General features: G+C 41.0%; 5 protein-coding genes across 11 annotated transcripts in view; 2 read left to right on the plus strand and 3 right to left on the minus strand.

Moving 5' to 3' along the window:
* Window positions 1-2779: 2779 nt before the first annotated feature.
* On the minus strand, window positions 2780-13538 carry RIBC2 (RIB43A domain with coiled-coils 2; the record flags this gene model as incomplete). The annotated part of the gene is made up of 7 exons (XM_084205812.1): window positions 2780-2861; window positions 3998-4164; window positions 5529-5756; window positions 7444-7562; window positions 8127-8471; window positions 9871-9952; window positions 13422-13538. 7 exons carry the CDS (start codon window positions 13536-13538, stop codon window positions 2780-2782), a joined length of 1140 nt encoding a protein of 379 aa, XP_084061938.1.
* Window positions 13539-13917: 379 nt separating this feature from the next.
* Window positions 13918-42240, plus strand: SMC1B (structural maintenance of chromosomes 1B; the record flags this gene model as incomplete). Its single annotated transcript, XM_084205473.1, has 25 exons — window positions 13918-14026; window positions 16505-16693; window positions 17186-17298; window positions 18024-18227; window positions 18618-18856; window positions 19337-19595; window positions 20513-20653; window positions 22439-22521; window positions 23002-23209; window positions 23381-23566; window positions 25117-25296; window positions 26283-26429; window positions 27015-27152; window positions 27638-27754; window positions 30636-30742; window positions 31508-31649; window positions 32420-32565; window positions 33656-33809; window positions 35199-35297; window positions 36181-36337; window positions 37076-37230; window positions 38601-38752; window positions 39150-39219; window positions 41779-41889; window positions 42130-42240. 25 exons carry the CDS (start codon window positions 13918-13920, stop codon window positions 42238-42240), a joined length of 3717 nt encoding a protein of 1238 aa, XP_084061599.1.
* On the minus strand, window positions 37625-56809 carry FAM118A (family with sequence similarity 118 member A). Of its 4 annotated transcripts, XM_084206281.1 has the most exons (9): window positions 56268-56809; window positions 53386-53441; window positions 51903-52155; window positions 50293-50514; window positions 49549-49677; window positions 48512-48797; window positions 46320-46352; window positions 44780-44922; window positions 37625-37912 (listed from the first exon to the last, which is right to left on the minus strand). In XM_084206281.1, exons 1-8 carry the CDS (start codon window positions 56325-56327, stop codon window positions 44825-44827), a joined length of 1137 nt encoding a protein of 378 aa, XP_084062407.1. In that variant the 5' UTR covers window positions 56328-56809; the 3' UTR covers window positions 37625-37912; window positions 44780-44824. The 4 variants fall into 4 exon arrangements, with proteins under 4 accessions (XP_084062407.1, XP_084062406.1, XP_084062409.1 ...); XM_084206280.1 differs by lacking the exon at window positions 37625-37912 and having other exon boundaries at window positions 44735-44922; XM_084206283.1 differs by lacking the exons at window positions 37625-37912; window positions 56268-56809 and adding an exon at window positions 54886-55806 and having other exon boundaries at window positions 44735-44922.
* Window positions 56810-83040: 26231 nt separating this feature from the next.
* Window positions 83041-133051, plus strand: KIAA0930 (the record flags this gene model as incomplete). 2 transcript variants are annotated; one of them, XM_084205873.1, is made up of 10 exons in its annotated part: window positions 83041-83164; window positions 105434-105582; window positions 116219-116326; window positions 117625-117702; window positions 122489-122590; window positions 123014-123154; window positions 125197-125391; window positions 127973-128135; window positions 130784-130939; window positions 132583-133051. In XM_084205873.1, 10 exons carry the CDS (start codon window positions 83041-83043, stop codon window positions 132621-132623), a joined length of 1257 nt encoding a protein of 418 aa, XP_084061999.1. In that variant the 3' UTR covers window positions 132624-133051. The 2 variants fall into 2 exon arrangements, with proteins under 2 accessions (XP_084061999.1, XP_084062000.1); XM_084205874.1 differs by having other exon boundaries at window positions 83049-83164; window positions 116222-116326.
* Window positions 133052-140289: 7238 nt separating this feature from the next.
* Window positions 140290-143752, minus strand: part of NUP50 (nucleoporin 50) — a 16100-nt gene continuing 12637 nt past the window's right edge. For all 3 annotated transcript variants that reach the window (XM_084206849.1, XM_084206850.1, XM_084206851.1), the window contains one exon: window positions 140290-143752. This exon is cut by the window's right edge and continues 303 nt beyond it. The gene's annotated coding sequence lies outside the window, so the exon portion shown is untranslated.

The raw sequence follows: 143752 nt of genomic DNA on the forward strand, positions 1-143752 counted from the left end.
TTTCCAAACCAGAACACTGTATTACATGGAACTTAGTGGTAGAGTTTCAAGCTGTTGTGTTGATTACAGACAGTCCAGGAGAGTGTAACAAAATAGACAGTAACAGGTTGCACAGAATAAAAATTCCCTTTGAAACTTCCCTTTGGAGGGAAATTGCTAAGTCCCACGAGCCCTGGGTAAAATGTTATTCAATATCCTAAAGAAGGAAGGAAATGTGATCATACACTTTCCTGATCCTATTAACCTACCTGTGCAGCAAAAGGGTGATGGGGACATAAAATATTAGATGAAGCTTGATACAGGAAAACCCAAAAGTGACACATACCAAGAACTACTATCCCCTTCCCCCCAATTTTAAGCATATATTTTGGGGGACGTCAACTAGTTGATACAACTGAAGAAAAAAATATACCTGAGATATTTTGAGATACTATAGAATTCTGTGAAAATGCCTCTCAGTGGTAAACAATGGCCAAAAACCCCAATGTTAGAATTCTATAGAAATACACAAATATTTGCATTATGGAAAATAGAAATTAACCAGAAAATATCATTATTACACAATCTTCTGACTCTCTCATCTCAAAAAGATTATATAGTCATTTTTTTAAAGTACAGAAGTCAGTAAAAAGGACTGAGAAACCTGTGTGATAACTTCTACTGAGGAAAAACTGGACAAACTTAGGATTCTTCAGCCTATAAAAAGGGAAAATTAAATGGTGATGTCACAGCAGTCTAAAACAACTTTAAAAATATGAGGAACAGCTATTCACCTTTTAAAAACATTTTCATAAAAAGATAACTAAGAAGCAAGTGAAGCTCAAAGATGCCAGGTGAGTCTGCAGAAACACATCTTGGCTGGTGCATTTATTTACCTGGGTTCAAAAAGCAAAGGGTTTTTATCACCATTAATGATTGCAATAACAACCACCTGCTATAGCTCTGAAGTCTTTGAGACAGTTTGCCCCCATCCTGGAGAAGATGATGGCTTAGCTGGATATTTATTCTGATAAATTTCTTAGTCCCTCTTTAGGGAAAGGAATGGAAGAAGGGGAACCATACCCAGAATTTCAAACTCATTTGCTCACACCAATTACAATAATTTCCAAGACTTAACTATGCATTGCTATCACTATCAATGAGAGACAGAAAAAAATTACATCTCATTTACATATATAATTAGCTAGTTCACATGTCAATGAACAAAAAAAGATCCCAATCCAATTTCTATAATCATATCAAAAAAATGCTACTCCTCTTTAATCAGTGTTTTGAATCAGGCAGCAAGATTTTATCAGTGTGATCCCACAGGGCACTACTTCAGCTGAGCAAACAGACCTGTTTAAAAGTCTCCTTTCAAGAAATGCTTCCTTCAAGCATCTTTTAAATCCTCCTACTAATATCTCAAGAGCCATGCATTCTTCATTATCTTCACACAGATAAGAATAACTTAAGTTTACCTCAGCCTTTGGGTTTTTTTAAGCATCTTTCCTCCTTTGCTTGGTGGAGGCATCTTCAACCTGTTTCACCACAAAATTCATTACCAAACATTACCACTATTGCTGAGACAAAGAACAATCAGAGGACTCCAAGCCAACTTCATCAGGTTCATGTCCTATATGTTGGCAAATTACAGTTTGAGATCTGTTTTCATAAATGGGCTCTATTTTTATTTAAGGTTCACAATATTAGATGTCTTGGACTCTTAGCTGAATCTCTCATCTGACTAATTTTTTCTCCTCTTTCAGATCTTTTTGCAGTCCTTTCCATTTCAGCTCTTTCTCTTCTGGATTTAATTTCCTTGTTAGCTCCACCATCCATTTCCCTTATGCAGTTATTTTCCTACATTGCTTCTCCATATTTTCTTCCCCTATGTTGTGCTTGCCCATTTTCAAATGCCAATGACTGGCTCTTTAATTGCCAAGTCAATACTGTCACCATGAAGACAGAAGTACACAGGTTCCATGAACTGCCCTGCACAAGCTGAGATTTTTCTCCTTGACTTTGTTTGGTGCACACCTGCTTTTTTACCCCTCTTCTGTCACAATTGTGAATTGTCCCCACTCTCTTTCAGCAGCACATTACCTGAGACCTCCTCCATTACTTCCAAAGCATCAGGGTGTGTGTAGGAATACTTTCCCCCCTTCTTTTCCACACTAACTCCAACACACATTCTGTTTCAGTGCCATGCCTCAGTGCACTAATCACCTCCATGACTATTGAACTCTTTTCTCCTTATTCCCAACGCTCACAACGTTTCTGACCAACTTGACCACTTCCTTTTTTCTTGCCTTTCTGTCTGGCTGGGTTTTCTGCTTTAAGAAAATCCAAAAAAAAAAAAAAAAACAAAAACCAAACCACAAACAAACCAACACAAAATTTTCTGTCTAGGTCATCTTCCTTCCCTCCCAGAGAAGTGCATCTCTTGTGGTCTATGGGAGGCAGCATTCCCCTCTGGCCAAGTTGCATAAAGCAGCACTGTAGTTAAAATTCAGATTTCTTTCCAGAAGTTGATTCCTATAGGCATGAATAATGTAAACATTACAGCTAAGCCTGAGACACAAGAGTCAAACAACCTACTACTGAATCTACTAGTCCTTTCAGAACAACAATCATGTTTAAAAATTATTACAATGTTTTCCTTTTATTAGAACAAATCTGTACTTTAGTTTGAATACATGTTTGAATAGATAAAACCAATAAAACATAGGATTGCTCAACTGAAAATTTTAATATGTCTACATACTTCTGTATAATTCTGGTTGATTCATCCAGATCATCACCGGGTGCTTGTATTAAACTGTGCATAAAACTCCTCTGTTGGGATATTTGAATACTCTTCCTCTTTAAGATAAATGTTCCTAGAAATAAATAATTTTTTTTAAAGCCATTAGTAATTTTTTTGTTATTATTCAGAAGTAGCCTGAGAAATTTAAAAAAGATATAATGCACTAACACCTATAAATGTTCATAAATTATTAGAAATGGAATTTAATGTAACTAGAATTTGTTCTGCAAAATATATGCCACATCTCAATATAGCAAACTTGGGTTTTTTCTTTCTTAAATATCCCTCCAGAAATCTCAAGAGTAAAAAAGCCTGAATTAACACAATTCCAAACTTTTGTTTTCATAATAAGAAGGCATCATGTATTGGAAATTCATTTGCTAAAGGTATATATGAACCTGAGACTGGCTCAGTTGATCAGAGCATGGTGCTAATAATGCAAAGGTCAAGGGTTCATTCCCCATATGGGCCATTCATTTAAGAGCTGGACTTGATGATCCTTCTAGGTCCCTTCCAACTCTGACTATTCTGTGCTTCTGCATTCATGCCCAAAAGAAAAAAAAAACCAAAAAACTGGAAAATAGAACACCAAATCATTATGTTTATTTTTCTTTTCCTGCATGTATTTTCCTTCTCCTTTCCCATAAAAGCAGACACAAGAACTGCCCTTCAAGACACATCCAGTAGTTAGTTAAAGAATCATCTCATTCTGTCATACATAAGGGAAATGCTGTTTGTGCTGCTAGCTTAACCCTAAGGTATCAGAAACTGGCAGCTCTACTGGCAGTTCATCCTTTTTTGTTTCAGAAAACTAAGATAAATTAAAGAAACATGCAATGGTTTTTCACCTCATAATATAGTTTTATGCATAGCTAATTATATTTATTCACTATTTTGCCATCTATATAAACAGTCTGTTGTCAGTGGAATGCTTTTAAGAATTCCAGGTCCTAATTCATTCATGTCAGTCAGTAACACTCAAAACCTACTCTTGGAAGATTGATTAAATAATACTGGAATAATTAAATTATTTAATAATTAAGTAATTCAGGCAAATTGTTCATTTTTTTTCAAAGCATGAACTTGTAACAAGTGTATTAAAAAAGTTACGAACAGAACAAGTCAAAAGAGCTCTTTGAAAGCCAAGCTATTGGCTTAATAATGATGAAGAGCTTTTTTTTTTTTGAACAATGCTGGCTTGGTACTTACTTTGCTTTTTGCTCCTGAGAGAGCCCTGCATTCACGGCATCCAAATCTCGGCGCTGTACCTGATCCTGCCGCTGCTGCTGCCGCTCCCAAAGCAGCTGGGCTCTCGCAGCCTGCAGACGTTGCCTGTCCCATTCTGCCTCTCTTCGGCGCTCCTGCTCCCTTGCTCTCTACAGGAGTGAGAAAAAGGCTTCATTCTCTCTTTCAAAGATGGAACTGTGTATATAAAGTCTCATGGGTAAGTTCATCCAAACAAACTTGCTTGCCTTTATTGAACACTAGGGGTAGCATTTGAATGGGGAGAAGGGAGCAAGGATTTCTAAACCAGGCAGAAGCAAGATACAGCCAATGAAAGAGCTATTCTTTTCTCTCTGTAAAAACCCACCGCAGCAACAGGTTTGGGTTTTTTTTAATTATTGTTAGCAAGAGTTGAAATTTCTTGAAACAAGAGGTGCACAGACATCAGTATGGCTTATAATATGGCTAACTTGGTATAGCAGGGAAGCCATGAACACCACATGAGTAGAAACTTTTTTCCTCTGCCTCACTTCTTGTCTGACACTCCACTGAACAGAAACAAAAAATCAGGCCTGCAAAAAGCTTGCTTTTCTTGGTTGTACTCATTTTCAGCCAGCCTAATAACTTGAATGGGTTCATTTCAGAGTAATAGGAGAGGCAGGAAAATGACAATTCTACCTTCAGCTTTAATAACAGTACTAGGTAAAATATAGTAAAGCCTATGGTATTGTAAGGACTAGAAGATAAAATCAAACACTATTCCTTAGCTTTCATAAATGCAGCCTCTGCACAAGGGAGGCAAGTCCCTTCCTACTTCACAATATCTACGCCTGGACACTCTTGATTTTATAGGAGCCTAGATGTCTTCATTTTTACTGCCTGCTTCTATACACCTCTAGAGCAGCAAACATTACCATTGAAATTCTATTTTACAGCATGGCTCATCGTTGTTTGGAATGGTAGAAATTAAACTTTATCACATTCTTACATTCATGAACTTTTAGGTCTCTGAAATATGCATGAGCAAGGTCACTGGACCTGCTCTATTTGCCTTGCTTGGGCACCCTAAGCATGAGAACACTGCTTTGGCCTGCCCTGCTTTTACCTTCAGCTCCTGGATCTTCTTCCCCTACAGAGTAGCCCACACCTTGCAGGCAGCTTGTGCACTCTCAGGTCCTGAACTGCCTCATGAAGCCTGGGTCTCGGGCTGGGCAGGACTTTGCTGCTCAGCTGGACCATCATGGGCCATGCCCTAAGATCCCCTTGGCCCTGGGCTCCTCAGCAACCTTTCTCCCAGTCCTACTCCAGGGCTCCAGCCTACTCCATGACATGTCCCAGGTGCTTCAGAGGTACTATGTTCAGTTAGACTGATTAAAGTTTGGGTAAAATGCAGATCAATGGAAAAAACAGTCTCATATTGGCATGTCAGGGCAAGCAATGGTATTTTTATTCTACAAAGATTGTCTGTAGTATTATTACAACCAAGAAAACAAACAATGCATGTGAGTCTAAATACCTGTTTCTCCAGAGCTTGTTCCTTTTGAAATTCACGAATTGCCATCAGCTGCTCCTGAGTCATTCCCTTCCATCGATTCACCAGCACATTATGTTTACCCCCTGGACCGATTGCTTGGTCAGGGTTTTCAGAAAGGAAGTCTCCTCGAAGGAGGCAGGTAATTTCATCCATGTCATCTTTTATTTTTTGAGCCTTTTCCAATTCATTTTTATAATCTACTTCAGCAGCCTAAATTCAATGGAAAGACAGGAGTGATGTTTTTTCCAAGAAAAATATGAACTAAGGGATGAAAAAATGTTAATACATCATAACAGATGTCTTTCCAACCTGCATACAGTTGTCAAAACCATCACCTACAAGAAGTGATCATTGTCTTATTGATCAAGATTAAAACCCTAATATCAAACAGTTCTTTAATGTTGTCATATCACATATAGGGGAAAAATAACTTTGTTTTATAATTAGAATGAAATAAAAAATAATTCCACATTCATCCTCAAGTAAATAACCAGTATATATTTGGCAGACAGACACAATATGGAAGAAATTTACAATTAAATTTACCATCTCAAATCACTAGACTTGATTTATATATTACACACTGAATCTAGGTGAAAAGCATGGGTAAGCCCTCAAAAGAGGAGTCAGGAGATGTCCAATCAAAGTCTGAAGATGCAGCCTTGATTCTCTTTGCTGATACAAAATGCAAACCTAAATCATATTACATGATTGTATCTGAAATACTGGAGATCACAGGATGCATTTTCTATGGAAATCACTGTTCCAAATGTTCATGACAAGACAGTCTCCTACTCAAAGGAAATTTTCCCTTTACAATACTCCAGAATAAAATACAATGATCTTACTGAACATAATTACATTTCAAAGAAGAATTACACAAAGTAAACTAATTTGAATAAGAATGATAATGCTATGCACTTTTCATTTCTAATACTATCTCATTCTTCTGTAACACATAAACTAAACTATCAGGAACAAAGCCTGGTTCCAGCATCCAGTGGACAGAGAGAAACCTGCTTGCTAGGGCATGCAGAGCACAGGGGACGGCCTGCTCCTGTACTTTTAGATTTTGATTTTCAATTAACTTGGACTGTCTATAAACAAAATTATATGATAAATGCCCCCCAAAAGGCTCAAGCAACATTAAAGACTTGCATGCTTATACAGCTAAACCAAAAGATACTATACTTAATGTAGGCAATTCTAATGTGGTTTATTTTGATGTGATAAATACATTTAAAGCTAAGTCACAACAAACATAGTTTAACCAAGCTAATAGCATCCATGTAGCCCTTTGTGTGTGGAAGCAGAAAAGAAGAAAACCCCTTGCAGTGAGATGAAGAACTAGAGCATGACAGGTAATGGTACTAAGGTTCCAAAGTAAGGTCAGTAAACAACCAAGAGACATTGTACACAAATACCCATGAAGCAGCCCAAGAGCCAAAACCAGTGGTTGTGGGGAATTTAATGTAAACAATATGGACAAAAAGCAACTGTTAGCAATGTTTCCACACAAGTGCAAAGAAAAGCAGACATACACCATGAGAGTATGAGAGGACTGATATAAACCCAGAAAGAGCATAAGAGACTTTTGCCATACCCCTGGGGTATGATTGGGGTGCTGTTTCTGCCCACCAGTCAGCAAGCTGAGAACCAGGAGGGACAATTTTGGCAGAAGATAACTAGATAGAAGACATCTAAATCCTTGGATTGATTGTTCACTTGGCAAAGTCCATAAAATTTATCTTGTTCCAAGCTGAAACAGCCTTGGAAGTCAGGTGATAAGAAACCCCCATTGAAAATATCACTACTCATTCTCATTTTGTGCATCTTATTTTCCTTCTCTGTCTCCCCATTTTCTAAAAAACAACAAACCAACTAAGTACTAATTTACCTGGATTCTATTGAAATTTTTAGTAGCTGTACAAACAGCACGCCTGCTTTCCTCTTCTTTTCTTTGTTCTTCCAAAATCTTTCGGTCAAGTTCAATCCTAAACTTGTCATAAAGATCATCTAAATTAGAGTCAAATAAAACATAGTCAATATTCATGGACATGATGTGCCATATGAGTTAAGCAGGGGAAGAGGCAGGGGGAGCTACAGATACAGCAGGCTGAGTAACTATTTCCAAATCCTACCATCAAAGCTGCCCACCTTGGGATATCAGTTTAATATGTAACCTATCTTGTCTAAACACTTAGTGGTAAAGTGAAAGAAGTATGTTAAGTACTGCAGAAAATAATGTTTCATGACAAGCTGGGAAAGAAAAATCAGTATTTTTTTTTTCTGCCCTAGGACATTCTGTCCTAGGGATAGGACAGTTTGGCCTGATGAAGTAAGCATACCATCTGGAGGCACAAACCAGAAATGAAACCTGGGTGATATTACAATCACGTGTTATGAAACAGAGACTTCCTAAGAGAAACAGTGAATACATTAAAGCTTATAAAGTAAAAACTGGTCTAGTATTTCTAACTGGTCTAGTATTTGTAATTTAAATATAAAATACCATATTTTCATCAGATACACCACAACTTCAGAAAAAGAAGATTAAAACTACATTATCTTTTTTGTTACCTGCCAATTTTTGGTCAGCTAATGCAGATTTTAAGTCTTTCTGTTGCTGAAGAAACCACTCCCTTGATTGCTCCTTTTGAAACTTCATCCTCTGATCATGGTTTAAGTCTTCACCCATAAACTTCTGCATGCCAGAGACAGTACACCGAGGATCATCATCTGAAACTCGAGCAGGTCTGTCTTTCTTTAGGGCTTGTGGATCGTTCAGGTCAAATTCACGTCTTGTTTCTGGCTTCTGAAAATTCTTATGAAATTCAGTTAGAGCCCTATTGATGTCTCTGATTTCATTTTTCTGGCGTTCTTCTAGCAGACACATGAGCTTGTCATTTTTCTTCATGTCATGTGCTACACAAAAATGAACACAATGAAACCACAACTCTTAGAGGTGCATGAGTCATTGGAGTACACACATAAGGTGAAAATAAAATCTTCAAGATGAATACACAGAATATAAGTCTTCAAATTGTTATGCCTTAGGACAGTATTTGATCCACAAGTACCAGCCCAGAAAACACTCTAATGTTAGTAATATTTACTTATAAAATATTTTCAGCTTTTTAGGTATATATTATTTTATTAATGTTACAATGAAATATGTGCATGTGAAACAAATACAATAATAAGTACCAGAACTATGAGATTTTATTTGGTGAAAACCTGCTACACAAGAAATGTACAGTAAATCAGTTGTTCCCATTTACTCTTAGTTCACAGCTACAGCTGAAATACATTGTTGCTTGCCAGGAAGCAAACCAAAATTGGGCTGCAACTGAAAGGAATATAGGTAGCTCTTCCATAGTTCCAATGAATTTTCTAACCATAGCACTTAAATCATTGGCTGGCATTAAGTTTTGAACAGCTTAAAAGCTCCTGCCCATTTAAATGGAACTAAAAAAATTCCAGCATTTTTTAAAAAAACAGAACAAAATTCCCACCCAATTAGCCATTTCACTTATTTAAGATAATTTGCTAGAAAAGATAATTTCCTCTTTTGCCAGACTCCACATTGCTGCTGGTAGTTTCCCAAGAGTCAGACGCTGACAGGTGTATTTTCCAGCCAGGAAAATCACAAGCAGCTATAGTAGAAGCACAGGATGGAAGTGGCAGCTCCATTTTAGCTCCTCTTGAGGCACACAGAGAGCTCAGGCTGTGGGACCCTTTTATCTGATAGCCCAGGAAAGCATCCCAGGCATGGAAGACCACAAAGAGTTTGAGGTCAGGGCACAGCATGAAATATTTGTGTGGCTGCAAGTTCTGACTCAGCAATGACTCCTCTTATCGCCTTACTGTACATGATTCATACTTCCAGCAATAACAACCTAGAGAGGATTCCACAGAATCCATATATTCTATGGAAGAATGGCTAGATAAAAGATAAGCTCACTCTACAAAAAAGCAACTAAAACAGATTAGCTATTACCATACTGAAAAGGACAGTGGTAAATAATTTTTTTTTTTAATCTTGCTGTATATTCAGGTTTTTAAATTATGCTATTTGTCAATACCTTTAAAAGAAAACACTGAAAATTCTGGCCTATTAGGCAATGTATCCCAGTTTAATCATGTCAATAGAAATCTTAAGGTAACAAGAGAATACATATTGTGCCAATGTAGATGTATGAGCATAAATAGGATATAAACTGGATGACTGAATTTAGAGAATATAGGAAGGGATAAAAGAAAGCAAGGAATGGATTAAAACATTTAAGTATTCACAGAAATATCACAGTATCTAGGAATATACCAAATCTCTCATGTTCTGCTTTTTCAGCAGCTTCTTGAATTTTCCTCTCCTTGACCTGCGCATCCAATGCATCTTTATCAATCTATTAAAATGAAAAAAAAAAAGCAGCTCTTTAGGAGATACTGTGTTTGAACAATTAAAACAGGTATTGTCAAGCTACATGGACTCACAGTTGTACAAGACAGATATAACCCCACTAGCACCAGAATATATACACATTTCTAATGTAGGTAAATGTATATCCAGAAACAGAAATATTCTTGTTTGTTTGCTTTGTTTTAATAATGATAGGTATGTTCTTGCACCTGATCAGATGAAAACACCACATTTACATGATTCATAGAGCTATAAATATTTTCATTTGCATTACATAGACTATGTTTTCCCCATTACAGCTGGCAATTTTATTTTATTGTTCTGCTTTCATTTATAAAGCACATAAGTATTTTAACAGTAAAGATGACAGGAAGTTGTAATAGTTCATATTTGAAAAAAATACAAAGGGTTCACTATAAAAAAGGAATGAAAATGTTTCCTGTCTTATCAGAGAAATTCACATGGTTACCAAAATGCACGAAGGATAGAGGATCTGTGATGAGCTGACAGATATGGTACAAAACATCCACAACCATGGCAAGTGGGACCTGAGCAGAGGATAATATAGGGCACATCATCAAATGGGAGCAGACACCTCCATTTTGGGCAAAAGAATGTGGCCCCACATTTGTTGGCAGATTGTGGCAAATTAATAGGCAGAAACATGGATTTTACTAATTTTCTTTTTTTTACTGACAAGTCACTTAATGGCCTTAAAACTTTTGTCAAAAATTCAATGACAAATCTTCAAGAATCTGATAAACAATTTTAATAGCATTTGTCTAAAACCTATTCAGATGAAAACAGAAACAGATCACAGCTGAAAATGTGCATGGCTAGTGCTGTAAAGGACTACTGACAAGAACCATCCAGCAAAGAGGTAAGTCTGTTAAGCAAGGCTGAAACCATCGAGAATTCTATCCTCCAAAAACAGTGGTGGTGTGGACACTAAATATCAGCTCTTTCAGAGGTATCATTGTGAAAGCCAGGCTGACAATATAACTACAGGAAATACTGTTAAGAGAAATTCAATACAAGTTCTTAGTATTCTGGCAATAATAGAGGCAGGTCAGTGTATCGACTTGTGTTACACTATTGGCTCTGACCTCTTCAAAACACTTTCACTCGACACAAAAACATCCCTAAAACTGACATTCCCAGTCACATAAAACTACAGGTTTCACTTTACAGCATTTAAATAAGAAATCTATGAACAGTTTGAGGCAGCTAATTTCTAAACTAGTTCTATTTATGAATAAAGTTTACATGCCATTTGAAAGTAATTTTTCATTTGGATTACTATCTGATCTCTTTAGAAAAATCAGCGATTTACTGAGGATTCTTCAATCTGTAAGTGAAGAGGGCATTATCTTATGTTTACATTACTCAGATGACAAAACAGATACAGAAGTCAAAGTAATAATAAAATAGTAACAATCAAGGAAAAAATATAAAATCTGGGTTCCCCTTCTGCTTTCCAGTATATTATCTCCGTATTTTTAAAATATTCAAACCTTGGTTTAGGATTTCTGTTTTCTAAGTCAAATATTGTTCTTGATTTTTAAATTTTCTCAGTGACTGCCACCCAGGTAAATTGGTCAGAGAACTGAAGCAAAGAATCATAAAACCACAAAGAAATACTGATAGAGAATCTCTCTGTATGGATTTCCTGGCTCTTTGTTGTTCAGACCTGGCCTAACTTCAAACCATAAGAACAGTCCCTTCGGTCAGCATCATTGTTCAGGTACATTGAATGATGTTAAATCAAAATAAGCTGCTAATCAAAATTCTCCAGATGAACTCTCCTTCATTTTAGATTTTTCTCTAATGTAAACAGATCTATCAAAACCTGCCTGAGTCAGTTCTACAAAACAAGTCAATTCTACAAAAGTATTTGGGTAAAACCATTGGATGGTGTACTCCAGTACAGCTCAATAAAATACACCAGGATATGTAAGTTGTCAGCTATTTCATTAACTGAGAATTTATGGTTTGCAGTTCATTGTTAAGGCTCTAGAAAAGCCACTTCATAGAGAAAAGTATGTGTTTCTGATGAAGAAATTTCAAGTATCTTAATCCATATCACAACTGCTAAAAAAATGTTACTAGGTCCTTCCACTGAAGTATATTGTTGGGTACTCAAGTATATTGTTGGTGCGTGTTGGGATGCTGTACCAGGTGGACATACATACATGTCATGTTCAGTAAGTGGGAACTGCTAACTGCTCAGCATGGAAGATACAAGACTCTTGCAGATACAATGACTCTTGCATAAGAGTGAAAAGAATAAATTCAAGGTCCTGTCAGAGATAAGGTGAACATGCTTTTCCACTGACTTGGGAAATGTTTCTGTACCTAAGAAAAGAGAATCCAAATGACATCTGTTGCAATTTTACCAGTTCAATGAAATCACTTCACAGCACTCTTCCCTCCATGCATGCTCACAACATCTTAATGTGGGCCTTTGGACATATCACGGGGAGATTCAAAATACTATTGCATCCAAAGTCAAATAGGTATAGAGCACATTATTTCCTGACGTTGAGGATGCAAACTGCAGAGTAAACTCTGGAGAAAATCCACTAGCCTGAAGTGTGTTCACATTTACACATGCACGCCAAGAAAAATCAGACACAACAATTAATTACATATATATTAACAAGGATGGATCTATCCTATTTTGTTTGATGCAAAATGTGGACGTATTGCAGGACACTTACAGCACTAAATCTCCCACAGCATCAATTCTAGTGAGGTCTAAGCACAAAAGGGCAGTATTACAGAGCAGAGAGGTAAAAAACAATTACTTGCTTTAGCCACATTACATGAACTGACTCTGGAAGCTCCTGGCTTCCATCAAAGTACTACTACACAGAGATACAACACAGGGCTTGATCTCTCTGTGTTCTTAGGGGGCAATGACACCTTGCCCTTGAATGCAAAGCAGTGGGGCACAGGGACACAGGAGAAACAATGGCCATCAAGTAAAACACAGGAACTTTTGCCTCACTGGAGGAAGTAACTCTTTACATCGAGGGTGGCAGAGCACCGAACAGCTACCCAGGAAGGTCACAGAGTTTTACCCCTTGAAAATATTCCAAACCCACCTGAGCACATTCCTGTGTCACCCACTCTGGGCGACCCTGCTACAGCTGGGAGGGTTGGAATGGGTGATTTTCAAAGGTCCCTTCTAACCCTAAATATTCTATGATTTATTTCACCGGTAACTTTAAAAGCCACTCTAAAAGTTGCATCTGGGCCTTCCCTTCCTGCTTGCTCCCCCTCACACACACACCTGAGGAGGGGTCACTGGGGTGCCGCTCCTGGCCCGCTCGGACCGGCTCAGCCGCCCCTTCCCTCCCGGCACTCCCTCCCCGCGTTAGGCCGTTCTCTTCAGAACTCCTGGGAAGGCCGGGGGGACACGGCGCCCTCCCTCCCGTGCCGCCCGCCCTCACCCCGATGGTGCGGATCCGTGCGTTGAAGATGCGGCCCCGCCGCAGCAGCTCCCGCCGCCGCCGGCGCTCCAGGGCGGCGGCCTCCTCCAGCTCCCGCTGCGGCCCCAGCCCGCTCATGGTGCCGGAGGGAACAGCGGGACGGCGGCGCTGGACTGAAAGCGGTGACCGGGAGCAGCGGCGCTGGCCAGCCGGGACACAAGGCGGCCCGTCGCGATGGCAGCGGCCAGCCGGGACACAAGGCGGCCCGTCGCGATGGGAACGGGAGCGGCGACTCCCGAGCGGCACCGCGGGGCGGAGCCGCTACACGAGGCGCGCAGGCTGTGAGGGCGGGGTGGGCGTGCTCGTCGCTTTGAGGCGATAAAATCGTGGAAGAGGATTGTGGGGTGGGGGTGGTTTTTTTGTCGGTAAACCTACTGGTGAAGTATTGTTGGCGTCGACTTTTTGAGGGGGCTGAGGTGCGGAGCTCAGGAGCTCCTGACCCCAGCTCCCCGCGGGGATGGGTTACCTGAAGCTGCTGGTGGTGAAGGACTTCAAGTCGTGGAGGGGGCAGCAGGTTATCGGGCCCTTCATGAGGTTCAACTGCATCATCGGGCCCAATGGCTCAGGTATTGCGGGTGGGTGTGTGGGCAGGGGGCAGCTGCTCCATCGACCTGTCAGCATTGAGGGCTCAGTTTGGTGGAATTTAGCCTCGCGGTCCTGCTGAAAATCTCCTTGTGCACCTGAAGGTGTGGCAGTATAAATGACGCCTAGGAAGCGTCGGCTCTGTAATTCTTAGCTGCTTTGTAATTCTTAGTTGAAAGTGTAGGTTTTTCCAGCATGGAATGGCAGGAGCAGGCTGGGAGGGAGAAAGGGGATTCATGGAGTTTTAATTTTGTGTTGACTTGGTGCTTTCCAGCTTAAGCAGAAAGCCTAGTTTGCAAACAGCACAGCTTGCTTTGGCTATCTCAGCTTACAAAGATCACGTAAGGATGGTTTTATTCTAATACTGAGGGCTGTGCCGGTGGAAGCCTGCTTCTTGACGGGAGTCTGTGGGCTGTGCTGCGATTCCTGCAGGGAGGGGAGGGCGGCCCTGCGAAATGGCGGCCGCCGTGGAGCGGGGCTGGCGCCGGCGGGGCTCTGAAGGGGCAGCAGCGCCCTGGGATCCCGGGTGCTGGAACCTCGTGGTGAAAAACGCCAGCCACTTGTTTTTAAAATTGGAAAAGTTTAATAATAATAAAATGGTTATGAAAATAGCAATATAGTTTGAGTAATAAAAATTTGGATTAGGACAATATGAGACAATAGAAACAGAGTTATGGACGTCCGGGTACCTTTTTCTGGCAAAATAAGCCCGAAAAAGGACACACGTAAACAGAGGATTAACCCTTAAAAGCAGTAGCTTGTTGCATGTTCATACAACATAAATGATGCATAAATTCCATTCAAACAAAAGAGTCTGTCTGGTCATCATCAACTTCTTCCTCTTAATCCTAACGGTGTCTTCAGGACTAAGCGAGGCGGGAAGAAGTTCGTTTCTTCTTATAAGAGGACAATAAATTCTTTTTCTCTGAAAGATTTAGGTGTCCTGTGGCTGCCATCTTGCTGCAAGTCCTTTGTTTAAAAAAAGTATCTTACATAGCATAGTTTCTATTTTAACATTATGTTATAACCTAAAACTATATTTAACACACTACCTTATGAATACATTAAATTAATAATTAATTATAAAATCTATAATAAAATTAATTCATATTAATACTACTTAATTAAAAATTAATTATAAGAAATTAAAACATCATAACTTTCCAACATAACACAATTAATATTCATTTTAATATTTGCAAAAAGCCAAATAAAATACGCATTTTTCACATTCTTAAAATTTGATCTCTGCTTCAGAAAGCTCTGCTCAATAAAAGGGATTTTATGTCTGTTTATCAAAGTGATAGGAGGTGAGGGCTGCCTTAACAGAACAACAAGGATGGGTTTAACATTTCACTTTCGTTTCGATTTAGTGTATAATTCAGATTTTTAGACCCTGTAGTTTCCTTACCTGATTGAAGTATAATCTATGAATGTAAGTTGAATATATTTAGCATTGTAATCATGTTCTTTCTCGTGCTATCCCCACTGTTCTGTATTGTAAAGTCCCAGAACAATGATACTTTTTCCAGGTGCTTTTTCAGTTAAATCTGAGTACATTTTATAGCTGAATCCAGGGAATAAAAGGTGTGAATATTATGCAATTCTGAATTGAGTATTTTTATTTCTCTCTGTTCCTCCTAGTGTTCTTGCTTTTCTGATACTTTGGAGAATAAGTCAAAATACTCTCAAAGTAGCAAGGTTGAAGACTGAAAGTAATTAAGCTGTCAGCAGAAACGCTCAAAACTAAAGGGATAAAACATAAAGAGGATTTCATTAGGAGGGGTTTTGTTGAAGGACTGTGACCAGATAGCTTTGTTGCTGTGGTGAATGGATCTGGGAAGGTGCTAGTATTTTTCAGGAGACTGGAATTGCAGTGGAAAAGTTGGGGATGGAGTGTTCATGTCATAAACTTCCCTCACTTCACTCCAGAAAGCACACTGCCAAGGAAGGAGGGTGATGTGGCACACTCCTCTAAGAGAAGCCTGTGTAAAAAACAAAAGATTTCTCCAATAAGGCTGAAAAAATAAATCAGTTTTGTCATAATTTTTATTACAGACAGGCTTATTTTCTGCTGCCAGTGTGTTACATCTTAAAAATGTGTTTATTATGTGCAACAGCTTTTCCTCAATAAAATCACACAATGGTTTCAGTGGGAAGGGACCTCAGATCTCATCTAGTTCTAACCCTCCATCATACCTTCCACTACACCAGGTTGTGCCAAGCCCCATCCAGCTGGGCCTTGCACACTTCCAGGAGTGGGGCATCCACAGCTTCTTTGAGCAACTGGTACCACTATCCCACCACCCTCAGAGAGAAGAATTTCTTCCTAAAAGAATAAAAAAATACATAATTAGAAATAGAATTTTTGAAGAATTTTGCGATTCTCGAGATTCTTTAATTCTTAATAAAGTGCTTCCATTTATGTCATGTCAAAAATGATTTTTTTTTTTAATTTTAAGGAAAATCTAACATAATGGATGCTGTTAGCTTTGTGATGTGTGAAAAAACATCAAATTTGCGAGTTAAAAGTGTTCGAGAACTCATTCATGGAGCACATGTTGGAAAACCTGTTTCTTCTACAGCTAGTGTGAAGATTGTATATTGTGAGGAAGATGGGGAAGAAAAAACATTTTCAAGAGTTATCCGTGGTAGGTAGTAGATTCTGCTGCAGGTACTGTTTATTGTCTGGTGTCTAAAGAAATGGAGACCAAAAATACCCAACTTAGAATTTCAGATGCCCAATATTAGTTCATAGTTGGGCAGATTAGTATAGTCCCTCAGATAGTGATATAAAGGAAAAAAAATATTTGGGTTAATTAGTTAAGTAATTAAATTATTATATGTTCTTTGCTCAGTATCAGTCTCTAGATATTTCTTTGGGATCTGTAGGTGATGTAGGCTCTAAGAAATGGGGTCTGACACCTTGCTGCAGGTGTAGTTTCTTTAGAAAGTACTAAAATTGGAAGCAAGTTTTTAAACAGAAAGGATGAACTACTGAAAGGAATAAAGGAGTAATTGAAATCTATTGTGTTCTTTGAGAAAATTGCTCAGTTAAATTATTCCACTACTTTAACTCTTTTCCAGTGGATTTCTTTGTTTAGCTATTTTCAGCAGTAATTTTTTTTTCTTTCCTCCTTTAGGTAGTTGTTCTGAGTTTCTTTTCAATGACAAGTCTGTCAGCCGATCTGCATACATATCTGAGCTAGAAAAAGTAGGCATTCTTGTCAAGGCCAGGAATTGCCTTATTTTTCAGGTGAGCATTCAAGGCACTTTCAAAAGAAAGTAAAAGGTTCTTAGGTTATTTCATAGAATACACAGTTTTGTCTAGAAATGAGAGCACCCTTAGCCAGCTACAAGGCAACATACTTTTTGTTGACCTTACCAAGAAGTACAAGACTACAAAATAGGCTTAATGGGGTTTGTATATAAATGCATACACTAGTAAGAAAGAAGCTAATCTGGAAGAAGTTGAGTGCTTCTGTTATTCACAATATATAAAAAAGTATGGGTCCATACAAATGCTTAGTGTATTTAATTGCGGGAAAAAGTTATTTAATCTTAAAATAGTCCTGTTAGTAAAGACACATGAAAATGCAAAGGATTTTTTTTAAGATTGAGGGGTTGAAAATTCTATTCAGCTATCAGTTTCCAAGAATGTAGTGACATAGGCCTTAAGCTTTTAATGAATAATAACATTTCACAAAATCATCTTACTTAGAGTTGCTGACAAAAATTCCTAAGGAAGAATGGATTTTTCCCTTTTACAGAAACATCTATAGAAATCTGAGTGGCTGGTAAGGTGATCCTCATTTTGACATGAAATTTTTCCTTGGGTTTGAATCTAGATGCATTTCCACCAGCTGTGTTGACTGTAAATAAAAATACAAAAGTCAATCTGTACTATATGCTCCTAAATTCATAAGGCATCAGAATGATCTATGGTGTTGCATAATTTATTTCTTTTCAATTTTGGTTTAGGGAACAGTAGAGTCAATTGCAATGAAGAAGCCAAAGGAGAGAACTCAACTTTTTGAACAAATTAGTAATTCATGGGAATATGCCGAGGACTATGAACAAAAGAAGAAGAAAATGCAGCAAGCAGAAGAGGATGCACAGTTTAATTACAACAAGAAAAAAAGTGTGGCAGCAGAACGCAAACAAGCAAGGATAGAAAAAGAGGAGGTAACTGAAATTTATTCAGTTTTTTCATGCTAAGTTGGCAGATTTTGCATCTCTTGTGAACTTCAGTAGTGTTTATAAAAGCACAACAAAACAAACCCACAAACTTTTCGTTTTGGTCTAGTAGGTTTTTTTTTCAGTATGGCATACTGTATAATAATTTAGTATCATTTGAAAAGGTAGAGGGATACATGTAATCTAAATAAAAGAAAGTATAGGTTTGCTACTATAATTAATTAAAGTATTGACTTCAATATTTGAGTTTAATGATAACTGACCATTACTGGAATTAGAGCTACTTGTATACCATCTTACATCACTTTGGCCTTGAAATTAAACTGCTACTGATGGAAAACAGCTTTTATAAACTAAATTAAATTTTAATGTTGGTAGGCAGAGCATTACCAGATGTTAATCAAGGAACTGGATGAAGAAAGGATACAGCTGCAGCTTTTTCAGCTTTACCACAATGAAAAACAAATTAGCCTTCTGAAAAACAGTTTGGATGAAAAGAATATGGAGGCTTATATCAAGAAAGAGGCTCTTTCTACAGCAGAAGATTCATTTAAAGTCAAGAAAAAAATGTTTGGGATACTAAACAGGGACCAACAGCATATGGAAAAAGAAATGAAGTAGGTTTTCCAATCAGATTCTGTGATAGTTGAATAAAGCATTATCTGCACTGGGAGTTGCTTGGCAGGTGTGCATTTCCTGGTAGAAATTTGGTTGATAGTCCAGTGCTGTGGAAGTCAGGTCCTAGCAATTCACTGAAGTAAAATCCAGAAGTGATTTTTACCTCCTATACCATGCCTAGTTATATTTTTCATTATATAAACACTTGTTTGCTATGAAATTTTAGGAGGTTATGTTTCATTTCTTAAATTACTGTTTTCACTGGATTTAAAAAAAAAATCCTCTGTGGGCATACCCATAGTGTAAGCCCCAACCTTACAGTTTAAAACTGATTGTTTGCACATGTGGTCAGTGGGGGGAGGGAGTGTTTTTTCTATCTTCTCTCTCTCCCCTTTTCCTCTGGCTTTGCAGTTTTGGTTGAGCTTGTGGTGGTTGATTCCATTGGTTGTTTTGGGCTTGTTTCTGGTTTTGTTTTTTAGGACTCTGGAGGCATTGCTGATTCAGCAGAGACCCCTCTATATAAAGGCAAAGGAAAACACATCCTACCAAATCAAGAAAGTAGAAATGTCTAAAAAATCTCTAAGGGATAAAGAGAAAGCCTGTGATAAGGAAAAGCAGAACATAAAAGAACTAGAGATGGAATTGAGTGATATTGAGAAGCTGTGGAGAGCATTTGAGGAGAAAACTGAAGAAGAGAGAATGCAGAGAGCAGCAGATATTGAGCTGGGAGAAAGTCAGGTAAACCAGGAGGCCCAAAAGTACTGTTCACTAGAGAAGTCCAAAAATACTCCTGATTATATGGAAACTTGTTTCACCAGTGACCTGTGATTTTTAATGATCTTTTTGCCCTTGAACTTAAACAAACCCAAAATTCTCAGTTTTATTTAGACACATGGTACACTGTAGGAGGGTAGGACAGAAAATGTTTGTCAGGGTCTCAGGGTGAGTGATTTTTGAGAACTGGCTTTTCATCTGAGGTATCAATTCGGGAAAGCCAGTAAAGACCTGATAGTGTACATACCATCTTCTTGTCCTTTGAGAAGGAAGGGGCTACATCCCTTGGCAGTTAATTCACTTGGAAAGAAGCTGTCTTTGACCATATGGCTACAAATGTTTGTAAAACTATGTGATAGCTTTTTTCCACTGTCTCCTCTTTAAAATAATTTCTGATCAACTAGTGGAGAACCTGCAGGGTTGCTGCCTTAGTCTGTGAATCTTCCTGTACTGCACTTTAGAGGCATTTGGTCAGTTAGTCATCACTTAGCAGCTTTGTTTAAAATATTTGTATTCCACTTCGTATATGAAATTTTTTAATAACATGAGAATGCTGAAAATACTGCACTAGTTTTGGGCTGTGCAAAGACATAGTGTTAATCTTCAGATTGAATGGGAAGTACTATAAGCTTCCCTGAACAATAAGAGTAATAAAAAAGGATTAAAAAAAGACTGTGAGAATTGTTAGGTGTAAGCCTTGGATTGAAACACTGTAAAAAAATTCAAGCTGTTACAACGCAATCAAGAGCTAGAAGAGCCTTCTGGAGAATTGGGTAGTTTTCATAAAATTTAGGTAGGTAAAGTTACTTAAGGCTGTAACAACATGAGTTTTCTCACTTTCCAAGGAGTGATTTTTTTTTTTTTAATTTCTTTTTGTCCAGTTACAGCGGTACAAAGAGCTAAAGGAAATAGCAAGAAAGAAAGTAGCTATACTAGCCCAGCAGCTAGAAAAACTTCGTTGGGAGGATAAAGGAGATCAAGAAAGGCTGAAACTTAATCGCAGGAAGAAAAGTGAAATTGAGGTATCTGTATCAAACTAGAATTAGGTTCTTAGGAGAAAAATGTCTCTCTGCTGTTCCCTCTGGTATAACTGTATATAAACATGTTCAGTGGTTTGATGTAATCAAATCCTCAGCAGAAGAGAGGTACATTGGAAGTGTTAACTCAGTTTTCATGTTGCAACAGGTTTAGCAGAATGGCCTCTAAATTTGTTCAGAAATCACGTGCATGAGCCCACACTGAGGATTTGGGTTTGAAAGCTTTGGCTCTGATATTTTACAAGTACTCAGAACACTGGCTTAACTGTCAGCAGTGTCTGGTTGTGTAAGTGTAGTCTTTCTGAGGTGTCCCACTGCTGTTGTGTGTGTGTATGACACTCAAACCCTGCGGGGGTCTATTTTGATCACAGCAATCTCTTTGCTGAGATGGTTTTAAGGTCAGTTGTGTGTAAGAATGTGTTGTAGTTGGAAAAATCTCAGTGTCCACCACTTCAGAGGCAGCTTTTTTGTGTGAATACAGTTGCAGTCATTTTGATTGTGATATCTTTTATCTTTGCAGATCCAAACTTGTAAGAATAAAATATGTGCATTTTTCACTCTGGCTTGGTTACCATGCCTGATGTTTGCTTCTGATAGAAGTAAAAAGGGCAGAATGCTATGTAGCGTTTCTGGTTTGCTGGAAACCTTGTCATGTTAGATGTTTTGGTTTTTCTGGCTGTATTTTTTTTTTTTTAAACTTTGCAAACTTGCATTTTTGTCACCTACTAAGAAGTTAGAGAGGCAAGATGCATTTCTTCAGCAATTAGTCACAGAGTCAAGGTTGAGGGAGACTGCTATTCAGAAAGCTTAAAAATGCACCATATGAGGCTTTATGAGTGATAGAGCTCCAAACACCCCATTCTTGAATATATAAGCTTGCTTCTATGGAAAAGTCTGTATGTTTTGAGGATATAAATAATATATGTTTTGAGAATATAAATAATATTTGAGGATATAAATAATAGCTAAGCTAATATTTGTACATCCATTTTTTCTTCATAAAATACTATTTATTTTTTAATTACTAGTTACCAGAAAAATGTAGGTAGTATCTAGAAGTGAAATAAATTCCATCACCTGTGCTTCTTAAACTGAGCAAGTCCCGTAGTGTTGTTGAGAAAGAAATAAGGATTACTTAACAGTGCATGAAATATGGATATGCAAACAATGTAGTGGGTGCAAGTTAACCTGCATCCATCCCTAGAACTATTTTAAAAGGAGTTCAGGGGTTTAATTAAGGCTTAATAAACTGTGTTGGTAGCAGATTTTTTTTCCCTCTCTACTTGCTTTAATTAATGTGTTTTTAATAAATTTGGGTAATTGAAAATTCTTTTTTTACCATTGGTGGGGTTTTTTTACTACGATGTTTTGTGTCAGTTTGGAAACTGTGTTAACTTCTTTGGAAAAAGCTATTGATGTAGGGCCAAGAGTAGCACCTCTTTGTTTCAAGACCTATAATTTCCTGGCGCTTTGTTTAAAGTTTTTTTATTTGTTGGTGTCATGATTCTCTGTGCTGAAGAGGCTTTCCCTAAATTGTAGCTGAATGTGGAAAATTCCATAATGGCCTTGGTATAATAAGTTCCCTATGTTATTTGTTCAGGTGTAGCTTGGCACCTACTGTTGCAAAAGAGATGCTGTTACTTCACCATGAAATAGCAACAAAGAAGAAAAGATCTGTCTCAGTACTTGTTCTGAATGTAGAGCTGTATATCTTAAAACTGTCATTTTGCTCTGATTTATTTTTAACACATTCTATTTGTGACTGCATAGGAAACCATTAAACAGACTGTGGAACAGGTAGAAGAGCATGAAAAACGAATAGAGAAGTTGGAAGAATATGCTAAAATATGCATGTACGTGTAAAATTTAAAAGCTAACTGGATTTTTTGGGTATTAATTTTCAAAACAGCAGGTTTCTGCTTCCTTCTAATTATTTACTTTGAAATTTTAATAAGAACTAGAATTCTTACTAATTTTACTTAATATTTCAGTCACTTTGGCTGTCAAAATAAAGTAGGAAGTATGATGACTAGTCCATATTTTGTTTGAATTGGTTCTATAATTCTAATTTCTCACAAATTACGTTACTGTGGGTATGGGGCTATTATTGGACAAATTCTGAGCAAGAAAACAGGAGAGTTTTGTAGTTGTGCTGCTCTAGAAAGCATTAATATTTACATTGTGTATTAGCACAGCTCAGTTCTTGCTTCCTGGGTCTTCTGCCTGATATTTACTGCTTGTATAGTTAGGTGACTGCAGAACGATCTTCATTTATACTGAAAGTGTATGTAAATGAAATTGTGATTGCTTTTTATTTTTGCTTCTGTTCAAAGTGGATCACTAACAGAAAAAAAACAGCAGGAGGAAGTTCTGGCTAAGGAAATTGAGAATGCTACAATACGGATGGCTGAAGTGAACGAAGACTTGAACAAAATAGTTGGTGAACTGCAGAATGCCAAAATTGATTACCATGAAGGAAGGCGTGAGCAGATGAGAGCAGAGATCCTGGAAAGTCTGAAAAGGCTCTATCCAGATTCTGTGGTAATGGAATGGCCTCATTTAAATGCTTTATTTTAGAGTTAAAAGTTCTGCAATAGGCTGAGTAAGCAGCTGGAGTAAATTGGACAGTCTGGAATATCTTCTTAAATTTTTTTCTTGCGTGAGTGTATAGTATTAATATTAACTAATATTTCTCTGTATTTTACTCTTCAGTTTGGAAGATTGCTTGACCTGTGTCATCCTATTCATAAAAAATACCAGCTTGCTGTTACCAAGGTATTCAGCAAATACATGACTGCTATTGTTGTTGCCACTGAAAAAGTAGCAAGAGATTGCATTCGGTTCCTAAAACAAGAACGAGCTGAACCTGAAACTTTTCTTGCTTTGGATTACCTTGATGTAAGTATGTTTTTCTTTCTCCTGTCATCAGCAAGCTAATGCACTTGCTAATCTTGATACTGGCTCATTTTAGTTTAACTAGAATGAGCTGAAGTGTTAAGGCACAGGACTTGGGAAGTGAATTTCATGAGGTTCCTGTTGGCCTTTGCCAGCCTGCTGAGGTCCCTCTGGATAGCAGCATGACTGTCTGGTGTATCAGCCATTCCTCACAGTTTTTTGTGATCTGCAAATGCGGAGGGTACATTCTTCCCCATCATCCAGATAATTAATGAAGACAGTAAACAGGATCAATCCCAGAATTGGCATGGCTACCTACTGGTCTCTCACTGGACTTTGTACTACCAGTCAGCATCTTGGGCTTGTCTGTTCAGACAGTTTTCATTTCATTTCATTAGTTTATCCATGATGATCTATCTTAGGGAAGGCAGTGTTAAAAGCCTCTCAGAAGTCTAGGTAGATAATCCTGACTGTTCTCCCCTGATCTGTCAGGCCAGTAATTTCTTTTGTGTCAGGCTGTTACTGATCATGGACTGACTTGGTGAATCCATGCTGACTACTTCCCCAAGATTTGTGTCTGTGTGCCTGGAACTAGTTTCTAGGATAAGTTGCTCTATCACGTTTTCCACAATCAACATGAGGTTGGCTGTCCTGTAGTTCCTTGGGTCCTCTTCCTTGCCTCTTTTCGAGCACAGGAGTGACTTTTGTTTTCCCCTAATCCTTAGGCACCTCTTTCAGTTGCCATGATCATTCAAAGGTACATTGAAAGTGGCCTTGTAATGGCATCCTTCAGCTCTGCTGGTTGCATCACACCAGGGCCCACACGGTTACATGCATACAGTTTACTAAAGTTTGCCTGACCTGATCTTCTCACAAGAATGTCTTCCTTGTTCTAGATTCCCTCTTGGGCTCCTGCCTGGATTCCCAGGGGCTAGTCTTGCAAGTAAAGACTGAAGTGAAAGTCTCTGAAGTCTATTCTATATGCTGTATCATGTCCTCATCCCCACCCAACCTGTCCTTCCCAAAAAGCCTGTATCCCTCATAGCACTGCTCCAGCTATAGGAACTATCCAACCATGTCTCCTTGACCCCAAAAATCATAGAATCACAGACGGGTTTGGTTTAGAATGGATCTTAAAGCTCATCCACCCTTGCCATGAGCAAGGACACCTTCCATTAGACCAGGCTGCTCATTCCTCCTGGCCTTGAACACTTGCAGGGATGGGGCAGCCACAGCTTCTCTGGGCAAGGTGGTAGCCCTGCAACCTCACACACATCTTGAACTTTTGTTTATTCTCCATGCTTGGTGTTCTTTGATTTGATGCACAGGTTATACAATTGTATCATAATGCCATCATAAATGGTAATGCAATAGGTTATGCAGATTGAAGGAGAGTGGTGTACAGAGAAGATAAACCTCAGATCTGTTTTTAGCCTTGCAGTGATTGAGCTCCATGTTGAATTGATATGTACATTATGTCTCCAGACTACTCAGATTTGGATGTGCTTTGCTTTAACAGTATGGATTCTAAACACTGCTTGTTTGCTTTACAGGTTAAACCAATTAACGAGAAGCTAAGGGAGATAAAAGAAGCTAAAATGATGGTGGATGTTGTACAAACGCAATTTGCTCCACTGAAAAGAGTGATTCAGTTTGTGAGTGGGAATGCCTTGATCTGTGAAACAATTAAGGAAGCAAAACACATTGCATTTGATGGACCAGTGAGGTTGAAAGTGAGAAGCCAAACTTTTTTGCATACATTTTCATTGCAGTTATGTGTTTGATGCCATTAAATAATTCTTCTGTAAACATGCTGGAGTATTGCAGATAAGCACAGAGTTGGTACTCTGCTGTCTAATCCCACGGAAACAAATCCCTAGATACCTCACTTGGCTTCTTTTCCTGTGGTAATAAGTTGAAGTGGTTTTCTGGGAAAAGGAGGAGACAAATGAAAGGATAGTGTGTGTCCAAATACAGGTCTTGGTATAGTCCTTGTTATGAGGAGTAGGAGGGATGGATAATCCTGCTTCTAAAACTGTCTGATTTAAAAGCACAGACTTTATCTTGCAAGATTTTCTTTGAAGAAATGCTTTCAAATTCTTTAAAATATCTGCCAGAATATCTTGTTTGTTGATACGGATTATGTTAAGGGCTGCAAGCTTCTCTGTCACTTCTTGCAGTTATTTCTTTTATTCCTGTCTCTATTGCTGCAGATGGTATTTTAGTCACTTAATAAACCTTCTAAAATTTCGATTAAGAGAGCTTTGAGTTGAAGGTGAGTGTGAAGTCATTTTTACTTGAAATGAAGTCTGAAAACCACCCATGTTCTTTACAAAAATGTACACTTTGATTTTACAAACAAGCTGTTTGCCTTTATTCTGTTACCATGCTGCTTGGTCTGTTCTACCAAGTTTAAAAGGTGTCTGTTCTACACCTTCTAAATACAATTGTATACACAAGGGGCTATATGCAAGGAAATGATACAATTTCATTTTATGTTCTGATCAGCTGTAATAATACCATTACTCCTAAGGAGGAGCAGACTTTCTCTTTGCTTCAAATGCCTCGTGTTAGCAGGTTTGGAAGAGAAAAGAAAAAATTGAGTCCAACTCAAATGTGGTTGTTACTTGTTTTACTACCATATCTTGGTCACTAGTGCATGTGATACTTTGGCTGGGGTTTTTTCAGATTTATTTGGATATAACTTATTTTCTTCCAGACAGTGTCTCTTGATGGAACTTTATTTTTGAAATCTGGAGTGATTTCTGGAGGATCAAGTGATTTAAGATTTAAAGCTAGATGTTGGGATGAGAAAGAAATTAATAAAATGAAAGAAAGAAGAGATAGCTTGATTACTGAGTTAAAGGTATGTCTCTTAAAAGCACTTAACTGTAGAAGTCATGCTGTGTCTAACTTAATTTGGCTCTGGGAAGGTGATTTTCTAAAAGTATAATTTGCAAAGCTTCTAGAAGGTGCAGACAGGACATAATAGCTGTTCATCCTCTTCTAGTTAATAATGAACTCTGCATCTGAGTTCTTAGCTGTGGTTCTCAGCTCACAGGCAGAAATACAGGACAACACTGTTGGTCCAAGCTCCCGCCAGGAAAACGTTAAGAGTACCTGAAGACTTGTAAGGAAAATGACAATATGGCTGTGTGAACATGGGAATGTTGGTATGAACCAAAACCTGCCAGTGTAAAATGATTTTTCATACCTTTAGTTGGCTTTTTTTTAAGAGGGATGGAGTTCTAATTTAGTCTGCAAGCAGATACTTTCTTGGGAGAAAGAAATCCATTACAATATTAATATTGCATATCACCTGTGCTATCAGCCTTACCTTGAATGAGGCCTAGGTCAGTGGGGCTAGCTTTAACATCTGAAAAACAAATAAGTGTCAAACATTTCATCTTTTGTTTAAAAAGCTTTTTCTCCCACCATAACACTTTCCCAGGACTTAATGAGAATCAGACGGAAGGAGGCTGACTTGAAGCAGTTGCGTGCTCAGTGCCAAGGAACTCAAACACGACTTAAATATTCACAGAGTGAATTAGACCTTATTAAAAAGAAACATCTTGCCAATCTCTTCATGGTATAGTATTAAATCTTTATCATTTTCATGTTTAATAATTGTATTGTTTTAACTACAAATACTGATCAAGTATTGCTACTTCCTTACATAGTTTTTTAATTCAGTTAAATTTTACATACAGCAGTTACAACTGAGGAATTGATAAAATAGAAAAAACAAAGATTGCAAAGTACTTTACATGAGGCTTTTTCTGTTGTGGTTTAAAACTTGTGTTTCTGTTAAGCTTGGTTTATCATCTGGTAACCTTCAGAAGTCTGTAAGTCAAAGTGCACTTTATGTGGTACTCAGTTTGCTTTTCCACTTCTTAAAACTGTAATTGTTACATGTAGATTGGCAGTAATAGTGGCTAAGTGGCATTTGAGAAGAAAATATTTAATGTTTTTAATCAGAAAAAAACTGTTAACCTGGAACAGAGCTGTCCCTTAATTTCTAGAAGGTTGATCATCCTACTGAGAAAAATTACCATCCTTTTCCTTTCTATCTAGGAAAAATCAAAACTGGAAAGTGAACTGGTAAATATTGAGGCTCAGCATGATATGCTGAATGAAGGAATAGTGCAAAGAAAAGAAAAAATAGAAGAGTTTCAGAAAAAAATTAATGAGGTAATGCTTTCTGTCAGAGCTTTGAGAGCTCGTGCTATTAGGCTACAGAAGCTTAAGTTTTACTGATGTTTAGAACTGGACAACTTTTAACTTTGTAAACTGCTTTGTCAACCAGGCTTTTACATTATTCCAGTAATCTCTCCCCATCCTCTACCTTTCCACCAAGGTAACTGTGAACAGAGAATGTTAGTGTATATGAGTCATGGCTTTGCAAATTTCCTTAGAGTCAAAGTTCTGTGACTGTCAAGTGCTAAACACAAATCCAGCCAGCCAAATCCATCTATGTCTCAAGCAGATGAGGCTTTGCTAAATATATACAGCTTTCTAGAGCTGAAAACAGTCCCCAGCCCTATGAGAGGGCTTTATTCTGAACTCTGCAGGTGACATGTCTGGGGGATGGCCTGTCTGCTTGGAAAGTAGATGAAAAATAGCATCATCTGAGGGTTCCTTTCTCTTCGGAAGTAGCCAGTATTTGTTCTTGATTTTTCTCTCTGCTCTGATTACCCTGGGAAAGTGGCTGAGGTGTGTGTGATGATTGTGAGCAAATTCCTATTTCACTCTTTTGGGGGGGTTGGTTGTTTCTGTAGAGGTTTTCTTTTTGTGATGTTGTTGTTTGGTTTTGTTGTTTGGTTTTTTCTTTGCTGGGTGGGAAGAAGGTTCTTTCGGGTTTTTTGTATGTTGTGTTTTTGGGGCTTGTTTTGGTATTTTGTTGGTTTTTTTAAGACCATTGTATACCTGTACTCAATTCCAGTTCATGCAAGATGAAGCTTGCCTGTGATATAACTTGAGTGTTCTTTGCTCACCCTCTCTTTTGAGGTGTAGGTGATGGAGATTATGGAGCTCTTGTTCTATCCCCACCTGACCAAGGGTTATCTGTTATGGTACTAAACAGCTTTTGTCTTTAGAATCTGCTCCTGTCTGCTTCTTATCAGCAACAGGAAAAGTTCTCTATGATATGTGATCCACCACTTAGGTTTCTCAGCTGGTTTTTTGTGTAGACCCTTTGGCTGTATCATCCCTCGGTTTCCCTGTAATTTACCAATTTCCCAGTGGTCCCCAGAGCAGTTGATACAGACAGGGAGAGATTGCAGAGCAGGGTTGTCATGAAGACTAAAGGCATTCAGGGAAGGGAATGTTAGTAAAGCCTAATGTGACGCCAAGAGGGCTTTCCTGCTGGGTTCTGCTAGAGTAGTCAGTAATTGACCTCTTGGGGAAATAGGCACCTCATCTCTACCTGTGTTTTGAAGCTGCCTTTGTGCCTCTTCTTGTCAAACAAATCTGTTAGAAGCTGTGGAAAAATGGTGTCACAGACATATTTTATGAAAAATCCTTTTGCTGGGATCTTTTCTCCTGAGAAGCTGAGAGGCCTCAGAAATGAAATGTAAGCAATAATTATCTGTGGCTGTGGAGTGCAACAGGTGCATCTTTGATTGGTCTCTTGTGGTTGTTTTAATAATGGCCAATCACAGTCCAGCTGTCTCGGACTCTCTGGTCAGTCACAAGATTTTATTATCATTCCTTTCTTTCCTTTGCAAGCCTTCTGATACTTCCTTTCTCTTTTCTTTTAGTATACTCTTAGTATATAATTTTCTTTACATATATTATATATCATAAAATAATAAATCAGCCTTCTGAAACATGGAGTCAAGATTCTCATCTCTTCCCTCATTGGGGTTGCCTGAAAATTCTACAAAATGGTACTGCAGTTTTATCTAGGAAATGCATAGCCCAGGACTTAGATGCTGGTGTAAATGTGTATTCTTGGAGAAGGAGACATTCCTCACCACTGTCTGCAGTAACTCAGGCTCTATCATACATCTGTAATTTAGTTCCTGGCTTCTGACCCATTCTCATCAGTCAGTCTGGGATTAATCCATGACTGGAATTCTACGTGTAAGAACAAGCCAAAATTGCTGCCTGTTCTTTGTCTTGCTTGGGGTGCAGGCATGAGGGAGTGCAGATGTCTGTCATCTGCAAACAGTGAAGAAGTCATTGATGGTTAACTGTACAAGAATTCCAGATACAGGAACTTCTTTTGCTTGTTCTGAAAAAAATGAAAACACAGAGGCTTTCTTTTGGAACCAATCATCACTTTCCAAAGAGTCATGTAACTTGGATAGTATAACTTGGTTTGATGTAGTATTTGATACCAGGCTAAAAAATCCTGAATACTGAAACAGTATAAATAATACCAGGCTTTGACCTGTTGAGTTCTCTTAAAATTTTGGTCAGTTCATTGGGTTTCCTTTTAAATATAAATTTATAGGAATGGACCGTTGCTATTTCTTCCTTCAGTCCAGCCATATGCACCGTACCTAGTATTTGCCTGCTTAAATTGTAAAAAAAAAATTTACAATTGTTTTTGACTGATGCTTTTGTTAGTATATGCTGTATAATTAGGAAATGAGCTGTTCCATGGCAGAGTTTTTGCTATGACTTTTCTATAAACAGAGCATAGTAATTAATATTTATGGATCTCTTGAAAGAATTCAAATAAAGAGCTGAACTACAACTCCAAGAAATCTAGTGTATCTGATTAGTGTACTGTCTAGCTTTCTCTTCTTCAGCTCTGTGGGAACAACAGGCAAAACCAGGGAAGCTGGTTACACTGTGATGACTTCTGTCTTCAGAATGACCAGGTGCTGTCAAGAAGAGCTTAGATTGGAGTTACACTTGGTAGATCACAAATGCCTTATGTCTAGCATTTGGACTGAAAGTGTTATTTGAAAATTTCAAGTACAAATTACTTCTCAGTAGTTGTTAGCTGTTTTCTTGAAATACCTTAAAAATCTAGTCTGTAGCATGGAGTGATTGAATATTTCACATCTGTGAGTTGCAAAATATTGTAATCATTTTTTGTCCCATTTCTGTGTTTTCAAAGGTTGAAGATGTTGTTTTCCGGGACTTCTGTGAAGAAATTGGTATAGAAAATATTCGTGTGTATGAACAAGAACATGTGAGACAACAAGAGGAGATTGATAAGAGAAGGTGGTATCTGTCACTAAAATGTAAACCAGTGGCTGGTATTAGATTGGGCACACTGGTACTGGAGAAACTCCCTCACAGGAAACAACACAAAGTCATAGGAGAATGTTGAAGGTTCTCCTTGTCACTGTTAGGCCACTGCTGTAGGTTAGTTAGACAAGGATCAGTTATTTCACTGCTATGGTTTTGGGTTTGTTAGACAGAGTCAGTGACAGCTTGCAACAAACTTGAAAGGTAACATTTACTGTTTTGGTAGCACTAGTGTAAAAAAATTAGTTTTCTAATAGCCACATTGAAAAATGGCACTATCCCAGATTAAGAATAGCATGAAGGGTCACTCGTGTGTGAAAAAATGTTAAGGAAAACTGAGTGTAAGATGCAGGTGTTTGGCATAGGACCATACTCTTGTAAGGAAGACAGTTTCTTAAGTTTTTCACAGGTAACCTCAGCTAGTGTTTCTCTCACAGACACGTGTCACTGCACCACAGATTTGTATCTTAGAAGGAGAATGTTAAAATGAACTGGTGGTTGAAGTTCAGGTGTCACTTTCCATATTGATGTGGCTGTGTGCTATATTGTATTTGTTTAACCAGTATCACAATATCTTTGTGATTTCCCATATATTCACAGGATGTGGTGTAGTAGAATCAATGTAATTCATATTTTTGTGTTCACATAGAAGATACAGTAATGGTATCTAAATAGAGTCCAATAACAGGTAATAGCCTGCTTTGTAAGAAATTGTTTTAAATCCTGTACCTTGACTAGACTGGAGTTTGAAAATCAGAGGACACGACTGAACATTCAGCTGGAGTATAATCGTGATCATCTGCAAAAATTAACAAACTCAGTCAGCAAGTTGAGGGAGACAATTCATAAAGATGAAGCTGAGATTATCAAGCTGCAGAAGGTAATAATAAAAATAATTTCTCTGTCTCTGTAATTCAATACATTTTTTCCTCTCAGTTTCAATTTTGAATAAATGTATTTGATGCTGTGGATTAATTTTTCAACAGGGTTATTTCAGGGTTGACTTTGTAATTGCTTAGAAAAATGCAGATGCATATTGCATATTAACTTTGGACTAAACTGCCATATTTGAATGTGTATTTATTATTGAAAATAAGCTTACTAAAAATTAAGTTTTGGATTACTGTCTGTACAGTATTATTTTATATTTTGTTCAGTTAATGTGTTCTGTTGATACAAAAGGGCAACATGCAAATATAGATAAAACCAGCCAGCATGTGACTCAGATTCAGCAGAGATTTTAAGTAAGAGCAAGCAACTCTGGTGCTTTACATCTTTAAACTACTTTACAGCCACTAATACCTTGGAAATAATGCTGTGAAACCAATTTAGATTTTTAGTTGAAGTAATATGTATGGGTTCCTCCTTCACAGTGTTCTTTATTCTGTACTGTGCTGATGCTGCTTGTTAAAGAAACAAGCTTGTGCTTTTTCACAGAAAAGGGAAGGAGAAGAGATGTGCTTTGAATAAAAAACAAAATGTGAAATGTATAAAACTGCCACCAAGTGGGGGACCCCCCCCCCAGTGCCTTTCAGATCTTCTCTCTAACACATTTGAATGTAACAGGTTTAACTCCTTCTTTCTGTATAGTAGAGGTTCCAGATCTAGATTCTTGGTTGGGAGGTTAAAAATCTAAATATTTCCATGCAGGATGAGGAGAAGCTTCTAAAAAAGGTGAATGAGCTTTTGGAGGAGCAGCAACACCTTAAGGATAGAATAAGTGCTCATAAAGCTGAGCTTGCAAAAAGCCAAAATGAAGTTGAAGAGTTCAGAAAGACGATGTTAAGTCTTAATAGGTAACTCCTACTTCTACTCCTGGGAAGATGATTAAAGGGATGATATTTAGAATGGATTTACTGATCACATGTTTGGATTTATCTTGTTTTGTTTTTTTGTGAAAGATTTATTAGAGACATAGTGATTTGCATCTCCAGTGTGCCTTAGTTTAACCATGTTTCTAATTCAGTGTGTGCAGGAGAGTATTTCAAGAGGGCCATCCCATAAACCATACAGAATAATTTTATTATCTGCCTAGTCTTAGGTCTCACTGTGGTCTCTGAGCACAGATCTCTCATCCCTTGTGGTGAATATGAAGTAGCTTAGAGCTTGATTGGCAGCATGTGAAGTTCCCTCGTAGTTCCACAGTTCAGTTTGAGTTGTACAATGGGTCTGATTAATAACGGGAACGTTTTTATTTTCCAGTTTCATTGTTATTTTTCCTGACTTTTCATATGTTGGATACCTAAACTAATACTAACTTTAGGTCATTTTTTCTCCTATTGTTATATTAAATCAACTCCTTTGTGGACAGTTTATGCTTCAGTTCTATTGTGCTTGCATACTGCTGATTTCCCTTAATCAGAACTTACTGCTGTGTTTAAAAACCCCATCACACTGGCACAGTATGGTTATGTAAACTTGTGGAATTTTCTATTAACTCATGACTGTATGCCTAGTAATTTATTGTGCATAATTTTAACAGTGTTTCTGCTGATGGTAACTTGATGCTACCAGAGGAATTGGTTGTAAAGAATCAAGCTGTTGCAGGGAGAGTAATGGTAGAAGATACTTGGTTACATGTGAAAGGACCACACGTGTTCACTAGAGCTGAACAGAACAGAAGTAGTCTGTAATTAGGAAAGATGGGTATTTGAATGTGCTTTTAAGTGAACTTGGCAATGTACTGAGACTGAGGCTCCCTCTGGAGTAATTCAGGAGAATGGAGGGGATGGCAGAAGTACCATTTTCCTTTATGTTTGATGGGGGTTACTGAAGAGGAAACAGCCCTCTTGGTGCTTGGAATCTGTTTTCTGTGCTGGTTTTTGTGGATGTTATTAGCAGTGATGTTTCCACTCTTGAGTTCTTTTGTGCCTTTTGTGCATGTAGAGAAGCCACGAAGTTGCAGAGGGAAGCTACAGTTCTAGAAACCTCACTGGAAGAGGTGAGATTAAGGAGACATAATCTGCTGCTTGAATGCAAGGTGCAGGACTTGAAAATCAGGTTACTGTCTGGATCACTGGACGACATCAGTGAAGTAGAGGTACTTCAAGTGTTTACAGAAGATAGATATCATGGAGGAGCACTTACTGATGAATTTATTTTTTTCTTTGCTTACAGGACTGTTTCTCTTGCATAGTAATGTTCAAACCAATACATTCCATTCATGTGATCAGGTCTCTTTCATTCAAAAGAAGGATTTATTTTTATTTTTGTAGACAGAAATACTGTTTGCAAGTATTTTTGTTTGTGCTTGAAACATATTCTTGTGAAATATATAAAATCTTGTCTTTACTTGTTGTACAAGAAAATTAGTATGAAGATAAGAGGATACACAGGTGTCAGTTCAGAAATGTAAATAAATATGGCATGTGCCAGATCATATTTGGTCTGTCATGCACAATATAAATGCTGTATATAAAATCATCCTTTTGTTCAGTAGATGCTCAGAGAAATCAGGGATAGGCTAAAATAGAAGCATTCCTTCTATCCAATGACTGCTCCTTATTGTCTCCATCTTCCCTCTTTTTCCAACATACCTATTGTGAGGAGAAATAAACTTTCTGCACTGTTACAGAAGAAATGAGCTGTGAGTTTTGAAGAACTTAAAACAAGTGTGTGAATTTGGAAGGAGTCTTGTTGAACCCATTCCTTAGAAAAGTATTTTTGCTGGAGGTGGAGGATAGGTGTGAACTGGGCAGTGGACAAAATGCAGGCAGTGAGGTGGGGTGGGCAGTCTGTGAAGGGAAAGAACAAGAACTGCCAGTGATCCAAGGATGTAGGAACTCAGCTCTCACTGTTTCTGAATAAGGAAGAGAGGAAACCAAGGAGGGGAGCAGAAGGAATGACAGTGTGGACTCACCCTCACAGAGAAGACCAGCAAGATTTCGTTGTGAGAAAAAATCTTGGAGGGGAAGGGATCTAATAATGAGAGCTAGGACATGCTTCATTTGAGGGAGCATGACTGCTTGAAATTCAGGTGACAGGCAGTACAAGATTCTCTGCTTGCACTATGCAGAACTGAAGCTCCTCCATTCTTTTGAGTTTGAGTGGAAGGAATGCCTCAGCTTACACACTTCAGCCTTCCCTTAGAAGGGATTGAGGTATCAGTGAGTGTGCATCTTTCCAGTCAGGAGATTTACAGTATGTACAGTGTTGTCAATATGTAATAAACAGGTTGCTGTTGCTTTTAACATAGCTACAAGCTGAGTTTAGCAGATATTTTCATCTTCATTTACCAGGTGTGTGTGTTAATTAGGCTCATGAGATCTTTAATCTTCATTCTATTTGGGCCAGGGGAAGAGCCATGGATTATGTATACCTCGTACCATGTTACCACTGTCTCGTAATTTTAAAATCTTTTAATGAATTTGTTTTACAGTTTCAAAGTTAACTGTTGTATTTCTGAACTGAAATGTCCTTCATCCTACAGCCAGGAGCTGAAATAGAAGGAACCCAGGCTCTCTCAGGGATCTATGAAAGGGAAGAGGGAATTCAGATAGACTACAGCACCCTAGAAGTCGACCTAAAGGTAATCTTTTGTCTGAAATTATTAGAGATGGAGTGTCTGATTTTTATTTTTGTGAAGGGTATTTTATTTGTTGTTTATTTTGTTCTTTACCCTAGTCTTTAAGCGACACTTGGTAAAACCACTGCTAAGCTTATGTGTATGTGTGCTCTGGTTTTGTACTCATGATGTAGCATTGATGTGTGGGATTTCTAGATAGGTCAGTTTCCCATGTAACTGGCTTTACCTTACAGCTTACCTGAGCCACAGAAATGGAACTGAGAGACTTAATATAACCTTGATTTTGGGTTTTTCCTTCCTCCTTTACCTTCTGCCTCAAAGTTCCAACTTTGTATGTTAAGGCTCAAAATTCCAGAACCAAGGGTGGCTGTGGGGGGTTGTTTACCTTCTGTTTGTGGTATTTGCAGAGACCAAGGCACCCCATCCTTCCCTGTCTAACAGCCCATTAGGTCAGATTTTCTCAACAGGTTTTGTAATTTTTTTTTTCCTTTTTAATCTTGAGGAAAATAGTTAAATGTCAGAGGCTAAGCACAGAACAAAGGATGAATCTGTCATCAGTAGAACTTATCTCAAAGAATTCCCTGAGAACCTCTTCTTTAAAAATCAAGGAGTGAAGCACTAATCCTGCTCCTGTGTTGTATTTTAAAAAGAGAATTGAGAGAAAATAATTGGCTTCCTGTGTTTAAAGGTCTTGGGGAAGAAGAGTGAGGGCCTAGTAGACTCATTGCAAGAAATAAGACTTGGGTGGCATTTTCAGTTGTGTTTCAAGTTAAAGCTATGAATGAGTGGGGTAATTGTTTCAGAAACCATGCGTGCTTGCTGTATGTATTGAAATGTCTTGGCCTGAAAGCAAATTAGATTGCTCTGTTGTTTTTTTCCCCTTTAGGAACTAGAATCTGATAAAGATATAGAGGATCAAGTGAAGCAAATGCAGCAAGAAATCAAATCTAAAGAGGTGACATTAATGAAGACAGCTGCTCCAAACCTGAGAGCAGGAGAGAAGTTACTGATAGCTCGGGACAAGTTCCAAGAATCGATAGATGGTAACACTGAGTCTTTCATGTCAGGCACTTTAGTGATTCCACCCTAACTGAAATTCCTCTTCTTGGGCTTGGTCCTGCTGGCTTTGCCCATTTCAGATATTAAAGTATTTTTATGTGCTCAAGTGTTTGTCCTCAGTTATCTTTTTAATTATATGTAAACAATTTGTTAATATACACTTGAGTGTGGAGTAGTTTGTTGAAATAAAGTTTGAATGATTGGGAAGATATTTGCTCCCCATATGACATCATAAAGTGTTTTTTACTTGCTTTCTGAGAAGTGCTGACTTTAATGTTACAATTGCTTAAATTTTTCTTACATAACTGAAGGAACTCTGTATGTTGTCCAAAAGTCATCCATGAGCATTTCTGCAAAATTATTAGTATCTCCAGGGAGTTTTGAAGATATTAACAATGTAAAAAACTTAAGGGGTTCTGGAGCTGTACCAGGTCAGTGATGGTGCTGCTTAGGGCTGCCTGTTTCCCAGAAGGAATTAGGAGAAGAATATTGTTCCTTGCTCCAGAAAAATGTGGCACAGAGCAAATTGAATACATCAGAACTTTGCTGGTTTGTGGGCCTTCCATTTGAAATTTGGAAGGAAACTCACACTGTACCAGTATGTTCCTTTTTCTGCAATAAGTATTTTCTTTTATGCTGTTCATGGTACCCAGTATACATTTGTTCTGTGTATTTGCTCAAAGACTTCTTAAGGAGTAATTCCTGTGATTTTTTTCCCATAGCTTTTGAGAACAGCAGAAAGGAGGCTAGAATATGCAAACAGGAATTTGAAGAGGTGAAAAAAAGAAGATATGAGCTGTTCAGCAGGTGCTTTGAGCATGCCTCCATAGCCATTGACAGGATCTACAAGAAGCTTTGCAGGAACAGTAGTGCTCAGGTGAGTTGTGCACAGGGGCTGTGCCTTAAAGGCCACTCTGGATGCTTTTGTTATCTAGAATAAAGTAGCACTTCTGGTCTCCAAAGACAGTCTCAGACCTTAAGAAGAAAATCACAGAAATAAAAACTACGGAAGTTTAGGGTCAGGGAAGGAATAGGCACTAGGCCTAAGTATGCTTGACATTAGAGAGAGGTAATCTGTGAGCAAAACTGGGGACTATTCAGCTTGGCTTAGTTTAACTCTTTGCTTTTAGCAGACTTGTAAATTATCAGAACACAAGTGTGAAATGTAATTGAGTACTTGAGTTAAAATAACATTGGTTTACACATCAAGTTACACTAATAATAATCATTAGTACAGACAACTGAAAACCATAAATCAGTGCCAGGTTTTGTACAAGGTCTTAAAGCACCTTCTACCCTATTTAAATATTTAGAAAACATAAACAGACATATTACGTTTGCAGCTTTTAAGAAACGCATAGAAAAATTGTCTCACAATTATAATTGTTACTGTTCCTGTGTTAATACCAAAAGTCAAGAGGGAACTCCCAAATGCTTTGGTTATGTCAAATTCCATTCTTTTAAACATTCCAATGTTTAAAGGATTGAACTCTTAAGATTTTGTCGTTTTCTTCAGCATGTTGTGTGTTGGTTTGCTTTTCTTCCATGATGTCTGTCATCTGAGAGGAGACATTTGAAATGAGGGTTAAGTAAGGAAATTTCTCTTGCCTGTCTCCAGTTACATGCAGGGGAAGTGCCTGTATTATTTTATTGTCTCTTCTGTTAATGAGAAAAATAAACCATCTAGCAAAAATCTTACCTTTCATACCTTTAGTGGTTAGGAAAAATGGTGGTTCCTTTAAAATAATGCTTTTAAATTTTGTCCCTGGGAACCAAGATACAAAGTACAGAAAAAGAGTTTAATACAAGCAGTCTTTGTCCAGCTCAAAACTAGGTTCTGAAAAGCTAAAGCTAACCTTTCACCAAAAAAAAGGGCAATTTTGCAAACATATTCCAGGCCAAAAAAAAAAAAATCTGCTTTTGAAGTCTAACATTTTAATCATTTTAAAAATCAAAGCAATTACATGAAAGGTGATAAAATCAAGTTTTTTCAGTAGTTGAAAGTCTGGAAATAACAAATAAGTGGCACCATTTCCATACTGGTTTTGCTACTCTTGGTTCCTGGTTTGTTGACATTTTCTCCGGGAACTGGATAGTACTGCTCTCAGAATGGATGAACAGCTTCCCTAAAAGGGAAGCAAACTTGCTGGTTTCCTCACTAGCTCAGGCAGTATTTAAACCTAAAAAATACCCATCTAAATAACTGGATAAATCTCACTATTAACAATTAAATGCATTTGTTTCTAGGCCTTCCTTAGTCCAGAAAATCCTGAGGAGCCCTATCTGGAAGGCATTGGCTTTCACTGCGTGGCTCCGGGCAAGCGCTTTATGCCCATGGACAGTTTGTCAGGAGGGGAAAAAACAGTGGCAGCCCTGGCTCTTGTGTTTGCTGTACACAGGTAAGAGAACTGTTCTGAGATTATCCAGGGGGAAAAAAAGGGTTAGGGTATTCTCCAAGTATCTGGGCAAGAAGGTGATAAAAAGAGACAGTGTTATGCTTATACACATGTTAAAAATTCTGCTAATGCAGTGTTCAAGCATTGCTGAAGTCCTTATTCTTTGTCATGACTTTATATATTCAATGTAGAATTTCATGTTAATTAAAAATATTAACTGCTAATTAATTTCTTGTCTATTTAATGATAAATGTTAAATGATACCTAATTATTTAATTACAATAAATATAGGAATAATATTGCAAAATACTATCAACTTTATTTATGGATTAAGTAAGTAATTAGAATGTAGATTAACATTTTGGTATCTCAATGCTAAATACTTTCTTGTCTTCTACAGCTTTCGTCCAGCTCCTTTTTTTATTTTGGATGAGATAGATGCTGCACTGGACAACACAAACATTGATAAAGTAAGTTGCTCTTTTACTAACAATATCTGGTACCTTCTGCAAAAGGGTGGCTTCCATTGCAGGGTGTTGGGATACAGAGATTGTTGAGCCTGTCTGAATCTGTTTCAAATTAGATTGGATTTAGGGCTGAAATAATGAGTCTGTGAGATATGGGAAAATTTTTAATTCTGTAATCCAGGTGTGTTTGATTGGTTTCTCAATTGTGAAGGTGAGAGATGAGGAGTGTGAAGGTGTGCAGGTATGTTGTGTAACCCCATGTGGCACAAGCTGACCTGGAGGGCACCTGGGAATTGTGCTGCTTGGAATTGGTAAGGCCTTGGAGCTTCCTCAGCTCCAAGAAGTAGCAAGGAGTGTGTCTGCATGTGGAAACCAAGCCATTCTGTCCCTGGAGTGTTTCATGGAATTGGCTTAGTAACTATTTTTGCATTAGCACCAATTAAGCTGTTGCTCCACTCATTTTAGTCACATGACTTTTCTTGATTAAAACACCTTCCTTCCCTCTTAATTTCTCCTTCTCTTTCTGGCAGTAATTGTTCAATGTAGCAAGAACTGAGGCTGGAGCACAAACAGCAGAGATTGCAGCTGTGGATGGCAGCCCCTTGGGAGGGGGATTTTTTTGTAGGGAAGAATCCTAAAGCTTTCCACATATGCCTGGATTTTCTTCTGTGGAAGCATTCTTTTTCAGAACAGTATTTCTACTAGCATTACTGCTAATGTCAGTCTTGGTAGAGCCTAACAAACAAAAGCAGTTGTTTAAACACCAAATATTTTGGTTTTTCCCCTGATGGCATTAACTGTGATGTGCCAAGTACCCCAGAGTTTGCTTGGAGGGTACCTCTGGAATAGATAGCTGGAAGACTCTACCACTTGTGCCTGCCAGATAGAATAAATTCGTTCTTGGAGGTTACTGACTCACTGTGAGAGGTTCCTGAACCTAAATTCCCTAAATCCTTGGGATGCAAGTCCATAAGAGGTACCCAGGCCCTGAGGTTGTTTTAGCTTTGTGCAGTGTGTTTCAGCAGCATCAGATGAGATGTAGAGGGGCTATAATGAAGATCCCTAAGGAAGTTTTAGGGTTTGGTTCTCAGTGACATGATTAAAAACAAGATTATACATCACACAGCACCTCCATGAGCTGAGTTTCAATCAGATACTGCTCTGCTTATGAGTCTCACCTGGGCCCCTCTCAGATGATGTATTCTGGTTGAATATGAGTATTGTGTTTTCTGGGTGTTATTCTTTCTGGGCTCAGATGTCTCAAGGCTGGTGACTTGGAGCAGTGCATGCTGACTCCAGGTGTTCCTCTGCTGTTCCTCCTGAACTTCACTTTTCTGCTTTTTGTGGAAGCTCTGGTGTGTCAGGTGATGAGCACTGCCCATCTCTGCAGCTGTCTGGGGTGGCTGGCTGGTGTTTCTGGCTCTGTCTGGAGCTGGGCATGGACCCTTACTGCCTGTTACCTGGATGACTTGATTAATCCAAATAAGTTCCTGTTGCAGTCAGACATGCCCCAATCCTGTACACACTGCATGAAGGTGAGGATTTCTGGGATGCTGCCAGCTTTCCATATAGGCACCTATGATGCATTACCAGAGCTGATAATGAGTGCACTAGGCTCTTTGCTGCACTTTGCCTCTCTGAGGAGGCTCATTCTGCCGGGCAGAAGAGAGGTCCCTTTTACACCTAAGGATGTGCTGAGCACCATTCTTGTCAAAACACTGAAAAGAAAGAGGTAATCCTGCCTGTATGCACCTGGATTACTCAATTCAAGCATAGCTAAAATGAAATACTGCAAGTAAGCAAAACTGATCTGTGAAAGAATGTTGCTAGTGCTCACTGGGATCTATTTTTTATCCTAAGAAATTATTCTGTTTCTTTCCATTCTTCCAGACTGATGATTTATTAAAGCAGATCTCTCACTAATTAGAACTATACTCTGAAATCACTGTGAAGTTTTTAACTTACTAACAAGAGTTCTTCCCATAACTTACTAACAGTTCTTCCAGTAAAAAATTAATCTCCATGTCATGTAGATAGACATGTGCAGGCAGAGGGCTCATTAAAAGGTACTGGTTTTCCTTTATGCAGCATTTGATTTTTTGGGGGTAAATTGTAATCTCACCAGTTAATAACTTAAACTTTGTACCTTTAAGTTGCATTATCATTGAGAAACTTGCTGCTATCTGCAGTGAACTAATTTAAGATTATTATACAGCCAGTAGCAAACTTTTCACATTAAAAAAAAAAAAATTAGGGATTTCCACCTTCCTTTCTAGTTATAGAAAGTAAAATTGTTTTTCATTTGCACTGGTGTATTTTTATAGCTTTATTCACTGGAATGAACCATTATTTTCTTAGATGTTTTCAAAAAGCAGCACACCTGAGGAGTTGTCTTAAAACCATGCAAAATATCTGGCTTTTAAAGCTGCTTCATTTCTCATTTTAGCAATCATGGTGGAATGCTGCAGCTAGCACAGTTCAGTTCTTCCCTCACCATTCCCTAATCACATCAACTATTTCAGGTTGCCAGAACTAACTGAAGTACTTGGTTTCTTTCCAAAGGTCTCAAGTTTCATTAGAGAACAGGCACATGAACAGTTCCAAATGATAGTCATTTCCCTGAAGGAAGAGTTTTATTGCAAGGCAGATGCATTGATTGGAGTGTGTCCTGAGGTAACAATTAATTATGGGTAAATAATGCACGTGGGGTTGTGGAAGTGCTGGGTCACACCTGAGGTGTTGCTGCAGTGAACCAGGCACACATTTGGTGGCTGGGTGTGTCCTGCTGTGCAGGAACCAGCTTTGGGGAACATCCTCTGGGGAACTCCAGCTCATGATTGCATCTCATAGTTATGAAATGCTCATTTCAAGTACCAGAAGTGTGTTACATGCTCTGATCCTCCCTCTTCTCAGCACAATGATGTTATGTTCAGCCAAGTCCTGACCCTGGATCTTACCGAGTACCCAGAGGAGGAAGAGCAGGACACAGCAGAAAAGCCCAGCTATGGTTCTTTCTTCCAATAGTGTGTGGATGTATCAGGGCCAGGTGACAACAGGAACTGGGGTCACAGCTGACTGCTACAAACCTGAGTTTGAATGGGGCTGACAGGGAAATGTTTACTTTTCAAGTGAAGCAGTTTTGCAGAATATCAAGGGAATCAGCTGCTACTCCTTGATGCAGTTTTGTTAAGGAGTGAGAGCCCGAGGCTATTTCTGTGGTGTGCACACTGGTACCCAAAGCTTTCATTCCAAATACTTTGGCTGTACGAAGGGCTGCAGGTTCAGTTCCATAAGTAGAGCATCCCAAAGAACAAGCCTCTTGTTTTTCTTAGGAGAAGTCCATAGCTCCAGCACGCTGTTCAGGTGCTCACTGCTCCAGTCAGGACCTTTTGTGTTGTAGCTGCCTCTATTTGCCTTCAGAACAGGATTATTTCCTCTTTTCTAAAACAGTAAGGTGCTGGAGTGTGTTCTTGGGTGACTTCTGTGGCAATCAGACTTTAGTTCTCCACTGCAACCTTACACAAGTATTAGTTAACTGTACAAAAACTTGGGATGCAGCTCTAGATCTGTGATGTAACCTTGAAAAATTTCACCTCTGAGCTATTCCACCTTGTACAGAAGTGGAAAGAATGAGTCATGCTATAGAGGCAAATTAAATATATATATATGAATATATAAAAATTTAATGTTATTATGTAGCTGTCCCAGTACACCAAAATTACTTTGCTGGCTGTTTTTCATTTAAGCAGATGGAAGTTAGTGTAGTTTTCATCTAAAGTTAATGAAGTTGGGTAAAGAAAACTGCAAGCTGGAATCACTTTATCTGGTTTGTGTTCCATCTCTGTGTGTGCTGAAGAGCTTCCCTTGGTTTGTGGCTGTTAATAATTTTCTCTTGTGTTCAGAGCAGGTTCCTTTTGTCCTGTGGGTTGCTTACACATGCCTATCTTGTCATGTGCTGTGAGCCCTGGGCTTGTGCTGGGCCTGTGAGGATCCTGCCTCAGGGAGGAAGATTGTCTGAGCAGGAGTGTAACATGTTTCACAGGATACAGATGTTCATCAAAGACTTGTGTTGTTGCTACACTTCACTGAATAAAATAATTTATTCTGAGGCATGAGTCAGCATCAGTACCTTATTTCTGAATCTGGTAAAAGATGTATTAGGAGATAAAACAACCCCTCACTCTTCTGGTTTTGAGGATACAATAGATAGCCCTCAGGAGAGGAGGCTGCTGGACAAGCTACAGCTCAGCAGTATCTACAAGGGAAGAATCACCAGTGCTGGGTCTAAGCTGATCCTTACCAAGGGGGGAGGGATGGGATTTCCTATTATGGACCCAAATCAAATCAACTCCTTGTGCTAAGGATTTGCATGACTTTAGGGTTTAAATAGTGATAGTAATGAGGGTCATAAATACCTTAGTGCAAGTGATAGATTTTGCTTGGCTTGAAAACAAGGAGTGAAGCTGTGAAGCGTTCATAGCTGATCATCAGGATCCACAAGAGCCTGACTAGTCACTTTCCAAAGCAGCACTTCCCAGCAGCTGCAGGAGGTGGTTGTGTGACAAGAGAGTAAAGGCTGCCAGACCCAACCCTTGCCCTTCTGTAAAATCCCAGTACAATGTGACTTGCTCTCAGAAGATGTAACAGAAATCCTTAGGAAACAGCCAGAGGGACACCTGACAGGAGCAATCCTTCAGCCCTGCCAAGTACTCCTGTGATGCTACACCATGAGCACAAAGAACAGCCCTGGACATGCCCTCCTGCAGCCACTGAGGTGAGAGCCAGCTGACTGGAAAACTCCACCTGCTTACCAGTGCTGGCAGCTGCAGTGAGAATTCTGTCTGCAGCTGGGAGCAATACCAGGTACTGCTGGGCCTCAGCTTCACCCTTGGAGCAGTTCAACCAAAGGCAAACTTAAACACTTGGAATTACCTGCTGTCCAAGGCAGCAGGCAGCACAGCCTGTGATGTAGCAATAGTTACAACATTTCCACAGGTCAGGGAGTGCTAGCCCTGCAATCTTGTCTCTGCAGATGCAGCACTGTTCCAGCCTTTCCTCCCCAGGTGATCTTGTGTCTTACCAAAGGAAGAAACAAATCCTCATGCCAAAAGTGGAAAGCAGATGGGGTACCATGCTGTGGTTCCATAAATGTGGAACAGCACTGTTCCTCAGGAGTTGGGGATCAGAGACTGAAGCCTGCAAGACCCCTGAAGAATCCAGAAACCCACCTGCAGTTCAGCTGATGGGAGAACTGAAACCCCCCTATTTCAATGGCACTTTTGACAGATTCAGATGTTGGGTGGCTTCACCTGGGGAAGAGTTTGGTCCAAGTGGCTTCACACAGATGCAAAGAGAAGGTGCATCTGCTTCTGTCTAACCCTGCAGGTCCTGCCTGATTGGTCTGACAGTGCCAGGGGAGTGACTCGTTTTGACTCTCAAGCTTTACACATGACACATGTATGGCTTTTGAAAAAGAGAAAGCTAGTATGTACAATTTTATTCCACTTAAAGTTATGAAAATACCAGCTCAAAACTTTCCATGCAGCAAATGTAAAATACCTACTGTTAAAAAGCTTCTGGGGTGGGCCTTTGGTGTCTGGGGTTTTTTTCATTCAAGAGTGGGCGTATCTGACTGCTTGCTCCTCTTAGGAGAATCAGTTCCACTTTCTCCTAACTTCCTTTTAGCACAGTCTACACATGATGTTCCTGGGGTGAGAGAGGGGAAAGAAAACACATTAATATTGCCATATCCATGTGCTTGGTGTACTTTTTATTCTAAGCACCAGCTAGCAAGATAAACGCACTCCCAGTCCCCTGAGGTTCTCATATTTGGATTCTGAATTACATGTAACATTAACCCTGCTAAATGTCTGGGCTCAAGCTCTCCCCCAAAACTGATCTTTAGTACTGACACAAACAACAGGGACTCAGCTCAGGGTTCAGCTGCCTTTTGCCAAAGCTAATTTGAAGTGAAGTTCACACTTGAGTCTGGATCCCTTATTCAGTGGCCCCAGCTTGAGCTGAAGGGTTGATATAGATTACCCCAGTGGTCCTAACTTGAACCATCCCTGAAGTCTGCAGCAAAATCCTTGGTGTAAGCTGCTGCTGGAAGTACATAAACAGCATAACTGGAGAGTAATGTGAATGGAATAGAAATTCCTTCAAAAAGCAGAAGGTTGTGGGGCAATACATGCAATAATACTCTTGGGTTTTTTACTTGGTCGGTATTCTGAACTAAAAGTAAATAGGTGCTAAAACTACCTAAAGATGGTGCTAACAAGTTAGTAAAAGAAGACTGTTAAAAGCGATGTTAAGAGGGACTGGAATAAATTATACTCAAGTTTTTGGTTTCTGTTCTTCCTAATTGTACTTCATTAAGTTGGGATTGATGAACTTAGTTGAGAGAAAAGTAAATTTAAAATCCCACTGGAATTACAAAACTAATCTCTGGCCTTACACCTGCACACAAGTGTCTTGGAGCTTGTGTGCTTTTTGATTTGGAAAGAGCTGGGTTTTCACCTCCTGCACTGCCCAAGGCTCTTACATGCAGTACCCAATGATACTTCTATACAATTTTGATGTTGGCTGCAGCAGCACAGAGCTCTCAGGAGTGGATACTTTTTAAATTGTTTCACTGTATCTTCTCCATCAATTGGAATGTATTATTGTTTGGGTTATTCACAGAAATATCACAAAGCAACCTGAACAGCTCAGCTATAAAATCAACTTCACTACCACACCCTTGAGATTTACTCTTCCTGACCTAAGGAAGGCTTTTGGAACAGAAACCTGTATTTGGAAATCTAAGCCAAAAAATCACATTGATGTTAGCATGTAAAAGCTCTAGAAAATGTATATAAAAAGTTATTAGCATTCACCAGAGTACTCTGAGGTAGTGTCATTTGATAGACCTGAAAAGGCCATCAGTTACCTGCTGCTAGGCAAAAAGAAAGCCAGAGAGTAAAAAAGAGCGTTCAGCAAACTTCCAGAGCTAAATCAGAGCTCTGCACAGTTATTACTTAATTACTTTGGAAATAAGAGGGGTATTTTTCTTGTGTTGGTAGGATTATGGAACTTTCTGTGAAAATAAAAATGTTACTTACCCAACAGCGTTGTGCTGTCCACCCGGTCAGCATCTAGAGGAGTGTAAGAGACAACAGCAACACACATGAGCATCCAGGAAGTTTTTATACTTTCATGCACCATCCCAAACCAGCAAGGTTGTATTTAGAATCCCAGAGTGGTCTGGGTTGGAAGGGATATTAAAGCTCATCCAGTTCCACCCTCCTTCCAGGGGCTGGGACACCTTCCACTATCCCAGGTTGCTCCAAGCCCCATCCAGCCTGGCCTTGAACACTTCCAGGGATGGAGCAGCCACAGCTGCTCTGGGCAACCCGTGCCAGGGTCCCATCATTCTGATCACAAAAACATGTCCTCTTCATATCTAATCTAAATCTATGCCCTTTCAGTCTGAAGCCATTCACCCTTGTCCTATTCCCATGTGATCTTGTACAAAGTCCCTCTCCAGCTCTCTGGGAGCCCCTTTAGGCACTGGAAGGCTCCATCTGCTCATCCCCAGCCTGGATTTGTGCTTGCCATTGCCCTGACCCAGCTGCAGGACCTCGGCCTTGCTAAACATGATGATTGCACAGCCCTACCTCTCCAGCCTGTCCAGGTCTCTCTGGATGTGGCCCCTTCCCTACAGCCACAGCCCTCAGCTTGCTGGTGGCTGCTGAGGACACTCAAGCTCACTGTCTACATCCCCATCAAAGCTGTTACATGGTCCTGGTCCTAACACAGACTCCTGGAGGACACAGCTTCCATCAGTTTCCATCCACACATAAAACCACTGCCCACAGCCCTGTGTTTGACCATCCAGCCCATTTTTTTTCCCACATCCCCCAAGTTTTCCTTTTTTTCCTTTTTTAAAAGTAGGGGTTATGTTTCCTCTTTTACACTCAGTGGGAACTTCCCCAGTTGACAGAGTTTTTAAAATCTTATGGCTAAGCAACTTCATTCATGGTTTAGCAGATTGAGAATTCCACCAGGACATGATTACTCCAGTCCAGGTTACTACCAACCCTGACCTCAGGTCCAGCTGAGCCTCTCCTCTGTTGGGCTCTCTTTCACCTCTCCTAGGAAGTGGTCCTCAAGGCATTCCAGGATTCCTGGACTGCTTGTGGTTTGCTGTGTTCCTTTTCCTGTAGTCCCCAGTCTGTAACAGGCTTATCTTGGTTTTGCACTTCCCATTTCTTTAATATAACCCTTTTAACAAACTCCCCCTGCTACATTTTAGAAGAGAGTTTGAAATAGGCACAAAAAATCAAACCCTGATAGTTTGGTGATGTACAGAGCAGTTCTGCACATCTGAAAATGATTTTGTTTGGGATCTTGATTTGTAAATGAGATCACAAAGTTTTTAAATCTGAGTAAGGTCCCTCTTCTTACAAGTCTGATGCAAATCAGGCTGCAGACAAACTTCCTTAAATCTCAGTGGTGTGATAAATATTTTTTTCTAGCCTTCATGGAAAGAAAAACATAATACAGTCTAATTGGAATATTCATCAAGTCACAAAAACCAGGATATTGATTTGGACACGCACTTTTCAGGGAAAGGTTCCTCCTATGCACCACCTGGGAATAATTTTAGACAAAACAGTTTCACTGAAATGATAAATAGAAGAGCTGTCAAATAGTGATTCTTCCCATGGTCATTTAGTTCTTTTCCTCTGTTCTCTGGATAAACCAAAACTGAACTGTCTTTGTTTGGAAAACATTAAAGAAATATCTTTCCTTAGACACACAGTTGTTTCTCTTCATTCTCTTCACAACCCTGAGTGTACTAAACCACACACTTACTGGATGTAGTGATTTAATTTCCCATTCTATGCTCAGTCAGATATTGTGGCTCAACCAGCTTATCCCACCAGCTAATCCCTTCAATTCTCTTAATCTCTTTTCCTGACAAGTCAGATTTCTGACAACGTAATACTCAATAAGCTGAAGTAGTTCACATCATAAATATATGTTAAGTAAACGTCTTTACCAAATACTAACAAAGAGACAAATCCAGAATTCAAGATTAAATTTGCAAGAATCCACAGACCTCCAAAATCCATATATTTAAAAAAAAATCTAGTTACAGTTTGGCCACATGCTCCAACTCTGCACGTCCCTCACAAGTGACAAAGCTGCACATGAGGTCAGGGTCTTGGATCAGCTACACTGTTCAGGCAGGGCAAACTGCCCAGTACCTGCTCCAGATTGTGCTGTTGAAGACAATTACAAACATTACCTGGACTTCTCTGTTTGCAGATTTGAGCAGTCAGATCCTGGACATACTCTGGGAATTGCTGGAAGCAGTCCCCATAGGACACCACTTTTATTCCATGCAGCAGCATATCTGCCTGGAGCTTAAAAAAGTGGTCTTCATTTTCTTTAAGCACCAACATGTAATGTTCTAGATCCACTTTGTTCTTTACTGTGTAAAGAAAAAGAGCTTGGAATATCTGGTCACGCAGAGTCTCTCCACAGCCCAAAAACAAAAAAGACTTGGTTCGGTACAAGTTCTGAAGAACCTCCTGTGAAGGAACAGAAAGAAACAAGAGCCACATTTACTTCAGCAGACAAAAGCCAAGGTCAGAACTTTTAAAATACATCAGCCACAAAAGGACTAGCAGAGCAGAACCTCTCTAGTGACCTGACAAAAGCAAATGTTTTAGGACCAGGCCAAACTGACATTTCAAAACCATTGTTCCTACACATAAAACCGGGCAAAATTATAATACAAATATAGGAGTTAGAACACAATGATCTTTAAGGTCCCTTCCAGCCCAAGCCATTCCATGGAATTTAAATAGGCATGTAAGTGTTGCCAGCAAGGGAATTTAAATTGAAAGAACTGGAGTTGCAGAATATTGTAAATCAACCTCTAAATATGAAAAATGAATATTCCTGACCAGATGTTTGACTTCCTATGACAGCTAACACAACATTAAGTCCAGGATCCTTGTACCAGTTTAAACCCCTAAGAAACCTAGCAATCATATGATGATGAATCCTTGTCCTGGTGTCCAGTATTTTGAGGCTCCTGTTCTTTCCAGAGGTAAACACAAACTGTGACATCCAGCTGAGGGGTGTGGTTGTGATTTACACAGCCAAGGGCACAGACTGCCCTTGCAACAGAGCCATCTTGCTGAATAATTCAGAATAGTTCCTCTGGTCCCCAAGTATTTAATTTATATGATCCCACAGAGCCTTAGATATCTTGTCTGCAGTGATTACAAGAAAACTTTTGGGCAAAACAGTCAAAATTTTAAAGATCATACAAACCATGACTTCAGGATCTTGAGTAACATCTTTATATCCCGAGGGATCAAGCACCATTCCACAGGGATCTGTATATAAGCCGTGAATATGAAGAACTCCATATTTTACATGGCCCCTTGCCCACTGAAGAACCTAAAGCACATCATGCAACAAGACACATCCTTTTGTTATAATACACCAAACTCACCATGAATCTGCAAAACTATACAGCTGAACTGACTTAGAAACCACTTAAAGCAAAAACAATTCCTTTTGCACTTTCCTACAAGAAGAAATTGTAATTACTAATTACACAGCTCACTTTAAATTGTAACAAAGAGGTGATGGCTGCTACTGCAGCTGTCTCTGGCTTTTTGGGTTAAACAGCCAGTCAATCAAGAAGCAAGTTCCAGCAGCACTGACAGAAAGGTATGAACAGCAAATTAACTACCAGCCAGGTGAAATTCCATTTGAAATTTTAACAATGACTTTACACAAGTTAAATAATTTGTGGGTTTTTCCAGTTAAATGGCAGAGAACTGGCTGACAAACATGTCACTGAAATTCTCCTTGGTAACTGTTACCAGATCATTCAGAATAAAGAGATTCATAAAAGAAATGTCTGGGCATCTGCTGTAATTTATAGACATGCTTTAACAATTAACAACTTTTAGTCTTGACTCTTTAAACAGGAAAACATCTTTTAGTGCAGCTTATGTGCTGACTAGTCATAAATTAAGTCTAATAATTTTACTGCTCTCATCGTACCTTATCCTTATCTTTAAGGTCTAAAGATTCCATAGGTTTACCCTGTTGCTGACCAAATATTTCAAGCAGATTATCATAGTTTGTAGTCAGAACCATTGTGCCTCTCTCCATGAGCCTCAGGATGGACTGCAGAACCACAGGGTTCTGAATGTGTTGCTCTAAATTATCAAACACCTCCATTAGGCAATCCTGGAAGAAGTTGGGCTTCGTGTCCCCGGTGCGCTGAGGAAAGAGGAGAGGAACACTGCATCAGGCCCACGTGCTCTGTCACAGCTGCCTCCCACAGGAACCCACACCAGCTGGCCACTTCATGCCACAGCATTCCTGTAAAAGAGGGCTTGGACAGTACACCAACCAAAACCATCCAAAACAAATCTCAGTTTGTTCCAGTGCTCTTGCCTCTGCTTAGTGTAGCTCCAAACAACTGTCTGGATTTCTCAATACAGCTTGTAATACAAGTACAATAGAACAACACTAAAATTAGCTTACCCTGGGGTCAGACACACAAGTGTTTTATCAGTATTCAGCTATTCAGTATATCCTAGATATCCCTGGGATACAGTATAAAGAAGGATGGGGGGGAAAAGCAGTTTCTGTGTTTTCATTCCTGGCTGAGAAAACTTTATTAATGATTAAATCCGCTATGAACACATGCAGACTTACTGTCACACTGGAGCAGTTGAGAGGCTCACCCCAATCTACACTTAGCACTATGTCTGTCAGCCAGCTTATTTAAACTAGAAGGAAGACTTGGCAAAGGTCTTAACACCATTTGAAAACCTCTGGAAACTCAGATGGATGAGTGAGACTGGGCACGCATGGGCTGTCCTCAGGGAAGTGTGATCTGCACTGGTGATTCACAATGTGTGGCCCAAAGGCCATCAGCAGGCTCAAGGCCTACCTGTTCTTACAGGTTCTTTATAGTTATAGCCACACATCTAGAAATTCCTCTTTCAAGCTCAAAAACATTACAGTAAATATTTAATAGTCAGGACTCTTGCTTGCATTAATTCTGATGAATGCTAACTTATACTAAAACTCAGGGATTTTCTAGTCTCCCCAAAATGTACAATGTGCTGTATGACTGTGGCATTCACATTGCCTAAACATGATTCCTTCACCCAGGGTTTTTCTACTGAAAGGCAGTGAGAGAGGCCTCAGAGAAAAGAAAAACAATTCTTATCTCATTTGCTTCTCCTGTGTTGTGCTCATGTGGAATGTGTTTGGAGATTGTTTACCCACAGGTGATTGTTTCATTGGACTCTGGTGTGAGCTCTTTTGACTCATTAGGGCCAATTAGGGCCAGGCTGTGTCGGGACTCTGGAAAGAGTCACGAGTTTTCATTATTAGCTTTTAGCTATTGTATTCTTTAATACAATATATTAAAGTAATAAATTAGCCTTCTAATAAGAAGGAGTCCTCATCATTCCTTCCTTCCTTCCTTCCTCGGTGGCCCTGCATTTACAATAGTATGATTACTCACAAAATTTCCATTTTGACCATAAAATTAAAAAAAAAAAAATATCAACTTTTGGAAGAAATGTTCCCTTATAACAGAACAAAAGCACATAGTAGGCTTAGAAATTAACAGAGGTTATAAACATACTCACTGGTGACATCTTCCTGATGAGATCATGTGCAACCACAAGCAGGTCTCTCTCTTTGATCACTTTCTTACGGAATTCAGCAACATCCCCCGGGTGCAGCACCTCCAGCTGCTCAGCTGCTCCAAGGACAGCCTCAATGCAGCTCCTCCAGGAGCACAGAGCTGGGATTCCTGGGGCTACTGCAGCACTCACCCCCGTCCCAATCACCAGCAGAAGGTCCCGAGGCTGCTTTCTTATGAGGCTTTTTAAGAATTTTCTTAAACACAGAAAACAAAAGTTCATTGCTCACAGTGCATTTCCTGGCTTGCCTGAAGAGCTCAGGGACTGACTCACCTGAGCCATTAAATTTTCTGCAAAACACCAACAAACCAGCAGGAACACAGTTCTCCATTCCTACACAACAGCTCTCCATTCCTACACATTCTCCTCTATTCCAGCCACAGAGCCTCATGGCCTCTCCAAAACCAACAAATAGCCTTGATGCCTTTTTGCCATTTCAGATAAATAAATATGCACGGTTAACGCCAGCCAAAAAAAGGCAACAACTTCAAATCACCACTGTCTCTGAGATCCAAATTGACAATTGCCAATTTCCAGGCCACTGGGCAAGCCAAACAGCATTTCCAATGAAATTTTGAAAAAAAGTAGGAAAAAGATTGCCCAGTGACTGAACTAATACATATGTGATACAAAGGGAGTAGAACTATTTCAAAGGGACAAGCCACACTATTCCAAGAAAACAAACTTTTGGTTTTTTCTGGGAAAAAGTGGAAAATTTTATTCTCATTTTTCATCACTGTAGGATATGTGAACATAGCAGTCGTGCTGGTTCAGATCAAGGGTTCATCCAACTCACTGTTTTGACATTACTACCCACAGATCCCTCTCAGAGGAGTGTTGGTGTTACATCCACAGTCTCTGCATAAACCAGCACAGAGGAATGTGAGGAAAATCTGTCTTTCATAATTACTCAGCAAATAAGTGAAAATGCATATAAATCATACAGCAAAACCACTGTGCACAAGGATTTCAGTAGTACAGAAACTCAGAACTCCCCTGACTTTCCAAACTGCCTTTACAGATTTTCAGTTCCTGGTAAAGTGGTAATAAAGATGATTAACACATCTTATTTCACAATCATCTGAAACTATGTAGGTCAAACTATAATGTTCAACTTGAAACGGCCTCAGGCAAAACAATAAACATGTAGGTATGGTTGCCAGCTAGTGCCTACAAATAAAATATGTTTGATGGCCCCATGCCTTCCTGCTACATTTAGCCCAGTTTTTTTCCTCTCATTGTTTGCTCCTCATAAACAACTTGAGTGAGCATGAAGTATTTGGTCAGTGAAGAAACTAGTTCCTGGGATAATTTCAAGGTTTCTGGCATGATGTTGGTCATGTATTCAATATTCAGAAGTTTAATCCCACTGTGGTTTCAGATTTTCATTAAGAGACAGTTTTGTATCAACTCTAATACAAGTTACCTGTATTTCTGTTCACTTCTAACGGAGGCCCCTTCTGGTGAATCCATCTCTGAGCCCTGAATAAAACAAAAAGCAAAATAATTCTTAATGCTTCCACCTTAGAAAAAGACAAAACCAAAATAAGATGTATTACTGTTGATTTTTTTCCTCTTTATTCCTACCAAGTGTTTTACTACCAAGGCTCCATGTGTCACATCCCAGTGAAGCCAGGCACTGATGGAAACAAATCTGCCAAAGGACAAGTGTGCAAACCCAGCACACTCCAGTTAAGCTTCCAAATGCCATAGGACTGATAGAACAGAGATGTGGCTATTCATGCAGCTAAAAAATACTTGTGTCTAAATTCAGGATAAAATTTATCACACCCACTAAAACTTCAAGTCATTTCAAGTCAATTAATGAGTTTCTTGATTTAATTTTTTTCATAATATTCAATCCAGTTTGTGGAAATCAGACTTCCACATGACAGCCTGCTTACAAAAAGCCCTCTGAGAGGCACCTGGCTACATGACCAGACTGCAGAGTAGGAGAGATTTTATTTAAAATACTTGCTGAGAAAAAAAAAACAACTTATTTCTGTATAATCTGTCTTATGTCTGAAGTACAAGAAAGACTCTGTCTTGGCAGGAGAACTGGCTATGGGATCATTACCTAGAAACCCCCAAATTTCACTACATGGGTTTATTGTGCCAGAGCCTAGGGCTCCTAATATAGTTGCCAGCTCTCTCATTCATGTGCTGGAAGCTAATTTGGAAGCAAGAAGCTGCAAGTTTGGAGATTATCTGACTAACAAAAAAAACCCAAACCAAAAAACCAAAAAACCTCAAACAAACAAAAAAGAAAAGCAAACCACCTCAAGACCCACCCCCCCCCAAAAAAAAAAAATTAAACCACACAAAAAACCCAACCAACCAACTCCAATCCAACCTAAAAAACAAGCCCAAACAATCCCCCTCCAAAAACCAAACAAAACAAACAAACACAAAAAAACCCCCAGAGATGTCTTCAGCAAAGGCACCCAGGGTGTCTTTTAAGGTGGAAAAATTTCTTGTTGTAATATTTATTTTCTCTGTACTCCATTCCCTGACCAACAGTACCCTGTGGAGGTGCCCCACAGTTGTCATTAGCGCATCCAAAAATCAGGACAATAATCTGTCCTAGGGCAAAGCACTTCAAAATCACACAGGACCATCAAGGCTGGCAGAAACCTTCTGGATCACCAAGGCCACCACCCCAGTGTCACAATAATCACCCCTAAACATGTCCCCTTCATACATGGGGACATTCTGAGTGCAAAAGGCAAAATGCAAAAACAAGGTGCAAAACAAAAAACGCACAATGCAAAAACAAGACAGGAAGGAAGCGCACCTTACTTCTGTGGAAAAGATAGTTCTTATTTTATAATGGCATTCAGGAAAGCTTTATTAATATTATTATAATTTTATTATAACCCCCACATTTAATAAAAACATCTCACCACGGGCTGCTGTCAATACCAACATTTCAGACCTCGCTCTTTCCTTTCAGCTCCCAGAGTTATCCCTGGAAGGCGCAGCCGTGCAAGGCAGCGGGAGCAATGATCGCACCGAGGAATGGCTGCGATGGGGGATGGAGGTCACATCTCCCCGTGCTCCCAGCACTGCCAGCCGCTCCGGGACATCCTCCGGGACTGACCGCAGGTGTGCACAGCCGCTTTCCAACCAGGCTTCCCCAGGGCAGGCTGGGACTGGGAGCCCACTGTGATCCAGGGATGCCTGGCAGCCGGGATGGGAACTGGCTCCTTACTCCCAACACGACGAGGGGACATCGGCACCACTGCTAATCTCGCATCTTTCCCGCCCAACACACTCCGGGCTTATCAATAAGAGCTCTGTTCACCGGCTGAAACTCCAGGCCACCGGGCTGACTCGACGAAGCGAGGGTATCCAGACACGTTTATATCTGAAAACAGCCTAAAACGTTCAACGCAAAGGCAGCCGCGGCAAAAGGAATGCCCGGTCCCGAGCCTGCCAGTTCCCGCTGAGGAGAACCACGAACCACGCCGGGAGCAGGAGCAGGGCCGGGCCGGGACAGGACAGGACAGACACTCCCAATTCCCTGGGGACTGCTGGCTTCAGGAGCAGGGCCGGGACAGCCGCTCCCAATTCCCTGAGGGCTGCTGGGAACAGCAGCCGGGCCGGGACAGCCGCTCCCAATTGCGTGGGGGCCGCTGGGTTCAGGAGCCGGGCCGGGACAGCCGCTCCCAATTCCCTGGGGGCTGCTGGGTTCAGGAGCCGGGCCGGGACAGCCGCTCCCAATTCCCTGCCTGCTGCCGGGCCGGGCCAGCTGCTCCTACTGGTCCCAATTCCCTGTCTGCTGCAGGAGCCGGGCCGGGACAGCCGCTCCCAATTCCCTGCCTGCTGCCAGGCCGGCACAGCCGCTCTGCCGCTCCCAATTCCCCGCCTGTTTCCGGGAGCGCCCCGGACGCGCTCCGGAGCCGAGCCTCCCGCCGCCCGGGAAACAGCCGCCCCGGCGCCGAGGTTCCGGGCAGCTCCGAAACGCAGATTGCGATCAGAATCTGCTCCCAAATCGCGGCCGTTCCCCTCAAACCCCCAGGACGGTGGGCAGTGGGGAGGTGAGCAGGTCTGTCCGCTAGGTCCCGGTCCGGGAATGGCCATGGGAGCGGCTCCCCTCACTGAAAGCCCCTGAGAGGCGAGAGCGCCCAGCTGCGGGCCGGTGTGAAACACAGCAGCCAGCCCTCATTACAGCAGAAAGCGACCTGGCTAACCCACACATTAAGCAGCTAGTGCTCTGAAAACGTACCGGCGGTAGAGGCGTTAGAGATAAAAAACGTTAGGGTGAGGAAAATGAAGAAAAAAAACAAACAAAAAAGGCAGCGTTACCTTGGGCGGCTCTAGTGACGGCGCGGCGGGGCTGGCGGGGGTGGCCGGGGCATCGTGCATGAGGCGCGGTGCTGAGAAAGGGACAGCAGTGGCACAGGCCAGCAGGGACAGCAGTGGCACAGGCCACTGGGGACAGCAGGGACAGCCCAGGCCACCTGGGACAGCGGGGACAGCAGCGGCACAGGCCACCTGGGCACGGTAACCTGCCGGGAGAGCAGGGCAGGGCAGCCCGGGGCGGCACTCCGCCGGCTCCCCTCAGCGAGTCACGGCACCGCACCCACACACAGCGCCTCCTCCCTTCTAACCCTCCTCTCTCTCACTCTCTTTTTTTTTTTTTCTTTTTTTTTCTTTTTTTTTTTTTTCTTCTGAGTTTGCTTCTCAGTGTAGCTGAGGTTTGTTAACAGACCAAAACTTGTACTCATACCACAGCCTCCCATGTGCCTCAATGAGCACGCAAAAATACCTATTCATCTCTAAGAGATTGATGACGCTCTTGCTAAAATTAGATTAATTTAATATCTTGAAAATGTATACACATTGTAAGCTCCATCTGTGCTCACAGGATGTTCTGATCCTTTTACTTTTGTTTATTTGGCAATTATGTCAGTAGCTTATGTAGAAAAATAAGATTTAAAGAAATTAACCAGCCAAGCCACAAACACTAGCTCTTTCTGCCTGGTAATAAGAGCTAATTCCAGCAGTAGTTACTAATTTTCACTCAACTTACTGATTCCTTTTAGGGATTTTTCTTTCTGTTTTTCTGTAAATACTGCATCCTTCACTTGCTGGAATCAAAGAAGGGTAGGCAGCATCATGTGGCATGTCAGATTATTAAAGCCTTCAAGCAAGCTTAAAAAAATTAACAATAAAAGATAACATCTTTTTTGCAGAACTTGTGTTCTTCTTAAGCAAGTTAAAAAGTAAAATTAGTAATTGAAATATAATTTTAAAAGAAATCTCTAAATTTTAGGATTAATGATGTGACTCTTCATGAAAATTTATCACAACTAGAAGAACATACACAACGGGAACAAATTGTAATGTACATTTGCAATTCACATATTTCAGTGTTTTCTGCTGAAATTGAACTGCTGGAATGGTGTGTAACAATTTTTACCAGTACAGTAATGAGAGAGAGAACAAACTGAAAATATTATGCTGAAAAGAAAATTTAAAGTAGAAGAGGAAATTCTTGTTAAACAGCTGGAGGGTTATGTGTGTGAAAATATGCCTATCAAAGAGAACATGATATGTAGAATCTGGTAAAAGACTATTGGAAGTCACCATACAACTATGATCTCTGAAAAATAATCTCAGCCCACCTAAACAAATTTGATAAGTTGTCACTGAAAATAATCTTTTGTGAAATGTTTACCAATGTAAGCTGCAGCAATATATATATATATGTGTGTGTGTATAGATATATATGTATGTATATATTATAAAATTGACTTTTGTTTACAGGTCTATTCTGAAAAGCCACAGAGGGATGAAGTGTCAAACGTGTCCCTCTACAATTACCTGAATGAGACACTTTAGAAACTGCTGGGATTGATTTCTAAACAAGCAGCTGCTGCTTGAAATCCAGACTAATATAAAAACACCTAAACTTGTTTTCTGCAGTTAGGACTTGTTTCATGTGTTAGGCAAGGTTGATCCTTGAATTTCCTGTGGGAATTGAGGGTTCTGTTTGTTGGAAGATGCACAGGAGAAATCTTTCATCAGGCATTCTCAAACCAAGCCAGTATCAGACTTGGTGTCCTTATGGGTCATATGAAGCAAGGATAACTCCAAGAAATCATCTTTTACTGAAGAAATTGCTGTGACTGCAGAGACATAAGACAATCCCACCTTCTACGTGTAGTAAGAGTGCTTTACCTGGTAAATTCCATTGGAAAAATTACTCAGATGGCAGTTTAGTCCTAATGTAATCACTGTAACTTGCAATGAGTGTGGAGGATGCACAAGGTCTGGTGGTTGGCACAGGAGACCAGACAGTTCCTCATCTGACTTGTCATGTGAACCTGAGAAATTGTTTTTACAACCTTTACAATTTAGGAATCCCTGCCAAGTAAGGCTGTTTATGTACAGCCAAACAAAAGTCCTGACTTATTGTAGAAAAGCTGTGCTGAGTGTATTGCCTTACCTGTCTCTTGTTTTCCCCCATTCTTTCAGCACATGAGAAAATCTTCCAGAAAGGTACAAAAATGACATTGTGAATTTAAGTGATTAATGCTTTTATATGCACACACACAGAGGAATTCTTATAAAATATAGTTCTTACAGTTGTTATCATGTCAACTCACATGTAATCTTCTGAAGCTCAATATAAGGCTGCTGTGAAATGTGATGCAGAAATGTTAGGAAGGAAAAGAACAAATTTCAAAAATAATAAAGCCTAAGTACCACTGCAGGAAGGACAGGAAGTAAAGAGTCATACTCTGCTTTTCTGTGGAGATAGGGCAGAAATGGAAATATATCAAGATAAAGAGGTGGCAGCATGTGGCACTTGGCAGAGGCTCCTGTCCCTGCCCAGTGACTCGGAAGCCAAGCAGGTGGATACTTCAGCAGAGGGCACCAGAGCAGCGAGGATGAGGTGTGGGGCTGGCTCTGCCTTGCTCAGCCTAGTGCACCTAAAGACTTGCTGTGCTGGGAATTCTTGTGCTTCATCATGCTTCAACATTTCTGTCACACTGCGAGAGAGGTGCTGAGTAACACTGGGAGCTCTGGGATGGAAGCAAAGCAGGAATGAAATGGAAGCAAAAAGGCAGTAAGGAGTGCCATGGGAATCTGGGGCACATGCACCTGAGTCAGCATTCTGCATCCCACACCACCAACAAGACCAGGAGGATGATGAGATGTGACCATTTAGTAAGCAAAACTTCTAATGAGAAATCATCAAAGCAAAGTTTCTTATCTTCCTTATAATTTTTTCTTTTTTCACATGAGGTGCAGCTGGAGGATAGATTTATTTTGCATTCCAAGTAGCCTGAAAACACAAGCATGAATAACTGCACTGATATTCTGCAAATTCGTTATATAGAGCATCAAAGAACTGCAGAAGGTTTTTAAACCAATCTGATGTTTGATGGGTTTTATAGTATTATTTGTGGAAATTGAATGGTTGGGAGAGAAGCATTCATGGTGGAACATTGATTTTACACATCTACACTTCCCATTCTCTTAGATCCTTCAGGCATTTCTTGCACAAAGAAAATCTAAACCATGTGTATTATGGTGGAGATACTGAGCATGTCCTTCCACAGTGGAAGGCTCTATTCTGCTGTCATCCTTTTACTATTTTAAAAGAAGCATATATAACTAGCTCTTATAGTTTGCTCTGTATCCCATGGGCTTGGATGATATCCAACACTCTCTTTAATGAATACTGGAATTTTTTTGCAATAATTGTGTTGGAGAAGACACAGTCTTCTGCTTTTGTAAGTGGAATTTTATAGAAGGAAATTAAGTTTTATTAATATGATGGTCAAGCACATACAAGTACTAAAGTTTTTATTTTTTGCTGACATTTACATGAAAGAATCTTGGTGATGTGAAATAACAAGAATTTTTTATACATGCTTGCAGCCACCTGAAAAAATATTTAATTCTGATATCGCAGGTTTCAAAATAGAATTTTTCCATTATTATCAGTTTTACAGGTCGTGTTGGTAATTAAAATACCAAACTGAAACACTGCCCACACATTTGAAAATATATATATATAGATGGCTATTCTGGTACCTTGGTTTTGTATCTATTCTGGTACCTTGGTTTTATATCAGTTTTACATGGAAAGTGGGATATAAAAATTGAATGGTGACATGGTGAGATAATGCCATTTGACATTCACAATGGTATTTTACCTATTTCTCTCAGTCATGCAAGCTAAAATGGGGAGTTAGTTTTAATGTATAACCTGAAAAACATTGTTAGGGTGGCCAAAAATGTCAAATCCTTGAATCACACCTACACATTACCCCCCCCTTGGATGGAAAAAGAAAATAAAAAAGAAATTGAAAATTGAGACTATATGTGGTAGAATCAAAACTAATTCTTGTGGGTTTTTAAGAACATGAAGAATGAGCAATGTGAACAAGTGGAGATAAATTATAGCAGATTTAATGATAAACTGAAATTTGATCTGAAAACAGTAACCATAAAAGCAGACACTGTTTTCTGTTTCAAATGCTGAAGCAGTGTGTCATGCAGGAAGAAGTGCTGTGTAACTGGGGAAAGCAGATATTAAAAACAATCTGATTCCACTATTATCTAGTAGGATCAGTTCCCTAGGAGAAAAGAAGTTCATTTGCCAATTTCTGAACTTTTAAAAAACAGAAAAAAAGACAAGCATTATAAAAGTGACTCTGATGGAGGTCTGAAGTGGGGTTTAAGTGCTCATCTTTGCTGTCTTACATGATAAGAACCGTAGGTCATTTCAGATCCCACTTCTTTGAATTTCATCAATGCAGTACTGTGGTAATCCATGTTATAATGTTAAAAATTGGTGTTAGTGTGTTACTACTGGTAATGGAATTAGATTCTGAGGGAAAGCACAAGCTACCTGAACACTATACAGGAACCCAGTATAGAAAGTGGGAGAAGTCTCCACTAGGAAAACTAGGAAGTACAAGGACATCCTCAGGCCCTGACCATTTCCAGCTTCTGGGAGTTTAAACCAAGGCTGCCAAGAACATTTACCATTTTAGCTCCTAGTACCATCTTCGGCTTCTGATCAGGGTGCTGACAACTCCAACAATGTCCACATTTCTAGTGTAACGTTTAGGAGAGGATTCTGCAAAAGATGGCAATTGCTGATTGAAAATTTTCTGTGGTGCAGAACCCCAGAATGGTTTGGGTTGAAAGAAGTGTAAATCTCATGCAGCCCACCTACTGCCACAGGCAGGGACACCAGCTAGATCAGGTTGCTCCAAGCCCTGTCCAACCTGGCCTGAAACACTTCCAGCTTATACTTCTTTTGCTCTTGTTAAGGCTCTTGCTAAGTTAAAGGTGAACTTTGTGGTTATCTTAGTCTTCTGTGTTTGTACAATCTCAAAGGCCTGTGACTACAACAAGAAAACCCTACTTCAGAAATTAATAGCTGTTCCTAATATTATTTTATTTAACCACTGATCCTTGATAAGGATTAAACTTATTTTGGTGGAAAAGTCTAAATAATAGCGATTATTTCTTTAATAAAATGGATAGACATGGCACTTTTATTTACTACCACCACATTTCTTGTAAAGGAAATGTTACTTCATATTTATGTAAATGAAATGTTATTTTTTCTAAAACAAGAATTATTTTTCCAAAACTGAGAAGGTCTCAGAGGGATGGCTGGGTACTCTAACTTAAGTTTGTCTACTTGGTGTTAGGAATCTCCATCAGTATTGTTAAGATGCTAAATAATTTAAAGTTTTATTAGTAGCTATTATTGCATTTTAAGGTCTTCTCAGTATGTAAATAAATTTTATGTTTACAAGCAAGGTTTTGGGTTGTTTGTGTTTTCTTTATGTTTGCCACAGCAGATGGAAAAGGTTGCTCCCTGAGCTTGGTTTTGGAGCTCTCAGAGGATTTAATATGATTATGAAATCAGATGTGTTGCTGTGCCGAAGGCAGAGGATGCAGTAATAGCAAGTGATGTGTAAAGCATGACTGTGCAGAAGAAGGGGATGACAGAGGAGCTGAGATGGCAGCTGCAGAGTTTTCTCCAGCTGTAGGTGAGGAAGGCAAGGCATAAGTTAAAGTGACAGAACAGAAGAGAACATTTCATGTTTGGGAAACAATTAAAGGGTTTAGTGAAGTATTTGTTCCCAGCTGTTACAATCTGCTTTAATCACAGAGGAGCAAGTGTCTGTGGATTAACAAATCCTGAAATATTCCCCAAAATATGAGAACATGTACTTAGAGAAAGTCTTACAGTTGACAGGTTTTTTTGTAATTTTTTCAGTGGCCTTTTCCCAGGCTCATCCTGTAAAGCCAGACTAAATAATTAAGGTGACTCATGGTGTGAACTGAGTGGACAATTCCTGCTATGTGAGTTCATAACCACAGTGAGCTAGCTACAAAAACAAGCAGAGAGGTCACATGCCTAGATTCCTAGAAAAATGCAAATTAAAAGGTTTTGCTACTGTTTGTAAGTATGAAATATAATTGTATGTATGTAAGAAATATCTTTATGTGTGTTAATTGTAGTTACTCTTGGCATTGATGGGTAAATTGCTGTGAATTCTCAACACACAAGTGATTGACAAAAAAGAGAGAAGCAAAACCAGAAATTAAATTATGTGTGCCAACCAGCTCTTGATCAACTTCACTGGATGCATCTTCTGAATTGGCTCATCCAGGCTGTCACAAGTGCATAGCTGAGAACATGCTTGAAATGATTACTAGTCTGGAATTTAAATTTAAAGACTGTTGATTGAATCAGCTTAAGTATTAACCAATTTTGTCCCAGTTTTAGCTAATTGGAATCTCAGTAATTGAACATCCCAGCCCTTCAATGTCTTGTTGTGGAGACATGTATTTCTGGCACAGCTGGATGACTGAGCTGTTGCTCAAAAAAGCCACTTTCTGTCAGCTTCTCTGAAATAATTCAGGGATTTTTTTTTTTTTTGCCTTGTTTTCATGCCTGAGTCAGCATTTGGTAGCTGTTGTGTGTGTGTGCCTTGCCAAGCTGTTTCTGTCCTCTGCGCTCTGAAGTGGGTGATGAAGTGCTCTGTCATTGCAGGGAGGTGTTCCTGCCACAGACACTGCCCTCCTCACTTAATTCTCACATGCAGTGTCAAGAGCAATGATGAGTTTTGTGAAAAGTGCATATTATATGGCTCTGTGCAGATATTTACTGTATGTATTATGTTGTATTGATTGGTAGTGCAGATTTTAATAGTATGGTAAATGTAGTTTTGTAGGTAAAAGGTGACTTTAGGTAAAATAGGATCTAGGTATGTGTGTGTATTCTTTTAAGAATGGAATGAGGTACTCCCACCTAGATAGCAGCCACAGGACACCTAAATCTTTCAGAGAAAGAGAATTTATTGCTCCCTTATCAGAAGAAACAAACTTCTTCCCGCCTCGCTCAGCTCCGAAGACGCCGTCAGGATTCAGAGGAAGAAGCTGACACTGACCAGGCAGAATCCTGTGTTTGAGTGGAATTTATGCATCATGTATGAGATGTATGAATATGCAACAGGCTGTTGCTTTTAAGGGTTAATCCTCTGTTAATGTGTGTCCTTTTTCAGGCTTATTTTGCCCAGAAAAAGGTACCTGGACCATCCGTAACTCTTTGTTTCTATTGTCTCATATTGTCCTAATCCAAATTGTCCAAAATTTTTATTACTCCAAATATATTGCTATTTTTATAACTACTTTATTACTATTAAACTTTTAAAATTTTAAAAACAAATTATTGGCATTTTTCACAGCTTAGTTTGTGAGGAGCTTTCAGCCACTTTGCTCACACTGCACACTGTTTCCTGGTAAGCATTTTCCTGAGGACAATCTTGCTTGTGACTTTGCCTAAAGCCATTTATTAATAATTTCCTCTGACAAGGCCTGAGAGAACAGGCTCATAAACAGGTTCCTTTTTGGTGATGGTCTCATCTCAACCACTCATAAAACTATAAAGCATCTCATTGTTTTATGCAGCTCATAAAGATGCACTGTGGAAATCAAAGTCCTCTTAAAATAGCTCTAACAGCTTCTGTAACAGGTAAGCATGTTCCCCATGTGTCAACAGCTCCCACAAACAGCCCGTTCTTGCCTTTTTCAGTGCACTGTAACTCTACACTGACTGCTTCTGCTGTGTCTCTGAACTTCCTGAGATCAGCCTGGTTGATGCCAGAAGGAGAGGCAGGAGATGCTTGCCCCAGTGCCTCTCTTATTGTGTTCCTGCTTCTTTGTTCCTAAGGCATAGCCTGTGAGCTCATGACTGAACTTGATAACCACTACATTGGAGGTTCCTAGTCTCAAATAATCCACTTTGCATGACTTTGACCAAGCCAGACTTCCTGCTATTACAGAAAAGGGTAAGCACCCTCACAGGGACAGTGCATTCTTCAAAGAAGGAATAGTGTGCATGGAGCAGCCTGGCTCCTCTCCTGAAGGAAATGAGAAGGGGTTTGCAGGTTTGGGCTGGGCTAGAGTTAAATTTCTTCCCAGTAGCTGGTAGGTGCTGTGGTTTGGATTTGTGCTGGAACAGTGCTGATAACACAGGGATGTTTTAGTTACTGATGAACAGGGCATGCACAGAGCCCTCTATCTATTAAGCATGATTTGTTTCTGCTCCTTTCCCACCTCACCAGCAAGGGACTGGGGGGCACAAGGAGCTGGGAGGGGACATAGCTGGGACAGCTTTTCCCAACTGGCCACAGGGACGTCCTAGACCACACAGTGTCACTGTGTGTCACTGTATGTCTCAGCATACGGAGCTGGGGGGAGATGGGGGGAGGTATTTGGAGTGCTGATGTTTGTTTTCCCAAGTCACAGTTGTGTATCATGGACCCTGACTTTCCTGGGATGGCTGAACATATGTATATTAATAAAATATAAATTTAAAATATATATTTTTCCCCTATATTGGGGGAAAAATTGTGAGAAACAAGCAAATACAATAATCAGCACTATCACAGAACCAGAAAAGGCTTCTGAAAGCCACAGTGAAAATCATTTAATTGGGAAAAGCAAAATTCTGATGGACAAGTTTATATGAACTGGATGATCTGTTACAAATAAACAGAAGAAAAATTTAGAAATAGGAGAAAAAGTCTATGAACAAATCATGCTTAAGAGATGGAACACTAGCAAGCAGCATGGAAAAGCAATGATGCTGTCAGTCAGAAGTCGTGGTCAAAGCCTGAATCATTTCACATCACAAACAGAGCTGTGAAAAAGCTTTATACAATGCAAAAACCACTGCAGTTTCAGGCAAAGAGGAAAAGCTCTAAAAAAAACAGTCAGAAAACCTGGATTTGGTGGGGTTATCAGTAAAATCAAACCCACCCTGTGAGGCTGAAAACCCTGTGAGACAGGGAATGTTTCTTATCAACCTGAGTAGCACTTCATTCAAAATGCCAAGGATGACTAAGCACATGCACAAATTGTGAAGGCTTTGGGGTCCCTTCAGTCTTCTCCAAAAACAGAACTGACTTTAAAAGAATTAATGAACTAAGGCAAAAGTAAAGAAAGATCAAGATATGGTTCTTTCCAGAAAACCAAGGCCCTACTAGATTTTTACCCTAAGAATAGTCACCAAAGAGATAATTGAATAGCAAAAGCCACCAAACTTCACATATTTAAAGAAAGTTTTTGACAAGCTTTAGTATCAATGTCATCTTGAAGTTTTATGAAATCCAGGAAAAATATTAGACATGAAAACTCTTCTAGCAAGGCATAGTTTCATATTTTAGCTAAGCATAGCTTCAAAGACCAGTTTAATAGAACTGAGTGTCAAATGAAGAAGTCTTGTTTCACCTTTATGTCACTGCCTGCTTTATTATGTGAAGGGATAATGAGAATTATTTGAGAAAGTATTTATCATTTGGCTTATGTAGCACCAGATAGCTTAACAACAGCAAGCATGATTTGGATTTTGCTGATGAAACTGTGACCACCCTACTGACAGGATTATGAAACACCTTCTCCAATATCAACCAAAAAAGCTTTAATAATTAGCAATTACCAAAATCAAGGCAGAACTCACCAATTTGCAGTTCTAATTGTCTGCAAGATATCAAGAATAATAAAGGTGATACCAGAAGAGGTTTAATTAGGCAACACAACAAGAGCTTTCCCCAGCTTAAACACTTGCAGCTTATCACTGCTTGGACTTGCAGACATATTAAAGGCTGTATGCAGTCAGAGCTCTATCTGCTCATAAATCCTCTTAATCCCTGGGCAACACTTAGGATATGTACATTGTGTCCTGAAGATGAACCTGTATTTCATATTCATCACAGTGAAATAATTATTACAGGCTTGAGAAACACATTCCATCTCAAGAGTCATCCCTTGATTAAATAATCTGAGTTAAATGTAACTGAGAAAGGGCTAGAGGAGGACCTGGGCAGCAAGGTAGTTTTGCATCTGATTGCCTTAGGAATGTCCTTTAATTTGGTGAGCAAATATTATTTACTTGCTTAATAATGCATTCTATGCACACTGCCATAGGTAAGTCTACAATATACATTAAGAACAAGATGTTAGCTGTTCCCTTGATATTTCCATGTACTTCCAAACACAACTGTTGAGACTATGAGGAGAGATTAAACCCCCAGGAGGGGCTAAACGTCCTTGGACTCCTCCTTGCAAACAGTATGGGTAACAGGAGAGTTGGATTAAGTACAGTTTTGGGCCTCATATTTAAGTGTCAGACTCGTGGTACTCACCACTTCTTCAGATTTTAACACATAATGAACATGGACTCGTATTTTTTCTAGGTCAACATCACTATGTGATGAGTGTAGACTTCAGTTTTGCAGTGGTAGAAAGTAAGCAAAAGACTTGATTTCATCTTTCAGTAAAGGTTTACTCCTTGTGTCTCCCTGGAATACAAACTCAGAATGACTTCTTCTAATCCTGCTTGCCATCCGAGATGGAGCCAGCCAGGCCATGAAGAGGGAATCAGTTTGGTGGGATCCATGGAACTGATCAATCACTATCAGTCAGGGAGCTGGAAATGCAAAAGCATACATTTTAAAGCTTGGTCTTCTATACTAACCCAGACTCAGAAAATGGTTGAAGTGGCAGGGACCTCTGGAAATCATCTTTTCCAGTCCCTCTGCTCAAGACAGGTCACCTGGAGCTGGTTACCCAGGACTGTGCCCATTTGGGGTTTTTTTAATGTCTCTGAGGATGGAGATTCCAGAGCTCCTCTGGGCAACCTGTGCCCACTGCTCAGTCACCCACACAGCAAAAAAACATTTCCTAATGTTGAGAGGGACCCTCTTGTGTTTCAGTGTGTGCCCCTGGCCTCTGCTGGGCACTGAGCAGCACGGACAGACAGCAGGACAGGGCTCTCCTTTGCTTTTAGCCAGTTTTTAGCTAGCTGAGGCAGAGAAGTTCCCTGGACTGTGGTTTTTCTTTTTCTTGGACCTGTTTAACCCTGCTCTGGACGGAACACCCAGCAGAGCACCGGCAGCTCCACCTGTGGCCACCTGGCCGGGCCTGGGCCGGGGCATTTCCAGCACTGAGGGACTGATCAGAGACTGGGTGAGCTGAGCTACAGCCAACAAGGGACTGTCTGAGTTTGTCATCTCTTTGGAGCTGCAAGAGCTTTTATTGTTTAATATTTTTCTCTTTTTTTTCTTTTTTTTTTTTTTTTGTGCTGGTGAATGCTTTGCCTGTTAAATAAACAGTTTTTTCAACTTTTTTTCTCAGGAATCAGTCTGAAAGATTCATGCTTAAAAAAACCAAACAAACAAAGCAAAACAACAAAACCAAAAATATAAAAAAAAAAGAAGACTGTCCCTGGCCCCTGCCATGACAGGTTTGAGGTCCCTTCCCTGCCCCCTGCCATGACAGGCCTTTAAGGTCCCTTCCACCCAAACAACTCTGTAATACCATTCTATAAGGCACTGGAAGGATTTTGAAACTTTTTTTCTTGTTAGGACACCTATTGTTGCAGCAGGCCCCACTGTGGATTAATGAGCATTGACTTTCTGATTGCAGAAGGCTGCTCAATTCTATACTCTGCTATTAAGAAAAACCCATCACCCCTGCCAGACAATCATGTCACATGCATAGATCCAATTAGTCAATGAATCTAAAACCATCACCAGAGTCTAATTAAAAACCACCCTTTAGTAAACAATCTCTATAGCACGTTCTACAGGTGTACAACAACAAGTGTAACAAGTAGAGATTAGAATTGTTTCTCATTTTCTCTGAGCTTTCTCACTGCTTCTCAAGAAAATCCTGGGATAGAATTATGTCTCCCTCTGTTCAGAAGATATGTGATTACTACAGACACCTATTGCTTCAGATTGTCATCTGTTACAGCTTATTTTTAAACTACTGGATGAAGTTAAGGATTGTTTTAAGAAGAAATGCAACAGAAGGGATTGAAATGTAAATACAGGACTGGATTGCATTTTGAGGTGTGTGCTGTCAGTGGTAGGCAGGAACAAAGCAGTGGTAAGATAGAAGGAGCTGAATATTTAGATATGAAATGCTGTAAGTACAGCACTGTTGACCATTTCTGCATTCCAGTCCACCTCCTCTTAGGCTTAGGCTTAACGAGAAACCTTTGTAGAATACACAAAGACCAATACATCAAAAACACCATTCTGAACAATTTTTTTTTCTCAGCACAGTATGTGTCCCTTCTACAGTTTTAAAAAAATTTCTTTGGTATTAGACTAGGTTTAATAAATGACTTTGCAAAAAACCACTGTAGTGTCACGAAAATGCAAGCAGGTAGCTAAGGTGAAACAGATTATCACCAATCTGCCTTGTTGCATACACACAGACAAAAGAACCTCAGGGCAAATGCTTTGAGTTTCATTCTGAAACCTTCAAATTAAGTTTAGCAGCAAGAAGTTTCTGGAGCCTAAATAACTTTTAGTATTCGGCCCCAAATGAATAGCTTGACCTGAAGTATTTCTCACAGACTTAAACATGTGCTTTTGAAAATCAAATCCTAGAGTTCATGCCAAAATGTGACTTCAGGGTTCAAGCCCTACTTTGCTAATGGCAAATATGATAAATGCCTGTAATATAGCATTTCTCCCTTCTGTGGGGCTACAAGCTCTCTCCCAGTCTAACCAGGGAATGCATGGGGTGGTCCATCCCCATCTCTTTTCCTAGAGCTGAGCATGCACACAGGTATTGACTGCCACATGAGTGATCCCTGAGCTCACAGGGAATGCACCACACATGCCCTGCATGGATCTCAATTCCCAGCTGCTCTCCGTGCCAGGGCACCAGCCTGGACAGCCTGGAACTGAAGGGGTTAACACTAATGCCTTTGTCAGTCAGGTCAATCCTCTAACAGCCACTTTAGGCTTCATAAATTCAAATTCCCCTTTGTGCTGGGCCGAGGGGAAAAGATAGGGTGATGCATCTTTAAGTAGTGAAGATGAGATCACCTCCTTTTTATAGAAACTGAAATCATCCAAGAGCTGCACAGCAGTAGGCTGAGCACGTTTCTCAAGCTGCATAAAAACAGCACTATCTGGGAATTTCTTTCCAAATAAAAAGGGAGCACATGCCCAGCCAGCTCTTATCTCAAAATATGACTCAGGCACTGCTTTTATTTCTTGGGGAGAACTGGGGGATTTGACTGATTTTATGTTATTACTTCTCCAGTCATTTAACTCCATCTTTATGGCTGGGAAAGTGAAAACCAGATCCTTCATTTTCCCCTGGATATGATGAGAAATCATTATAGCGCTTTGAATCTCATCCAGACAGGAACAAGCTGATGCAGTGATAGAGCAATCAATATTTTTAAAGATAAAGAAATAAATCCCACATTAAAAAAAATATCATCCTGTCCTAATACTGTGCAGTACCATTGAGGCACTTAAGAGGAAGAGTGTATATGTTCATAAAATAGAGCTTGCCCCCATGCAGGCATGCACACAAACTCCTGCACATGCAGACATGCAGGCTGAATCATTCCTGGGTTGAGCACAGCCAGGCAGAGGCCAGAACCAGGATTCCTGCAGGAGTGATGACAACATCACAGGACATGTTTGCAGCCATGGTTTGCCCCCTATAAAAACCCCAAGAGCATACTCTAAATTTAGAATCCAGCAGGTACACCCATAAATCAGTGCAGTGCCTACATTTAAGCACACATTGTGCAAGCTGAGTGACATCACTTTGTTCTGACTGTTCTGTACCTTGCTCTGCTTACACAAGTCACACTACAACCAGCTCTCCTTGTGTTTCCTAGTTTTAGAAAAGGCTTAGTAGTTTCATGCAAGGACTGGATATGTTTTGAAGTTTGATTGGTTTCATGCACTGTAGCTTTGTCTAGCAGAGGAGAAGCTCGCAGAGGGTGAAATTATTTAACCATGTCCCTTCAGTGCTGGCCAGAGTTCAGGTCAGCAGTCTGCTCTGGAGCCTTGTGCTCCTCATGCCAGTTCAAAGGGCAGGGCTCAAGGAGGATTCTAACACTTGGTGTAAGCAGGACTGAAGGGGGGTGAGGAGTGAGGTGTGTTGAAGTTTTTACTCATGGAGTAAAGGGGTGAGAAGATGAGGAACTGCTGCGGTGTCTCTTTCAGTCACAGGTTCCCTGAGCCACAAGGAGCCATGTAGGGTGACAACCACAATGAAGCATTTTGCTTGGTCATTAAGGAAGCAGACTGTAACAAGAAGAAAGCACAGCACCAGGATGTGTGCTGGGCTGCTGGGGCCTCATACAGAGCAGAAGGAACTTGTGCAGCTCCCTGGTCACTATTCACTTCAGGCCCAAACTTCTCCCTGCTTATGGGCCCCATTCCTCTGTCCATTCAGGACACATTCCTGGGCACATTCCTGTGCCCAGCTGTGCCCTGTGAATGAGTAACCAGGGACAAGCTGCCCTGGAGACCTGGCTGTCCTAGCCCTCTGCTCAGCATGGAGCTGAGAGCTTCCCACAGCAGCCTGTGGGGAGGCAGAATCACACAGACCACTCTGCAGAATCACACAGACCTCTGCAGAACCACACAGACACTCAGCAGAATCACACAGACCACTCTGCAGAATCACACAGACACTCTGCAGAATCACACAGACACTCTGCAGAACCACACAGACCACTCTGCAGAATCACACAGACACTCAGCAGAATCACACAGACACTCAGCAGAATCACACAGACACTCAGCAGAATCACACAGACACTCAGCAGAATCACACAGACCACTCTGCAGAATCACACAGACACTCAGCAGAATCACACAGACACTCTGCAGAATCACACAGACACTCTGCAGAACCACACAGACACTCTCCAGAATCACACAGACCACTCTGCTAACTGGAAAGTGACAAGTCCTGCATCATCTTTTAGGGAAAATGTAAAGCAAGGGAGTAGTTGAGAGAAATGAGCTCACCTGTTTTTTGAAACCTGTATGTGTGTGTACAGATGTGGAGTGCACAGTGGATGTTATTTTGATTTATTAATGTATTTGCTGAGTTTTACTGTGGTACAGACAGGCCTCTTCTGTCTGTGCTACAGTGCAGTGGGTCCTGCTAAGGATTGACATAAATCAGAGAACCACAGAATGAAAAATGTGATTACAATAGAATGCGGATTTCATTGCAGAAATAATGTGTTGTTCTGTAGCTGTCCCTTCAGGTTTCACTTTCATAAGCCTCTTAGAAATTCAGCTGTGAAATTTCACTCCACCTTCATTAACAGCCAGAACCCAAGAGCATGCTGCGAAAAGCAGATAGTGTATGACCACCTGATATATCTGTACAAGGTAGTTATATTAAAGATTTATGATATTTACTAACACATGGCCATATCCTTAGCACTTTAGGCTTGCACAGCTCCATTGGTACAGAGCCAATACACCCCAGCTGGGAATGCAGCCTTCAAAACCTTTACTCATTTGATTGTTGAAAGGCTGAGGCACAGAAAGTCTCACAAAATAATTTACACTCATCTGGAATATTTGTGCAAGAACTGTGTATTTTTCACATCTATTGGGTTGTTTTGTCATTTGTCCAGGCACAAAAAGCTGAGACTTGTTTCAGCTGAGTTTTTATCCTGGAAGATGTTTCTAAACCAGGGATATCTAGTTTCTAAACTAGAGATATTCTTTCAAGTTAGTTCTCTACACAATCCTAAATCACCTGAATAATAAAAAGGCATGAGTGTGCATGTACATGAAGTTCTGAATGTTTAGAAGATTTTAGTATCTTTTCACTTTTTCCCAAAAACCAATCACTCTACAAGTGCATTATAACTTTGAAGAAATAATTTCAAAGACATGGTAGCATTGCATTTTTTGCTGTCCAGCTAAGATGTTGACTTAAACCAAATGTCAATAACAAGAGGGCCTCAGCACTGAAAAAGTGTAATACCTCTAAAATTAAAATCTCTGGCTTTTTTGTTAAGGCTCATTTTGTTGCACACACAGAAATTAAAAGGAGCAACACAAAACCAAAGGCCAGCTTGACTGGTTTTGTGCCTTAATTGTGGTAGCTGAGCTGCTGCAGAGCCATGTGCTGTAATTCCCTTCCAGCCAGGCCTGGAGTGCCCTGTGCCTGTCTGGAGGCACACTGCTGCTGCCCTGGCTGCTGATCATACGAGGAATAACAGAGCAGGAAAAAGCATTTCCTGGGCTGCCCACAGGCTGGGCTCAGAAAACCCTGCAAAGATGTGAGGCAAGTGCTGAGCCATCCCTGGAAGGCAGCCACATCTGGAAGCTGGATAAGCAAGGAAGTGCTGGCATTCCCATCAGCTAGGTTTGAAGAAAGGTTGAAGGATGGGGAAAAAAGGGGAAAAAAGAAATAAAATAAGGAATGAATCTTTCAACCAGCTATAGAGAAGGCAGATTTTTATGATGATGAAATGTTGGGTGACATCCAAGTTAAAGAAAAGACCTGACAGTTCAGGATGCTTTTGTTATAATAATTTCTTTATCTGACTGCTGCCATATGTGATTTTTGAAAGACTTCTGACATCTAATTTCTCACTCTTTGTTAAAAGCACTCACTAGTGTGTTTAACCTCTTAGAGGAGTCTCTTCTTTTGTCCATGCACAGTAATTAGACCTAGCAAAATTTAGAGCCTCTAGATATTGCATGTGTGGGATACTGTAGCATTCAAAGCTAAATGCATGGCGTTTTCCCTTTAGTTTCATTTGAAAATATTAACCTTATTTTTTTTTCACACTACCCAACAAAAGAATATGATCTTCACAAGTGGAATTGTCCCTTTCCATCCTCTGCAAAGCCTTGCAGGAATATTTCCCCTGAACATGCAGTACAGGCAGGCCTTTGAAACAAAGCATGACATCAAGCTAGCTCATCAAGAGGAGCTCTGGCAGCTGTCCATGACCCTGCTGACTAAAAGCCCTTGTCAGGGCTGACACACAGCAGGCATCCATGGACAGACAGGGATGCACTCACCAATTACTCCCCAAGTCTTCTCATTTTCTGGATTGTGCCTGGCCCAGAGATGCAGCATGTGAAACCCCTGCCCTGCAGGGACTTGGTGCTGGCACCTAGAGACTTCAGATCTTCCTGACAGGAGATGGCTTTTCTCCCTTAATGTTTCCACAAAGAGCTGATAAGATGCAGGAAATAATTCTGAGAATTTGGCATCTGATGTGCATAAAGCTTCAACCTGTAAGCAGGCAGGATGAGGTGTGTGTGTTGGTGTGCCCTTCAGCTCAGAGCAGGCAAGGCAGCACCCCTTGCACTCCTGACAGAGAAAGGATTTTCCTGACAGCCACACTTTGGGTGTACTGACAGAGGCAGGACTGAAGGAGGAAGAGATGTTTGCTCTACAGCATTTCTTTTGGCCTCAGCAACCAAATTCGTGTTTCAAGAGTGAAAAGTTTCTTCCTAAACTCATGGACTCAAGTAATCCTCTGTGTTCTCTAAGCCATTAGAACTGTGAAATTCAAATTTATGTTCTTCAGCTTATTTATCTTAAACATGCCAAGAACAGCCTTTCTTCAGTGGAAAAATCATCCCACCTTCTTAGCTGCTCCTTAGACTCTTCTTCATCAAATTGCTTGAGGAAAGGAAATCTCACAGCCTCCTGCCTGAAACAAGCCCATCATCAGCTCCCTAAATCTAACAGATGCTGTTTAAGCTCATCTGGGGAGCCCTTTTTACAATCCATAAAATATTTGGCTAAGGAAGAGCAGCCCTACATGGAGGAGTGCTGTGCCTGGGGACACCCAGAAGCTGGCTTGGCTCCATCTCCTCCTGCCCCAGTGTGATCAGCATTCCCCAGGACAGTGTGGGAGTGTGCAGCTGGCCAGGGAACTCCTGCCACTGGCAGCAGGAGCGCTGAACACCTCAAGCCTTCAAATGTCTTTGATTTTTCCTCCTGGTGAGACACAAATGCCTTACAGCACAGAGTAAGCTTGTCTACAAGCAGTACAGAAACTTCTAACACACACAGCTCCTCTAAAGTGCTGTTTGGAGAATCCTTTAGGCATTGTTAAAGGATACCACAAGCCCAGTTAAAAATATATAAATTGTCTTTAACAGGAGACAATGAGTACAGGAAAACACACAACTCCCTTCCAGGACTCCTGGAAGTATCTGGGCCTTACCAGGATTTAAGTCAGACTTATCTATTTTTTTGTGTTTTATCTTGTCAGGATGAACTTGCTCAATTTTAGTAAATATATGTTCATTGTCAGAGGCACAGTTGGTTCTGATACAAGACATATTTTCCAGGCATTGATGTACATAAAACACTGTAAAATATACAAAAAGTGCAATGTAGGTCTGTCAAGGTATATGGTCTGAAACTTAGGAGGTAATTGTTTGTAATTCAACTGGAAAAGAAAAAGGATTATTTGAAATGATCATAAATTGTTGTGAACTCATTAGATGGGTACCTGTTTTATTCACACAGGTTTAACTTCTGTCTTTTTGCAAGAATAGAGAGTGACATGATTTAGAAAAGCATTTGTTGAAAGTGTAATAATCTCTTTGGGGACGAATAAATGCTTTACAAACCATAAAATAATTGAGAGTATTTTCACAGTTTAAGCTGCCCTAGCTAGATGTATTTACTCAGTTCACCCCTGGTGGAAAAGGAAGATCTCCTGGAGACCACTGACTGTGCTTAATGCCTCAGCTAGTGTGCAGAAAAGTGCATGTCATCACAGCTCAGACCCTCCAAACCAATACACTGTAAAATTCAGAGAATCATCCTCAGAATGCAATTCCTGTTTCACAGGTTTTCTTTCTCCCCACCTCTGACCAAATGAAATTGTGTTTTTACTTGAGAGGAGAAGGCAGCACCTAATATACTTTCATTTAAACATAAATAGTACTGTAAACCTTCAACTTCTTTTGTTGGCTTTACAACTTGAATGCAACTTCTCTTCCAAAATTAGAGACTGAGTTTCTTGCACAAGCAAATGAGTTGGTGTCTTCATAAGATACATTTATTGTCTATGTTCTACACAGGCAGAAAACATGCTGAGTTAATTAAAAAAAAAACCCTTCAAGATGACCTCCTGACCTCATTGACACCCACTGACCTCTTCCTTTAACATGACTGAGTCAGTAAGATCAAATTCCATTCAAAATAAAATTGGGGTTTTTTTTATGTCAGAAAGCATTTCTCTAATTGGAAACCTGGCTTCCCTAATTCTTGTGTTTATTATATATATTGGTATGAGCACCAAAATATTTTGCAAAGGTGAAAAAGCATTTTTATTATATGAGAGAGCATGTCAGAGCAGAGTTCAGCCAGGTAACCTGTAGAGAAAAATCTTGGAGGTAAATTATTAAAGATCACAGAATCACAGACTGGTTTGACTTGAAAGGACCTTAAATCTCACCTCATTTCAATCCCATGGCATGGGCAGGGACACCTTCCACTAGACCAGGCTGCCCAGAGCTCCAAAGATTACCTGAGTTGTCTTGAGAGTAGTTGACCTTCTGAATGTTTGCTAAAGTAAAAATGAATCTAAAAAATCTGCCACACCGAGTTCTTTATCTGGAGCTGCTGCTTGAGTCATTTATTAGAGCAACCCAGTTTATAAAAGTAGATCTTCTGGAAAATGCAATTTTTTTGCTCTCTGCTCACAGATTCTTTATTATCTTGCCTGTTATTAAAAATATTAACACATGTTCATTAATACTGAAATACTAACACAACTATACTATATAGTGTAATTAATATAGCATTAAAACCAGTAAAATAAAATCACACTATTGCCAAACTTGTAAACTTTTCTAACACCCTTTTGGTTAGATATTTCTAAAATATCCAGGTATTTCTATTGTTTAGACATTTCTAAGAAGGAAAAAAAAAAGACTACATCATTACTAGTTGCATTTATGGAATTGTTACTCATACTCAGATTTGATTTTCTACCTATACTTCTAGAGGTGTACGCACTAATTCAGGAGTTTAAAAAAAACTCATTTCCAAATTTCAAGTTAATTATTTAGAAATTATTTCTGAAAAGTCAGTTTGTTTTTAGAAAGCAATCACATATATTTTCCCCAAAAGAATTAAAGACTTAATTGCTGCATTCTTTATAAACTTTGCATGAAATGATCACTCCTCTGGAGAAAGGTTTTTTTATCATCTGTTGCTGCCTGTTGGGGTTTCATTTTCTCTTTAAAGCAGGCTGAAACCTGTTCTTTGTGGTTACAAACAGGTCTTGCACAAGCCTTGAGCACCTCCTGAAGTGGATGGCAAACACTTTGCTGTGCTTTGCTGGCAGCCACAGCTCAGAGTGACCCAAGGGCAGCTCCCAGCCCTGGCTGGCCCCACTGTGTTCCACCAGATTTGTCCTCTCACAGGACACAGCAATGCTGAGGCAGAGTTACACATTCCCAGCTCTGAAATTCTGTGTCCCAGAGGTGCTGAACATTTCTTTAGCAGCTGCTGCCTGTGAACTCAAAGCCTGTGACACACAGAGGCTCAAGAGTGCAGGCACGTGAAGGTGAGACAGGTCTCACCTGTGTCACTGACATGACAAAGAATTTCCCAATAGACTGGCACCAGGTGAGATTCCCAAGGAAAGCAATGCTGTGTCACTCCCTGGGACAGAGCTGTCAGCAGACACTTGGCCTGTGCTAAGTCCTGATTACCTCTGCTCTCTGAGGTGGCTTCCAGCCAGTTCAGCTTGTGAAAAATGTGTATTTTATGATTGGCTTTTCACAAATATTAAAATGAATATCATATGTGTTTTGTTAGAAAGTAATGCTGTAATGATTCTCTTAAGTAGTGTGTTAAATATAGTTTTGGTTATAAAATGTTAAAATAGAAACTATGCTATGTAGGATTTTTTTTTTTAAACAAAGGACTTGCAGTGGGATAGCAGCCACAGGACACCTAAATCTTTCAGAGAAAAAGAATTTATTGCCCTCTTATCTGAAGAAACCAATTTCTTCCCGCCCCGCAGGCACTGTCAGGATTCAGAGGAAGAAGCTGACACTGACCAGACAGAATCCTGTGTTTGAGTGGAATTGATGCATCATGTATGAGGTGTATCAATATGCAACAGGCTGTTGTTTTTAAGGGTTAATCCTCTGTTAACGTGGGTCCTTTCTTGGGCTTATTTTGCCCAGAAAAAGGTACCCAGACATCCATAACTCTTTGTTTTTATTGTCTCATATTGTCTTAATTCAAATTGTCTAAATTATTATTACTGTAATTGTATTACTATTTTTATAACTATTTTATTACTATTAAACTCTTAAAATTTTAGAAACAAGTGATTGTCATTTTTCAGCAGAATCCCATGCCCAGAATGAAGACCCCTTCCTAGCCTGGCAGGGCCTTCTTTCCTGAAAGGAAATTGAATTTGTCAAGGGACTTCCCCACTTCCTCTTATCCAAGAGCTTAGCAAAGTGAAAAAATAGCTCCTGCATGGATTTCAGAATTGCTGAGCTGGTGAAGAGCTTGGGGTTGGTTCACAAGTGATGAAAGATTTTTGGGTACAAGTACAGCTCAAGGAAAACAATGAGACATGGATTCTGTCTAAGTGGCTTATTAATCTCAGAAGTCTGTTATCACAAAGGCTATGGTTCATGTGTCACTCCTGTTGAGATAATTATCCTTTCAGGAACAACCTGGGATAAAAGGCTCAGATGCAGAAGGCTCAGTGGTTTTGGCTGAAGAGAAGAGGGATCAGTCTGGGCTGAAAGCTCTACGTACAAGTTCAGGTGTGTTTCTACTCCTGCAGTGCTGGGCTGAGCCTTTCTGGCTCCCATTCAATATAACCTACAGCAATTAACAGATGAAAGTAGGAGCAGGGCTAACAAGACAAAGAAAGGGGGAAGAGCAAAAGAAAACTAAACACACAGAACACCTCTAACTTCCAAACTGCATGACCTTAAGTATTCTGCTGTGCATTCTGAGATCTAACTTCAAAGAGTTATTTTAGCTGGAAAAAGATAATGTAACATTCTGTTCATAAAACTTTCAGTAACTTGTATGTTTAATCTTGGAAGCAAAGTCAGGCCCGTGCTGAAGTTCTAGAAGTAACTTTGAGTTATCTTTCAAGCTGGCCAACTTAACACAGTTTATAATGGGAGGCCCCAAAATGCCTCATCCTAAGTCAGAATGCTTTGATGCAGTTAGAGAGGCAATTAAGTAAAGATTGCAGAATTCTTCTTTGCATATAAACTGCCTGGATGGCCACTGACCCATAGGCAAGCCCTCAGCAGAGCAGCAGACTGCCAAAGGTGGCAATACCCAAATTTGAGACTAAAATAGGATTCGAATTTTTAAATTGCTTAATCTCTTCCTCAAAAAACTGCATTTCATACCCAGTGTCTTCAAGCTACATACAGCTGCTATTAATCTCAGTTTCTGATTATCAGCACATGAGAAAAAGGGGGGTACTTTGCATGTTGAAGAGGTTGAATAGAACTTCCAAAGCTTGGGAGTTACAAAGTCTGCTCCTGCAATAGTTTATGCATTTAGAGAGCTTGAAGTGCTCAAGTAATGCAGAGCTCAAGTGCTCTGACAGGTTGGAAGCAGCCACACAGGTTTGCCAGGCTCAGGACTGTCAGGTGTGTGTAATCCACTACTCAGCCTGGATTACACAGACCTGGATTAGACAGACACCCAAACACATTCAGTAAGCTCATATTTTCTAACTTGCAAAATCATTTTCACCATTAGATATTCACATCCCACATGGTCCTCTTAGCTCACACTGCAGGCTACCACTATTAGCTACTACTAAAATAAATATAGAAAGGAAAATACAGCCTCATATGAATAACTTGCATGACTTTCACATAGCAAAGGTGACTGCTATTGACTGGTGTAAAAGGCACACCACACAACATTGAGCCAGCTAGATATTTTTAATAAGCCTAAGGCCTTTGTATTTACCTCTCTGCTGTATAGAACACACATTCTAAGGTACAAAGAATAATTCAGCCCAGCCTCTGCCCCAAAGCCTATCCATCTTGTTGATCAATATGCATATTTCACATCAGGACATGAAGTGCATTATTATATAAGAAAGCACAGGAATCTATTGTCAGGGCAGTGTGCAGCCTAAAAGCTCCCTGGGGAGACACCCCCAGGCTGGCAGGGCTTTTGTGGTCACAGCTCAGCATAACAGAATCCCAGTGAGGGAACAGGGCAAAGCAGGGTCCAGGTCCAAGGGTGCCTCCAGGGGCTGAGCTCATTCAGCAGCATACAGCTCACAGGAACACCAGCCTCAGCTGAGATACACCCAAAAACCACCACTCCTTCCAAAGGGGCCTCAGGGCTGAGCTTAAATAAAGATCCCAGCTAGGGAGAGGAGGAAGGAGAGCCCAGGTGAGGATGCTCAGGACCATAACACCCATTAACCCCTTTGTAAGACAGAGAATTTTGTGTGTAGCTGAGTTGAGTGAGAGCATGAATGGTCAGACAGTGCTCCTGGTGCCCATTGCAGTGATGACATTGTGTAAGGTGTTGATGAAGACCTTCAGGACCAATATATAAAGGTTAGATACAAAGCCCCCTCTCTGTAAAGACTTGGGGTAGACAGAGTGGTTTCTTGTTTTGCAGTGTACCATGAGATCTTTAAAAACCAAAAGCAAATAGCATTCTGGGATTCTAACTGATCTCAAGGGTAATTAATCAAGAGTCCCTTTAAGAAAAAAAATTTTAATCCTGTGTTTTCTGATCAAGTGCTGTGATCTGCTAGGAGGTATATTTGGCTATGGAAGCCTAAAGGAAGGAGAGCAGCTGCATTTTTTTGTCCATGGGTGTGTTTTGATGGAATCCAGAGAAAGCAGAGGGTAGGGTGGGGAGCTCAGAAGGGACAGGAACACCTTTTCATTTTATAAAAGGCCTGGACAGGGCAGCAGCAGGTTTCCTTGACTGTTTTTTTTTTAAACCAGGGTGGCTGGAACTTTATGGATGGTGTTCAGGGCACAGCAGAGAGGCTGAACTGCTGGACCCTCCTGTGAAACTGCTGTAAGGTTGTGCTGTTGGGATCCAGAAACAATCTGCAGGGGAAAGACATCCAATCCTTAGCAAGTACAGCATGGTGTGAGGGAGGTGAGGCTGTCACTCCTGCAGCAGAGAGAGTTCTTCCTCCTGACAATGTCAGGAACAACTTGGAGGGTAAAGGTACAGGACAGTTTTCTGCTGTTCTTCCCCACGGGATAAATAACTCTAATGACTGCATTTACAGGGCTAACATGTGACTGCAAACTTCATTCTCTCCAAGAAAAAGAACTGCCAGATTTAACCAGGGAAGAGGTGCTCAAGTCCTGAGATTGTATGTCCCTGTTTTCTATTGCTTGATGAAAGAATCAGATATTTTACTAGCAAAATGCCACATCAACTTCAAATTTCTCTCCTCTATCCAATTCAGCAGAAGGACCTTCCACAGAAAATACTCATCTATGTTGGTGTCATGGGAAAGGAGTGTGTGAGTGAAAATTGCAGTGTCTTAGGCTGGAAATCCAAGATGTGGCTGGGGTGTGTATTCTATTGCCACCTGTCAGAGGTGGGGCAGGAATCTCCTGTTAACTGGGCCACCTGTTAAAACCAGGGGGGGCAGTTTTCTTTATCCCTTCCACAACCAGTCCTCCCTCCAGGAGATCTCTTCTGTTAATGGGCCAGAGAGTGTCAGTGCAGGGCTGATAAAACTACAGCATGCTCCACCCAGGGGGAGCAGTCAAGCATTCCTACCTGGATAGAATCTGACATTTAGAACACCAGAGACAGCCTTTTCCACTGGATTCACAGAAGAGCAGCTTTCTTTTCCACTGGATTCCCAGAGGAAGACCAAACCCATCTACACCACCACCAGACCTTCAAAAGAAAACCCCACCCTTCTACAGGATCCCTGCTCCAACAGAATCACACCTGGCACTGCAGGAGGGCTGCAGCCACCATTTAATGGGACTGCTGCCACCACCCTGACCCACAGGGTGTCAGGGCCTATTCTGACTCTGTCAGTGTTGCTTTGTATCACTGCATTTCTATTTTATTTTTATTTTTATTTTTTCCCTAATAAAGAACTGTTATTCCTACTCCCAATCTTTACCTAAGAGCCCCTTAATTTCAAAATAATAATAATTCAGAAGGAGGTGGTTTACATTCTCTATTTCAAGGGAGGGTCCTGCCTTGGCAGGCATGCAGCAGGTGTCTGATTATTAACTCACTGGTGTCAAAAGCTGACATGAAAGTGGAATTTGCAACATGGATTAAATGTATGCCATGGCAGATAATGGACGTGCAGTGTTTGAAAACTTTTCTTTCTTATTATGCTGTAGCAAAAAGCCCAACTCTCAAATGCTGTTTGCAGTCCTCTGACCCTTTTGCTCCTCACCACCACTTGCAAGACCTGCCAACTTTCAGGTGGGGCTTCAGAGAGAAGAATAGTCTGCCTAAGCCCTTACAGTATTTTTAGGAACTAAGGAGAGGCTAAAGAAATATTGTAAACAGAAAACGTTGAATGAACTGTTTGCAGGAGAACTGAGAAGGTGGTGGCATTGCTCTCCAGTGGTGGCCTAGAAAATGGTAAATTTCTGAGAAAGTTTTGGCCACTGTTGGAATCTGCTGTGCACAACCACCCCCAGCTGCAGGAGGACGTGGGATCCAATCTCTGCAGCACAAGCTGGGTTATTCTCTGTGATTACCAATTCCTGATTTTCACAAGAGGTGCTGATGATCTTGGTAGAGACTTCGGCAGACACCTTAGGTTGGGTTTTGTCCCCACAGAGGTCACATGGGAACAGGAGAGCAAGAAGGAAGCAGCAGCTCATCCATGGCATCAGTGGGGTGGGCAGGAGAGGTCTGCCTGCAGTGCCAGGAGGTGTCCGGAAAGCCTGACCAGAAACAGGCATTGATGTCAGGGATGCAGGACTGTGTGAGTTCCCTGGGATGCTGGCTGATGTCAGGGATGCAGGATGGGTCTCCCAGGATGCAGGATGCATTGTCAGAGATGCAGGACGGGTTTCCCAGGATATCAGGGATGCCAGATGGATTGTCAGGGAAGCAGGGCGGGTTTCCCAGGATGCTGGTTGATGTCAGGGATGCAGGACAAACTATCAGGGACACAGGACGGGTTTCCCTGGATGCCGGGTGGTGTCAGGGATGCAGGATGGATTGTCAGGGATGCAAGACGGGTTTCCCAGGATGCTGGTTGATGTCAAGTATAGAGGATGGATTTTCAGGGATGCAGGATGGGTTTTCCAGGATGCCGGTTGCTGTCAGGGACGCAGGATGGGTTTCCCAGGATACTGGTTGATGTCAAGGATATAGGATGGCTTTTCAGGGACACAGGACGGGTTTCCCAGGATGCCGGTTGCTGTCAGGGAAGCAGGACGGGTTTCCCAGGATGCCGGTTGCTGTCAGGGATGCAGGATGGTTGCCGGGGATGACGGTGGGTGGCGGGCCCGCCCCGTGGGCGTGTCGGGGCTGGTGCCGGCCCTGCCGGTGCCGCCCGGCCGCAGCAGCAGCAGGAAGCGGCGGAGCGCGGCCGGGCAGCGATCGGGCGGGGGCAGCGGCCGCCGTGTCCCGGGAGGGGCGGGCGGGGAACGTCCCCAGGGTGAAGCGGCGGGCAGCGGGAGCGGCCGGGCTCCCGGTCCGTGCCGTGCCGGAGCCCCGGTGCCGCCTCCCGGCGGCCTGACATGAGCTCGGCGGCGGCGGCGACAGCATGGCCTGTGCCCGGAGGGACGGCGAGGCGGACGGCGAGCCCGACCGCTCCCTGCGGCACATGCTGCGGGCCATAGCGGAGGAGCGGAGCCGCGCCGGGCTCCGGCACGACAGCGGCGGCCTCGGTGAGTGGGGCGGGGCGGGCGGGGAGCGCGGCGGGGCCGGGAGCGCCCGGAGGGAGCCCCAGCGCAGCCCCGGCACCGCGCCCGGTTCAACAGCGGCGATAACAGCGGCGATAACAGCGGCGATAACAGCAGCACCTGTTGTGTGACACGGGCACGGCCCCTCTGCTGCCCCAGCCCCGCCGCACCGTCCCCGCTCCATTGTCTGCGATGCCCTTGGGGGAAACCGGGCGGGCAGCCCCGCGCACATCAGCCCCTGGTGTGTTTTTAAAGTGTCACCTGCGTGCCGTGTGTTTGGGGATGGAAAGAGCCGATTTTGGGTGCCTCTTGCCCGTGCTCGCTCTCAGACGCTCTCTAGAGATTCCGAGCTGACGCCTCCCTTCTCTCTTTAAATGACTTCACTCTGCTTGCCGCGGTCTAGTAAGCGCAGGATGTCGTGGCTCTTGCAGGTCGGTTCATTTTTTACACCGTGGAGGATTTCCTAACCTTTCTGTCTTGTGTATTTTCATCTCGGTTGATGCAAATTTCACGCGGCAAGTCTTTATTTAGGTTTTGGCAAAGCTTATGCGCTGCAAAGCAGCAGAAGTTTCAGGTTGAAATTCGGTCGACTTTAGGCAACGGAATGGTGTGGCAGCTCATTAAGCAAAATTGTTCACATCAGGAAACTCTTCTGGCCAGGCTAATGAATAGAAATTACTCATTTTCATATGCAGCAGTAGAGATCATGGAAATTGTTCTTCACATCCAAAATTTCTGTCTACCTTATTCAAAGCTTTTCTATAGCCAGGACTGGACCAGTGTTCCAAGGGGGTGAATATCCAGAAGTTCTTGCAGGGGCAGTGCTTGAAATGATGACAAGTGATATACAAGACTTGTTTCTCCCATGGTGCCTTTATTAATGACTCCTCCCTCCTCAGCTTGTTTACAAGGCCCCAAAAGTCTCATCCATTTTTGAGTCTCTGTTAAAAGCTCAGAATAAGTTTTTATTCAGGTTTTACAGGCTGTGAGGTTGGAATGAACATGGGGAATCTCTGGTTCTCTGCCTTTATGCATCAGTTTGTCTGCCAGTGCTTGCTGTGGTCTCCCTGGGAAGGAATGGGCTCTCTATTCTCTCCTTTTGCTTTGCCACAGAATGAAATCTTGTATGAACAAAGAGAAATTATTCTTGATTCTTTATGCCTTTTTCTGATAGAATTGGCTCTCTGGGATGTAATGTGGTGTTGAAGTTTTACAGGGCCTAATAAAGTAAGTAAAATGTTGTGGCAAAGAAATTGTAAATGAAATTTAAATGCCTATGAGATTGCATTCATTGGGAAGCTTACATCAGGTCCTGTTTGTCCATCTCATTTTGAATGTGTGATTAAGGGAAAAATCACCACCACTTTCTTTTGCTGAAATTAGGAAAGGGGAAAAGTGTGGTAGCTGGTAAGACCATGCAGATAATTCTTCTCTGCTTGTGTTTGAGCACACATCCACAGCAGCCCATCATGGGAAATCCTGCTGAAGTGGCTTTGGGACAATCACACAAGGAAGAGGACAGTGGACCTTTTTTTTTACCAGGTGAAGATTAGAAAGATAAACCTCAGGAGAGCTGCTTAGCTCGTGGCACTGAGGGGCTGTGGAGACTTGTCCCTGTGTGGAGATGTGCATTTTGCAGTGTGTTCCCTGATCCTTACCATCATCATTCCCAGCTAATGAGAGCTCTTTCACTTCTGCTGTGATTTGTTGCCAGGTCAGTAAATTGTTTAAATACCTCCTTTGGGAAGAAAACCTTCTCCTTTAGGAGAAACTGTAGATGAACCCAAGGTGTGATTCTGTGCCTTGCACTTGTGCAGGTCTGCCCTGTGCTGATGGAAGCTGTTGCAGGGCATGCAGCACAGCTGGGATAGCCTGGGCTGTGCTGGGCTCTGGCAGCACAGCAGATGGCAAGGGTTTTCCTGGAGCTCAGAAGTCATGGAAGCAGTCACAGTCCTGCCTTGGTTCAGGTGGTTAGCACAGAGATCTGGTCTGCCCTTTGTGCCTGGGTAGCACATCAGCTGAGGGGCTTTGGGGGCTGCACACCCACAGCTGGTTTGAGATTTGTGGTGGGGTTTTTTTGGGATGGCCATGTCCTTCTGAGCTGTATCAGCAGGTGAAACCTGTTGTTTTCAGCTCCCTTCAAATCAGCTGGCAAAGACTCCAAGAGTGGCTTTTCCCCCAGTGCTGCTGATCCCTCAACAATAAAGTGGAACTCACTGGGTCACAACCTGGCCATTCTGTCTCCTTTTCTGAATTTTCTAGAAGTGAGCCCAAGGAGGAGGAAATTGCTATTTTTGCTGACACTGAGGTTTGGTGAGAGGAATTGCTTTGTTTCAAGAATGTCACACAAGCATTTGGACAGGCTTTGTGTGAATCCCCTTGTGTGGTGGGATTTCCTGTGATGTCCTGTTTGTGTCATGTACAAAATGTAGCACTTCAAAATCATGAGTCATGTCGTTATTTACCAAGCTGGGAAGGGTGATGTCTCTCCAAGAATTCCTGGCTGGCTGCTGGTGTCACCCACTTGGACAGCTCTGGTGTTGTCAGAGGCCCCTCTGAAATGCTGTTGGTTGCAACACTTCTGTGGCAAAACACTTCTCCTCCTCCTGGGGGAATGGCAGCTGTGTGTGTCTGCTCAGCCAGGCTGCCTGTAAGGCTCCAAAGGTTCCTTTTGGCCAAATCCCTGAACTGGGAAATGTTTCAGTTTTGGTGGTTCCTGATACTAATGTGTAACATTTTCAGCTACTTAATTTCCTTCTGTCATTCAGTGACAATTTGCCCTGCTTTTAGAGCAGTGGAGTGTGACTTTATTCATACAGGAATTTGGAATGAAAAAGAAAAATAAGGAGGTAGATCCAAACAATCTCTTGAACCGTGGCTAATCTGTAATGGGGACATGCAGTGGGTGAAAAATGGAGAAGTTCCAGGAGCAGGAATGCTCATCCTCAAAGGCAGAGGTTGCCTGGACTTGTTTGTGCAGCAGTGCACAGAGCTCAGGCTCATCATGTGAGAAGAGGCTGTGGTGTGATTCATGGGCCACGTTGCCTTGATGAGTAAGTCCTGGAAGGAATTCTTTAGGCTTCCTGAGAGAAGGGAAGGTGAGGTGGCACACAGTAAATTCTGATCCCTGTGATGGAAGCACACTGTGGGTAAAAGGATGAAGAAGAGGGAAAGAAATTTTTTTGGAAAAACAAAATGAGGTTAAAATGAAAAATGAAAAGGAGAATTAATTTGGATTTGAATGATTCAGGCCTTAACTTTTTCATAGTGTAGTAACTTTTAATTAAATTAGAATATTCAAGAAGGATATAATTGTGTCTGTAACTTTGAAGAAAGTATATCCACAGAGTAGGTGGAAGTGCCTGCAGAGAATTTGCTGCAGCACAGAACTGGTTTGACAGGAGCCACTTTCCAACAGACACAAAACATTCTTCGTTCATGGTTCTGGGAGTTCTGGGAGTTGTGGAGTCAAAGGTGAGAAACTACAAAAGCTGCAAAGCTTTTTCTTCATTTGATCTGTCAAAAAGAAGAAGGTATGAAAATCACATCTGTCCTAACAAAACTTGAGGCATGCATACCACCAAATTCACCAATGAGTTTGTTTTATTTAGAACAATTTGATTTCAGCTAAAAAGACATTTTTTATTACTTTTACCTTATTATTTACATAATTTCTTTTGCCCTTTTTATAAAGTGTTTTGCAGCTAGTGAATATGAAATATTCACTTAAAAATGTATTGTCAAATACTGAGGAGAAAAAGAAGATACTAATGTAAGAAAGTTACAAATAGTAAAATAAAAATTTTTTATAGAGTAGCTCCCTAATCAGTCAAAACCAAAAATACCCCCCCACAACATTCAACCAAGAGGAATCTGTATTTCTTTTCAGGAAGAGTTCTAGAAAGTGCAAATACAATGCAAGATCAGAACAGATTATTTAAATCAGAGTCAAAGTAGATACTTTGAAATCAAAGTGATTCAACCAGTTTACCCTTAGGTAAATACCCTGAGGTATTGAACCTCAGATTTGTAGTTGGATAAAGATGAGCAAATAGCAGAGAAATTCCAGTGTAAAAGATAGATTATTTTAAAACTGCTTTTTTTAAATTTTTTTTTGCCTGGCATTGAAAACTGTCTGGGAGACATTTCTGCAGTCAGATACATGAGGACATTTGATGTGTGTGAGTGCTTGGATGGGGTGGTGTGAGAAACCAGGGGTGGAGCAAACTCTCAGATCCAGTGGCTTTGTCCAGGGGGTGGGAATGCATTTCTGCTTGGCCAAGGGTTTTGTGTCCTGGGGTCCCATCCTGTCATTCTGCAGTCAAGTTTAGGAATTCCCTGGAGGATCAGGCCATGCAGAACAGCAATCTGGGACTAAACTCTGGGACTGCAGCTCTCTGGGGTTAATACCTATTTCTGTGAGGTTTTTTTTGGTTGGTTTTGTCTTTTAAAGGTGATTCATTTAAAATTCTGTTTTGATTGTTCCTTAGAACCTGTTCATGCTGATGTCACTGATAACCTGTCAGGTTTCCATCCCTCACTGGTGTATCAGGGATTTGTCATGTGGCTGTTGAAGGGTGGCTTCTGTCTGGAGTGTGACAGACACTCCATGCCACATGGATAATAGAACAGACTCTCTTTTATTACAGCTTTCACATCTTTTTATAGCAGGTGGGTTATTGGTGTGTTCTTTCATTTCAATAGAGATGAAACCTTGTGGGATTTTTCACATCCTGCTCAGGAGTGTACATGCTCAAATTATCAAAATCAGACTGGAGATGCTGAAGTAGAGAGACAAGATTTTTTGAAAAAACAGGAAAAAATCCACCACCACCACCCCAAAAAACCAAAACCATCAAATACCTTCCAGAACACTGTTTCCTTACCAAAATGAGCAGTTAAGTTTCTAAGGCATGGCATGCTGCTGTTCCTTTTTGGATGCTAGCAGAAGTTGCTTGATCCACCCCCCTCTTTTTTTTTTTTTTCTGATTAGTGTCCCTCTGGGCAGAATTATGAATCCATAACCCTGATAATGGGAACAGTGTGGGTATTTTAGAACACCCATCTCTTATTTGTGTAATACTCTAGCTCTAGCCACCTTAGCTGCTTGGTTTTGTTGTCCTAGTAGTGTGCTCTAAATCTTTAGTAAGTTGTAAATCCATTTGGAAGTCTGAGTTCTGTTTTGGAATTTTAGATGGGTGGGAGGTTTGTTTTAGGGATTAGGACACATCTTACCTATAAGGTTCAGGATGGATCTTTTAAAGATTTAACATTCTATCTGTTTGGATTCTTTCCAAGGAATGAGAACTGAAATTTCCTGAAGAATGGAGTGTATTGGTCTCCCCTCTCACTGTTAGTGTTCAGGGTGCTGATCAACAGAAAAGGCTCAGAGGATGCAGGCAATAGCTGAATACACAGTGTCAAAAGCTGAAATAGCTGAAATACACAGTGTCTCACATCCAGCTGCATTTCTGGAAAACCAAACCCCCGCAGTTAAATGGTCAGTGATGATTGTTGCATCTGCTTATCCTTGTAAACTGGCTCAGGAGGGTCAGGCAGCAGCTCACTGACATTTTAAAGTATTACCTGGAAGTGAACAATAAGGTAGAAAGTCTGCACAAAATCAATTCATGGTGTCTGGAGCCCACTGGATAGTGAAGCTGCTTTTTACAGAGAGCCTTCAAAAGTGTGTGAAACAAGCTGGTTTTGGTCTGTCTGCAGTCCCTTGGGTTAAGCAGGGTGAATTTCAGGGAATCAAGGTTGCTCTTTTTTGGGGGTGTGTGATCATAAAGAGGGCTCTGATTACCTTTCTCTGTGCAGGAAATGAAATGCAGTCAGGACACAGGAGCAGCAGAAACAGCATCCTGCTGCTGCTGCTGTGGAGTTGTGGTCACCTGGGCACACTGCAGCAGTACTTCTGTTGGCTGAAGTTAATCAAATGCACCAACAGTCCTAAGTAATTTTTTTTCCCCCTGAATTCTTACTGTTTAAGACACAAATTATATGTGTGAAGGTTTGTATGGTTTTCTGCAATTTCAAGGCTTTAAAACTGAAGTTTTTGTCATTTTGGTTTGCCTGGTCTCTGGTATAGACAGTGTTATGCTAGTATTATGCAGAAACTGAACCCTGAAAACAGTAATATTCTTTATCTCCCTTCTCTGGGGATTCCCTAGACATATTTCCTTAAGTCCCTTTAGGTGAATGTAGTATTTTGCAGGCCGGTAATGTGGTGTGATGTGAAGAGCAGTTCATTCTGGAGCCATATCTGTCCTGCCACAGCAGTGAGGAAACAGCTACTGCTGCTGCTATTGAGGCTGCATTTGGTGTCTCAGAATATTTTTTGCCCAATTTTCTTTCTTATCTCAGAAGGCAGAGCAGATGTCAGGCAATCATCAGTGCTTCACATTTGAAGCATTCTGGGTTGTTTCCAGGTACAGCAGGGTGCTGGATGTGCAGAAGTGCATTTGAGGTGGCCTGATCTGTTGAACTTTGTCATGTTTCCCTCTGGAAAATGACATCATTGGGCTTTTTGTCCTTCCTTTTTAGGCAAGATGTGCTCAGTGAGTCAGGCTGAGACTGCCCCTGGTTTTGCTGTTTGTGTTGAAAATCTTTATGGCTCAAAAGTGACCCAGCTTTTCATCAGCTCCCATGTCAGGAATTGCCCTGTCACACACCCAGGGTGATTTCAAGTGTCAGGAATATTGTGTTAGGTGTTGTTAGGCATTTTATCAATCTGTGTCAGGTCTTCTGTAGGAATATGGGTGAACACTGAGGTGGGGTTTCCTTTGAGCACATGGAGGTGGAAGTAGGTTATTTCTGATGATCTGTGTCTGGCAGGAACATGGGGAGTTTTAGCTCCAAACTCTGTTTGCCTCTCTGATCTGCCAAGCTTGGGTAAAAGGCAGAAGTGTATTGGGAGTTCTTGGTCCTACCTTGCAGGGCTGGGTGGGATCAGCAGGAACTTGAGGAATGGATTAAAATGCCAGTGAAGCTTTAGCTGTCTTTGCACTGTGAAGAGCTTGATTTAATTGCCTGGAGATGCTGAAACACCATCAAGATGAGGGAAGTGTTTTGAAATGGATTTATAACATTCTGCTGAGAGCTGGGAAGGATTTCACTGGAAATTTATTCCTCTGTGTTGTTGGAGAGCAGCTACAGGAGATGTAGGATGTCTAGCAGTGTTACATTTCCAATAAGGAATACTTTACTTCCCTGCCTTAAAGGACCCTGAGAGGTGGATTTCAAATTTCCATAAAGCTCAGTGCTCTGTAATATAAAGCAATAAAATAACAATGCACAGGGTGAGTATGAGTGAAATAATCAGTCTTGAGATGAGTTTATTGCCTCAGGGGGGTCACTCCTGCTCAGTGATTGCCTGATCTCATCCTCTCAGAAAGAAAGCAGCAAGTTCATGGCAGTACAACTTGGAGATAAAGCTCTGTAAACCCAGGTGTCTTTCTGAATAATGATGATCCAGCTTGTTCTATACTTTGTAAGAAGGTTGAAGAGCCTTTTTTTGTTTGTTTGTTTGTTTCTAATGAGTAGTTTAATTCTGCCCAAATAATGAAGGTCTGAACAGATGATCCTTGTTTTTCTTAACAAGAGTGACCAAACTCTACCTAAAAAATAATTTCAATGTTAGTAGCCCATGTTTTACATGATTAAAGGGGAACTGGTTTCATCCTCTTTGATCTTTGAAATTAAAACACAGATTACTTTATGCTGAGCTCTTTGCTCTGACTTCAGATTCATTCTGGATTGTTCTTCATCAGTGGATTTTCTTTTCTTTCAGTTAACAAAGGAACAACAATTTAAATGTTTGCATTAGGTGCTTTAAAAATGACCAGAATAGAATGATGAGATTTTTTTCACTTTCTTCTGTTCAACAACTGTCAGTCTGACTCATTTGGTGACAGATATCTAAGTAGTCTCATATGTGTGTGTATATTTAATACAATGCATGAATCCTGTGACACAACAGAAGTGTTTTTGAATGGAAGAATGATCCTTTTGCACTTCTTCTACACTTGAGTTGCTCCTGGAAGCCAATAAGAAAAATGTGGTTGTGAGTCTCAAATGGAAAAGTGGAAAGGCAAGCAAAGTGTGAGATCCCAAGTACTCTGTTTGCCACTTTTGCAATCCTGCTGTCTTGAATTTATCTCTAAAGTTACATTTCTAGGTATCTTTAAAATAAAGAGACTAAAAATTTAGACTTGCTGTGTTGAAGCTCACCCTAATGTTTTGCTCTGTGCTGCTGTAGCTGGTGCCAGCAGAGCTGCACCCAGAGCAGGAGTGTCCTGTCCCTGGAGACTGTGCTGGCTTCTGTTCCCTCCTGTGACATGGCCAGGAGCACCACCTGGCCTGTAAATAACATAAATTCTGCTTTATGAACAAAAAACATCAACACAGAGTTGTCTGTGATTTTTTGCAGCAAAACTTGAATTCTGAGTTCCTTTCCAATTTGAATTATTTTCTACAGCTGCAAGAAATTAAGAAAATTCCAGGTTTGAATTTTTTAGCCTATATTGTCCTGAATGGTTCAAAAGGGGAAAATCAAGTGTAGACATGTCCTTCCTCTGTCTCCTGTTCTGGTAAGAAACTTTGAAGGGAATCACAAATGTTTCTCAGCAAAATGCTGTGAAAAATGCAGCAGGTAAAAATGTAATGCTTACCTTGTACTTGCTTGTCACTGTCTGTGAAACCTGAGGTTGAGGGCATTCCCTAAAATTTACAGAAAACAAAAGGATAGGGAGAAATTGGAGTTACTGTGGCTGAATCTAAAGCCTTGGTGTGTCTCTTCAAATGCAGGAACTGTGCTTCAGTGCTGTGATGACTGAATAGAAGAATATTAAGATTTATATTCTTTACTTCTAAATTAGTAGTTGCAACATCAAAAGGAAGTAAACTGTGTAATCAGAATCTCAGGGGAGGATGTTTGTGAGCCCAGTGGTGGGCAAAGGCAGTAAGAGACACTGCCTTGTGGTGCTTGTGCTGAGGGATTTTCTAAGAAGACTTTTCTTCTTCAGCTCACATGTTCCCTCCTGAGACCTTGTCACCGTCATGAGACAGAAGAAGTGATTTATTTCTCAGAAGATAAAGGTTGTGACTTTCTCTGGTTGTTTATAAGCCATTTTTGTGACTCTTTTCAACTTGGAGAGAGAGTGCCTGCTGAGGGTGATGTGGTGGGTGGGAGAGCCCCAGGGAGGGGAAGGAGGGCGGGAGGAGCAGAGCTGAAGTGCTGAACAATAGACACGTTGTAGTTGGAGGCAAAAAGCCTCAAAGTCTCTTAACCCTTTAGCCCAGGGTTCTGTTCCTTGGCCAGGTTGCTGTCATACACCCATGAACAACCTTCCAGGTCTGTGGGGGTTTGCAGCTGTGCAAGTCTCCCCTTGGGATGAGAAAGTGGAGCAGTGATGCTGGTTACCAGTGGAAAGGCATGGCATGTTTGCAGTGCTGAAATATTAATGCAAGCCTAAACCTCTGTGTATGAAATAGAGCAGCAGCTTTGCAGTAGTTGCTCTCCCTTAAGGAGTAGGGTGCTGGCTTTAGGGCAGTTTTTTGGGTTCTGTCTGACTGAAGGTAACATGTCACATCTGTCACTAAAATTCCCTCTCTCTCCTCTCCCAATAATGCCCATTTCCACAGAGAGCCAGTTTTTTACTCGTTTCCAGTTTGGTGGTGGACTAAATGAAATTCTTGTGCTTTACTTGGGACTGTTGAGAACTGTCCCTTTGCTCACATGTATGAGGTGCCTGCAGCATGAAAACCTGGGGTGCTGATGAGGGCATTGATGCTCTCCAGCCCTGCAGGAGAGCCTGGCTGTGCTTCCCTGACAATCTGATGGTTTCACAACCTGTCAGAGGAAACATTTTTCTTCTGTGCATGACTGTGATTTGTTTAGAGAGTGCCCTGCATTTGCCATAAGAGGAGATTTCACTGGGATGGAGGTGAGTGGGCAGGCAGTTCACTTTTATTTCTATCCAAACAGCTGTATTTGTTGTCTCAGAAACCTGCATTAACAGTAATATCAATGCTAAAGGGAGTGCTGCCTAAATAGCTGAAATATCCAGGTGCTGGCAAAGACAGTTTGTTGGACAACCCAACCCTGAACAACCCTAAGTGGGATTTTAAAAAGCTTTTTTGGTTTTTTTTAAGAAATACATCCTTCTTTAGACTGGTTGCCTTATGTGTGCATATCAGGTTGGGCACCCAGCTAAGAGATGGCAGTGTCAAGCAAGTTTTTTTAAAATCTTGGCTGCAAGATAGGTGAAAGTGTTGGTTGTCAGCTTCTAAAAGTGAGTGGGTTTGTGGTGTAGAAGGTAAGTGAGAATTATGGCTTCCACTGTAAAGTTGCCAAGTGCTCACTCAGAAAGAAGCTGCTGATGTTTCTAACCAGAAAAGAAACTGAATTTGGAAAATGCCAGCCTGTGATAGCAAGTATGGATAGGAAATAACTCTGCTTCTCTGCCAGCTGCTGTTGTGATAGCTGCTCCTTCCTTCTGCCTTGACAGCAAGTTGCTAACTGGCAGCCTGGGCAAAGATAAGGTGCTGGGGGAGGTACATACATGAAATTATCAGTAATAACCACAGTCTTGGTAGTTTTGTAAGGCTGGAATGCTTCTAAAATACAATTTGCTGGTTTTACCTGACCTACCACAGTAGTGTCTCAGATAGTCTCACTGTCACTTTGACAGTGGTGTTTATTAAGTGTGAAAATAAGGGCCTTGGGTGTCATAAATTTACAGAAGCAGCAGTCTTTCATCAGGGGGGTTGCTTTGGCAGAGAACAAAAATAGCACATATATTTTAGCAGTGAAAACATCTTGGTGATGTTATAGACGAGTTTCTGCACTCCAGCAGGGCCAGCATGCTCTTTTAGTTGCCAAGTGACCTTTGCAGGTTGGGTCTAGGGCTTGGAAAGTTTGGGACTGTTGCTGGGTGATCCTGAAAGCAGCAGTAGGAAATGTGTAAGCATTTGTCTTTCTTTCACTGGATTTAAAGTGTCTGCATCCAGTGGGGTTGCCTCTGTTGGAGGAGAATGTGCACACCTGCACTAAATCCCAGCTGGGCCAGCTCTGAAACACAGCAGCTTTTCTGCAGCAGTTTCTTAGGAAAGACATAACAAGGTGATTCCTCTGGTGCTTCCCTAATGAGTAAATTAAATCTGTGGATTTAAATGAGGCTGCAGTCCTTTGGGGATTGCGCATAGTTTGAGAGTTTGGGTGACATTTCCAGGGAACTGAACCACCACATGCTTTGAGAGGTACAGCAAAGGAGCTGACAGCTGGTGGATGAGAATGGATTTATGATTTCTGTGCCCTGCAGTTCAGTAGCAGGTAACCATATCCTTTCAATTGTGCTGACCCTTGCTAGGATTAGTACTCCAAGTAAACTGCCAGGTGCCTGTAAAATGCTGCCTTTATTCAGTGTTTCATACTGACCTGTCATATTTGATGATTTTTCTCTAAATTTATCTTCTAGGGTTACTCTTGTTGGAAAATATTTCTCATGTTATTATGGTTCCATTTGAATTCTGCTTTTTCAAAGTGGAAATCTGTAGATGGTGCACAGTAGTTTATGCTTTTAAATTATGCAGGCTTTGATTCAATGAGTATTAACTGAAAAGATTATTTCCTCAGCCTATGATGTAATAGTAAAGAAGAGAGCTGCAGGAAGATGTATGAACTTTAGGAATACATTTTATAAATCTTTTTTCTAGAGGAGATTGTGTTTGTCTTCTCAGCAATGGTGCTATGAAGCAATTTTCTGCTGTGGAAGAGGTGCAGGTAAAAATGGAAATGGAGAATTGAAGCAAGTGTGGATGAAAGAAAGTAATCTCTGTCCCACCTTCCACTTCTGAGTAACACAGAAACCATCCCAAGGAGAATAAAGCAGAAAACTGCAATGCCAAGAATCCAACACTGGGATTTCTTGATGCTTTTGTGCAAGTGAGCACTTCTTTCCCTTCAATATTCTCATTGCTTGCGTGAAATGAAGTGACAAAAAAGCAATACTGGTTTTTTTCCAGGATTTGAGGAATTGAAGTTTCCAAATTTGAGGAAGCTCTGAATCCCAGCCAGAATTTGTGACCAGTGTTTAACCTCAGTCATGTTCAGTTATACTTTTCTCAGTCACTTTTAGTGGAAATTTTAAAATACTACACAAAAATTTGTGTGTCCTTTGCATTTTGGTGGCCAGCATGAAGTGCATCCCACTCCTGTAATATGTGACACTGCATGGCTGTGGTGTAAACCTTAGCATGAGTTACAGGATCAGCAGCTGAGTTGTTCTCTTAAATAATACATGAACTTGTGCTGGACTTCCACAAGGTCATCCTGTGCTCCTCTGCATGGGAGAAAACAAAGGGAGAACAAACATGGTAAATGTAATAAAAGTGGCAGATTATATGTGAAGTTCAGAAAGTGGAATTAAAAGTGTTCCAGAAACTGAAGTTTTCTCAAGTGACCACAAGTGCTTTAGAAAGCAGTTGAGGATGTAGATAAAATATGTTATTGGTATCTAGAATGGTGAGATGAGTACTGGGCAGAAAATCTTCCTTTGGTAAGAAAACAGGAAGAGAAAAACCCCAAAACCAAAATAAAACCCCAAAGCTGAAAGAGAATGCTTGTGAGCTCTGGTAGTTGAACCGTGGTGTACCTTCTCTCCTAAGGTAACAGCTCTCTGTGGGAGCTCTTCTACTGGCCTTTAGCTGTTTTCTATATAAGAGGTGCTCAATTCACCACAGAAAAAGCAATTTGGTCCTTAACAGAACCCCTTGGTGTTGTGCATTGTTCTCCTTTGGTTGTGCATTGCAGATGTGCCTAAAGCCACACTCGAGTTTACTTCTTTGAATCCCTTCTCTCTTGGGTGAAATTCAGTAAAACAGAAAATAGCAGAAAAGAATTGTTTGGGTTGAGAAACAGCTGTACAAGATCTTAAGAGCAAGGGAGGCAACTGGGAAACTTGTGTTGCTTGATTGCTCTTCAGAGTCAAGGGCATTCCTCAGGTGGGTGGAATTGTTTCCGTTGCTGATGCAGTGGGTTTTTATAAATGTAATCTTGGAAAATTAAAGCACATGAAATATTGAGCTTTCCTGTGTGAGGTATTGCTGATAAAGATGTATTAAAAGGGGAGAGCTCTGGGATGAATTTTTTTAATGCAAAGCTGTGCAGTTTCACAGGTGGCTGTGTTTGAAGGGTTGCCTGCAGAAGCTCCAATGTTCCCTCCAATGTCACACCCCTTGCACCCCCTCCAACTCCCCTTTGTTGCTAAGGCAGTAATTAAACTTTTGGGCCCTAAAATAAGTGTTGAAAGAGACCCTTCAGGTGATGAGTTGTTCAGCCCTACTTCTGGAAAGGTGCAGATTCCTGCGACCCCAAGATGCTGAAAAGTCTCTGCTCCAGCCCGCGCGTTCGAAGGATGAGTTGGAGCTCTTCAGTTTTCGGTCTCAGAATTGTTTATTGCTTCTTATCTATAAAAATTCTCCTCCTGCCCTGCTGAGGAGGGACAGTTCCAGGCAGTCTGCCTGCCCCCAGGTGGTGTTATCTTTTTGTACTAAAAACTACGTGTGCAATATTTACAATTACTTTCCAATACCTATCACCTATGTTAGACAGTGAGCTTCTACTCTAAACCAGTCTAAAAGTGCCAACATCACAGCAGAAGATGGAGGCAGAGAAGAAGGAGAAGAAAGGCTAAATATGCCCAAATCCCCCCAACTTGCCTCCAAAACCCCCATTCTAAAAATCCCAAAAATCTACTTTTTACCCAGTGATAATTTTATTATTACACTACTTAAACTGCAGTGGCTTGCAGGTCTTCATATAAGGTTGGTAATTTGCTCCACGGGTCATAATCGAACCCACAGGTGTTCTGGGCTCTGTGCCTTTCTTCCTTTCCTAGGTGAGCTAGAGCCATCTCTTACACCTTTTTTTTAAATCCCAAAGTACTTTATTTTCTTTTGAAAATCAGGTGAGACCTTCCTTTTCCTAAACTTTTACTGCAAATTGTAGAATTGGTAGTTGTGTTTGAGGATTTGCTTCACCCTGAGCCCTTCTCTCCCCATTCCAAAAGTCTATAAATACCACTGGGGCCAAGTTAAGTCCTTGAGACATGCATCAAGTGTTTGTAACTTTGACTGGCAGGGCTGTCTGTGCTCTTAGGCACAGCAGTAATGACCAGTACCTAAAAGGACTGCTTGGTATTATATTCATTAATCTAGCTGTGGTCTGGCTTTAATTCTGGGTAGATGAATGGAGAAGAGGCAGTTTCTGTCAGGAGGGAGAGTGGTTAAAACAGGAGGAGCTGCAGGAAAAGGTTGGGAAACAGATTGTAGGTTTCAGAGATTGGTGTAGGATAGCAAGACCAATTTCATTGAGTTTGGTAAAAGCATGATTTAAATGGAAAAAGCAAAGTAACTCAAAAAACACCACCAGATGGATGAGATATAGGAAATATTTCTCTAGTGATTAATTTTTGAATAGGATAATTATGGTAACCTCTTTAAAAACATGCTTTAGAAGTCAGGATAATATGTTACACCTAGTAAGAGTTATGTATATTTAGATGCCTGGACTATATGGACTTTTACACCAAATCAGCAGGTGGTGGAATAAATGCACTGCCACTTTTTTGTACAGGGTTTGGACTTTTTGCAAAGGTCCTTCTTGTCTATTGGACAGATCATTACAGATACTGTTAATAAACCAGAAATAAGTGACAGATCAACAGTCCAAAGGTCTGCTCTGTCCTGCTGTCCTCAGCCAAACAAGAGCAGCTTTGTGGAGGAGCCTTGCTCTGATCTCTAGGCGCTGACTGTGTCTGCACTCTTCCTCTTGCTTGTCAGGGGCTAATTAGAAGGTAGAAAAGCCCAAAAAGGCATTATAGGAATACCATAATTACATTTATTAGGAAGTCTGTGTTAGATTGGCACCAGCTATCCTTGCCTTTAATTATTTGATCAGTTCTACAGCCAAACTTCTTGCTAATCAGGGCAGATTTACACAAACCCTGGGTGCAGTGCTTGAGTACAGGAAGGCAACCAGGGCAGGGACTCTGGTGTTCCCACATCCTTCCTGTGGCTGTTTTGGGAAGGGGATTGGAGGCAAGAAGTTTGTGTGGCTGTTGAGCTGCTGGAGAGCAGTGCCTTGGGAATTCTCCTGCAGGAGCTGCAGTGGAGTCACTTGTCATACTTGGGTGGCCAGGCTGGTTGTTGCTGTGAAAAAAGCCAATCACTTGTTTTAAAATTTTAAAAGTTTAATAGTAATGAAATGGTTATAAAAATAGTAATAAAAGTTAGAGGAATAAGAATTCTGGCAATCAGAGTTAGGACAATAAAAGCAAAGAAATATGGACTGTCTGGATGCTTCCTGGGCAGTTAAGCCCCAAAAGCACACATGCTAACAAAGGGTTAACTCTCAAAAGCAATAGCCTCTTGCAAATTCATGTATCTCATACATGATGCAAAAATTCTTTTCAAACAAAGGGTGTTTTCTGGTTATTGTCAACTCCCCCCCCCCTTCATCTTGTTGGCCCCTCAAAGTCTGGAAGGATGTGGAAGGATTTTGGTCTTTTCCAATAAGGGGACAATAATTCTTCTCTTGGGGATTTTGGTGTCTTGTTGCTGTTATCTCTGTGTGAAGAATTTCTTAATTATCTCATTCCTTTCTTGAGCTGGTTAAAAAAAGTATCTTACATTGCAGAGTTTCTATTTTAACATTATGTTATAACCTAAAACTATATTTACCACACTACTTAAAAAAAGATTAATACAGTACTACTAATTAATAGAACATAACCATAGAGTATTCCTTTTAATATCTGCAAACAGCCAATCATGTAATATGCACTTTTCACATTGTGGTGCCCCAGTCACTTCCAAGGGCCTTTTCCAAAGGCTTATAGCAAGAGCTAGAACTGTCTTTGTAGGAGACAGGATTTGCTGGAGGATGGCAGCTTAGGGAAATTTGTGTGCTAGAATACTGTGTGACCCTGCATGAAAGGGGAAAGTAATGCTGCTTGAGCAAATCTCTCATCAGCTTTATTTTCTGCACCTGTGGGATAGTGCCAGTGGCATGAAGGTGGAGGTGGGCATCACCAGTGTCTGCCACAGGGAAAGGGATGACACCTGCCAGGTCCTTGCCTTGGTTTATGGCTGGCAAGGAAGGACAGGATTGTGGGCATTTGGGCTCCTGGGTTCTTTGGGTTTGTTTTATCCCATAGATTCAGTGTTTTGTAAAGTGAGCTCAGGTTTCCCCCTTGCCCTGTGCCAGAGGTGCTGAGCAGAGTTCCTTGGTTGTGCCTCTGTCTCCTGCCACTTATGGGGATTTGTTGTCTGTGAGACTTCTCTTGCCCAGGTGGGCATGGCTGGAAGTGGCCCAGGGTTCAGAAGGCATTGGGGTTGTTCTGGTGTGTGCTTTGGGAGCCTTTGCAGGGGCCTGGGAAGCTGAGACTTCTGCAAGAAGAGGCCACGTGGAAGGGGCCAGCTAGTGACCTTGGGGTTCTGTGCCTGGAAGCTGAGGCCATGGCAGTGGCCAGAGTCACTTGCATGGGCAGCCCACGTGGAAGCAGCATTCCCCAAAAACCTTTGCTCCATGGCACATTGTCATTGGGGCTGGTGAAGATGAAGAGAGCTCTCCTGAGGGATATTCACCCCCTCAGGATGAAACAGCCCCATGGGTGGAGGAAATGCCTTATGCAGAGCCTGTTCAGTGTTGCTTTGGTCCAGATTTATTGTATCTGGGAATTTAATGGATTTAAGTTTTCCTTCTCTTTGCTGTATAACTGATAAGAGATATTTATCTCCAATGGAGATAAGGGATGTAAGGGAGTGATCTCCACTGATGGACAGCAGGGAAGGAGCTGACTGACAAAACTCTGGGAGGGCCTCAGGGTATAAAAGGCAGAGCAGCCATTTTGCAGAAGAGCACGTGGCTGCTGGGCACGGAGACTCCCAGCAGTGCAATTTGTGCTTATTCAGTCCTTTGTTGTATTTCTGTTAAGGTTTAATAAACCTCTGAAATTTTAGAAGTGAGCATTGTTTCTCACAAGGGTAAGAAGGAGGGTGGTATCTGTGACATCTGTCTTGCCCCTGTTGCTGCTGTTACCATGATGCTTTCCTTTTTTAGCCAAAGTTCTGCCAGTAAAATTTTTTCCTTCTGTATCACCTGCCTTCCAACTATTGCTTGCCACTGAACTAATGGAAGTTCACTAAGTCTTGTTTTTGTAAGGTCAGGCTGAAGGGATTAAGTGGTATCCCTGTATATAGTCCTGGGAAGAAGCCTGAACTTTAGATTTCTGATGATCTGGTTAGCTGGCAACTATCTCTAGAGAGGGAACATCCATTCTGATTTTATGTAGTCATAATTACAACCTCATAACATCAAAGGTAGCTTTAATATATGTGAAGCACTTCTTATATTGTCCTTGCAAAATACTTGGCTAAACTCGGAACAAATATTAAGTACAGTGTGAATTGCTTAGAACTCTCATTTCTGGGGTTGTAAAGATCTTCATTAGGGTTTAATTAATTCCTAAACATCTAAGGATAGTTATTTTACAGGTGATCACTGTGGCAGTGTTGGATGAAATGAGTTTTATAATGTTTCACAGTGAGGAGTATCTCCTGGCAGACTAAAGGAATAAAAGCATAGCAAGAAACCTTGTCTAGCTGAAATTATTGTTCTAAGCTCTGAGTGGTACATACTGAAAAAAATTACAGTCCACTGAATGAGAAGTCTTTTATTCTATTCTTTTGAAGCAAAATAATAACCTGACACTTCCTTTTATCCAATGATTTTTTGGAAGGCATTAAAAAAATAAATTCATGATTTCCTATGTGGATATGAAGTCAGTTCCCTGAAATGAATGTTCAGTATAAAAATCTAATAGGTAAGAAGAAAGACGTTTATTGTATAGCAGTTGGCATAAATTTTCCTTCTAATGAGGATAAAATACATGTAAATTAATAATTACAGTAATTGTTGTAGTTGGGATTTGTTCATGACAAAGGTCTCATAATTATATAACCAACTTTGGGTTTATTAGATTTATAGTCTGAAGTCTTAATTCCATTTTATTCCTTTAGAAGTGGGATTTGCTAGGGGAGGAGCATTTTCAGGAAGCTGACTTGCTACATGCTCTCAACTATAGATGTTTCCAGTTTTCTTCTTGGCAAAGCTGGAAGGCTTCCCATGAGAAGCTGTAAATGACCAAAATTACTGTAATGTGGGGATCTAATAGCTGAAGGCATTCCTGAGTGGACATACTGGATCTGACAGTTTCAGGCTTTTAATTGTAATGGATTTTCTTCCTGTCAAGTTTTAAGAAGTTCTGGTTACAAATAAAAATGTTTTGTCTCCTTTGCAAGCTAATGCAATTTAATAGTAGATTTTAAAGGCTATTTCTTCTTGTGTGCTGTTGCACATCCTCACTTCTTCTACTAGAGCTGAAAAAAAGCAGCTCTTTTTCTGTGGTTTGGCTCTTTTTGGCTTCAAGACAAGTCCTTTAGCCACTGCAGTCACAACAGTCACAGCATCCTTAGGCTGGTTTTAATTACAGCAGAATCTGCAAGCATCTCTGAAGCATGGGGAAGAGTTTCACCTCTCATCAGCTGCAGGTGGGGCTGAAATTGACAGTGCTCCAATGTGGCTCTAAGGGTTTCCAGGGTTTTCCCCTGCATTGTGCTGCAGTGCTGAAATAGGTTCAGTGCTGCAGCGCTTTTGTCCCCAGGTTTTCTGTTTAGACTAAGCTTGAATCTGTGGAATCACTTTGTTTTTGTTCCCCAGCAAGGGTAAAAGCACACACAAAGTCCTGGTATTCTACCCAGTTCTGTTCTGCTGCAGGTATAACCACCCAGAAATGCATATGCTAAATATATATGCTAAATATATATGCTATAACCACCCTTAAATACTTAGGTGAGCATAGTAAATTGCTGTGGTTTATAGCCTAAAACACACCTGATGGTGTCAGCAGCTCATGGACAGCTCCTCAGAGCTTTGCATGTACTGTAAGAATCTAGGAGTGATTAATAAACCCTTTTTTATAATGCTGGATTTAGATAACTTCATTTTGCATTATAAATCTAGGAGTGCCTTGCCTAGGCTTATTTTGTTTCCTTGTCTATGGAGCAAACCAAAGCAAAGTATTTCTGAACACAAGAGCACTTTCAGAGATGGCTCTTACAGAATGTGCACTCATTTTTTAGCTTTTCCTTTGTCTTTCTTAGAACTTCAGAGCAGCTCAGGGCAATCCTCTTTCCTCCTCCCTCCCTATCTAATTAAGGTTGGGATTTCAGGTACTCTAACCCCATGAGATTTTAAGTTTCTTTGAGGCTATTAGTTAACCACCATGAATGTGTGCCATTTTCTGCTCTTTGCTAAATATAGAGGTGGGACTGGGTCACGGTGTCCTCAGCTGGCACAGGTACCACAGGAACTTCCTTAACCAAGCTGAGCTTTGTCTCAGCTGCAGGGATTTTTGCCTTCACTATTGCAGCTGAGGGTGCTGCTCCTGAACTTCGTGACTTGAATGCTGAGGAATCAGCTTTGAATTCCAGCCTGCAAATGTGTCAGTGGCTGCTTTAGAGCCATTTGGCCTTGTGTCAGTGAGGTTTATCCTTAAACCTGAAGAGTTCCTTTTCTCTTCTTGATAGTCCTGTGGGAATAGACAGACCAGTGATAATCCTGTCCTTTTTCACACTGGTTTTGTGAGTCTGAACACACTGGACTCCACTCTTGCCTGCTCTCTATTTGCTGTACACAGTCCTGTTCATCTGTGCCCTAAGGAGACATTCCTGTGATGAAGATGCCCAGGATCCTGAGTCTGAACTCTCCAGCACTTGATTCCATTTGTGCACTGGAAAAAAATGGATAGTCCTAAAATACTCAAGTATTTAGTGCAGATTTTATTCAGGATTGCACATTATGTTCCATGCTGCCTTAAGTGATTGAAACTACTTCACTGCAGTCATACAAATAAAGTAATTGCAGTGTGGCCTGGAATTAACCTGCATTGGGAACTAACTACCTTGGCCTTTTCCTGTTCTCCCTCAGCCTTTCCTTGTTTTTTAATCAGCTATATGTCCTGCTTGATGTTGATTCATATATTCTGTGCATGGTCCATCAGTGGATTTTTATTGTGGTTTCAATATTGCTTTTTCATTTAGTTTGGAGACACTTAATCTTTTTCTTTCAGTCGCACATCTGTCTCCTAAAATTTTGAAAATCTAATCTCCTGCCCACCCCAGTAATTAAAGATTGGGAGAAAGATTTGTCTGGCAAGTACTGCACGTGGAATGGAGTGGGAAAATGTGCTGAGGATGTCCTGTGAAGGGTAGAGGTTCTGGAGGAGGGGTTGGCAGTTGCATGTGTGTGCATACACCTCCCCCTGTCTTGCTGTCTTGTGCATAATAACCATCCATTATCCCCACTGTCTATTTTAGGTTTTTGTTGTTTGTCAGCAATATAATTATTTGTAATTTTTTAGTGTTTCTCTCCTCACATGTTTAAAACAGCTTGGTTATAACAGCCTTGGGGGCTTTGGAGAGAGGATGCAATCACTCCATGGAGTAGTAATCAGCTCCCCTATCACCAGGCACAGGACTGCATTCTTTAACACTACAAAAGGTGCAGCACCCTTTGCTGGTTTATTTTACAGCTGAGAGCTTTGAAGGGTTTCACAAAATGAGATGTCACCTCTACTGTGCCTCCTTTTCTTGGGGAGAGGCCAACTGCAGTGCTATTGCTGATGCTGATGTCATTCCTCTCCTTGAGTGAGGCTTCGTGGCATCTTCCTCTTCCCATTTTTGTCCTTCTCCTGCCACTTTTTATTGTGTAATTGGGATTCAAGGTTTGTGAACTCATCATTTCCTTGAGTTGAATTTTGTTCCTTTGTCATAGAGAGGGTGAATTACAGTCACAGGTACATTCTTGTTTCTGTGTATTGGTTTAAGTAAGGACTGGCTGTAATCCCCAAGACCCCATAAGAAATCTGTAGGCACCTTGTGGCTTCAGGTCATTAACTGGAGCATGTACTGTCACCACATGTCTTTGAAAGTGCTCAAGTGTGGCTGTGATGTGTTCTCCCTCAGGCTGTTGGCCCTGCACTTCTTCACAGCACAGGCAGAGCCAAGTATTGTATTTGTGGGGTGCCCTGATGAAGGCAGGAATGATGAATCTGACTCCATGCTCTCAGAAGGCTAATTTATTATTTTATGATGCTATAATATAATAAAGAATACTGAACTGTACTATACTAAAGAATATAGAAAAGATACTTACAGAAGGCTAAAAAGATAATAATGAAAACTCATTACTCTCTCCAGAGTCTTGACACAGCTTGGCACTGATTGGCCAATGAGTCAAAACAACTCACACCAGAATCCAATGCAACAATCACCTGTGGGTAAACAATCTCCAAACACATTCCACATGTGAGCACAACACAGGAGAAGCAAATGAGATAAAAGTTGTTTCCCTTTTCTCTGAGGCTTCTCAGCTTCCCACTAGAAGAATCATGGATGAAGGGATTTTTCAGAGAATGTGAATGCCACAAGCCAGGGTCTGCTCCTGGGACCTTGTGCCTGCTTGTGGGGCAGAGGGGCAGATTGGTTGCTGGAATGTGCTTGACAACGTCCCAAGACAGCCTGTGGGCTCGGGCCAAGTGACAGCACCGGGTCCGGCTGTTAGCATTCAGGAACACATAATCACTGAATGATTATATGCAGGAGCTTTTATTGAGAGCTCTGGGTGTCAGGGGACACAAACCCAAACCTGACTCCAACATGCTTTTGGACCAAACATGTTTTATATTCTCTCGTTATATAACTTACATATTAATTATTAAACTTACATTGTTCTATTGTATACATTGGTTTCATCCAAGCATGGATTTCTCGTGATCCCCTCAAACCTCTAACATAGTTTGTCATGATTCTTTAAACAATAATAATTATTATTATTAATCACATCTAACAATTATATCATTTATCATATACTGACTACACAGGTGCAGTTTCACATGATCTAGCAAATACAAGCTCTAACATTTCCCAGGGCCTTCCTTTAACATTTTCCCAGTGTCTACTAAGCCTAACTTTCTTTCTAGCTCCCCAAATTTTATGACTTTAAAATCTTTTACTATCATGTGCACCACAGAAGCACTTGGAACTACAGTTCTGGTGTCATTTTAAGCACAAGCAAAAGTGACCCCCTCATTCACAACTCTTACCTCTCCTTTCTTCTGTGCCTCCTAGGGTGTTTCAAAGATGACCGTATTGTGTTCTGGACTTGGATGTTTTCAACCTATTTCATGGAGAAGTGGGCGCCCCGGCAGGATGACATGCTCTTCTACGTCCGTCGGAAACTCTCCTATGTCAGTGGGGAGAGCACAGAGGGTAAAAAGGTGAGTCAGGATGTGTTTTAACTTGGGAAGCCTAAGGTAGCATGGGATTTGGTGTTGTGGGGTACCTGACACATCAGGTATTGCAAAGGATGAGGAATTTCCAGCTCTGCTCACCACAGGATGTTATACAAAATTGATCCATGAGGAAATACTGTGGTTAAGGTTGTGAATGGCAGGTGACCCTGCCTTGGCAGGGGGGTTGGACTGGGTGATCTCCAGAGGTCTCTTCCAACCCTAACAATTCTGTGATTCTGTAACATCAGCAGCAGTGTAAATGAGGTGCTCTGTTATAGACTTGAGAAAATCAGAAAGCTTGCCTGCCTTTTTGGAAAGCTGACTTGTGTTTTGCTTTTCAGCAATGATACTTCATAAACTCAAAGCACGAGTCTGTAGGAAGAGAGGAAAAAAAGAGAGATAGTCACACTGGTATTGCTAGAAGAAAACTGGCTGAGATTACCAGAGTATCAGGAATGAACATCTGTTGGGTATACTCAGTAGCAGAACACAAGCAGCCTCCTGGAGCTGGGACACAGCAGTGACAAACAGCAGAGAAACTCCTGTACTCTGAGCCTACATTGAAGATAATGTGCCCCTCATAAAGAACTATTGTTCCTTGCAAACACAGTCAGGTGTCCAAGTGCTGCTGCACAGGTATTTTCCCATGAGAGATCTGAGAAACTTCTCAGAAAACTTCCATGGCAGTTTTCATCTTAGGTGGGGGAAACAAGAAGAGGTAGGATGGTTTTATTGGGAATTAAGGCTGGTGGCTGTAGGAAGGTAAATGTAGGAGGAAAAGACTGGGATTGATTTCCTGACACATGTAAATAATTGACACTATTAGTGCATGGTGTCTGTGGAAGTGTTTGTAACCAGCTGTACAAGAGTTCTCTGGGTTCATATGTGGTGGTGTAGGGCCACAGTTGTCAGCTCCCTTGAGAAAATATTCCAGAAGGTTTTCCCTCACTTTTGATGAAGATACAGAAAATGGACAGAATTATCTTCTCTCGTCTCCCTGGCCCTCCAGCTTCCATCAGTACAACACTAAGGAGAAGATGGAAAAACATGGCTCTTTCTTTATCAGATGAGTCTTCAGCTAGAGTATTTGGAGCTTTATGACTTGTGGGGGAAACTTCCATCCTGATTGTTTTTTCAGTGACTGTGAAAGCATCCCTGTTTCACATCAAGTGAGATTATGGCTTTATTCAGCCTGGTAAAAGCATGGGTTGTTTAACCTCTTGTCCTTCTCAACGAGGCAAGTGAATCTCAGAGACAGCCTAGTTGCTTAAATCTATTCACAGGCCACTGATCAATCTGTTTAACTCATTCACTAGCTTAGTGTCTGAAGCTCTTGTGGATAGGTGACAGTGACATAAACCCTTGGTTTTGCTCTCAGAGCATTATTTCAGCTTTTTTAAAGCACCATAAATAATTTTTATTTGTAAGGAGGTTGCATAAGTGGTGGTTACCACAAAATCAGTGTTAGTGAATCGTGTGTGCTGACAGCTGGGATGGGGAGTGGGCCTTTATAGCACACACAGCATTTTGTAACTCTCCTATGGCTGGCTGTATTTTGCATGGCTTCTGAGAATTGGACCTTTCCTGTGACTTTGAAGTACTTCAATTGCTTTGTGAAACTTCATAGTTGGTGATTCATTGGTACTTGTTCAGCTGTCCTCCTGCAAGATTTCACTTGACTCCTTTGTAGTTCCAAATCCTCTTTTATCTGATTTTTGAGCCTGCCCAGTGCAGTGAGACACCAAACAACTACTCCTACACATCAAATTATGACTACATGGGTTTTTAATTTACTTTGTAGTTTTGGACATTCTTCCTTGAAAAATGATGCCAAAGTGATACTGTTAAAGGGGAGGGAGATGGAGACTGGTATCTGTAGGAGCTGGAGAGAAGTGCAAGCCTCCCTGCCACCCACCAAGCTGTGCTCTCATTTAGGTTTCCATGGGTAGACTGAAAAGGCAAATGAAGGGGAGAGTTCAGAGTTGTTTGGGGACATTTAGGACCAGAACTGGAGCTGTGCTGTTGGCTCCTGCTTTATGCCAGGCTGGGCCAAATGGTCTGGTGATGATTCCTTCATGGACCACGTTGAGGGTAACTTTGTAGTCTGGGTGTACAGTGAAGCAAGTTCATTGTTGTTCTTCCAGCAACACTACTACATCTGTGCTCTGTGCTTAGCTGGCTGCTGCAGGTTTTGGCTGGAGAATGCTGGCAGAGGTAATAACTCGATGCCATGTCAGCTCAGAACATTAGTTTATGTTCATGAAAATAAGATCTGTGCAGCTTTGAGAATAGCAATCATCATACTGATGACAGTGACAAAAGGGGTTGAGTGAGGAGATGCTGTTTGTCTGAATGCTGACAATGGTGGTGTTTGTTTGTGTCATTTCCATGCCCTGCTGTGATGGTGTGTGTCAGTGGGAAACAAGTGTCAATGAATCCAGTGGTTCCCAGGCTTTGGTGCCTGAACTGTCTGATTAAAAGTAACTCCTGCCTGTGGGTTTGGGTTTTTCTGTGCTTACTGGAGCTGGAAAAGAGTGTTGGCAATAACATTTGATTTTAAATTGAAGTGTAACAGAGGATAGGCAGAAAAAAAACCTGATAGGATTGAGATTAGATGTTCTGCTCAGTTTTAAGACTGAATGAGAAAGGCTTTGGATGAGTCACAACAGCTTGAAGTAATAAATTTTACCATTTGGTGTGTCCTGTAGGTGCTGGTGGTAAAGTTTTCTGCCATCATAAATTTTATTATAAAAGGCCTTTTAAATTGTCTGCTTTGCACTCTGCTTGGTCTAAGTGACTTTTCATTTGCTTCTCTTTTCCTTCCCACCAATTTCTAAACTGAGCATAGATGGGTGAAACAGCAATTAAGCTCCTAATATGTGAATTCCAGGGCAGAACTTCCACATTGAATTCTGGGCCATATCCACTACACAGACTCTTGGATCCCAGAGAAGTACATTTAATCCTGTCTTTCCTTGGCATGTCACAGTAACACTCTTGTAGTTTTTCTTGCCAAGTTGGGAAGATACATCTTCTCTTGGTGTCTTGTGTCAGGTTCTTTGCAGACCAAGACACTGTGTAGTGTAGCTTTTCACAAGGTTAAGGAATTTAGCAGGGTTTTGTAAAGTGGAATCCCTTTGACTTGTCACTTTATATTAAGTCGAGACTCAAAACCAGCTTTGCTGCTGCCTCTCATGCCAGCTGATGTGACCTACTGGAAAGTGTAAGCCCTGATCCTCACTTCCAAAGGATCTTGGACACTGCAGCTTTGGAAGGTTAACATGGTTGGACTTAGGATTATGATTTTAAAATGCTGTTAGGTCAAGATTGAGTATCTCTGATCTTTCTGTAGAGAGGAACTTTACTTTCTCCTGGGAATCCAAGAGATGCTAGTATACAGTGTTACACAGACAGCTGTGAAAGAAAGATAAAACTTCAGACCAGCAGGTTGTAATTCTGCCTTTGATTGTTCCTTGTCACCTGAAAAGGTGCCATATCTATAGGGCAAAGCAATAAAAAAGATAAATGTAAGATACCCTGGGCATATGTTCTGAGTTTGCCTGGATATTGGAGTAGTTCCTATTTTCTTCAGCATCCTATGAATATGGAGGAGTAGAGTTGCTGCCAAATGCACAGGATAGTCATTAGGCCTGTTAAGTCTCCAAAAAGCTTAAGCTATTGATGTTGAGACTGCAGCTTCAGAGACAGAACTGAACAGAGCCATGGTTTACATGTTATGTGTATCTGGACCTGTGACTCAACAAACACTGCTTGTGGTGTGACCAGTCAGTGTGTCCAAGCCTAAATTACTTCAGGCACATGACTTGCACAGAAAAATCACAGGATTTTCCTAACTGAATCTGTAAGTCACTGTCTGCCTGCCTGGAATATTCAACAACCTGAACTCAGCATCTAATAAAAATACAAGTTTTAAGAATCTTTCATTGCTGGCTCTGTTTCAGTGTTAGGGCTTTTTTCTGCACTGCAAACAAACAGGATGTCTCCAGAAGAGCTCTATGCTAGACTTCATGGCAATCCCATGCCACCACCCAAATGCTGAAGAGAAAACAAATGGCCAAAAAGTGAATCTTTTTTGCTGAATAGATTTTTCTCCTCATTCATGGGTAGTATGAGGGAACAATTATTCCAACATATCCAAGTTGATACAGAATCAGCTGTTGTGCCTCGGCTCTTCCATTGTGCTGAACTTGCAGAGGTGTTGCAGTGAGCAGGAGCACTGGCTCCTGCAGAGTTCAAAATCCACACAATGCTTTCATTTTGAAACATGAAAAAGGAACCCTGGCCGAATCAGATTGATACTCTGATTTTTTTTTTTTTTTTTTGTAAGGAGCTCAACATCTTCAGTGTAAAGACCTTCCTTTTGCAGCTCCCCTTGCCAGAAATCCCTGTGCCTTCTTGTGCTACTTTGATTGTGCAAATGTGTGAGCAAGTGTAGAGCTGAAATACTTTCACAGTATCACAGACGCAAAATTCCACACTCAGGAAGGAGCGTGGGCTGCAGGGGCATTTTTAATGAATTGCTTTATATTGCTCCCAGTCTCTGAAGAACTCTTCTTAAGCAGTCAAATAGGGTGACAAGAAAGCCAGAATCAGATGTGATTTTAATATGAATGGCACTGAAACGTGGCAGCCAAGAAGATGCTCTGTTCTCTGCTACAGAGAGCAACTTCACTGGGAAGGGAAGAAGCCCAGACCCAGTTTTCCTATCTGATGAAATGTGCTGAATAATTCAGTATCAGGAATGCATCATATCTGTCTGAGTCACGGGGGATTTGAGGGACAGAAGGGCACTGCTAGGCTAGGCTTGCATCCTGGAAAAGCTAAAAGTGTCTGCTTGGAGCTCCCCAAAAGCCTCATGAAGCCTCTGGTTTAGCAGAACACTTAGTGGATTTGATCTGTGGGTTACAGGCTGGTCAACTTGCTTATTAGAGGTATGTGAAGGTCTGGGTTCAGTGTTGAAATTAATATGCAATTGAATTGGAGCTCTGGAATATCCTCATCACATTTGTATAACACTGGTAATTAGAATTTAAATTATTTGATGTCTGCACCAGGGTTTTTGCCCACCCTGTCTTCTGGTCACTAATCCAGTTTATGCATTTCTGTATTCAACAGAGATAGTTTGAGACACACTGATGTATTACCATTCTGTAATGTTCTTTCTCCCATGACTGTGGCTGCTGCCTATGGATGCAATGTATCCTCCTGAAGCCTGCTGGCTGGGTACTGCACAAGGCACACTGTGTGTTGCTTCAGGTACTTGTGCTTCTCTAGGAGCTTCAGAAAGGCTGGAAAATAACAGTAAAGGAATAAGGTAACAGTGAGCAATTTGTTTCAGCACCTCAAAATGCAGGTTACTCTATGATCTGGACCACCTTTGATAATGCCTAAATGGTCACACATGTATCTCTTAGTTTCATTTTGGAAAGCTGATTTAGCAGAGCCATGGAGCATTTTTTCCTGAGCTGCTCTGTTTGGTTTTGATCTGAGACTGGAGAATTGATGGGGACGGGCAGGAAGCTGAGGGGCTGCCCTATGTCACCCCCTGATCTCAGAACAGCTGACACAGTGAAAGAAAGAGTACAGAAAATCACACTATGAAAAGCCATAAAGGAGACAGAAGAGTCCTGCAACTTTATTTGGATAAAGGGAGAGAGTGTGCACTGGGACACACCTGTGGGGTTTTCCCCTCTCGAGGTTTTGGAGCCTTCTTCTATCCTAAACCCCCAACCACATGTTCCTCTTCCTTTCCCATTGGCTGAGGTACTTGGAAGGTGCAGCCTTCCTGAACCTCTTGTCTGTTTCAGGAGTCAGACTGTCTGCAATAAACTTGCTGCTTGAAGTTAACAGACACATTAAGACCCATTTCTAAGACAGTAATACCCATACCTTCACCCATCACATTGATTGTGATGATCTTCCCTATCAAAAGGAGCCTAAATCCACCAGCTTCATCTGCTGTGAAGAAGACACCAACATCAGAGAGTCACCAGGTTCCCATTTGGTTTTGCCTGAGCTGCTGCATGAACCCTTATTTTTTTTTCCCTTCTCTGAGATGAAAGCCAACACAATTTTTTTTTTCTTCCTCATTGCCATATTGTGACTGTTACGTTTTTTTTTTCCTGTCCCTGGCATTTGGGTTTTTTTGTTCCAGTGGGACAGGGCAGGGCAAGGTCTGACAGTTCAGTATCTAGCATTTATTTACCATTTTTTTCCCATCCCACATTGGCACTCTGTTTGTCAATAACCAATTGGTTTTTTTCCCTTTCATCCACTAGTGTTAATCTCTCATTGGGACAAAGGGATTGTTGAAACCCTTTTTTGTTAGCAGAAACACTCATTCCAGAGTGTTCTTCTCCTAAACTTTTTTCTAAACCTAGACACTAGCACAAGGTTTGTGATCATTTGGTTGTACAGAGGGGTTGTGGGCACAGAATTCAAGCAATTGACACAGAAGCAAATTTTTCAAACTGGGCGGTTTTTCTGCAGCTGAACTTTGTTTCTTGCACAGTTTGCAGTTGCTTTATTGCAGTGGGCTTTGTTTCAGCTTTATAGCTATGGTGGGTGTTGAGTTGCCATAGCTACTGGGCATTATGCTGCTTTTATGTGGGCTCCAGAGTGTGCTCCAGGAGGATCAGGTGCAACTTCTGAATAATTGATAGTATCCAGAAAAAGGGAATTTTGTCTTGAAGGCCATTCTTTACCCTGTGCTCTGCTGTTACCACCAGTGAAAAATTTCAGCAGCCATAATCCTAAGAAAGCTTCTCCATATAGCATCTGAAAGGATCTTTTTTTTCATTTTAGGACATTGTTGCATTGTTGAATACAGTTGTCCCCCTTTGAAATATTATCTTGGATATAAATATTCCAGTGCAGGTTTGTAACATCAGCTTCCCTGTGTGACAGGACTGGGAGTGCACCCTTCCCACAGGGCTTCTCTGCATGCTCCAGAAAATAGCAGGCTCCTTTGATTTCCTTCCTATTTAGCATTTAGGGATGTCACTGGAGAACAGATGCATGAGCAGATGGATTTTGATGGCCAACTGGCCAGCCCAGCCTGTGTCCCGTTGAGTGTCTGTTCTGCAGCACTGCTGGGTACCAAATGTGGCTCTGCACTTCTGGAGCTTCCTGGCTTGTTAAAACACGGGAAGCACAAGTCCTGGGATATTAGACATGCTGTTTGTTGGGGTTTCTTAGTGTGAGAAAATGCCTTTTTCCTGTGCCAAAGGGTCCAGGCAGCTCCTGAGATAATCCTTTTTTTCCTAACTGCTGCATCATGCTGTTGACCTGTATAGAGAGGGAAGGCAGGAGTGACCAGTGTCTCCATGTCTGGAGGTGGAGGGCAAAGGAGCACAAGTTTTGAGGTGATGCCTAATGAGAGTCTCAGAGGTGTCCTAAAAGCATTTTATCTGCTTTATTTTAAAGATTAGCAAATATTAACACTTGACAGAAAAAAACCCAAAACCCCAAGACAGAAATGAAAAAAACTCAAAACTGAGTATTCAGATCTTCTTCATATATATATATATATATATATATATATAAATGCATAAATTGGTATGACAAGATCCAGAGGCTGGCAAAAGGAAAGCAGCTGAATTAAATGAAGTTGCACACTTGGAGCCAAGAGGATGATTAATCATTGGAATGAGTTCTCAAGACAAGGTATTTTCCCAGGTTCTGTCCAGCCAAAGGTCATTTAACTGGGCTTGTTGAGGAAGTAACGTGGTGAAATATCCATGGCATGTGGGAGGTCAGCCTGGTTGAGGTCCCTCTCCTTTACAGCTGTAGCTCAGGAGCCCTGTGAAAACTTAATACAAAGGTGGCATCATGGATTTCAGCTCCAGAAGGTCACTGAATTGAATGAGCAAATATATAGCTTGGATTTTTGATTTCACTGGGAATAAATAATTAGTATTTACATAGTTGTTTCTATTTTCATGCTTGCAGGAGGGCACATCTGATCTAGAGCCAGGTAAACAAGCACAAAGATAAGGCATGGCCAGGTGAGTCAGCAGCAGACCTGGAAAAGGCCCAGTGTCTCCTGGATGCCTGGCTGGGACAGTTTTGTTTTCCTGGGAGGACCCAGCTGTCTGAAATCCAGCATGCTCTCCAGTCCATGGAGAGCTGTGATTCATGGAGATCCACTCTGCCCTGACCCACAGGTTGTACACCAAGGAATCCTACCCTGAATTAGTGCACAGGGAAAAAATGGTTAAAGAAAGCCCTTTTCCTGTCAATATCTGTGATAGACTTGCGAGGCATTCCATGAAAGAGTTGTTGAGCACTGGCTCTGTAATTGCTGGGGAGAAGTTGTTCATGTGTGAGTGAGTTTCACCAGCAGAAAGAATTAGTGGCTGACTTCTGCAGAGGGAGGTTTAAACTTCAGTGTTATGAGGTGTTTAACTTCTTGGCTTAAAATAAAGGCTCCATGGATACAGAGGCAGGAGAGACTGAAAAGGTGTCTGCTGTGCATTTGGTTTTGCTTTCCCAGGTGTTACTTACAGCTGGAGTTTGACCCTGCCATTGCTCAGTCCTGCCTTCACCCTGTTTTCTCATCACTTCTTTCCTTCAGAGACAGGATGGCTGATGTTTCACAGGATATTTCTGGAATTTTGTTCTTGTCATGTTTCTGTGCTTTTAGGTGCAGAAGTTCAAATATTACCTTTGTTTGGAGATGAATCTAAATTAGATTATTTCCCTCATCTCCTCACATCTTTCATTTTTTGCAGTAACTGTCATATATTGCTGATAAAAAATCAAGGATGGGAACCTTGGAAGAAATAAGAACAAACCAAAAGAAGGAGAATGTCTACAAACCTTTAAAAATGTATTTCTAAGTTTAAAAGTTAATGGTTAAGAACAGCGTGTTCAGCTTTCATGGTATCTGATGATAGTGCCGATCCTGAAATTTTACTGTTTCCCTGTTCTTCACTATATTTTGGTATTCCAGGTTTATTTATTTTTATTCTAGTTTGTATTGGAAGTCTCAAACTACATTCACCTCATTGTACTACCTCATCATTTTATATTTGTCTCAGCTGCTTCAGTTTGTTAGGATAGGTAGAGTTGTTTCTATGTTCTGAGATTAGTTGTGATTTTTCATCTGCTTGTTCTTTAGTACAGCTGAAAATCTTACATGTAGTTGTGTTCAATCAGTAGTTCCAGTGTGGAACCTTTAGAAGAAGTTGCAGGATGTTGAAGCTGGCAGGTGCCCACTGACACCGCTCCATCGCTGGGCAGGGCAGAGAAAATACAACAAAAGGCTCGTGGGTCAGGATGAGGGCAGGGAGAGATCCCTCACCAGTTACTGTCACAGGCAAAACAGACTTAAATCAGGGAATTGAGTTTAAATTATTACCAATGAACAATAAAACTAAATCTTAAAAACACCTTCTCCCCACCCCTCCCTTCTTCCTGGCCTTCTTTCCTGGTTTTCTCTGCCTCTTCACCCCTCATCACCCCCAACACGGGGTCATGGGGAGTGGAGGTTATGTAAGCTCCTCACACATTGCCTCCACCTTTTTTGTCTTTAGTGTGAGGGCTCATCACACTCTTTCCCTGATCTAGAGTGGGGTCCCTCCCATAGGAGAATCCTTCAGGAACTGCTCCAGTGTGGATCCCCTCCACAGGGTCAGTCCTTCAGACACAGGCTGTTCCAATGTGGGTCCCCCACAGGGTCACAAGTCCTGCCAGTAAACTTGCTCCAGCCTGGGCTCTTCTCTCTCAGATACTGCCAGGAACCTGCTCCATTGTGGGTTCTGCACAGGGTCACAGCCTCTCTCAGGCATCTACCTGCCCTTCTTAAACCTGATATTCCTGAGGTGCTGCTGCTCTGATTGACAGGCTCAGCCTTGGTCAGAAGCACATCCATCCTGGAGCTGCCTGGCATTGGCTCTGCTGCACATAAGGGAAACTTCTGGCAGCTGCTCACAGGAGCTGCCTCTGTGGCTCCCTTGCTACCAAAACCTGGCCACACAAGCCCAGTACAAAGGGGTTCCGAAATATCCTCTGTGGAGTGCACAGGACCATCCCCAAGGGACACATGATGTGACTGCTGGGTGTGGTCCTGTACAGGGCCAAGAGTTGGACTGGATGATCTTTGTGGCTCTTTTCTAAGTTGGCATACTCTGTGATTTAATGATTGGATTTTGTCTTCTCAGAGACTCCCATGCCAATGGAAAATAAGCAATGGCTGTGGTCTGGACTGTGTTGAACATTAGTGTAGCGACATGCTTGATTCTGAGGGATTTTGTTAAAAGAAATATGGATGTGTGTGCATCCCTGATTTTAATAATTTCATTTTTGCTGAAATAAATAATTTCATTTTTGCTGAAATTTCTACAAGAAATAAATTAAGCTCCTGTCCAAAACTGAAATTCTCCTGCAGAGAGTCTCTTGCCTTTCTTCCCTATTTGCCTACACATCCCATGTTTCCCCAGTACATTTCCACACAATTTCCAGCCTTGTATCATCAGCAAAATCTGATCCTGACACAAAACTAGGAAGCTACATGATGTACAGCTTCTGATTCCAGTTTGATGTTTGGAAATAGGTACCTCTAAGTAATAGTTTTCAAAGAGATGTGCTATTTTCTTAGCAGGTTGAAGTTGAAGTTTACCGGAGAGACTCTAAGAAGCTTCCTGGCCTGGGAGACCCTGACATTGACTGGGAGGAGAGTGTCTACTTGAACCTCATCCTGCAGAAGGTAACAGAGATGCTTATCTAATTTTTTTGGCCTTTCAGAATCTAAATGAAACTAAACTGAGATGATTATTATTTTTCAATAGAGTCCTAATAGCTTTCTCCAAAAATTTTAACTGTATGCAGTGAAGCTCAGCTGAGTTTTATGCTCTGCAAAACTGAGTTTTATGTTTTAAGTTTTGCAAAAGGAAGGCTTCATCCAGTTTAATGTTTTTTGAGAATGAATGAGACTTAGATAAGCAGCATTTCTATTAGAGTTCACTGGTGCAGCTAAGAGAGAAGAGTGTAAATGCAGTGTCATAAATTATGCTGCCCTTCACAACAGAACTTTGATAAAATATTTGGAGGTAGGAACATGAAGCTAGAACTAATTATTTCTTTAATTGACTTACAGGTTGTTTGATTATTGTGTATGTTACATTATAGCTCAGGAAAGCTGAATATTACTGTAATCATTTGAGATCCCTTAAAGGTTTTGTTCATTATGATCTCAGAAAGGGAAACTGTTGGCTCAGGTACACATCCTTGAAAATAAATTGTTTTCATTCTCTCTCCTTCCTCCCAGAAGTCTCTTTGCAGAACTTCTCTGCAGAGAGCAGTTTTTGCCTTTATTTGATGCTCAATAAACCCAGGATACATTTGCCACAGTCAGAATTCAGAGATGCTACTACAGCTGGGTACTGCTGTCCAGAGCTATTACACTTGCTCCTTATAAGTTTTTTCAGGTTGTTTGGAAGGCATGCTAGTGTTTCCTGACCTCTCTAGCATGTCACTGGTGTTCATTAGTGTCTCTTTTTCCTGTTCCAAGGGAGGAAATCTTTTCCATTTCTATCCTAAAGTGTGCTTAGGGGTTTGTGGGGGGGTGTGTGTGTGTGTGTGCTGCTTATTCTCCCAGCTGAAACTAAGCTCATGTTAAACAATATTGGCAGGACTTTCCTTACCCATCAGTTGTGCATTTCAACAAGAAGTTGTACAAGAGATTTCAGTGTCACTGAGTTAATGAACAAACACAGGTTCCAAACAATTGATTCCAAGCCTCTTGGTTCCAACCAATTCCTTTTCCCCAATAAGGAATGAAATACTAATAGGTTTAAGTAAAAAAAAAAAAAATTATTATGAAAATAATAAATACATTGTAGGTGGTTCAGTATAGTAAAGAGAGTAAAGAAAATGGCAACACCAAAATACCTTAATTTTTAGACAGCTAAAAAAATGAGTCAGAATGTGTTCTGCTTCATGCACATGAATGTTTTGTTTTCCCAACTCTAAATGTTAATTTCTCTGTCTGGTGCCCTGTTCCAGCTGGATTATGTGGTGACCTGTGCTGTGTGCACACGCTCCGATGGAGGAGATATTCATATTCACAAAAAGAAATCTCAGGTGAGCTTCCCCTTTTATTGCTTTGGATCAGAGGTTGGTATCCAGTATTACCTAATCCTAAAAAACTGCTCCAAAACTGGGGCAGTGGTTCTCAGGCTGTGGTCTGACAGATTCATCCTCCTGAAGCAGCTCAAGTCTTTGGATAGTGATATTTCTTGGCAGTTATCTAGATTTGAGATCTAAATGTCCTTTATGGCCCCTCTCAAAGAATTGTGAAGACCCCTGTATGCTTCAGCATGTATATATTTGCCTGCTGAATTTAGGGGAGAGAGGGAAGGTTCCAGGGGGAGGAAGGAATATGATGCCCAACTGTTCCCCAGTCTGAGACGAAACCTGAAGTTGTATGAGATCTGGAATATGAGGAGCCTTCAGGGTAAGTTTCTAATGTAGAGCTGCTTAATGGCAGACAATTTACTGATTACCAATTTAGTTTTTATTATTTTACAAGATTTTTAGTCTCTTAAACTGCTCATTCCTTCCACAGGCTTTTATCTTTTGTGTGCAGTTAATCCAGGGTTTAGCATAGTGGAAGAGACTGAATAATAAGCATAAAGGGGATAGGAACAAGGAACCTGAGGCTTTCCCACTCAATTTCAATTTGCAATGTAGACCTTGCAACAGCTTCTGCTAGCTAGCAGAAATTCTTCTTTTAAAAGGCTCCTGTTGCATTTAAATCACTGTTTCTCCCAGGCTTTCCATTCCCTTAGTTCATGCAGCTGCTTGTGTGGCTTTACTTAAATAATCCAATGCTCTTCAGTTTTTAATTATGTTTAACCACTTTAAAAGAACTTCTGCTTTGCCTACAAACAGAACTAGCAATGCTGATTATTGTCTCTGTGATTTACATTGATTACACATAATTTTTTCTTTAGGGGCTGTTGAGATGCCACTTTGCAGTGCTGATTCAAGCCTGTTATTTCTCATTGCTTTTTTCCTCTGTTGGCTAGTCCAAATTTCACCACAAGTTAACTTCTGCAAATATTTTTGAGAAAAATCTCTAAATATTATTTGCAGATTTGAAAACTAGGAAGGAGAAGATGAGGGATATGCCCTTGCTGCATGTAAGCAGTATTTAGAATGAAGAGGAAGTTTTTTGTTCCTCCTTTCTAGACTCTCTTACTGTGGGACTGCTTGTAAATCATTGCCTTCCTTTTTCCACATAAACTTGCCAGTACATACCAGAAACATTTCAACATCATCATGTTGATCTATAGAGAGACAAAGGCTATTCCATATGCTGTGAAAGCATGTTTGCATCCACTGTTGAGGCTGTTGGTATTGAATGAAGAAAATCCAGCTAGTTTGGATCTGCATTTCTGCTTTGATGGTTCTTGCTTTAGAAAATGTGTCTTCTCCTGCCCATATGCAGCCAGATGTTGGTGGCCTAAGATTTGCTGTCCTCCTTGAGACCTATGACAAATCTACTCTGCTCACACAAGTGAGTGCCCATAACATGAAGCCAGTATGAAAAAGGCTGACTTTATTTTGCAAGCTGCTGGCTTGACAATATCTCCACAAACTGTATTTTCCTCAGATGTGCCTGGCTGGAGATGAATTTGGGAGGGTGTTTTGTTGTTTATTGGCTGGTGTGAGTGCAAGGATGCCTGGACAAGGTCCTTGTTTCAGGCATTAGTGCAGGTAGCATTTTTGAGGAGTCTGATTGATTGCTTTCTAATGATGTTTCTAGTCTCAAACCTTTCTTTTAAATTCTATTCAATGTGCATAAAGGCTGCATAAATACAAGTAAGGAAAAGCAACCCTCTCATAATTATCCAATATCCTTAATTATGTTTTGTGTTGAATGGTTTGTAGCAAGAATGCCACGAGCTTGACAGCCTGGTCAGGTCCATAGCTTTTGGCATGTTCACAGTGGGCTAAGTTTGACAGGTTTCTTTAATTCAAGGCTTTGTTTATAAACAAATGTGGAAGCAAAGAAATTGGCTTGGGATGAATTCCTTCTCCCTCCTTACTTACTCATTAATCTCTTGGGAATGATAAAATCTAAAGCCTTTATCTGTTTAAACAAAATCACAAACAAAGTCACTAAAGGAGTTCAGGAACTGCTTGGGAAGGAGAAATGTGTAAGAGGAAGCATAGTGATAGGGAAAGAAACAGAAGCACAAGATGCAAATGAGAAACCAAGTCCTCCTGTGAGCCATTGTCTTGGTTTTGTCACTGAAACTGTGGGAAAAGCAAAAACTCTTAAAAAACCTTCTTAGTGTTAGAGAATCAAAGCATAACTTTATTCTGGCCAGGATTTGCAACAGAAATCATTTCACCCAAACATTGCCTGCATTGTGCAGAGAAAATCATTCCATCGCACATAATTTTTACTCAATTTTTCACATATTTATACAGTCAAAACCCATAGAAATTAATTGGTTCAATGTTCATTGGTCACACATTACACAGTTCTTAGTATTTGGTTCCCTATTGGTTATCAATCTCCTCCTCTTAGATGTTAATTAGGTTTTCATTCTTCATGCTCATATCTCTCTCTTCCCAGCCCAGGTGTCTCCTGCCAGGGGTGATGTTTGGAGTTGATGTTGGTTAATGGTTGTTATCTTTTGTGTGTCTTCCCAGTCTGTTGAGATGTTAAGCTCCTCAGGTCTTAGTGATGAAACAGTCCCCTGAATTCAATTCCCTTCCCCCCCACCCTGGGGCAAAGGCGAACAAAACCCCTGACTAGTTATATTAAAACATTTTAAACTTGGTATCATTTCCAAGAGTTTGAGACAGTCTAAGAAGAGGTGGGCACTCTGCAATGAGTAAACTACCCCTTCATTCCAACCAACTCCTTTCCCCCAATAAAGAATGAAATACTAATAGTTTTAAGTGAAAAAAATAACATTTTTTTAATGAAACGGGGGGGAAAAGAACTTAACTGCTAGATACCAAAGTGCTGTAACTCAAAACCCCATGGGAGAAAAGAGAAACCCAAAATGCCAGAAACGGCTGTTCCCAAAACGGCGCGTGCAGGAGGCAGCCATGCAGCCAAGGGACACAGGGAAGATGGCATCACGCCATTCCCTTCCAAGGTGGCACCTCCCAGGAATAAGATGTGTCCTGGGAATAAAGTGACAAGATGGTGGGGTTATAAACGGGAACGCACTCCCAGAACTAAAGTGATTTCAGCTTTTATTGTAAGGCCTAAAGCTTGGAGGGCCCGTGGGTGAGCAGGAGCGTTCCCAGTGGGCGAGGGTGCTGCAGAGCCAGCGCTGGATCTTCTTCCTTCCTTGGGCAGGGATGTTCCCCATGTTCCACAGTCTCAGGACTCGGATGCCCCCTTTTTATCCTGTTTTTTGTTCCTCTGGGTGGGTTTCTGTTGGGATCCTTCATTTGCATGAAGGTTTAAGTGCTTGATTGGCCCTTTACAGTTCTGCCCAAGCCGGCTCATTTTTGCTTGAGGGGGTGGTGCACTTTACGTAGGTGCAATACAGTATGTGAATGCCGTATTTCTTATAACTACCCTTTCACAATATAACAGCCAAACTTTTTAACAGCACATGCTTAACAATTATTAACTATTTTACAACAGTTTCTAACCTATTTTTGACAGTGACAACCCTTGCCTTCCTCCTGCTGCTCCTGGGCCCTGCACCCGGCTGTGGGCGGGGGACAGGACAGGCCTGTGGGTGCTGGCACAGGAAGGCCTGGCCCCCTCAACTCTTTTTGTCACTGAAGGGAGAGTTCTCAAAATTTACTTCAAATAGTTTCTTGTTGCAAAATGCAATTTCTTTAAGTAGTTACAGTTGCAAACCTGCAGCTGCCACAAAAGAGATTCTCCATAGTCTTCTCTCCTGGCGGGGCACAGGATGGCCTGCCCCCCCCACCCGCACTCGCTCGCTTTTTTAGTCACTGCAGGGAGAGTTCTCAAAGTTCACTTCAAATAGTTTTTCTTGTTGCAAAATGCAATTTCTGCAAGTAGCTACAGTTGCAAACCTACAGCTGCCACAAAGGGAGAGATTCTCCATAGTCTTCTCTCCTGGCCTGGCTGGGACGGGAGTGAGGGCTGCTGCAGGTGGCACCTGTGGAATTTGCCCCCACACAACTGCAGTCTGCCCTAGACAAGGTAAAAAAAAAAAAAAACCAAAATGAAGACAGAATGAAAAATAGGAAGGAAATAGTTTGCCTGAACAAAGATCCAGTAGCCTGCAAAGTGAATATTACACAGCCAAGAGCCTCCACACCAATTTAAAAAATGCCTGTGATAGCACCCCACACACTCAAGGTCTGCAGCTGTAGGGCCAGAAAGATACAGTAACAGGTTTGGGGTGCAGATAGGTGTGGAATAAAATAAGGTTATGAATCACCCCAGGACAGCCAAGCTACCCTTTCTGAGGAAGGCTGAGCTTAGTGTGGTACTAAGTAAACAACAACAAATTAAAGTTAAGGTGTTGGGTCAGCTGCTTCATGGTAACTTTCTTGCACTGTGGCATTGTACTTTGCAGTGCATTGCAGCAACTTAAAGGGACCTGAAAGTTGTGATGAATAAGTATAATGGTGTACTGTAGTGTATGGTGAGAGGTCAGGTATACACAGGGACATTTACTGTGAAGCAATGAGTTTTTGATTACTTGCATGTAAGTATTTCTCAAGTGCCATTATAGCCAATGTGGCTTTAGTCAGAAACCAGCTCAGCCGTGCTTGCAGGATGTCCAGCATCTCTAGTGTGAGTGAGCAGTGCCAGCCTGAGGTGTTTTGTAATTACTTGCCTTGTGTTTGGTGTGTCTGTTCCCAAGCACATTTAACTAAGAACTGACATCTTCTTCTGCATCTTTCTCAGCAAGTGTTTGCCTCTCCGAGCAAGCACCCGATGGACAGTAAAGGAGAGGAGTCAAAGATCAGCTACCCCAATATATTCTTCATGATTGACAGTTTTGAGGAGGTGAGTTCCTTGTTGCAGCAGCAAAGTTTTATCCTGTTCTAGTCTTATGTCCTGATTAGCTGTTTTCTTGTTCCTTTTGATCAAATGTTTTTGACCAGTTGAGGATTGCTTTCTGCTGGATCTTATTTTATTTTTATTTAACTTTCTTCTCTCTTTAATGTTTGAAATCTGATCTTAAAGCTGGATTTTGGCATCAGTGTCAATGATGGGCTAAAGCATGACAGGCTGATGAGAGAGCTGCTCATCGCAACAAGTGATTTGCTGTGTGCACTGCCTAGAGTCTGTTATTTTGAAAGTGGATAATTCTTCTCCTTTTCAATTTATTTTGAAACTTCCTTGGGCATAAGGACAGCCATGGGAGTCTGAAGGTATTTTGATTTGAACAACTTTGCATCAAAGTGTTTCATCTTGCATCTTTGGCAGGTTTTCAGTGACATGACTGTGGGAGAAGGAGAAATGGTCTGTGTGGAGCTAGTGGCCAGTGATAAAAGCAACACCTTCCAAGGGGTGATTTTCCAGGGGTCCATCCGCTATGAAGCACTCAAGAAGGTCTATGACAACAGGGTAAGGAGCTTCTGAAAGACAATGTCCCTTGCAGCAGTGGTGCTCTGACTAGGTTTTCTTTGTAGCTGAGGCTGTCAGCTTTTTGTCCTGTTAGATCAGCTACATCATAGTCTGTCTTTTCTTGGCTTTGCAAGTTACCTGAAAGCTGCTGGTTTTGGCTCAGATAACTGAGGGTGTTCAGACTGGGGTGTATTCCTCTGCTGTTTGCCAGGAGGAGGGAAGGGAGGGATACATAAACAAGAGCATGACACAGGAATGGACCTGAAAAACAGTTCTTGCACCCCTTCATTTTCTTGAAAAGTCATAGATATTTCTGTGTTCAGAGAAGGTATGATTTCATGGGAGATTTTAAACTCTGGTAACTACCTTGTGATAAAGTGTATTTTTCTTCATTGTGTTCAAAAAAACCCCTGTAGTCTCATTACCACTGAGAGAAACTTTCTTTGCTTTCTACACAGACATGAAATACCAGCACTTTCACTTTCAAATTCAGTACTTAGTGCTGGCATCAAGAGCCAATAAACTTCTCAAATGGTTTATTATGAAGACAGTCCTGAGAGGTTTTTAGAAACAAACAAAAGAAATTCTCACAATATCTGCTGTGTCTCTAAATCTCTCTTTGTTTCTATCCTTGTGAGGAGAGTTCCTGAATAATTTCCCATCTCCCTGTTTGAAATGTGAGCCATTATACTCTTCCAGCAGGTTTCTGAGAGAACATGAAACAAAAGTTGTTTCCCTCCCACCATCATCTTGTGGCCTTACACCATCAGAAGCTGGGTTATTGAAATAAGTGGGAATGCAGAATCACTGAAGACAACATAAAAAAAAAGCCCTGCAGAGGAAAGATAAGATTTGATGTGGTAAAGTCACCTCATAGCCTAGAAATGTCCTGACTGACCCACAGCTACTTGACATTATTTTGTTAGATGAAGTAAAATTGTTAACTCTTCAAATATTTCATCACGGCCAGAGGCAAAACTTGAAATTTTACTTTTTTTTTTTTACAGAAAAGGAGTAATCTCTATGCTTTTGAAGATTATTTGATATCAGTTATTTCAGGGAAAGTTTAGATTGAATACTAGGAAAAATTCTGTTATGGAAGAGTTGTCAAACAGTGGAACAGGCTGCCCAAGGAAGTAGGGGAGTCCTCAGCTCCCCCACTTATTTAACTGATGTGTGGATGTTACACATGATTTAGTGGTGGGCTTGGCAGTGATGACTGGACTTAATGATCTTAAAGGTTGTTTCTAACCTAAATTATTCTAGGATTCTGTAATTCTGTCTACAATACAAGCTGATGAGCATCTTGGCCATTTCATACACTGATGAAAATTGCAATAAATCACTTAAACTTATGGATAAAAGCTGAAAACTTAAGGCATTATTTTTGCTTAGCAAAACCTTGACTGTTTTCATATTGGTCTGTTCCCTTTTTCAGTTCTCAGTTCAATTTTCAGTTCAGTTGTGCTGACTGGAAATTGAGCCCCTGTGTCTGTTGAGGGGATTGAAAGCTGTCAGGGTGTCTTGGTGAGCCATGCAGTGCAGGTTAGTTGTGCATGGGGCTGGTTCCTTATTTTGTGGCTTTGACAGTGGGAACATAATGTCAGAAATTACTTGGGACAAAGCAGTGACCCGGTTGTGGGATGTGTTTTGCTGGTTTGAAGAATCTTATATGTATGTCTATTGCTTTTTGGACTGGGCTCCAGCACAGGCTGCATTGAGTTGAGCACACACCTGCCTGTGCTCTCAGTGCCACAGTGTGTGGACCTGAATAAAAACCTTCAATTTTCTCTCACTGTGCCACTGCTAACTCTGCCTTTTGGGTGGCTGAAGGAGTTGGTTTTTTTCAGAACTTGTTTTTGTCTCTGTAAAATTACTTTCTTTTTTGGAGATCACTTCAGATTGTGGCTTAAAATGTTTCTTAGGAATTATTATGCACTGTGGTTCTGACTTTTTCTTAGATAACTGCTTTCAGAGGATGTTGTTTTCAAGCGGTAGAGCTCTTATTACATGTTTTTCTCTCCTGTCTCCATGCATTGTAGGTGAGTGTTGCAGCTAAGATGGCTCAGAGAATGTCTTTTGGCTTTTATAAATACAACAACATGGAGTTTGTCCGAATGAAAGGACCACAGGGAAAAGGACATGCAGAGATGGCAGTGAGTAGAGTTTCCACTGGTGACACTTCACCGTATGGGACAGAAGAAGATTCAAATCCAGACTCCCCAGTGCATGAGAGAGTAAGTAGCAGACAGAAATACTCTCTTAAGGTGAAGCATGAACATGCTTTGTTCCAAAGACAGGAGGGCAGGCTATTGGAAATGCAGGGCCACCAATGAAGGGAGAGAATGATGCATCTGACTCCATCTTATCAGAAGGCTGATTTGTTACTTTATTATACTATATTATATTAAAGAATACTATACTATACTAAAGAATACAGAAAGGACACTTACAGAAGGCTAAAAAGATAATAATGAAAACTCGTGACTCTGTCCAGAGCCTCGACACAGCTTGGCACTGCTTGGCCAATGAGTCAAAACAACTCACACCAGAAACCAATGAAACAATTACCTGTGGGTAAACAATCTCCAAACACATTCCAGATGTGAGCACAACACATGAGAAGCAAATGAGATAAGAATTGTTTTCCTTTTCTCTGAGGCCTTTCAGGTACCCAGGAGAAAAACCCTGGGTGAAGGAGTTTTTTTCAGAGAATGTGAATGCCACAGCAGGCTGGAGCTGGGGTTAACTCCCATCCAGGTTCTGCACTTAGGTTTGCCTGTGTGTAATTTGGTTGTGCTCAGTATGTGAGATGGATTTTTTAACACAGTTTCCCCTGAGCAAATGCTGAATGCAGAGGTGACTGGATGATTCATACTTCTGGAGGAGTGCTTTGTTGAAACAACAGCAATCTTGATGCCAGGGAAGCCAATGATTCTGCCTGTTTTCTGGAAAAATGTAGATTCCACTTCAGTGCAAAGTGGGATTTACCTAGAAACGTGGAATTTGTGTATTATATAGGTTGCTTGCTAAACCTCCTATTAAGTGGTGCTTTTATGTTGTGCCACTGAGGAATACTGCCAACACAAAGCCTGTGTAATGCTAAAGCAAAGAACATGGATCCAGATGCAGCATCATATTCAAACATATGCCTAATTTTAATGTAAGTGCAGTAAAATGCCAACAGAATCAGAGCACAGATGCTGATTTGGCCTTTGTTCAATCCTGATCCTTATTTTCCATTGAGACATTTTAACTGGTTAATGAGAATTAGGCAACATGTCTTCGAAATACATGCACAGACCTGGGCTGGATCAGTACCTGATGGAGTCTAGCATGGTTTTCTGTGTATTGTAGCTAACCTGTATCATTTAAAGATCTGCAGAACAGCTTCTAGAGGTCTCTATACAGGCAGTGTGGTTTTTGTTTCTGACTTGGTAAAAGGCAACATGAACTACCAGAACAGAACTCATCGACTGGATGTTCTTGCTCTCTACCACAGAAACGTAGCCAGAAGAAATTATTTATTGTCTCCAAGGCTTTCAGTGTCAGCTGGAAAATGTAAAATTAGATTTGATAATGTGTTACCACTGCTTTTTGCTAATGTACCACTGCTTTTTGCTAATGCTAATCAGTATTAATGCTGATATGTCTGTTTCTGGTTCCCCCCTCTGTGTGATATGCAATTACTCTCAAATTAAATACAGAGACAAGCACAAATTAGAAATGAAAGGGAAGAGGATCAGTTGGGTGATACAAGGCCCTTCTTTTGTTTTTTTAGCATTAGTGATCGAGGTACAACATGGAGTGAGTTGTGTTTCTGCACTCAACCTGGTTTGGCTGCCATCATCACTCCATGTCACCTCCCTTTCATTTCTTTGGACAGATATGAGCAGTGTCATTTGCCAGCTCAGGGAGCTTATGGATAGTTAAATTGATTGTGTGAAGAAAGAAGGACAAGATCGAAGTTAGTCACATCTATTAGCAAAGTAGTTATCCTTATTTTCTCCCCTTTTAAATGAAACTATTAAAATAATTTCATTTTAAAACTATTAAAATAGTCAAAGCAATTACATCAGCACTACATTTCAGTTCTCTCCAAAAAAGGTGTACTTGGCTTTAGTGGTAGTTTACTCAATGGCAGCTACTGCTCTGAAGAAGGGTGTCTCCATAGTTTTGTCCCTAACTTGAGTTTCACCACAGTTCCATCTCTGTCATCACTTGGACCAACCAAATCATCTGAGGCACCACAGCTTCACTTTCTCCTTCCATATTGAAACATGACATGCATAAATGAGAACATTGACTTAACTTCTGCCTCAGTGTGCTGGGCTCAGGAATTTGTGACCCTGCTCCCCATGGACATTGACCTTCCACAAGGATCCCATGGGACAGCCTTCCCAGTAGGGAAACTGCTGCCTTGTGCATGCCAAAGAAATGAAGATGCACATTTTGAGTGTGTTCAACACAGTACATTCTTAAGTCTTCTGCATTTCAACATGCAAAAATAAGATTGACATTCTTGGTGCTTAAATTACTAATTTTGCGCCATTATGACCGTAGGTCCTTGTTAAAAGTGATCATCTGAAGAGAGAGGTTTCTTCATTATTCATGTAACTGTTGAGGGTTGTGATATATCAAAATATTGTCCCCTTGATGAGCATCTTGAGGTGATTGTTCAGTTTAAACTCTGTAGCCACTTTGATGACATGGAGCTAGATACCAGTCATTATCCTGATTTTTACACATGTGATTGCCTTGTGGCACATGGAGGGAAAACCAACACTTTCTCCAGCATTTCTTTTATTTCCCTTTCAGGTTACTTCTTTCAGCACACCACCAACCCCAGAGAGAAACAACCGCCCCTCCTTCTTCTCCCCATCCCTCAAGAGAAAAGTGCCCCGAAATCGAATTGCTGAGATGAAAAAGTCCCATTCAGCAAATGACAGTGAGGAGTTCTTCAGAGATGATGATGGTGGAGGTGAGAGAAGTACTGACAGCTAAACAGACTTGTCTGGAGAAGGTACAGAGCTGTGGAAAGGGATTCCAGTGCAGGGTTTTCAACAAGGTTTGCAGGGCGGAAAAACATGAGCTCCACATACAGTCAGTGCCTCTCTGAAAATGAGATTTTTCATAGGCTTAAGCCTCTCTTTGAAGGCTGGAGCCCACAACTCCTGAATATATTAAAATTTATTTTATATGAGAGAAACTAGAGCGGCTGAAATCCTCCCCCTTTCCCAGATGCCACAGTCTCTGGGGGCACTTCCCCAGGTGTAGTGGGGTTGGGCATGTTCTCAGGAACAGATTCTTTGAATTCTGGTTTGATCCAGAGTTGCTTAAAGCTGGTGAAAAGGCATTTACTTCAACTGGCTTTGAATCAGTTCTGAACTTTATAGAGAAAATGTAATGAGTTTGTCTGCATAATAGTTTAATGCCTTGTGGAGCTCTTCCTTTAAAATCCTAGTTACTCAGTAGGAAACAACTGGCAGGGTGGAGCCTGACTCAGAATATAGTATATAAATCCCAGTCACATCACTGTCTTGTGAGGAAGGAAACTGAAAAATGTCCATGTCCAAACTGCTTTCCATATGTTTAAAAACAATTCAGTCAACAAATCTGTCTGTTAGCATTCTAACAGATAAACCCAAAGGTAATTTCCGGTTTACAAGTTCTGTTTGGAGTAGCAAAGATGTTGCCTATCAGCAGTACTGGACCACCTTAGCTAATAAATAATTGTACATTAAAAAACAAACTGAAGTGACAATGTTCAATGCAAATTCTGTTCAATGCAGCTTAAACTGATGGTAGCTAATTCAGGGTTCTATCAATAAAGACCTTCAGTCATCTCTTTTTCGCTAATTTGCCTAATCAGAACATATGTTCTTTTAAATAGATGTGTTTTAGTATATTTTACTAGGCACAGGGTAGTGTTGGGAGAAGGGCAGCTTTCCCCACATGTAGTCCTGTTTCTGGTATCTTTATTTTGGAGGTTGCCCAGGATAGAACAGAGTTTGAGGTGTTTCTCCAGCAGCCCTCATGGGTTGTGCAGTACCTGCTCAGGGCTGTCTTGTGGGGTCTGGTCCTAGAGTCTTTAATGATAATTATGGACATTCTTTTTATTTTAATATCCTTTTCCTTCTAATATATTTATGGAAGTAAACAAATTCTAGGTTTTTCAGGTATTTTATAGCATTCATATAAAATACCAAGAAGTGGTTTCTAAGTGTTTTGACCTTGTTGTTTCTCATCTGAAAAATGAAAAGAGGAATATTTTAACAGCTTATGCTAGGAAGCTTAATTTATTCAAAAATGAGTTTTCTACAAGAAATAGTAAAAAGAATTGCTAAATTTTGTAAAATAGCTACTTTTTTACAAATTTCAGAAACCTGAGTGTCCTACCAATGCTCCTTGGGAGCTGCAGTGGTGAAACTCTCTTATTTTGGCATGATAAAGCCAGATGCAGAAGATGCAGAGATAGGAGCAGAGATTTGGGTGCATCTTGGCTTTGTGGGTGGAGGAAAAGATGTGGATTGTGTAAAGGTCAGCAGTGTCCTTGGTACAGCCAGTGATGCTGCAGAGCTGCCCCAGTGCAGACAGACCTGTGGTGAACAGGAACAAACCATCAAAGCCCACTTCAGTGGCTTTGCTGTGTGCAAGCATGATGCAGCAGGAGAGTTGTTCTTATTGCAGCTTCCAGAGACAGATCCTTCTGCCCTGATCACCACAAAGCTCCTGGCATAGTGGTCATGCATGGGAAGAGGTAATAGACAGCTTGGCTCTACACATGTATAGGGAAGGAGGGGGAGATTTTCACAGGTTTTTTCCTCCCACATTGATATGCATCTTTCTAGAGCAGCTGCCACTACATATTTTCCTTTTTGGATCACAATCTGCTTTCAGTTCCAGAGACTGGATCACTCTGGTCCAGAATCAATCTGTTGCCTTCAACATCTGATTTTAGCCCTGTGGGGCTGAATTTTACAGGGAAATAGAGCAAAGATTTAAAAACACTCCAAAAATCCAGCACATGGCTGTGGGAGAGACCTGCACCTATGGAAAAACTCCTCTGGCCTACATGGGACTCAGTATCTTTTTGTTTTAACAGTTGCCTGAGGACATCTAAGCTAATTCTAGGAACAGTGGCTTAGCTGAAGGGTCCTAGGTGTGGCTCAGGGTGTACATGGAGGTGTGCAGGAAACTGAAGTATTAGTGTTGAATCTCCCCATGTCTGCTAGATGTCAATTTTCTTCAAAAGAAACAATTTCTATTTTGTTACCCAGGTGAATTTCTGCATGAGTAAGTACTTAATTTTAGGGCTATTCAATGATTTAGTGTATGAGGGAAGGCTGAGTTAGTGTTCTGCTGGTGCAGTGTGGTAACACAAGCCCTCTCCTGTCTGTCTGTTGTTTTCAGCTGCTGCTGCTACCATTTATTAGCTTCAGTGTAAATGGTGAACTCTGTGCTAGGCAAGGTCTGCCTGGTTTTTAAAAAGCAGGTATGATAGTGTCCTGCATGTGCTTTGTCTCTAAACAATGAATGGGAGGCTTTCCTCTTTTTTTTTTTGAGTTTCAGAAGTGTTCCAGTGAAGTACAATCCCCTGAGGCTTGCTGTCTCTTCCTGCCTTTGCAGATCTGCACAACGCGACCAATCTCCGCTCGCGCTCCCTGTCGGGAACAGGGCGCTCGCTGGTGGGCTCGTGGCTGAAGCTGAACAGAACTGATGAAAACTTTCTACTCTATGCACACTTAACATACATCACTTTGCCATTGCATCGAATTCTAACAGGTGAATTTTGACATCCATTGTGCACAGCCCACCAAATGCTTGTATTTGTACAAGTATTTCTCTGTAATGCTGATGTAAATAGGAATTGATTTCAATTTAGAGGAAATTACAGATTCCAGTTAAAAAATGGGTCATTTGTAGTTCAGGATGGATTTTGAACAATGTTTCAGCAAAAGACATAATTATTCCTTATGATCATTGTGTTGATAGTCTTACAACAAGTTAGCTGCAGTTACCAAGCTTACTCACTCTCTCACCACAGGCGTTTTGGAATTCACAGAAGATGTATTGTTTCTGCTGGCATTTAATATCTCCTCAAGAAGGTGGCACAAATGCTTCCATGCTCAAATACTGGCTTTGAGCTTGAACATCCTTTCTGAGACTTAATTTGCTGAACATACCGGTTCAGGAATTAGGGTGTATATTGAGATACACAGAAACAGGGCATGAAATTTCTGGACTGTAAGGCAGAATTTTCATCTGCAGTTTTTCCCTACTCACATTTGTTTTAGCTTGACATGTTGTGTAGGCCCTGTTTCCAAGGCCTTTTTGTAATCAATGTATTTGTGCCAGTGGCAGCTTTCCAGGTAGCTGGAGCATTACATGTGGGGCAGGGTGAAGTGGGAAAGGTGCTCATTTCTCTTGGGTAGTTAGGAAACCTGTACTAAGATATTAAAATCCCAGTGATAGTGATCAAAGTCCTTTTTAAAATGTCTTGAGTTTATTGATAAGATTTCACTCTGATCCTTCTGTCCTTGTTGGATAATCACACTTCTGTCACCTTCTCCTCATATGTCAGATGATCCAGTTCCTGAGTCATCTTTGTGGCCCTTCACTGGACTCCCTCCACTATGTTTAATTCTTTACAGGTGTGGCTGGAGCCATCTGGAGCTGGGGATCATTTTTTGCTCATGTCATCTTCTTTGTGCAGCGGCATTTGATCAGCCTTTTAATTGTGTGCCCCCTTTTCCCATGCTCCTTGTTCTTTGTGTAGCCTAGAAAAGGTCATCAACCCATTTTCCAGATGTTTCTGCATAGTGCCCTGCCATGTTGGTTTTACTGCCTATATTTAGAAAGATGCCCATGATTACAACAGAAGTTTTAAGGTTCATATTCTGTTCCACTTGAACAATATGGAATTAAGGAGCCAAAAAGATGAATGTTTTTTAATGGCAGCTTTTTGAGTCCAGAAATGTAGGCTTTGGGCTATAGCATGAAGGAAAGAGTTGAATTATTTGTACCCAGAGAAGTGTCCCTAATGGACTTGGGGATGTTGCATTTGTCCCTTCAAGAATGGCAAACCCCTTGACATCTCTTGTTAATGGCACTTACACTTGTTTCCCTGGAAAATATTGCCATTCCCTGTCTAAAGTATTTTGCTTCATCCCAGTATAAATTATAGTAGATCAGCTCTCCTCTCCACATGATGGGATATATTTACAGTTCTCCATCTTTCAGTTCCTCCCAGTTGCATCCTGGTTAACTCAGATTTTAACAGGCAAAGCCATGTACTTGACATGTTTCAGATTCCTGGTGGGCTGTGCCACAGTCCACGCTCATGTCTCCAGTTCTTCCTGGTATTGTGGCTGCTCTCAGGAGCCTCTTAAATTGGCTGTGTCTCTTTGCTTCTCTCCCATGCCCAGATATCCTGGAAGTGCGGCAGAAACCAATCCTGATGACATAGCAGAGGGCGGGCACTGCCTTGGAGCCTTGTTGCCAAGTGCCTATCCACAGCGGTTTCCGTGCTAACACTACCACCTAGTGTCAGGAACAGAGACCTCCGCAGGAAAAAGGGAAGTCCAGGAATACCAGCCGATCAAAAGTGCCTCTTTCTTCCTTCCTCTGCTGTCACACACCGAATGCCCACATGACTGGAGTGTTTCTGACTGGAAGAGGACTTTCAGCAAGACAAAAAAGAAGGGGCTGCGTTTAAACTGAGTCAACACTTTACGGACAGTTTGCTACTGTGTTTACTTTCTAACTAAGAAGCCAACAATATGTACAGAATGTGCTAAACTTTATATTCTTTGGGAGAAACATTCTAAGAATTTCATAATGATGTGCTGTTGGACATCCCTCCATAGACTCTGGCTATACCCTCTCCTCTTCTGATCAGCCATTTGTGAGTGTGTGTGTGTGTGTGTGTGTGTGTGTGTGTGTGTGTGTGTGCCTCTGTGTGTGTGTGTGTGGATCAGAGCAGGGAGAGAGCAGCTTCCTGCTAATGGAAGAAAAGGAGAAAGATGCATTGCTGTTTTGGTATGTGCAGCAGATCAGGTCAGAGCTTAAAAGAGGCTGAAAATGTTCCCATTTTTCATGTGTCAGTGTTAGGACAGGTGAACTCTGCTGACAGATTTCCATATCTACCAAAGAACAGCAACATTTTTATCCTCAAGAGCTGGCTAAGAAAATGAGCCAGTGAAAAGAAGGCTAAAATGTGCTGCTATAGTAAAGCTGAGGTTCATCTCCAGTACTAATGCTGCTTATCTTCCTCTCAGTTGAGTCAATTCCAGTTTGAGTCTGAAGTGAAGAAACAGGAGACTATAATCAGTCTCCAAAGGCCTAAAACCTTACCAGGAACCCATCCTCCTGCATGCACTGGACTTGGAAGTTTGTAGTCATCCTTGAGGTACCCTTTGTAGGCAAGGAGGGCATGAGAGCTGCTTTATGATGAGGCAGCCTGCCCAAATTTTCCATCTTTGGTTGCTACATGCTGAAGCACAGAGAGCTTTCTTGAAATACAAAAGATGGAAGCATAATTCTGTTCTGAAAAGTGACTAAAAATTGCATAGTGGGAGGTCTGGAAATGGTGTGTCAGGAGCTCTCAGGAAAACAGCCTTATGTTTACACATGAAGTCCAGCTCTCTCTAAACAGCAAAACTGCTGTCCTTGACATTTGAAAACAAAATGGTTGAATGCTGAGGTTACTGTGCTCTGGCTGACTCTTTTGATGAGAGCCAGTACATACTTGGGTCCATTTAGGACCACACAGCAGTGGGAGGGGTGGCATGTCCCTTGGGGCACGTGAGACTCCAGTACATGCACAAAGGGAGAGAGAAGATGCCGTTTTTGTCACTTTTCACACTCAGAGCCCCTAAAGGTGATGCTGTGGCATGTGCTCTGAGCCTGGACCTTGGTCTCCCTCGTACCTGGTCTTTCCAAAGTGCTTTGTTGTTACTCTCACAGTAGCATCTAATGACTTAACCTCTCAAATAGGACTTACTGCTTTTTTCCTCAGGCTAGATTCCGTGGAAATAGCTCCACTTCAGCATAAAGGCAGACCAAATTTGCCCTTCAGCCCACCCTGATGACTCCATGGTAAGGAGGTCTGTCTGTATTTGAGGCCAGCTGTCACCTTAGCACCACAGCATGGTGGCCTTTCTTACACTGGCAGCATGAGTGTATGACAGGGACAGCTGACCAGTTTTCAGCTGGCTTCAAATGTGTTAAAAGAAACTGTTGGAAAAATGTTCCCTTTGTCACTACCAGCACACCCACTTTTCATGCTGCAGCCTTGGAATGTTGCCTGTGGTCTGTGCCGATGTGAGGGTGTTTCCACCATCTAACCTGGTTAGCCCAGGGAGAGGTGGATTCCTCACACAGCAGCTGAAGTGCCCTCTCAAAGAACTTTGCCAGGCAGCCTGGGTGGGTGCCTGAGATCCCCTACAGGTGATGTGCCTGGCATTTGTCAGTACAAATATTCTCTCTTTGCCCATGCTGAGGATTAAACCACTTCTCAGCTAAAAAGCAAGCCTCTCAATGTGCTCCTTACTCTGTGCTTTCATACTGCTGGACTGGACAAATCAGTTCTTGGTTTTCCTTCAAATGTTCACTGCAGAGGGAAGGGAGAGAGAGTTCACATTTGTCCTAATTGTGACAATTGATACCTTTCAGTCAGGCAGCCAGAGGAACAATGTAAAAAGGAAGTGTATCCGGATAGGACCCTCAGCTGTAGGTGCCTGAGCACTTCGCAGTGGACTCAGAATTTGTAGTGCTCCCTTGGTGTTGTATATTATGTTTAGGTGGCTTAACTTTGTGTGATTTGAAAGACTGAGAAAATCTTGCTGTGTAAGATTTCAAAGCAAATGAGGAATGATTCTAAGCTAGTGCATTAGTTTAAAAGCAGTGCTATGGAAGGTACAGTTTAAATCCTACATCTGTGTTTCAGGAGGTATCATCTGCTTTGTTACATGTATGTGGTTGGATTTTGATGTCTAGTGTTTGAAGGGCTGTAATGTCCTAAAAAAAAGTGAATTTACATTATTTCTTGTATCTTGCTCGTGGGATATGCTATAGGTACATTGATGACTCACCTTTTCTAGTAGAAAAGGACTACAAGTATGCCCTCATGGACATCCATGGAAAATAGAGGTCAAAAAGTCTACTGAATGTCAATAGTGTTTTTTGGAAGCAAAGTTGTTCCAGATTCTCAGTTATTCCTTCTTTAAATAACTGTCTTGGACTTTTTATGTATAGCCAGTGGTTCCCACTTTTTATTATCAAATTCGACATTTTGTTCTGCTTTTAAACAAACCCTGAAAATTGTCCTTATGTGGACAGATTGACAGGGAATTTGATCAAAAAGTTTTGTTTGGGTCAGGATGGCACAGCTGGACCCTTAGCATGCTATTGCACTACATCAAAAAAGAAAAGTGAATGTTAGTAAGAAGCTCTCACTCTATTAATTTGGAGGGGGTTTAATTCTGTAGCTCCTGAGCAGTACAGTGGATTCAGCCCATTGAAGTCATTGCTGCAGATGGAGCTGGCGTGTCCTGCAGTGCCATGAAGGCTGTTTGGCTGTCATTGTCTTAATGGTTGGAGCACAGTGTGTTTCATTAGTTATGCTGATGTTTGAAGATGCAGATTGGCAAACTTGGCAGAACAGCTATCTTTCTTTTTGGAATTCCGCCATACCTCATTGCTCAGTTAACTCCTTCCATCCTTCTGCCCATTCACTCCCTCTGGAGATCAAGGCTTACCACTTGAGCTCTTCATAGATGTTGCATATTGATAGATGTCAAATACAAGGATGTGAATCTTTTCACCCAAAACAAGTTTTTCACTGCTGTCCATTTAACCCTTATAAAAAGATTGGGATTTTTTGTTTTGCTTTACTTTGGTTGGTAGTTGGGGTTTTTTTGCGGGGGGTCATTGTTTGTTTTGGTTTTCTTTTTTTTTAAGAAAGCTCTTAGATCAATTATTCCGTGCTAGGAAATTATTGCTTTGCCTTAGAGACCACCATGTATGTGAAATTATGTTCTCTTACTGCCAGCCAGGACAAGGCAGATTCCAAATCTCCTTTAAAAAGAAGATGCTTTTAGAAACTCTATGAGTCTTTCAGCTGTGTTGGCTAATCCAGATTGTGTTGGTCCCTGTTCCTACTCTTTTTATTCTCCTGGTCTTCATTGTTTACAAGGCTTGGGCATTTACAAAGCTGGGCTCTGGATTGCTGTTACCATTTTTATAGTTTTCTATTTCTGGGCATGGTGTACTTTCCAGAAAAAGAGAATTGTTTGCACAGGTGGCTTTTCACAATAATATGTTTTCCCCAAAGTACCTTCATTATTTAGACAGTGAAGTCCTTGGCTCTGCAGACAGAATTCTTCCAGCAGAATCCCATCTGATCACTGAAATTCTGTATGGATGTGGAATCCAGGGAAATAGACTACACTCTTAGACTATTGACCTGTTTCTTGCCAGTCACTAATTGTTCCTTTTCAAGATGATTTCTTGTCCTGTATTTTATAGTCTGAAGCTTCCATATTAAAGACAGATGTAAGATAAAATCTTCAGAAGTGCCTAAGCCCTGTTGTTACTCAGTGGGGTTTAAGAACAAATTTTTATTTAGGAAAATAATTTATTAGTCTTAAATTCTATCTGTGTTGTATGTAGCAGTGTCAAGAAATGACAAGTTTATAGTTCTTGGATGAACAGTGTCTCTCATATGAATTCACTCTTTGTATTTGAAAGATTCTCATGGTTTCCAAAGGTCATGGCTGAAAGCTCTGGAAAGTGGATTTCCTGTGGTCACAGCAATCAGATGTCTGCAAATGCCTTACACATTCTGCAAGGTATGACTGCAAGTGTGTGGTGCTGGTGTGTAGAAATTCTGTGTCAAAACCAGGTACGGTTATCCAGTTAAAGGCATTGTGAAGTAAGTAGCTTGTACACAAAACCTTAAACAAAAGAGTATTTTACACCCAGAATGTAGTTGTTTGGATACTTGGTCAAGAAAATACAAGTCTGCAAGCAGGTTCCAATGTTGAATGTTCTCTATGTAAATATATAAATATTCTCAGCCTAATTTTATCAGCCTAACACATGTTGCATGGTTTGGGTTTTATTTGCCTCATCGATCATTGGTGTTGCTTAAAAGGTGATGGGTTGAAAATTGTGCAGGCACTGTACTGAGCCATTTGAACAAAGAGCAAGGAGAAGGTTGTGCACCAAAAATAAAGTTGACTGTGCTTGTGGCAGCAGTGAAGAAAGTGTTGGACCCTGCAGCAAATAAACAGACCTCTTTAATGACCATGAACTCTGTTAGTGGTGTTTTCTCTGTACTGTGCCTGCTGGTGTTGGAGTTTGGATGCATTCCTTCCTGGTGGCAGGCATCAGTGGTGGAATGGGCTCTGTGGCACTCATTTAGGCATTGCCAGATGAAAACTCATGTGGCAGAGTGGCCTCATTGCTTTTCATTCTGACTGCACTTGGAGCAAAGCTGCTTCTGCTACAGAACCTCTGAGTAATCAGTCCCTGACTACTTGACATTGGATAAAGGGGAAGAAGGTAAAAGTCAGTGGAGTCCTGAGTTGGTTTACAAAAGGTTTTTGTTCTTGCCTTTAGAACAGCCCTTCTAAACTGATCTGTGGTTTGTTCTAAACTTGATTATGTAGTCATATTTATGTTTGTGCAGCCACACAGCTGTCCTTGGACCTTCACACAGTGTGTACTTCATGCACAGAAAGAAAGATCTTCAGGCAAAACCTCCTGGTCAGAACATATGAGTGTGAGGGGAGAGGGCAAGGATGTGCATGTTCAGCAGAGATGGGGCTGCTGCTGCTCCTGGGCAGTGTGAGCATTCTGCTGAAGCTGTTACATGGATGGACTTGAGGTAATGACATAAATGTGTGAATAATAGGTGTGCAGATAGTTAAACTGCATGTTCCTGAATTCACTTCAAACAAACTGTTCAAAGGAAAATGGGAATACACAGTTATAAACCCTTGTTGGAATGAACAGAGCTGGCTGATAGTTTTCCAAAATACCAAATCTTCCAGAATAGCTCAGTGGAGAGCACCTACACTGCAAAAAAAGCTTTGTATCAAAATGTTAGCTACAGCTGCACTAATGTTTTCCCTGGTACCTGTTGATGCCAGCATTTGGGTGATTCTGGTGGTTCATGAATGAGTATTTCACAATGTGTGCTGACTCACCCCGTGCTCTCCTACCTCCCTTCTCCCCCAGAAGTTGAAGTGTGGTTATGATTGCAGTTCTGCTTTTCCTGCTGGAGCAGTATTGCCATGGAGATTCAGCAAAAGCAGTTTACAAGTCTACAGACTTTTTGAAGTCCCACACTCAGCCTTTAATTCTGATGCAATCGTTGTGTTCATCTGAACCCTACTGGATATAATGAATGTCTTAAGCCTGCACTGAGTCTAGATGCTTTCCTTTGCTCCTGAAGGACAAGAGAGTTGCCAGAACCTACTCTTTTCATCACTGCAAGTGTCAGACTAAGTTTTCCTTTAAAAAACAGAGTAATATATCATCAAGGAGCAAGAAGAGTTAGTTTTCAAGCTTGCTTCTCAGCAGCAGGTGGGAATGCCATGCTTCCTGCCATGGGTGCCTGTGGTTACCCTGCCCAGCACAGGAGAGCAGCACAGGTGTCACTTCTGACTTCACTGTAAAGGTAAGGAAACACAGATTTCATAAACTGCCAAAGTAAGTTCAGTATGTAAATCATTTTCTATTCAGTGCTAGAAATTTCTTTTTACAATGAACCATCTGCAAGCTTTACCTGAAATTGTCACCAACAGAATTGCTATCTGCAGGTGAGAAGGATGCCCCTAAGTGCTCACCAGTCCAGGTAGGGCTCCAGATATAGCATCAACCACAGCTCAGACAAAAAATTTTGTAGTGTATTTTGTCATCCATGCTAAACCTCTGCAGACTTCCAGAGATTATGAATTTCTTTGTTACCTCTCAGTAAAGGTTATGATGTACCTAACAGCAATACCCACTAAACGGATTATTATGGGTATTTATTCTGATTGTAATCCATTTTGATTGTAATCAAAATAAATATACATATGCAGAATGCTCATATGAAAGTAAGAATTTCTAAACAAGTGTGATGCTTGAGAAAATGAGCAATACACAAACCCAACAGAAACTGGGATAAGTCTATTGACTACTTCAAACAGGGTAAATTCTGCTGCTGCTTCTTTGTTCATCTTGTGCAGCCTCTGGTTCCTTGGTGCAACTGTATATTTCACGCAACTCACTCAGCTTCATGTGCTTACATACTGTAGCTTGTGCAGAGGTTTGCCTTCCAGCCATTTTCTTCTGAATATTCAGAACAGGTTGTTGCTTTTTTCTCCAGCCCAACTTTAGTTGTCTTTCTTACAAACTTCCTATGAAGCAAATATTTTACCAAAGCTGTTGCCCAAACTTTGAACTTGTTCACACCTTCCCATGCCCTGCCTTGTTCAAAGATGGTACCCAGAGTTGGCTGGCTCTTGCTCTTCATTTGCCTTTCAGTTTTGTCTTTAGCATGAGGTTTCTTATGGCAGGTAACTCATCTGTTGAGGCATTGTTTGGATCATGGGTTTTGTTTTTTTTTTTTCCTTGTGTTTGCAAACTGTCACAAACCAATGAAGAAAATAATCACTTTGACCTGACTTTAGGTTAGTGCCTCTAGGCAAGATCTAAAGTAAATTCAGAAAGGGGCATCAGGTAGACCTAGGTGATGTGGTTTCTAAATCCTTTAATATTCATGTGGAGGGTTTCAGTCTCTCTACCAGTCACTCTACTGCTATGTGAGCACAGGTGTTCCCTCTGTCCTCCAAGGCAGCCCCAGCTCCTTGCTCCAAGCTAGCTCAGCTCACTGACCTCACCAAGGAGGAAGCATTTTGCTGAACAGGCTCCAGGTTTCCAAGTCAGAAATGGGCAGGGCAGGACATTCCTTCTTTTAGCAGCAGAATTATCTAGGCAGGAGTTCACCTGCAAGCCACTGGTTGTACAATTCATTTTATTACTCCATGTTAGACACCCAAAATGAAAGTGATTCACACAAGACAAATGAATCTTCCATTCATTTATTCACATTTTCCATGGATTTTTGTACATGACCTCAGTGTATCAGAACTAATGAAAACATTAACATACACATTATGTAAAACTTAAGTATCCACTGAAAAATTCAGAGCATTTTGAAATCTACTAACAACTAACAAATCATCACATTCAGCATCTTCATTGGATTTAGACTAGCTCATGCCACTTTAAATTGTTTAATGTCAGGTAATTTCTGCACACAGGCACCAGCTACAAAATTTTATCAAATGCAAATAAGTTAAGGCATCAGAAAGTCAATCTTTAACGACAGTTTAAATGTTACAGTGCTGCAAAGGGAGCTGAACTTCAGTTTCAGTAGCACAGCAAACCTGCTGATTGGTTTATGTTCTACAGTATGTTCATTTGAACTGTAAATTTAATATAAACTTTCACACCCATCAGCCAAAAGGGCTTAGAGGAACACAGTGTTGCCCTCCCAAATTTAACCTTGCATACTGCAATTTAATATTTTAAAATAAAATTCAAGCCAACTGTAACAATCTCCCTTAGAAATTATTCTGGTAATTAAAAGAAGCAGAGATGTTTATTTTCCAGCTGAAACTTCAAAATCAGAGGAGGAGGAATGGCTAAGACACTCCACCATCTACAAACACCTGGAACAATGAAGGCATTAACGCAGATTGGGGCACAAACTTGCATCTTTAATATCAGGTATCTGATATCCAGCTGTTACATACATTAGCAACCAAGACACAGGAATGCCTCCTTGAGTTGGAATTCTGACCAAAATTCTTTCCTTGGATAGCAGGTGCCAGTTTGTTATGAAGGCAGTAGTACACTGATGTCTGTGGTCTCTATGAAATTTGCTTTTTTATTTAAGGCCTTTATTTCTATTTAACAATCTCTGGCCTTTTACAGCATTTCTATATTTTAGTATTCCTTAAATAGAAACTGAAGCATCATCAAAATTTTCTAAAGTGCTGGAAAAGGCTGTGCTTTATACCTGAGCACCAAGTTTGTCAGTGTATGACTATCTTTTCCTGCTTCATAGTCCACATAATGGTACAGTCACCATGAATTGATGTTGATTAAAATCTGCTTTGCAGGGACATTCTTCCCTGTCCTTTTAAAGGCAATTTTCCCCATGAAAAATGTTCAAAATTGTATGTTTATGCATATATTTGACATTCTAATGAAGGTGACATCCCAATTTTTTTCCTTCCCCTGGCTTTACTGATTAAATACATGCACAGAAGAATTCAGGTGTTACTTGCTATGATGGCTAGGGTAAGGTTTAATTCTTTCCAACACAATTTATTATTCATCTACTTATTTTTCCATTCACTCTGTGCCCTCTGCTTGGAAACAGGTCAGAGGTGTACTGTCAGAATTGGGCCACATCCATGTGTGCAAAACCTAACAGCTGCCCCTCTTTAGAGGCAGGCATAAGGAAAGAAGTGTTAAGTTCAGTTTGTTGGTCCATGTTTCTCAGGATGAAGGAACAGTTCCAAATCCATGAGCTTTTGGAAGCAAGCAAAGAAAAGGCCAAGCTTTTATAGACAGAGCTTTTCTTTATGGGATGTACAACCAGAGCTCTGTCTATAAACCTTTCTGTACAGAGACAGGGTTAAGACACTACAGTCAAAAGACAAATGCAAAATTAACTGAGCCCTTGGACCAGAGCCTGGACTAAACTCTTAGGCAGCATTCTGTTTTTCATTCATACACATTTAGACACACCCTGCCAGCTTTGGGCCTCCAATTTAGGTAGCAGCAAGACTTTTTTTAAAAAAAAAGTATATCTTGAGGAAAGCAATGTCACTGACTTTTAATGGTTTAAGTACTTAGCCAGATGCAAAAAGAATCCCCAAAGGCACCAGTTTATTTTTCAGATATCTCAAATGGCATCTAAGCTCCCTTCACACTCCAGTGGTAAAAATGCAATTCTTGTACACTAAGCGTGGCTGAAATGTGAGCAAAGGCCTTTCTGTTGGAACTTTGGTCAACAGGGCTATAGATAAAATCAAGATTTTCCTCCTTTTAATGAAGAGGGGAGAAAAGGCCATAACCTGAATTGTGCAGTGAATTAGGCCTACAGGCAGCCATTTGCTCCCCTGCAGAGCAGGGGCACAGGTGCGATGTGCTGCACCTCATCAAATGGTGTTATTCCTTATTCACTGCCCACAGGATGTCACTGTGCTGGATCACCAGGTCCCCTGTATGAATTGTGTCACACTGACTTTTTTTTAAGGAAAGGGGTTTTTCCTCTGTGTCACATTAGCCAGAGCCAAAACAGCATGTTTGTTCCATCTTGCCAGAGCTGGTCAGTGAGACACATCTGAGAGCAGTTCAAGTTTCATATTATCATCAAGCTCTTGGAGAAGTCCCAGAGTTGGAAGCAAAGTAGAAAAAGTTACTAGGGAAGGAGCTTCCAGCAAACATTTGAAAAAAAAGAGAAGGATTAAACCACCAAACACAGTCTGACAAAGTTGAGAGCAAAACCAAGACCAGAATGAATGCTCTGATCCCCAAATTATTGCCACCTGGTTAATTTTATCACAGCTGAAAACTAAGTTTACAAATTACCCCATGCTCCCCACATGCAACAGAAAGCTTCTGGCAAAGCTGAACTCTGCTGCTTTGCTTAATGCAGTGCAGCATAGCATTTTTATCACATGGAAAAATACACACTTGTGCATGTTCCTCCTGGCTACGGCAACAGGCAACAGAAAGGTCTTTAGAAGTCCTGAAGTTTGTTGATGGGAAGAGCTCTCTTCAGCAAAGTACCAGCAGCAGGAGCAATGCAGCACGTCCAGCTCTGCCTCAGCTGGGTTTTAGGACTAAGGACAAACACCTTGGAAGGACCATGTGGAAATGCAACCCTTTGTTCTGATCTGTCAGAAGCCAGGGGATGCCAGTGTGTCCAAGATAAAACTGTCTTCCAGTTGTCTGCTTGTACCATATTGCACATCATTCACTTGTTGCTACAGTAAGAACAGAACTGGCAGTTCCTCTGGAGGAACCACTACTGTCAACAACACTGCACAAGCAAATTCTCTTTTAAGTATCTGCAGTCTCTGAGTCCTGAAAGCACATAGGTCTGCAAGGGTACAGACCCAGAACGATGGAGATCATCACTGGTGGGGTGCAGTACTGTCACTGAGCCTAAAAAGTCAGTCTCACCAGAATACAACAGACCTATTAAAATCTGCAGTATAGAAATAGTTGCAACAGGTAAGCTTGAACATCCTCCCTTCCCAAAACAGGAGGTGCTTGCATTGTATTAGTCTGTAAGGAAGCTCTGGTACCATGTTTTTGTACTCAGATTTCTGTCCATTTGGTTGACTGGTGCTAAAAACATATGCTTGGATTTACATCCATGTGCTTTATCCAGAAGAGGTCCTGCATTTAGATACTGAAAATGAGGGAGAACAGTCCAACACTTGTGTTCTATTAAAGCTTTTATTAGCTAGTTTAGCTTTTCCTCACATCATTTTTCCAGAATTCCTATAACAGTTCTTA

This window comes from Fringilla coelebs, assembly GCF_963513975.1.
Source record: "Fringilla coelebs genome assembly, chromosome: 5".
In the NCBI taxonomy this organism is placed as follows: domain Eukaryota; kingdom Metazoa; phylum Chordata; class Aves; order Passeriformes; family Fringillidae; genus Fringilla; species Fringilla coelebs.

Coding starts and splice junctions, on each gene's coding strand:
- FAM118A (XM_084206281.1), bottom strand. CDS start 56,327: ATGCACGATGCCCCGGCCACCCCCGCCAGCCCCGCCGCGCCGTCACTA. Junction 53,442..56,267: donor CGTCACTAGAGCCGCCCAAG/GTAACGCTGCCT, acceptor TGTTTTATTCAG/GGCTCAGAGATGGATTCACC. Junction 48,798..49,548: donor CTCAAGATCCTGAAGTCATG/GTTTGTATGATC, acceptor GTTCCTTCACAG/GAGGTTCTTCAGAACTTGTA.